Raw genomic sequence first — 117500 nt, 5'->3', positions numbered from 1 at the left:
TATGATCTGGAATGGGACCCTATTCCCTATGTACTGTAATACACTGCTATGATCTGGAATGGGACCCTATTCCCTATGTACTGTAGTACACGGCTATGATCTGGAATGGGACCCTATTCCCTATGTACTGTAATACACTGCTATCGTCTGGAATGGTACCCTATTCCCTATCTACTGTAGTACACTGCTATGATCTGGAATGGGACCCTATTCCCTATGTACTGTAGTACACTGCTATGATCTGGAATGGGACCCTATTCCCTATGTACTGTAATACACTGCTATCGTCTGGAATGGGACCCTATTCCCTATCTACTGTAGTACACTGCTATGATCTGGAATGGTACCCTATTCCCTATGTACTGTAGTACACTGCTATGATCTGGAATGGGACCCTATTCCCTATGTACTGTAGTACACTGCTATGATCTGGAATGGGACCCTATTCCCTATGTACTGTAGTACACTGCTATGATCTGGAATGGTACCCTATTCCCTATGTACTGTAATACACTGCTATGATCTGGAATGGGACCCTATTCCCTATGTACTGTAGTACACTGCTATGATCTGGAATGGGACCCTATTCCCTATGTACTGTAGTACACTGCTATGATCTGGAATGGGACCCTATTCCCTATGTAATGTAGTACACTGATAATAGTTTATACAATGTTTCCAGTTCACCAGCACCAGCTTCAGACTGACCCAGTTAATAGTTGATACAATGTTTCCAGATATAAGTCTCCAACTTCAGCAATTTTTGCAATTCGTTCCAGTCATTGGCAGCAGAGAACTGGAAGGAAAGGCGGCCAAAGGAGGTGTTGGCTTTGGGGATGACCAGTGAGATATACCTGCTGGAGCGCGTGCTACGGGTGGGTGTTACTATGGTGACCAGTGAGCTGAGATAAGGCGGGGCTTTACCTAGCAGAGACTTGTAGATGACCTGGAGCCAGTGGGTTTGGTGACGAGTATGACGCGAGGGCCAGCCGACGAGAGCGTACAGGTCGCAGTGGTGTAGTATATGGGGCTTTGGTGACAAAACGGATGGCACTGTGATAGACTGCATCCAGCTTGTTGAGTAGAGTATTGGAGGCTATTTTATAGATGACATCACCGAAGTCGAGGATCGGTAGGATGGTCAGTTTTACGAGGGTGTGTTTCGCAGCACGAGTGAAGGATGCTTTGTTTGCGAAATAGGAAGCCGATTCTAGATTTAATTTTGGATTGGAGATGTTTGATGTGAGTCTGGAAGAAGAGTTTACAGTCTAACCAGACACCCAGGTATTTGTAGTTGTCCACATATTCTAAGTCAGAACCGTCCAGAGTGGTGATGCTGGACGGGCGGGCAGGTGCAGGCAGTCATCGATTGAATAGCATGCATTTAGTTTTACTTGCATTTAAGAGCAGTTGGAGGCCACGGAAGGAGAGTTGTATGGCATTGAAGCTCGTCTGGAGGGTTGTTAACACAGTGTCCAAAGAAGGGCCAGAAGTATACAGAATGGTGTCGTCTGCGTAGAGGTGGATCAGAGAATCACCAACACCAAGAGCGACATCATTGATATATACAGAGAAACGAGTCGGCCCGAGAATTGAACCCTGTGGCATCACCATAGAGACTGCCAGAGGCCCGGACAACAGGCCCTCCGATTTGACACATTGAACTCTATCAGAGAAGAAGTTGGTGAACCAGGCGAGACAGTCATTTGAGAAACCAAGGCTGTTGAGTCTGCCGATAAGAATGCGGTGATTGACAGAGTATGTCCTCTGTTCTCTCTGTTCTACAGTACCGTGTTCAGTCCTTGCAGTGTGTTCTCTGTTCTCTCTGTTCTACAGTACCGTGTTCAGTCCTTGCAGTGTGTTCTCTGTTCTCTCTGTTCTACAGTACCGTGTTCTGTCCTTGCAGAATGTTCTCTGTTCTCTCTGCAGGCTCGGGAGCCTCTAACAGCCCAGTCCCATGTGGTGACCGTGTCCAGCTTGTTGCCCTCCTCCTCCTATAACTGCAGTGTGATCAGTTATAGCTACAGTACGCCAAGCGAGCCAGCCTTCATACACATCTCTACTACAGGTACAGTCAGCCTTCATACACATCTCTACCAGAGGTACAGTCAGCCTTCATACACATCGCTACCAGAGGTACAGTCAGCCTTCATACACATCTCTACCAGAGGTACAGTCAGCCTTCATACACATCTCTACTACAGGTACAGTCAGCCTTCATACACATCTCTACTACAGGTACAGTCAGCCTTCATACACATCTCTACCAGAGGTACAGTCAGCCTTCATACACATCTCTACCAGAGGTACAGTCAGCCTTCATACACATCTCTACTACAGGTACAGCCAGCCTTCATACACATCTCTACTACAGGTACAGCCAGCCTTCATACACATCTCTACCAGAGGTACAGTCAGCCTTCATACACATCTCTACCAGAGGTACAGTCAGCCTTCATACACATCTCTACTACAGGTACAGTCAGTCAGCCTTCATACACATCTCTACTACAGGTACAGTCAGCCAGCCTTCATACACATCTCTACCAGAGGTACAGTCAGCCTTCATACACATCTCTACCAGAGGTACAGTCAGCCTTCATACACATCTCTACTACAGGTACAGCCAGCCTTCATACACATCTCTACTACAGGTACAGTCAGCCTTCATACACATCTCTACTACAGGTACAGTCAGCCTTCATACACATCTCTACTACAGGTACAGCCAGCCTTCATACACATCTCTACTACAGGTACAGTCAGCCTTCATACACATCTCTACTACAGGTACAGCCAGCCTTCATACACATCTCTACTACAGGTACAGCCAGCCTTCATACACATCTCTACTACAGGTACAGTCAGCCTTCATACACATCTCTACTACAGGTACAGTCAGTCAGCCTTCATACACATCTCTACTACATGTACAGTCAGTCAGCCTTCATACACATCTCTACCAGAGGTACAGTCAGCCTTCATACACATCTCTACTACAGGTACAGTCAGCCTTCATACACATCTCTACCAGAGGTACAGTCAGCCTTCATACACATCTCTACTACAGGTACAGTCAGCCTTCATACACATCTCTATCAGAGGTACAGTCAGCCTTCATACACATCTCTACCAGAGGTACAGTCAGCCTTCATACACATCTCTACTACAGGTACAGCCAGCCTTCATACACACCTCTACCAGAGGTACAGTCAGCCTTCATACACATCTCTACTACAGGTACAGTCAGCCTTCATACACATCTCTACTACAGGTATAGTCAGCCTTCATACACATCTCTACCAGAGGTACAGTCAGCCTTCATACACATCTCTACTACAGGTACAGTCAGCCTTCATACACATCTCTACTACAGGTACAGTCAGCCTTCATACACATCTCTACTACAGGTACAGTCAGCCTTCATACACATCTCTACTACAGGTACAGTCAGCCTTCATACACATCTCTACTACAGGTACAGTCAGCCTTCATACACATCTCTACTACAGGTATAGTCAGCCTTCATACACATCTCTACTACAGGTACAGTCAGCCTTCATACACATCTCTACTACAGGTACAGTCAGCCTTCATACACATCTCTACTACAGGTACAGCCAGTCAGCCTTCATACACATCTCTACTACAGGAACAGTCAGCCAGCCTTCATACACATCTCTACCAGAGGTACAGCCAGCCTTCATACACATCTCTACTACATGTACAGTCAGCCTTCATACACATCTCTACTACATGTACAGTCAGTCAGCCTTCATACACATCTCTACTACAGGTACAGTCAGCCTTCATACACATCTCTACCAGAGGTACAGTCAGCCTTCATACACATCTCTACTACAGGTACAGTCAGCCTTCATACACATCTCTACCAGAGGTACAGTCAGCCTTCATACACATCTCTACTACAGGTACAGTCAGCCTTCATACACATCTCTACTACAGGTACAGCCAGCCTTCATACACATCTCTACTACAGGTACAGCCAGCCTTCATACACATCTCTACTACAGGTACAGTCAGCCTTCATACACATCTCTACCAGAGGTACAGTCAGCCTTCATACACATCTCTACTACAGGTACAGTCAGCCTTCATACACATCTCTACTACAGGTACAGTCAGCCTTCATACACATCTCTACCAGAGGTACAGTCAGCCTTCATACACATCTCTACTACAGGTACAGTCAGCCTTCATACACATCTCTACTACAGGTACAGTCAGCCTTCATACACATCTCTACCAGAGGTACAGTCAGCCTTCATACACATCTCTACCAGAGGTACAGTCAGCCTTCATACACATCTCTACTACATGTACAGTCAGCCTTCATACACATCTCTACTACAGGTACAGTCAGCCTTCATACACATCTCTACTACAGGTACAGTCAGCCTTCATACACATCTCTACTACAGGTACAGTCAGCCTTCATACACATCTCTACCAGAGGTACAGTCAGCCTTCATACACATCTCTACTACAGGTACAGTCAGCCTTCATACACATCTCTACTACAGGTACAGTCAGCCTTCATACACATCTCTACCAGAGGTACAGTCAGTCAGCCTTCATACACATCTCTACCAGAGGTACAGTCAGCCTTCATACACATCTCTACTACAGGTACAGTCAGCCTTCATACACATCTCTACTACAGGTACAGTCAGCCTTCATACACATCTCTACCAGAGGTACAGCCAGCCTTCATACACATCTCTACTACAGGTACAGTCAGCCTTCATACACATCTCTACCAGAGGTACAGTCAGCCTTCATACACATCTCTACTACAGGTACAGTCAGCCTTCATACACATCTCTACTACAGGTACAGTCAGCCTTCATACACATCTCTACCAGAGGTACAGTCAGCCTTCATACACATCTCTACTACAGGTACAGCCAGCCTTCATACACATCTCTACTACAGGTACAGTCAGCCTTCATACACATCTCTACTACAGGTACAGCCAGCCTTCATACACATCTCTACTACAGGTACAGTCAGCCTTCATACACATCTCTACTACAGGTACAGCCAGCCTTCATACACATCTCTACTACAGGTACAGCCAGCCTTCATACACATCTCTACTACAGGTACAGTCAGTCAGCCTTCATACACATCTCTACCAGAGGTACAGTCAGCCTTCATACACATCTCTACTACAGGTATGGGAAAAATCTACAGTTCTTCAGTTTTACACCACAGAACAAGTCAGTTTTCTCGTGGTTTTCTGTCTCTCTCTCTCTCTCTCTCTCTCTCTCTCCTCTCTCTCTCTCTCTCTCTCTCTCTATCTTCTTCTCTCTCTCTCTCTCATCTCTCTCTCTCTCTTCTCTCTCTCTCCTCTTTCTCTCTCTCTCTCTCTGTCTCTCTCTCTCCTCTCCTCTCTCTCTCTCTCTCTCTCTGTCTCTCTCTCTCTCTCTCTCTCTCTCTCTCTCTCTCTTCTCTCTTTTCTCTCTCTCCTCTCTCTCTTCTGTGGTTAAATATTGTTCCTGTTTCCTAGAAGGCCAATGTCAGCAGGTTGTAGTGGACCACATCCAACCACTATGACTCCAAATACTGAGTTTCAGATCCACATTGCTGTGTCCGCAGGCTGTGTGTAGGCCTGTCGCTCCATCTCTGCTCTAGAGGTCCTCAGTGATAATAATCCATACTGTATGTTATTGTCGTTCCAGCCGGAGAGGTGAATCCAAGCGTCGCTGCCATCTCTGCTCTAGAGGTCCTCAGTGATAATATGTTATTGTCGTTCCAGCCAGAGAGATGAACCCCAGCGTAGCTGCCATCTCTGCTCTAGAGGTCCTCAGTGATAATATGTTATTGTCGTTCTAGCCAGAGAGGTGAATCCCATCTCTGCTCTAGAGGTCCTCAGTGATAATATGTTATTGTCGTTCCAGCCAGAGAGATGAATCCCAGCGTAGCTGCCATCTCTGCTCTAGCGGTCCTCAGTGTCCTCCTCCTCAGCCTGCTGGTCCTCTTCCTACTGATGCTGCGTAAGAAACACCTGCAGATGGCCAGGTGAGATGTGGGGGAGCTGTCCACCTAACGGACATACAAGCCCGACACTAACCTTTCCACAAGTTCTGGCTTTTCAAATAATATTTCATAATATATTTCTGTCTGAAGATTAAGAAAATTAGAGCTGAACAACAAGTACCCTGACTCCTCCTCTCTCCCCCTGGCTCCTCCTCTCTCCCCCTGGCTCCTCCTCTCTCCCCCTGGCTCCTCCTCCTCCCCCTGCCTCCTCCTCTCTCCCCCTGGCTCCTCCTTTCTCCCCCTGGCTCCTCCTTTCTCCCCCTGGCTCCTCCTCTCTCCCCCTGGCTCCTCCTCTCTCCCCCCCTGGCTCCTCCTCTCTCCCCCTGGCTCCTCCTCTCTCTCCCCCTGGCTCCTCCTCTCTCCCCCGGCTCCTCCTCTCTCCCCCTGGCTCCTCCTTTCATCTCCCCTGGCTTCCTCCTTTCTCCCCCTGCTCCTCCTCTCTCCCCTGGCTCCTCCTCTCTCCCCCCCTGGCTCCTCCTCTCTCCCCTGGCTCCTCCTCTCTCTCCCCCTGGCTCCTCCTCGTCTCTCCCCTGGCCCCCTGGCATCCTCTCTCTCACCCCCTGGCTCCTCTCTCTCCCTCCCCTGGCTCCTCCTCTCTCCCTCCCCCTGGCTCTCCTCTCTCCCCTGGCTCCTCCTCTCTCCCCCTGGCTCCTCCTCTCTCCCCCTGGCTCCTCCTCTCTCCCCCTGGCTCCTCTCTCCCCCTGGCTCCTCCTCTCTCCCTCCCCCTGGCTCCTCCTCTCTCCCTCCCCCTTGCTCCTCCTCTCTCCCTCCCCCTGGCTCCTCCTCTCTCCCTGGCTCCTCTCTCACATCCTGGCTCCTCCTTCTCTCTCCCTGCTCCTCCTCTCTCTCCCCCTGGCTCCTCCTCTCTCTCCCCCTGGCTCCTCCTCTCTCCCCCTGGCTCCTCCTCTCTCTCCCCCTGGATCTCCTCTCTCCCCTGGCTCCTCCTCTCTCCCCTGACTCCTCTCTCTCCCCCCTGGCTCCTCCTCTCTCCCCCCTGGCTCCATCCTCTCTCCCTCCCCCTGGCTCCTCCTCTCTCTCCCTGGCTCCTCCTCTCTCTCCCCCTGGCTCCTCCTCTCTCTCCCCCCTGGCTCCTCTCTCTCCCCCTGGCTCCTCCTCTCTCCCACTGGCTCCTCCTCTCTCCCCCTGGCTCCTCCTCTCCCCCTGGCTCCTCCTCTCTCCCCCCTCATTACCCACAGAGCCCCAGGTTAGATCTGTCCAGTGTAGATCAGGTTATTACCCACAGAGCCCCAGGTTAGATCTGTCCAGTGTAGATCTGTCCAGTGTAGATCTGTCCAGTGTAGGTCAGGTCATTACCCACAGAGCCCCAGGTTAGATCTGTCCAGTGTAGATCAGGTTAGATCTGTCCAGTGTAGATCAGGTTATTACCCACAGAGCCCCAGGTTAGATCTGTCCAGTGTAGATCTGTCCAGTGTAGATCTGTCCAGTGTAGATCAGGTTAGATCTGTCCAGTGTAGATCAGGTTATTACCCACAGAGCCCCAGGTTAGATCTGTCCAGTGTAGATCTGTCCAGTGTAGATCTGTCCAGTGTAGATCAGGTTAGATCTGTCCAGTGTAGATCTGTCCAGTGTAGATCAGGTCATTACCCACAGAGCCCCAGGTTAGATCTGTCCAGTGTAGATCTGTCCAGTGTAGATCAGGTCATTACCCACAGAGCCCCAGGTTAGATCTGTCCAGTGTATATCTGTCCAGTGTAGATCAGGTTATTACCCACAGAGCCCCAGGTTAGATCTGTCCAGTGTAGATCAGGTCATTACCCACAGAGCCCCAGGTTAGATCTGTCCAGTGTAGATCAGGTTAGATCTGTCCAGTGTAGATCAGGTCATTACCCACAGAGCCCCAGGTTAGATCTGTCCAGTGTAGATCTGTCCAGTGTAGATCAGGTCATTACCCACAGAGCCCCAGGTTAGATCTGTCCAGTGTAGATCAGGTCATTACCCACAGAGCCCCAGGTTAGATCTGTCCAGTGTAGATCTGTCCAGTGTAGATCAGGTCATTACCCACAGAGCCCCAGGTTAGATCTGTCCAGTGTAGATCAGAGCCTGGCAATAGATAGAATACAAATATTTTGGTTAAAGCATTTTCAATTCCTCTTTATTATTTTAGTCATCAAAACGTTTCACTTCCTCTTTGTATTGTTTTAGTCATCGTGTGTGTAATACAGTAAGTGGGAGTTATTTTTGTGTTTGTAGCTAACTGCTGTCTTTCTTCCAGGGAGTGCGGAGCAGAAACCTTCATCAACTTTGCTTCGTTTGAGAGAGACGGCAAACTGCCCTACAACTGGTAGGAATTACCACGTCTCTACCCTGAAACCAGAAACCCAAAACAACAAGTCTGCTGTCTTCAGTCAACCAGACTATCTGAATGTTCAAATCCATTCATCTAATCCAACTGTCAGACCAGGGAGAGAGAGAGGCTACAACTCTGTTTAACACTGGCTAGAGTTAGTAGGAATAACCTCTAATCCAACTATCAGACCAGGGAGAGAGAGAGAGAGAGGCTACAACTCTGTTTAACACTGGCTAGAGTTAGTAGGAATAACCTTTAATCCAACTGTCAGACCAGGGAGAGAGAGAGAGAGAGGCTACAACTCTGTTTAACACTGGCTAGAGTTAGTAGGAATAACTTTTAATCCAACTGTCAGACCAGGGAGAGAGAGAGAGAGAGGCTACAACTCTGTTTAACACTGGCTAGAGTTAGTAGGAATAACCTTTAATCCAACTATCAGACCAGGGAGAGAGAGAGAGGCTACAACTCTGTTTAACACTGGCTAGAGTTAGTAGGAATAACCTTGACTAGTCAGACCAGGGAGAGAGAAAGAGGCTACAACTCTGTTTAACACTGGCTAGAGTTAGTAGGAATAACCTCTAATCCAACTATCAGACCAGGAAGAGAGAGAGAGAGAGAGGCTACAACTATGTTTAACACTGGCTAGAGTTTGTAGGAATAACCTTTACTAGTCAGACCAGGGAGAGAGAGAGGCTACAACTCTGTTTAACACTGGCTAGAGTTAGTAGGAATAACCATGACTAGTCAGACCAGGGAGAGAGAGAGAGGCTATAACTCTGTTTAACACTGGCTAGAGTTAGTAGGAATAACCTCTAATCCAACTATCAGACCAGGTGGAGAGAGAGAGAGGCTTCAACTCTGTTTAACACTGGCTAGAGTTAGTAGGAATAACCTCTAATCCAACTGTCAGACCAGGGAGAGAGAGAGAGGCTACAACTCTGTTTAACACTGGCTAGAGTTAGTAGGAATAACCTTTACTAGTCAGACCAGGGAGAGAGAGAGGCTACAACTCTGTTTAACACTGGCTAGAGTTAGTAGGAATAACCTCTAATCCAACTATCAGACCAGGGAGAGAGAGAGAGGCTACAACTCTGTTTAACACTGGCTAGAGTTAGTAGGAATAACCTTTACTAGTCAGACCAGGGAGAGAGAGAGGCTACAACTCTGTTTAACACTGGCTAGAGTTAGTAGGAATAACCTTTAATCCAACTATCAGACCAGGGAGAGAGAGGCTACTACTCTGTTTAACACTGGCTAGAGTTAGTAGGAATAACCTCTAATCCAACTATCAGACCAGGGAGAGAGAGAGGCTACAACTCTGTTTAACACTGGCTAGAGTTAGTAGGAATAACCTTTACTAGTCAGACCAGGGAGAGAGAGAGGCTACAACTCTGTTTAACACTGGCTAGAGTTAGTCGAAATATAGTTTTGATGACAGTGTAGTAAATCTGATCTCAGAGGATCAAAGGGAGAGGCCAGCATTGCTTCCTCAGTAGGGGAAATGGGAAGAAATGATTTGGGTTGGAGTTTTGGCTCCTATACACATTTACTATTTAATGAAACATTTCAACTATGGACAAAACCCTTCAACAATTGGGACTCTGTACCTTTTATCAAGAGATGGTTGTTGAAACTGTCAGTTATGTCCAGTAAACGATGTCCTTCTGAAGCTGTTGATAACAGACTAATGATGATTCATATGAGGTCTTAAAGACGGTCCGTTACGGCAGGCCTTGGGGCTTAAAGACGGTCTGTTACGGCAGGCCTTGGGGCTTAACGACGGTCCGTTACGGCAGGCCTTGGGGCTTAACGACGGTCTGTTACGGCAGGCCTTGGGGCTTAAAGACGGTCCGTTACGGCAGGCCTTGGGGCTTAAAGACGGTCTGTTACGGCAGGCCTTGGGGCTTAAAGACGGTCCGTTACGGCAGGGGGGCTTAAAGACGGTCTGTTACGGCAGGCCTTGGTGCTTAAAGACGGTCTGTTACGGCAGGCCTTGGGGCTTAAAGACGGTCCGTTACGTCAGGCCTTGGGGCTTAAAGACGGTCCGTTACGGCAGGCCTTGGGGCTTAAAGACGGTCTGTTACTGAACACTGGGCCCTAATGAACACTGGGCCCTACTGAACACTGGGCCCTACTGAACAGCTGTTAGAGCACTGATCAAAACAACACAGTCATTGATGTCTCCACTGTGAACCAACAGAAGGCTGTTTATTGTCTTGACCAGAGAGTTAAAGACAGGTCACTATAGTGGGCCTTATTAACAGGCTCAGACTGACAGGCTTCCCTACCTCTCTGCCATGTTACTAATGCTGTCTGTCTGTCTGTCTGTCTGTCTGTCTGTCTGTCTGTCTGTCTGTCTGTCTGTCTGTCTGTCTGTCTGTCTGTTCTGAACCCTTCAGGCGAAGGAGCCTCTTTGCCTTCCTCACCCTCCTGCCATCCTGCCTTTGGACGGACTATCTTTTGGCTTTTTATATTAATCCTTGGTAAGTAACTGTTCTGGGGCCTGTGTTAGAAAGGCTGTCCTCTCTGTCTCCTTGGTAAGGAACTGTTCTGGGGCCTGTGTTAGAAAGGCTGTCCTCTCTGTCTCCTTGGTAAGGAACTGTTCTGGGGCCTGTGTTAGAAAGGCTGTCCCCTCTGTCTCCTTGGTAAGGAACTGTTCTGGGGCCTGTGTTAGAAAGGCTGTCCTCTCTGTCTCCTTGGTAAGGAACTGTTCTGGGGCCTGTGTTAGAAAGGCTGTCTGCTCGCTGCCTCCTTGGTAAGGAACTGTTCTGGGGCCTGTGTTAGAAAGGCTGTCCTCTCTGTCTCCTTGGTAAGGAACTGTTCTGGGGCCTGTGTTAGAAAGGCTGTCCTCTCTGTCTCCTTGGTAAGGAACTGTTCTGGGGCCTGTGTTAGAAAGGCTGTCCCCTTCTGCCTCCTTGGTAAGGAACTGTTCTGGGGCCTGTGTTAGAAAGGCTGTCCCCTCTGTCTCCTGGGTAAGGAACTGTTCTGGGGCCTGTGTTAGAAAGGCTGTCCCCTCTGTCTCCTTGGTAAGGAACTGTTCTGGGGCCTGTGTTAGAAAGGCTGTCCTCTCTGTCTCCTTGGTAAGGAACTGTTCTGGGGCCTGTGTTAGAAAGGCTGTCCTCCTCTGTCTCCTTGGTAAGTAACTGTTCTGGGGCCTGTGTTAGAAAGGCTGTCCTCTCTGTCTCCTTGGTAAGGAACTGTTCTGGGGCCTGTGTTAGAAAAGCTGTCCCCTTCTGTCTCCTTGGTAAGGAACTGTTCTGGGGCCTTACTGTCTGCTTGCTGTCTGCTCGCTGTCTGCACGCTGTCTGCACGCTGTCTGCTCGCTGTCTGCACGCTGTCTGCTCGCTGTCTGCACGCTGTCTGCACGCTGTCTGCACGCTGTCTGCTCGCTGTCTGCACGCTGTCTGCTCGCTGTCTGCAGGCTGTCTGCTCGCTGTCTGCAGGCTGTCTGCTCGCTGTCTGCACGCTGTCTGCACGCTGTCTGCTCGCTGTCTGCACGCTGTCTGCTCGCTGTCTGCTCGCTGTCTGCACGCTGTCTGCACGCTGTCTGCACGCTGTCTTCTTGCTGTCTGCACGCTGTCTGCTCGCTGTCTGCACGCTGTCTGCCTGCTGTCTGCCTGCTGTCTGCACGCTGTCTGCTCGCTTTCTGCTCGCTGATAACTGGTTCTGTAGGTTCTGTGGTGATGTGGGTTCAGTGGTAGAGGGATGGTTCTGATAACAGGTTCTGTTGGGATTTGATGGGATGGTTCTGATAACTGGTTCTGTTGGGATTTGATGATGTGGGTCCAGTGGTAGAGGGATGGTTCTGATAACTGGTTCTGTTGGGGTTTGATGGGATGGTTCTTATAACTGGTTCTGTTGGGATTTGATGGGATGGTTCTGATCACTGGTTCTGTTGGGATTTGATGGGATGGTTCTGATCACTGGTTCTGTTGGGATTTGATGGGATGGTTCTGATCACTGGTTCTGTTGGGATTTGATGGGATGGTTCTGATAACTGGTGCTGTTGGGATTTGATGATGTGGGTCCAGTGGTAGAGGGATGGTTCTGATAACTGGTTCTGTTGGGATTTGATGGGATGGTTCTGATCACTGTGTTCTGTTGGGATTTGATGGGATGGTTCTGATCACTGGTTCTGTTGGGATTTGATGGGATGGTTCTGATCACAGTGTTCTGTTGGGATTTAATGGGATGGTTCTGATAACTGGTTCTGTTGGGAACTAAATGTCTGATTATATATTCAAGGTGGTTTAACAACAAACAGTCATGGATTCCTCCTGTCTGTGTTTTATAGGAGCAAGACTGCTTTAAAGAGACGGAAACTGACAAGGTAACACTGTGTGTGTGTGTGTGTGTGTGTGTGTGTGTGTGTGTGTGTGTGTGTGTGTGTGTGTGTGTGTGTGTGAAGTATGTTAATCTGTGTGTGTGTATGTATGTGTGTGTGTGTTAATGTGTGTGTGTGTTACCACATACCACCCTGCACCCCACTGTGGCTTTAACCAGCAGCATACCACCCTGCATCCCACCGCTGGCTTTAACCAGCAGCAGACCACCCTGCACCCCACCGCTGGCTTTAACCAGCAGCAGACCACCCTGCAGACCACCCTGCATCCCACTGCTGGCTTTAACCAGCAGCAGACCACCCTGCACCCCACCGCTGGCTTTAACCAGCAGCAGACCACCCTGCACCCCACCGCTGGCTTTAACCAGCAGCAGACCACCCTGCATCCCACCGCTGGCTTTAACCAGCAGCAGACCACCCTGCACCCCACCGCTGGCTTTAACCAGCAGCAGACCACCCTGCACCCCAATGTGGCTTTAACCAGCAACAGACCACCCTGCATCCCACCGCTGGCTTTAACCAGCAGCAGACCACCCTGCATCCCACCACTGGCTTTAACCAGCAGCAGACCACCCTGCACCCCACCGCTGGCTTTAACCAGCAGCAGACCACCCTGCAAACCACCCTGCATCCCACCACTGGCTTTAACCAGCAGCAGACGACCCTTCACCCCACCGCTGGCTTTAACCAGCAGCAGACCACCCTGCACCCCACCGCTGGCTTTAACCAGCAGCAGACCACCCTGCATCCCACTGTGGCTTACACCAGCAACAGACCACCCTGCATCCCACCGCTGGCTTTAACCAGAAGCAGACCACCCTGCACCCCACCGCTGGCTTTAACCAGCAGCAGACCACCCTGCAGACCACCCTGCATCCCACCGCTGGCTTTAACCAGCAGCAGACCACCCTGCACCCCACCGCTGGCTTTAACCAGCAGCAGACCACCCTGCACCCCACCGCTGGCTTTAACCAGCAGCAGACCACCCTGCACCCCACCGCTGGCTTTAACCAGCAGCAGACCACCCTGCATCCCACTGTGGCTTACACCAGCAACAGACCACCCTGCATCCCACCGCTGGCTTTAACCAGCAGCAGACCACCCTGCATCCCACCGCTGGCTTTAACCAGCAGCAGACCACCCTGCACCCCACCGCTGGCTTTAACCAGCAGCAGACCACCCTGCATCCCACTGCTGGCTTTAACCAGCAGCAGACCACCCTGCATCCCACTGCTGGCTTTAACCAGCAGCAGACCATTTACATTTTTTTTTTTACATTTTACATTTTAGTCATTTAGCAGACGCTCTTATCCAGAGCGACTTACAGTAGTGAATGCATACATTTCATAATTTTTTTCTCCGCACTGGTCCCCCGTGGGAATCGAACCCACAACCCTGGCGTTGCAAACACGTTACAAACACCATGCTCTACCAACTGAGCCACCACCCTGCACCCCACCGCTGGCTTTAACCAGCAGCAGACCACCCTGCACCCCACTGTGGCTTTAACCAGCAACAGACCACCCTGCATCCCACCGCTGGCTTTAACCAGCAGCAGACCACCCTGCATCCCACCACTGGCTTTAACCAGCAGCAGACCACCCTGCACCCCACCGCTGGCTTTAACCAGCAGCAGACCACCCTGCAAACCACCCTGCATCCCACCACTGGCTTTAACCAGCAGCAGACGACCCTTCACCCCACCGCTGGCTTTAACCAGCAGCAGACCACCCTGCACCCCACCGCTGGCTTTAACCAGCAGCAGACCACCCTGCATCCCACTGTGGCTTACACCAGCAACAGACCACCCTGCATCCCACCGCTGGCTTTAACCAGCAGCAGACCACCCTGCACCCCACCGCTGGCTTTAACCAGCAGCAGACCACCCTGCAGACCACCCTGCATCCCACCGCTGGCTTTAACCAGCAGCAGACCACCCTGCACCCCACCGCTGGCTTTAACCAGCAGCAGACCACCCTGCACCCCACCGCTGGCTTTAACCAGCAGCAGACCACCCTGCATCCCAACGCTGGCTTTAACCAGCAGCAGACCACCCTGCACCCCACCGCTGGCTTTAACCAGCAGCAGACCACCCTGCATCCCACTGTGGCTTACACCAGCAACAGACCACCCTGCATCCCACCGCTGGCTTTAACCAGCAGCAGACCACCCTGCATCCCACCGCTGGCTTTAACCAGCAGCAGACCACCCTGCACCCCACCGCTGGCTTTAACCAGCAGCAGACCACCCTGCATCCCACCGCTGGCTTTAACCAGCAGCAGACCACCCTGCACCCCACCGCTGGCTTTAACCAGCAGCAGACCACCCTGCATGCCACCGCTGGCTTTAACCAGCAGCAGACCACCCTGCACCCCACCGCTGGCTTTAACCAGCAGCATACCACCCTGCATCCCACCGCTGGCTTTAACCAGCAGCAGACCACCCTTCACCCCACCGCTAGCTTTAACCAGCAGACCACCCTGCACCCCACCGCTGGCTTTAACCAGCAGCAGACCACCCTGCACCCCACCGCTGGCTTTAACCAGCAGCAGACCACCCTGCACCCCACCGCTGGCTTTAACCAGCAGCAGACCACCCTGCACCCCACCGCTGGCTTTTAACCCCACCGCTGTCCAGCTGGATGACTGTTCTGTGTGTTGTGTTTCAGCCCCTGTCCAGCTGGATGTCTGTTCTGTGTGTGTTGTGTTTCAGCCCTGTCCAGCTGGATGACTGTTCTGTGTGTGTTGTGTTTCAGCCCCTGTCCAGCTGGATGACTGTTCTGTGTGTTGTGTTTCAGCCCTGTCCAGCTGGATGACTGTTCTGTGTGTTGTGTTTCAACCCTGTCCAGCTGGATGACTGTTCTGTGTGTGTTCTGTTTCAGCCCTGTCCAGCTGGATGACTGTTCTGTGTGTGTTGTGTTTCAGCCCTGTCCAGCTGGATGACTGTTCTGTTTCAGCCCTGTCCAGCTGGATGACTGTTCTGTGTGTGTTCTGTTTCAGCTCTGTCCAGCTGGATGACTGTTCTGTGTGTGTTGTGTTTCAGCCCTGTCCAGCTGGATGACTGTTCTGTTCTGTGTGTGTTCCGTTTCAGCTCTGTACAGCTGGATGACTGTTCTCTGTGTGTTGTGTTTCAGCCCTGTCCAGCTGGATGTCTGTTCTGTGTGTGTTGTGTTTCAGCCCTGTCCAGCTGGATGACTGTTCTGTTCTCTGTGTTCTGTTTCAGCCCTGTCCAGCTGGATGACTGTTCTGTTTCAGCCCTGTCCAGCTGGATGACTGTTCTGTGTGTTGTGTTTCAGTCCTGTCCAGCTGGATGACTGTTCTCTGTGTTGTGTTTCAGCCCCTGTCCAGCTGGATGACTGTTCTGTGTGTGTTCTGTTTCAGCCCTGTCCAGCTGGATGACTGTTCTGTTTCAGCCCTGTCCAGCTGGATGACTGTTCTGTGTGTTGTGTTTCAGTCATGTCCAGCTGGATGACTGTTCTCTGTGTTGTGTTTCAGCCCTGTCCAGCTGGATGACTGTTCTGTGTGTGTTCTGTTTCAGCCCTGTCCAGCTGGATGACTTTGAAGCGTACCTCAAAGACATGAGCAAAGACTCCGCCTACAAGTTTTCTCTGCAGTTTGAGGTAGTATTCTGATGACCTAATGATACACAGAAACATGTTATACCTGGATTATGTTATACCTGGATTAGATATATGATCATGTTATACCTGGATTAGATATATGATCATGGTATACCTGGATTAGATATATGATCATGTTATACCTGGATTAGATATATGATCATGTTATACCTGGATTAGATATATGATCATGTTATACCTGGATTAGATATATGATCATATGGATTAGATATATGATCCTGTTATACCTGGATTAGATTTATGATCATGTTATACCTGGATTAGATATATAATCATGTTATACCTGGATTAGATATATAATCATGTTATACCTGGATTAGATATATGATCATGTTATACCTGGATTAGTTAAATGATCATGTTATACCTGGATTAGATATATGATCATGTTATACCTGGATTAGATATGATCATGTTATACCTGGATTAGATATATGATCATGTTATACCTGGATTAGATATATGGTCATGTTATACCTGGATTAGATATATGATCATGTTATACCAGGATTAGATATATGATCATGTCATACCTAGATTAGATATATGATCATGTTATATCTGGATTAGATATATGATCATGTTATACCTGGATCATGTTATACCTGGATTAGATATATGATCATGTTATACCTGGATTAGATATATGATCATGTTATACCTGGATTAGATATATGATCATGTTATACCTGGATTAGATATATGATCATGTTATACCTGGATTAGTTAAATGATCATGTTATACCTGGATTAAATATATGATCATGTTATACCTGGATTAGATATATGATCATGTTATACCTGGATTAGATATATGATCATGTTATACCTGGATTAGATATATGATCATGTTATACCTGGATTAGATATATGATCATGTTTTACCTGGATTAGATATATGATCATGTTATACCTGGATTAGATATATGATCATATGGATTAGATATATGATCATGTTATACCTGGATTAGATATATGATCATGTTATACCTGGATTAGATATATGATCATGTTATACCTGGATTAGATATATGATCATGTTATACCTGGATCATGTTATACCTGGATTAGATATATGATCATGTTATACCTGGATTAGATATATGATCATGTTATACCTGGATTAGATATATGATCATGTTATACCTGGATTAGATATATGATCATGTTATACCTGGATTAGATATATGGTCATTTTATACCTGGATTAGATATATGATCATGTTATACCTGGATTAGATATGATCATGTTATACCTGGATTAAATATATGATCATGTTATACCTGGATTAGATATATGATCATGTTATACCTGGATTAGATATATGATCATGTTATAACTGGATTAGATATATGATCATGTTATACCTGGATTAGATATATGATCATGTTATACCTGGATTAGATATGATCATGTTATACCTGGATTAGATATATGATCATGTTATACCTGGATTAGATATATGGTCATGTTATACCTGGATTAGATATATGATCATGTTATACCAGGATTAGATATATGATCATGTCATACCTAGATTAGATATATGATCATGTTATATCTGGATTAGATATATGATCATGTTATACCTGGATCATGTTATACCTGGATTAGATATATGATCATGTTATACCTGGATTAGATATATGATCATGTTATACCTGGATTAGATATATGATCATGTTATACCTGGATTAGATATATGATCATGTTATACCTGGATTAGATATATGATCATGTTATACCTGGATTAGATATATGATCATGTTATACCTTGATTAGATATATGATCATGTTATACCTGGATTAGATATATGATCATGTTATACCTGGATTAGATATATGGTCATGTTATACCTGGATTAGATATATGATCATGTTATACCAGGATTAGATATATGATCATGTTATACCTAGATTAGATATATGATCATGTTATATCTGGATTAGATATATGATCATGTTATACCTGGATCATGTTATACCTGGATTAGATATATGATCATGTTATACCTGGATTAGATATATGATCATGTTATACCTGGATTAGATATATGATCATGTTATACCTGGATTAGATATATGATCATGTTATACCTGGATTAGATATATGGTCATTTTATACCTGGATTAGATATATGATCATGTTATACCTGGATTAGATATGATCATGTTATACCTGGATTAAATATATGATCATGTTATACCTGGATTAGATATATGATCATGTTATACCTGGATTAGATATATGATCATGTTATACCTGGATTAGATATATGATCATGTTATACCTGGATTAGATATATGATCATGTTATACCTGGATTAGATATATGATCATGTTTTACCTGGATTAGATATATGATCATGTTATACCTGGATTAGATATATGATCATATGGATTAGATATATGATCATGTTATACCTGGATTAGATATATGATCATGTTATACCTGGATTAGATATATGATCATGTTATACCTGGATTAGATATATGATCCTGTTATACTTGGATTAGATTTATGATCATGTTATACCTGGATTAGATATATGATCATGTTATTCCTGGATTAGATATATGATCATGTTATACCTGGATTAGATATGATCATGTTATACCTGGATTAGATATATGATCATGTTATACCTGGATTAGATATATGGTCATGTTATACCTGGATTAGATATATGATCATGTTATACCAGGATTAGATATATGATCATGTCATACCTAGATTAGATATATGATCATGTTATATCTGGATTAGATATATGATCATGTTATACCTGGATCATGTTATACCTGGATTAGATATATGATCATGTTATACCTGGATTAGATATATGATCATGTTATACCTGGATTAGATATATGATCATGTTATACCTGGATTAGATATATGGTCATTTTATACCTGGATTAGATATATGATCATGTTATACCTGGATTAGATATATGATCATATGGATTAGATATATGATCATGTTATACCTGGATTAGATATATGATCATGTTATACCTGGATTAGATATATGATCATGTTATACCTGGATTAGATATATGATCATGTTATACCTGGATTAGATATATGATTATGTTATACCTGGATTAGATATATGATCATGTTTTACCTGGATTAGATATATGATCATGTTATACCTGGATTAGATATATGATCATATGGATTAGATATATGATCATGTTATACCTGGATTAGATATATGATCATGTTATACCTGGATTAGATATATGATCATGTTATACCTGGATTAGATATATGATCCTGTTATACCTGGATTAGATTTATGATCATGTTATACCTGGATTAGATATATGATTATGTTATACCTGGATTAGATATATGATCATGTTATACCTGGATTAGATATATGATCATGGTATACCTGGATTAGATATATGATCATGTTATACCTGGATTAGATATATGATCATGTTATACCTGGATTAGATATATGATCATGTTATACCTGGATTAGATATATGATCATATGGATTAGATATATGATCCTGTTATACCTGGATTAGATTTATGATCATGTTATACCTGGATTAGATATATAATCATGTTATACCTGGATTATGTTATACCTGGATTAGATATATGATCATGTTATACCTGGATTAGATATATAATCATGTTATACCTGGATTAGATATATAATCATGTTATACCTGGATTAGATATATGATCATGTTATACCTGGATTAGTTAAATGATCATGTTATACCTGGATTAGATATATGATCATGTTATACCTGGATTAGATATATGATCATGTTATACCTTGATTAGATATATGATCATGTTATACCTGGATTAGATATATGATCATGTTATACCTGGATTAGATATATGGTCATGTTATACCTGGATTAGATATATGATCATGTTATACCTGGATTAGATATATGATCATGTTATACCTAGATTAGATATATGATCATGCTATACCTGGATCATGTTATACCTGGATTAGATATATGATCATGTTATACCTGGATTAGATATATGATCATGTTATACCTGGATTAGATATATGATCATGTTATACCTGGATCATGTTATACCTGGATTAGATATATGATCATGTTATACCTGGATTAGATATATGATCATGTTATACCTGGATTAGATATATGTTCATGTTATACCTGGATTAGATATATAATCATGTTATACCTGGATTAGATATATGATCATGTTATACCTGGATTAGATATATGATCATGTTATACCTGGATTAGATATATGATCATGTTATACCTGGATTAGATATATGATCATGTTATACCTGGATTAGATATATAATCATGTTATACCTGGATTAGATATATGATCATGTTATACCTGGATTAGATATATGATCATGTTATCCCTGGATTAGATATATGATCATGTTATACCTGGATTAGATATATGATCATGTTATACCTGGATTAGATATATGATCATGTTATACCTGGATTAGATATATGATCATGTTATACCTGGATTAGATATATGATCATGTTATACCTGGATTAGATATATGATCATGTTATACCTGGATTAGATATATGGTCATGTTATACCTGGATCATGTTATACCTGGATTAGATATATGATCATGTTATATCTGGATTAGATATATGATCATGTTATACCTGGATTAGATATATGGTCATGTTATACCTGGATCATGTTATACCTGGATTAGATATATGATCATGTTATACCTGGATTAGATATATGATCATGTTATACCTGGATTAGATATATGATCATGTTATACCTGGATTATGTTATACCTGGATTAGATATATGATCATGTTATACCTGGATTAGATATATGATCATGTTATACCTGGATTAGATATATGATCATGTTATGCCTGGATTAGATATATGATCATGTTATACCTGGATTAGATATATAATCATGTTATACCTGGATTAGATATATGATCATGTTATACCTGGATTAGATATATGATCATGTTATACCTGGATTAGATATATGGTCATGTTATACCTGGATTAGATATATGATCATGTTATACCTGGATTATGTTATACCTGGATTAGATATATGATCATTTTATACCTGGATTAGATATATAATCATGTTATACCTGGATTAGATATATGATCATGTTATACCTGGATTAGATATATGATCATGTTATACCTGGATTAGATATATGATCATGTTATACCTGGATTAGATATATGGTCATGTTATACCTGGATTAGATATATAATCATGTTATACCTGGATTAGATATATGATCATGTTATACCTGGATCATGTTATACCTGGATTAGATATATGATCATGTTATATCTGGATTAGATATATGATCATGTTATACCTGGATCATGTTATACCTGGATTAGATTAATGATCATGTTATACCTGGATTATATATTGTGTTTGAGGCGTCGCTCATGGCCTGTCATGTTGTATAGCTGGATTAGATATTGTGTTTGAGGCGTGGTCATGGTCATGTTATCCCTGGATTAGATATTGTGTTTGAGGCGTCGCTCATGGCCTGTCATGTTATCCCTGGATTAGATATTGTGTTTGAGGCGTGGTCATGGCCGGTCATGTGTCTGTCATGTTGTAGGAGCTGAAGAGCGTAGGACTGGATCTTTCCCATGATGCAGCAGACCTGCCAATCAACAGACCCAAGAACCGCTACACCAACATCCTGCCATGTGAGTGACCCAGACACTACACCATATATAACAGTACACCAACATCCTGCCATGTGAGTGACCAGGAGGACCATATATAACAGCACACCAACATCCTGCCATGTGAGTGACCAGGGGACCATATATAACAGCACACCAACATCCTGCCATGTGAGTGACCAGGGGACCATATATAACAGCACACCAACATCCTGCCATGTGAGTGACCAGGGGGACCATATATAACAGTACACCAACATCCTGCCATGTGAGTGACCAGGGGGACCATATATAACAGTACACCAACATCCTGTCATGTGAGTGACCAGGGGGACCATATATAACAGCACACCAACATCCTGCCATGTGAGTGACCAGGGGGACCATATATAACAGCACACCAACATCCTGCCATGTGAGTGACCAGGGGGACCATATATAACAGCACACCAACATCCTGTCATGTGAGTGACCAGGGGGACCATATATAACAGTACACCAACATCCTGTCATGTGAGTGACCGGACACTAGGCCATATATAACAGTACACCAACATCCTGCCATGTGAGTGACCAGGGGGACCATATATAACAGCACACCAACATCCTGCCATGTGAGTGACCAGTGGGACCATATATAACAGTACACCAACATCCTGCCATGTGAGTGACCAGGGGGACCATATATAACAGCACACCAACATCCTGCCATGTGAGTGACCAGGGGGACCATATATAACAGTACACCAACATCCTGCCATGTGAGTGACCAGGGGGACCATATATAACAGCACACCAACATCCTGCCATGTGAGTGACCAGGGGGACCATATATAACACTACACCAACATCCTGCCATGTGAGTGACCAGGGGGACCATATATAACAGCACACCAACATCCTGCCATGTGAGTGACCAGGGGGACCATATATAACAGCACACCAACATCCTGCCATGTGAGTGACCAGGGGGACCATATATAACAGTACACCAACATCCTGCCATGTGAGTGACCAGGGGGACCATATATAACAGTACACCAACATCCTGCCATGTGAGTGACCAGGGGGACCATATATAACAGCACACCAACATCCTGCCATGTGAGTGACCAGGGGGACCATATATAACAGCACACCAACATCCTGCCATGTGAGTGACCGGACACTATGCCATATATAACAGAACACCAACATCCTGCCATGTGAGTGACCAGGGGGACCATATATAACAGCACACCAACATCCTGCCATGTGAGTGACCGGACACTATGCCATATATAACAGAACACCAACATCCTGCCATGTGAGTGACCAGGGGGACCATATATAACACTACACCAACATCCTGCCATGTGAGAGACCAGACACTAGGCCATATATAACATGCTGGTTAATCTGTAGAAACAGGAAACAGGAAACTGATGAGTACTGAATAGAACCGTGACTTTCCCCAGATGACTTCAGCAGAGTGAAGCTGATCTATTTACATAACGACGAGGGATCTGACTACATCAACGCCAACTACATACCAGTAAGTACCAGTGCATACCAACTACACACCATTACATACCAACTACATACCATTACATACCAACTACATACCAGTAAGTACCAGTGCATACCAACTACATACCAACTACATACCATTACATACCAACTACATACCAACTACGTACCATTACATACCAACTACATACCATTACATACCAACTACATACCAACTACATACCAGTACATACCAACTACATACCAACTACATACCATTACATACCAACTACATACCATTACATACCAACTACATACCAACTACATACCAACTACATACCTACTACATACCAGTAAGTACCAACTACATATCAGTAAGCACCAGTGCATACCAACTACATACCATTACATACCAACTACATACCAAGTACATACCATTACATACCAACTACATACCAACTACATACCAGTAAGTACCAGTGCATACCAACTAAATACCAACTACATACCATTACATACCAGTAAGTACCAGTGCATACCAACTACATACCAGTACATACCAACTACATACCATTACATACCAACTACATACCAGTAAGTACCAGTACATACCAACTACATACCATTACATACAAACTACATACCAGTAAGTACCAGTACATACCAACTACATACCAGTAAGAACCAGTACATACCAACTAAATACCAACTACATACCATTACATACAACTACATACCAACTACATACCAGTAAGTACCAGTGCATACCAACTACATACCAGTACATACCAACTACATACCATTACATACCAACTACATACCAGTAAGTACCAGTACATACCAACTACATACCATTACATACAAACTACATACCAGTAAGTACCAGTACATACCAACTAAATACCAGTAAGAACCAGTACATACCAACTACATACCATTACATACCAACTACATACCAGTAAGAACCAGTACATACAAACTACATACCAGTAAGTACCAGTACATACCAACTACATACCAGTAAGTACCAGTACATACCAACTACATACCAGTAAGTACCAGTACATACCAACTACATACCAGTAAGTACCAGTACATACCAACTACATACCATTACATACCAACTACATACCAACTACATACCAGTAAGTACCAGTGCATACCAACTACATACCAGTAAGAACCATTACATACCAACTACATACCATTACATACCAGTACGTACCAACTACATACCAATACATGCCAACTACATACCAGTAAGTACCAGTACATACCAACTACATACCAGTAAGTACCAGTACATACCAACTACATACCATTCAGTACCAGTACATACCAACTACATCATCCTCTCCCCCTCCAGTAACCATAACCCTGGTTTTCTCCCTCTACAGGGTTATAAATCACCCAGAGAGTACATCGCCACCCAGGGCCCTCTGCCTGAGACGAGGAACGACTTCTGGAACATGGTCCTGCAGCAGAAGAGCCGGGTCATTGTGATGCTGACGCAGTGTAATGAGAGACGCAGGGTGAAGTGTGACCACTACTGGCCGTTCACAGACGAGCCGGTGGCCTACGGAGAGATCAGTGTTGAGATGCTGTCCGAGTCAGAATCACCAGAATGGACCATACGGAACTTCAGACTGGGATATGTGAGTGGATCTACAGCATTACATGATAAACAAACAACAACTGATTTCAAAGTTTAACAAAACAACACTGATTTCAAAGTTGAACAAAACAAACAACACTGATTTCAAAGTTGAACAAAACAAACAACACTGATTTCAAAGTTTAACAAAACAACACTGATTTCAAAGTTTAACAAAACAAACAACACTGATTTGAAAGTTTAACAAAACAACACTGATTTGAAAGTTTAACAAAACAACACTGATTTCAAAGTTTAACAAATCAAACAACACTCGTTGCACGAGAACTACTTTTAACAATTTACGCTGAACATGTATTATTTAGTATTGTATGTAAAGACCAGATTAAATCAAGAATAGTCTGATGGGTGACAATATTAGCGTATCGCTTGTGAATTATATATTATCACTTGTCAGTGATGCCCAGCTTAAGAAACAATGGCTTTTATTTTTGCGACTTGTTGGAGTCATAGTCGCACACCTCATGTACACCTCATCGCACTCCTCATTCTGCTGTATTATTGACTGTATGTTTGTTTTTACTCCATGTGTAACTCTGTGTTGTTGTATGTTGTCGAACTGCATTGCTTTATCTTGGCCAGGTCGCAGTTGTAAATGAGAACTTGTTCTCAACTGGCCTACCTGGTTAAATAAAGGACTTGTTCTCAACTAGCCTACCTGGTTAAATAAAGGACTTGTTCTCAACTAACCTACCTGGTTAAATAAAGGACTTGTTCTCAACTAGCCTACCTGGTTAAATAAAGGACTTGTTCTCAACTAGCCTACCTGGTTAAATAAAGGACTTGTTCTCAACTAGCCTACCTGGTTAAATAAAGGACTTGTTCTCTACTAACCTACCTGGTTAAATAAAGGACTTGTTCTCAACTAGCCTACCTGGTTAAATAAAGGTGGAATAAATAAATACATTTTTTTTAAATGTAGCCTAGCGCATAGACCTATAGTTGAAGTCGGAAGTTTACATACACCTTAGCCATATACATTTAAACTCAGTTTTTCACAATTCCTGACATTTAATCCCCAGTAAAAATTCCCTGTTTTAGGTCAGTTAGGATCACCACTTTATTTTAAGAATGTGAAATGTCAGAATAATAGTAGAGAGAATGATTTATTTCAGCTTTTATTTCTTTCATCACATTCCCAGTGGGTCAGAAGTTTACATACACTCAATTAGTATTTGGTAGCATTGCATTTAAATTGTTTAACTTGGATGAAACGTTTCGGGTAGCCTTCCACAAGCTTCCCACAATAAGTTGGGTGAATTTTGGCCCATTCCTCCTGACAGAGCTGGTGTAACTGAGTCAGGTTTGTAGGCCTCCTTGCTCGCACATGCTTTTTCAGTTCTGCACACACATTTTCTATAAGATTGAGTTCAGGGCTTTGTGATGGTCACTCCAATACCTTGACTTTGTTGTCCTTAAGCCATTTTGTCACAACTTTGGAAGTATGCTTGGGGTTATTGTCCACTTGGAAGATCCATTTGCGACCAAACTTTAACTTCCTGACTGATGTCTTCAGATGTTGCTTCAATATATCCACATCATTTTCCTGCCTCATGATGCCATCTATTTTGTGAAGTGCACCAGTCCCTCCTGCAGCAAAGCACCCCCACAACATGATGCTGCCACCTCCGTGCTTCACGGTTGGGATGGTGATCTTCGGCTTGCAAGCCTCCCCCTTTTTCCTCCAAACATAACGATGGTCATTATGGCCAAACAGTTCTATTTTTGTTTCATCAGACCAGAGGACATTTCTCCAAAAAGTACAGTTGCAAACCGTAGTCTGGCTTTTTTATGGCGGTTTTGGAGCAGTGGCTTCTTCCTTGCTGAGCGGCCTTTCAGGTTATGTCGATATAGGACTCATTTTACTGTGGATATAGATACTTTTGTACCTGTTTCTTCCAGCATCTTCACAAGGTCTTTTGCTGTTGTTCTGGGATTGATTTGTACTTTTCGCACCAAGTACGTTAATCTCTAGGAGACAGAATGCGTCTCCTTCCTGAGCGGTATGACGGCTGCGTGGTCTCGTGGTGTTTATACTTGCGTACTATTGTTTGTACAGATGAACATGGTACCTTCAGGCATTTGGAAATTGCTCCCAAGGATGAACCAGACTTGTGGAGGTCTACAATTTATTTTCTGAGGTCTTGGCTGATTTCTTTTGATTTTCCCATGATGTCAAGCAAAGAGGCACTGAGTTTGAAGGTAGGCCTTGAAATACATCCACAGATACACCTCCAATTGACTCAAATGATGTCAATTAGCCTATCAGAAGCTTCTAAAGCCATGACATCATTTTCTGGAATTTTCCAAGCTGTTTAAAGGCACAGTCAACTTAGTGTATGTAAACTTCTGACCCACTTGAAGTGTGATACAGGGAATTATAAGTGAAATAATCTGTCTGTAAACAATTGTTGGAAAAATGACTTGTCATGCACAAAGTAGATGTCCTAACCGACTTGCAAAAACTATAGTTTGGTAACAAGAAATTTGTGGAGTGGTTGAAAAACGAGTTTTAATGACTCCAACCTAAAGTGGATGTAAACCTCCGAATTCAACTGTATGTGTGTCAAAACTATTTCTAAAATTTAACAAAATAAAAACTCTTTTGAGATATCAATATGAATATTTTTTGTGCTGAGCATTAACTGAAATGTCTGTTATTTTCCGTTTTTTAAGCAACTAATTGACCGACATCCATTCAATTATTTGTTCCATTTCCTTATTTTGTTTGTTGGTGTGAGCTCAATGCAGTTTCTCTAGAGATACATCAATTCAAGCCCGAACTGTGCGATGCACTAGTGTGTTGTAGAGATAATGTAATGATCGTAGCATAGCTGTGTTCTGACTAGAGATAATGTAATGATCGTAGCATAGCCACGTTCTGACTAGAGATAATGTAATGATCACAGCATAGCCACGTTCTGACTAGAGATAATGTAGCATAGCCACGTTCTGACTAGAGATAATGTAGCATAGCCGCGTTCTGATTAGAGATAATATAATGATCGCAGCATAGCCACGTTCTGACTAGAGATAATGTAATGATCGCAGCATAGCCACGTTCTGACTAGAGATAATGTAGCATAGCCACGTTCTGACTAGAGATAATGTAATGATCATAGCATAGCTGTGTTCTGGCTAGAGATAATGTAATGATCGTAGCATAGCTGTGTTCTGACTAGAGATAATGTAGCATAGCTGTGTTCTGGCTAGAGATAATGTAATGATCGTAGCATAGCTGTGTTCTGACTAGAGATAATGTAATGATCGTAGCATAGCTGTGTTCTGACTAGAGATAATGTAATGATCGTAGCATAGCTGTGTTCTGACTAGAGATAATGTAATGATCGTAGCATAGCTGTGTTCTGACTAGAGATAATGTAATGATCGTAGCATAGCTGTGTTCTGACTAGAGATAATGTAATGATCGTAGCATAGCTGTGTTCTGACTAGAGATAATGTAATGATCGTAGCATAGCTGTGTTCTGACTAGAGATAATGTAGCATAGCTGTGTTCTGACGAGATAATGTAATGATCGTAGCATAGCTGTGTTCTGACTAGAGATAATGTAATGATCGTAGCATAGCTGTGTTCTGACTAGAGATAATGTAGCATAGCTGTGTTCTGGCTAGAGATAATGTAATGATCGTAGCATAGCTGTGTTCTAACTAGAGATAATGTAATGACCGTAGCATAGCCGCGTTCTGACTAGAGATAATGTAATGACCGTAGCATAGCCACGTTCTGACTAGAGATAATGTAGCATAGCTGTGTTCTGACTAGAGATAATGTAATGATCGTAGCATAGCCACATTCTGACTAGAGATAATGTAATGATCGTAGCATAGCTGCGTTCTGACTAGAGATAATGTAATGATCGTAGCATAGCTGCGTTCTGACTAGAGATAATGTAATGATCGTAGCATAGCTGTGTTCTGACTAGAGATAATGTAATGATCGTAGCATAGCTGTGTTCTGACTAGAGATAATTTAGCATAGCCGCGTTCTGACTAGAGATAATGTAATGATCGTAGCATAGCTGTGTTCTGACTAGTGATAATGTAATGATCGTAGCATAGCCACGTTCTGACTAGAGATAATGTAATGATCGTAGCACAGCCACGTTCTGACGAGAGATAATGTAATGATCATAGCATAGCTGTGTTCTGACTAGAGATAATGTAATGATCGTAGCATAGCTGTGTTCTGACTAGAGATAATGTAATGATCGTAGCATAGCTGTTCTGACTAGAGATAATGTAGCATAGCTGTGTTCTGACTAGAGATAATGTAATGATCGTAGTACAGCTGTGTTCTGACTAGAGATAATGTAGCATAGCTGTGTTCTGACTAGAGATAATGTAATGATCGTAGCATAGCTGTGTTCTGACTAGAGATAATGTAATGATCGTAGTACAGCTGTGTTCTGACTAGAGATAATGTAGCATAGCTGTGTTCTGACTAGAGATAATGTAATGATCGTAGCACAGCTGTGTTCTGACTAAAGATAATGTAATGAACATGCAGTCAGTATCTCAGGGCTAATTTTTTTATTTTTTTATTTGACCTTTATTTAACGAGGCAAGTCAGTTAAGAACAAATTCTTATTTTCAATAACAGCCTCCCGGGGAACAGTGGGTTAACTGCCTTGTTCAGGGGCAGAACGACAGATTAAATGGCACTAGATGGGATCTCTGGGTCTGACACGTAGAGGTCTAAATGACACTAGATGGTATCTCTGGGTCTGACAGGAGACACCTAGAGGTCTAAATGACACTAGATGGTATCTCTGGGTCTGACACCTAGAGGTCTAATTGACACTAGATGGTATCTCAGGGTCTGACAGGTAGAGGTCTAAATGACACTAGATGGGATCTCTGGGTCTGACACTTTCATCAGGATTTAAAAAAAAAAAATGGTTTGTGTTACAAATGTAAAAAAGCATTTCAAACATCCTTCCGTTTTATATGTGAGCATTTCCAGAACAACGTGAGATACCAAAAATATTTTCCTGCCGTGGAATCGCCCTTATGCTACAGTAATGTGAGTCAAATGTTATAGAGGTGTCCTGCTAGATCAACCCGGTAGAGAGATGGAGAGATCTGGTATAATGTAAACATCTGAGTCAAATGTTATAGAGGTGTCCTGCTAGCTAGCTAGACCCAGTAGAGAGATGGAGAGATCTGGTGTAATGTAAACATCTGAGACAAATGTTATAGAGGTGTCCTGCTAGCTAGACCCGGTAGAGAGATGGAGAGATCTGGTATAATGTAAACATCTGAGCCAAATGTTATAGAGGTGTCCTGCTGCTAGATCGACCCGGTAGAGAGATGGAGAGATCTGCTGTAATGTAAACATCTGAGTCAAATGTTATAGAGGTGTCCTGCTGCTAGCTAGACCCAGTAGAGAGATGGAGAGATCTGGTGTAATGTAAACATCTGAGCCAAATGTTATAGAGGTGTCCTGCTGCTAGATAGACCCGGTAGAGAGATGGAGAGATCTGGTGTATACTAATCCATCAGCCCTGTCTAACTGCTTGTCTCTTCCCCTTGCAGGCTGATGAGTCTCAGGACGTCCTCCATCTCAACTACACATCCTGGCCGGACCACGGCGTCCCCACGGTCAACGCCATCGATAGCATCCTGAAGTTCGTCCACATCGTCCGCCAGCAGGCCAACCGCACCAAAGAACCCATTGTGGTTCACTGCAGGTACGTACGGGGTCTACCAGGCTCAACCACAGGGGCCGTGCTGTCAAGCTGCTCGGTACCGACCCTCTCTCAGGTAGAAAACTGGGTGTAATGCAGGGGTCGTCTAAAGGAGACCCAAGGTGCAGCGTGGGTAGTGCAGCGTGGGTAGTGCAGCGTGGGTAGTGCAGCGTGGGTAGTGCTCATTCTTCTCTTTAATGAAAAAAAAACAAAAACAACAAAACGACCAACAGGTAAGGTACACTTTGACAAAACGGAAAACAACTACCCACAACCCACACATGAAAAAAAACAGGCTGCCTAAGTATGGTTTCCAATCAGAGACAATGATAGACAGTTGCCTCCGATTGGAAACCATACCCGGCCAAAACATAGAAAAACAAAAACATAGAAATCTAGAAAACCCTACATAGAAACAGAAAACCCAAAACCACCCAAAACACCCCACCTGTCGCGCCCTACTATGGAAAACGACCTCTTACAAGGGTCAGGACATGTCACTGGGTTACATTCAATATGACCTCGGTGGATGTAAAACTCTGCAAAAAAATCGGTAAATCGTTTTTTAAAGTATTAAAAGCTTGTATCACAACTGGCCGTGATTGGGTGAGCCATAGGGGCGGGGCACAATTGGCCCAGCGTCGTCTGGGTTTGGCCCGGTGGAGGACGTCGCTGTAAATAACAATTTGTTCTTAACTGACTGGCCTAGTTGAATAAAGGTTCAATATAATAAAACATGTATTTGACCAATTCAGTTCTGCTCTGTTTGTATCAAATGATCTAAAGGAAATGTCTCTCCACAGTGCTGGTATCTCTCCACAGTGCTGGTATCTCTCCACAGTGCTGGTGTCTCTCCACAGTGCTGGTGTCTCTCTCCACAGTGCTGGTGTCTCTCTCCACAGTGCTGGTGTCTCTCTCCACAGTGCTGGTGTCTCTCTCCACAGTGCTGGTGTCGTCTCTCCACAGTGCTGGCGTCTCTCCACAGTGCTGGCGTCTCTCCACAGTGCTGGCGTCTCTCCACAGTGCTGGCGCCTCTCCACAGTGCTGGCGCCTCTCCACAGTGCTGGCGCCTCTCCACAGTGCTGGCGTCTCTCCACAGTGCTGGCGTCTCTCCACAGTGCTGGCGTCTCTCCACAGTGCTGGCGTCTCTCCACAGTGCTGGCGTCTCTCCACAGTGCTGGCGCCTCTCCACAGTGCTGGCGCCTCTCCACAGTGCTGGCGCCTCTCCACAGTGCTGGCGCCTCTCCACAGTGCTGGCGTCTCTCCACAGTGCTGGCGTCTCTCCACAGAGCTGTCGTCTCTCCACAGTGCTGGCGTCTCTCCACAGTGCTGGCGTCTCTCCACAGTGCTGGCGTCTCTCCACAGTGCTGGCGTCTCTCCACAGTGCTGGCGTCTCTCCACAGTGCTGGCGTCTCTCCACAGTGCTGGCGTCTCTCCACAGTGCTGGCGTCTCTCCACAGTGCTGGTGTCTCTCCACAGTGCTGGTATCTCTCCACTAACATGATCTTGTGTTCTCTCCACAGTGCTGGTGTCTCTCCACAGTGCTGGTTTCTCTCCACAGTGCTGGTTTCTCTCCACAGTGCTGGTTTCTCTCCACAGTGCTGGTATCTCTCCACAGTGCTGGTATCTCTCCACTAACATGATCTTGTGTTCTCTCCACAGTGCTGGTGTGGGCCGGACAGGGACCTTCATAGCTCTGGACCGTCTGATGCAGCACATCAGAGAACACGAGTTTACTGACATCCTGGGGATGGTGTCTGAGATGAGGTCCCATCGACTCTCCATGGTCCAGACGGAGGTCAGAGACAGTCCCAGTGGGGTTTAGGGTTAGTAGGGTTAGGATCTGAGATGAGGTCCCATCTTCTCTCCATGGTCCAGACGGAGGTAGAGACAGACCCAGTGGGGTTTAGGGTTAGTAGGGTTAGGATCTGAGATGAGGTACCATCTTCTCTCCATGGTCCAGACGGAGGTAGAGCCAGTCCCAGTGGGGTTTAGGGTTAGTAGGGTTAGGATCTGAGATGAGGTACCATCTTCTCTCCATGGTCCAGACGGAGGTAGAGACAGTCCCAGTGGGGTTTAGGGTTAGTAGGGTTAGGATCTGAGATGAGGTCCCATCTTCTCTCCATGGTCCAGACGGAGGTAGAGACAGTCCCAGTGGGGTTTAGGGTTAGTAGGGTTAGGATCTGAGATGAGGTCCCATCTTCTCTCCATGGTCCAGACGGAGGTAGAGACAGTCCCAGTGGGGTTTAGGGTTAGTAGGGTTAGGATCTGAGATGAGGTCCCATCTTCTCTCCATGGTCCAGACGGAGGTAGAGACAGTCCCAGTGGGGTTTAGGGTTAGTAGGGTTAGGATCTGAGATGAGGTCCCATCTTCTCTCCATGGTCCAGACGGAGGTAGAGACAGTCCCAGTGGGGTTTAGGGTTAGTAGGGTTAGGATCTGAGATGAGGTACCATCTTCTCTCCATGGTCCAGACGGAGGTAGAGCCAGTCCCAGTGGGGTTTAGGGTTAGTAGGGTTAGGATCTGAGATGAGGTACCATCTTCTCTCCATGGTCCAGACGGAGGTCAGAGACAGTCCCAGTGGGGTTTAGGGTTAGTAGGGTTAGGATCTGAGATGAGGTACCATCTTCTCTCCATGGTCCAGACGGAGGTAGAGACAGTCCCAGTGGGGTTTAGGGTTAGTAGGGTTAGGATCTGAGATGAGGTCCCATCTTCTCTCCATGGTCCAGACGGAGGTAGAGACAGTCCCAGTGGGGTTTAGGGTTAGTAGGGTTAGGATCTGAGATGAGGTACCATCTTCTCTCCATGGTCCAGACGGAGGTAGAGCCAGTCCCAGTGGGGTTTAGGGTTAGTAGGGTTAGGATCTGAGATGAGGTACCATCTTCTCTCCATGGTCCAGACGGAGGTAGAGCCAGTCCCAGTGGGGTTTAGGGTTAGTAGGGTTAGGATCTGAGATGAGGTCCCATCTTCTCTCCATGGTCCAGACGGAGGTAGAGACAGTCCCAGTGGGGTTTAGGGTTAGTAGGGTTAGGATCTGAGATGAGGTACCATCTTCTCTCCATGGTCCAGACGGAGGTAGAGACAGTCCCAGTGGGGTTTAGGGTTAGTAGGGTTAGGATCTGAGATGAGGTACCATCTTCTCTCCATGGTCCAGACGGAGGTAGAGCCAGTCCCAGTGGGGTTTAGGGTTAGTAGGGTTAGGATCTGAGATGAGGTACCATCTTCTCTCCATGGTCCAGACGGAGGTAGAGCCAGTCCCAGTGGGGTTTAGGGTTAGTAGGGTTAGGATCTGAGATGAGATGAGGTACTGTAGGGACCCACCTGGGGTCTGGTCAGAACTAGTGCACTATATAGGGAATAGGGCTCAGGTCAGAACTAGGGCACTATATAGGGAATAGGGCTCTGGTCTATAGTAGTACCACTATATAGGGAATAGGGCTCAGGTCAGAACTAGTGCACTATATAGGGAATAGGGTGCCATTTCAGACACCCTTTTGCACTGTCAATGAAACATTCTTCTGTTGACGTTCTTCCTGTATGATGTCACTTCCCGTAGGAGCAGTATGTGTTCATCCACCAGTGTGTCCTGCTCATGTGGAAGAAGAAGACACAGTCCGTCGCCAGTGATGTCATCTACGAGAACATCAGCAAGTCCTAGTGACCGCCCCCTGCACAATGTAAGAATCTATAGGCGCCCCTCTGAGTCTATAGGCGCCCCTCTGAGTCTATAGGCGCCCCTCTGAGTCTGTAGGCGCCCCTCTGAGTCTATAGGCGCCCCTCTGAGTCTATAGGCGCCCCTCTGAGTCTATAGGCGCCCCTCTGAGTCTATAGGCGCCCCTCTGAGTCTATAGGCGCCCCCCTGAGTCTATAGGCGCCCCCCTGAGTCTATAGGCGCCCCCCTGAGTCTATAGGCGCCCCCCTGAGTCTATAGGCGCCCCCCTGAGTCTATAGGCGCCCCTCTGAGTCTATAGCCGCCCCCCTGAATCTATAGCCGCCCCCCTGAATCTATAGCCGCCCCCCTGAATCTATAGGCGCCCCTCTGAATCTATAGGCGCCCCTCTGAATCTATAGGCGCCCCTCTGAGTCTACGGGAGCCCCTCTGAGTCTACGGGCGCCCCTCTGAGTCTACGGGCGCCCCCCGAGTCTACGGGCGCCCCCCGAGTCTACGGGCGCCCCCCTGAGTCTATGGGCGCCCCCCTGAGTCTATGGGCGCCATAGGCGCCCCTCTGAGTCGATAGGCGCCCCTCTGAGTCGATAGGCGCCCCTCTGAGTCGATAGGCGCCCCTCTGAGTCGATAGGCGCCCCTCTGAGTCGATAGGCGCCCCTCTGAGTCGACAGGCGCCCCTCTGAGTCGACAGGCGCCCCTCTGAGTCGACAGGCGCCCCTCTGAGTCGACAGGCGCCCCCCTGAGTCGACAGGCGCCCCCCTGAGTCGACAGGCGCCCCCCTGAGTCTATAGGCGCCCCCCTGAGTCTATAGGCGCCCCTCTGAGTCTATTGGCGCCCCTCTGAGTCTATAGGCGCCCCTCTGAGTCTATAGGCGCCCCTCTGAGTCTATAGGCGCCCCTCTGAATCTATAGGCGCCTATCGAGCAGGTCCCGACGCTAGCAGTTCTATACTAACCCTATTCTGAGCAGGTCCCTACGCTAGCAGTTCAATACTAACCCTATTCTGAGCAGGTCCCTACGCTAGCAGTTCAATACTAACCCTATTCTGAGCAGGTCCCTACGCTAGCAGTTCAATACTAACCCTATATCTGAGCAGGTCCCTACGCTAGCAGTTCAATACTAACCCTATATCTGAGCAGGTCCCTACGCTAGCAGTTCAATACTAACCCTATTCTGAGCAGGTCCCTACGCTAGCAGTTCTATACTAACCCTATTCTGAGCAGGTCCCTACGCTAGCAGTTCAATGCTAACCCTATATCTGAGCAGGTCCCTACGCTAGCAGTTCAATACTAACCCTATATCTGAGCAGGTCCCTACGCTAGCAGTTCAATGCTAACCCTATATCTGAGCAGGTCCCTACGCTAGCAGTTCTATACTAACCCTATATCTGAGCAGGTCCCTACGCTAGCAGTTCTATACTAACCCTATTCTGAGCAGGTCCCTACGCTAGCAGTTCAATGCTAACCCTATATCTGAGCAGGTCCCTACGCTAGCAGTTCAATACTAACCCTATTCTGAGCAGGTCCCTACGCTAGCAGTTCAATACTAACCCTATTCTGAGCAGGTCCCTATGCTAGCAGTTCAATACTAACCCTATATCTGAGCAGGTCCCTACGCTAGCAGTTCAATACTAACCCTATTCTGAGCAGGTCCCTACGCTAGCAGTTCAATACTAACCCTATATCTGAGCAGGTCCCTACGCTAGCAGTTCTATACTAACCCTATTCTGAGCAGGTCCCTACGCTAGCAGTTCAATACTAACCCTATATCTGAGCAGGTCCCTATGCTAGCAGTTCAATACTAACCCTATTCTGAGCAGGTCCCTACGCTAGCAGTTCAATACTAACCCTATTCTGAGCAGGTCCCTACGCTAGCAGTTCAATACTAACCCTATTCTGAGCAGGTCCCTACGCTAGCAGTTCTATACTAACCCTATATCTGAGCAGGTCCCTACGCTAGCAGTTCAATACTAACCCTATTCTGAGCAGGTCCCTACGCTAGCAGTTCAATACTAACCCTATTCTGAGCAGGTCCCTACGCTAGCAGTTCAATGCTAACCCTATATCTGAGCAGGTCCCTACGCTAGCAGTTCAATGCTAACCCTATTCTGAGCAGGTCCCTACGCTAGCAGTTCAATACTAACCCTATTCTGAGCAGGTCCCTACGCTAGCAGTTCAATACTAACCCTATTCTGAGCAGGTCCCTACGCTAGCAGTTCTATACTAACCCTATTCTGAGCAGGTCCCTACGCTAGCAGTTCAATACTAACCCTATTCTGAGCAGGTCCCTACGCTAGCAGTTCAATGCTAACCCTATTCTGAGCAGGTCCCTACGCTAGCAGTTCTATACTAACCCTATTCTGAGCAGGTCCCTACGCTAGCAGTTCTATACTAACCCTATATCTGAGCAGGTCCCTACGCTAGCAGTTCAATACTAACCCTATATCTGAGCAGGTCCCTACGCTAGCAGTTCAATACTAACCCTATATCTGAGCAGGTCACTACGCTAGCAGTTCAATACTAACCCTATTCTGAGCAGGTCACTACGCTAGCAGTTCAATACTAACCCTATATCTGAGCAGGTCCCTACGCTAGCAGTTCAATGCTAACCCTATTCTGAGCAGGTCCCTACGCTAGCAGTTCAATACTAACCCTATATCTGAGCAGGTCACTACGCTAGCAGTTCAATACTAACCCTATTCTGAGCAGGTCACTACGCTAGCAGTTCAATGCTAACCCTATTCTGAGCAGGTCCCTACGCTAGCAGTTCAATACTAACCCTATTCTTCCTGTTGCAGGTCGTGACATCACTCAAACTCCCGTGCTTCAGGCATCCCGTTGTCTACCGAGACACGTTTCATCATGGATACAAAACAAAAACAAGAACAAAAACATGAACACAGAATGTTTTGACTAATCTAACAACATGAAGATGGATTGGAGTTTTTTTTAAATTGGTGTTAGATGTGTGAAGGAGTCTTGTTCACTGAATCAGACGGACCCAGGAGTTCTGGCCCTATGAAGGTCGATGTGTTTTTTTCTCCTCTTCAACCTTCAGCAGAATTACAACACGACTGACAGAGACGTCGGGAACCCGGGTTGGTCGGGACAGGAAGCATGACCCCTCTGAGTGACGACCGAAGGGTCTCTTTATAAAAGGACAAATACCTTGTTTAGAAGGAGTGTAGAGCCGTCCTTCACACAGCGACTCAGTGGAACTGAACTGAGAGTGGTTCACCTATCAGACACCGTCTCCAGCTGTAACACATCTCAGACACCGTCTCCAGCTGTAACAAACTTCCCATCTCAGACACCGTCTCCAGCTGCAACACATCTCAGACACCGTCTCCAGCTGCAACAAACTTCCCATCTCAGACACCGTCTCCAGCTGTAACAAACTTCCCATCTCAGACACCGTCTCCAGCTGTAACAAACTTCCCATCTCAGACACCGTCTCCAGCTGTAACAAACTTCTCATCTCAGACACCGTCTCCAGCTGTAACAAACTTCTCATCTCAGACACCGTCTCCAGCTGCAACACATCTCAGACACCGTCTCCAGCTGCAACACATCTCAGACACCGTCTCTAGCTGCAACAAACTTCCCATCTCAGACACCGTCTCCAGCTGTAACAAACTTCCCAGCTCAGACACCGTCTCCAGCTGTAACAAACTTCCCATCTCAGACACCGTCTCCAGCTGCAACAAACTTCCCATCTCAGACACCGTCTCCAGCTGCAACACATCTCAGACACCGTCTCCAGCTGCAACAAACTTCCCATCTCAGACACCGTCTCCAGCTGCAACACATCTCAGACACCGTCTCCAGCTGCAACACATCTCAGACACCGTCTCCAGCTGCAACAAACTTCCCATCTCAGACACCGTCTCCAGCTGTAACAAACTTCCCATCTCAGACACCGTCTCCAGCTGCAACACATCTCAGACACCGTCTCCAGCTGCAACAAACTTCCCATCTCAGACACCGTCTCCAGCTGTAACAAACTTCACATCTCAGACACCGTCTCCAGCTGCAGCAAACTTCACATATCAGACACCGTCTCCAGCTGCAACACATCTCAGACACCGTCTCCAGCTGCAACAAACTTCCCATCTCAGACACCGTCTCCAGCTGTAACAAACTTCACATCTCAGACACTGTCTCCAGCTGCAACACATCTCAGACACCGTCTCCAGCTGCAACAAGCTTCACATCTCAGACACCGTCTCCAGCTGCAACACATCTCAGACACCGTCTCCAGCTGCAACACATCTCAGACACCGTCTCCAGCTGCAACAAACTTCCCATCTCAGACACTGTCTCCAGCTGCAACAAGCTTCACATCTCAGACACTGTCTCCAGCTGCAACAAGCTTCACATCTCAGACACCGTCTCCAGCTGCAACAAACTTCCCATCTCAGACACCGTCTCCAGCTGCAACACATCTCAGACACCGTCTCCAGCTGCAACACATCTCAGACACCGTTTCCAGCTGCAACACATCTCAGACACCGTCTCCAGCTGCAACACATCTCAGACACCGTCTCCAGCTGTAACAAACTTCCCATCTCAGACACCGTCTCCAGCTGCAACAAGCTTCACATCTCAGACACCGTCTCCAGCTGCAACACATCTCAGACACCGTCTCCAGCTGCAACAAGCTTCACATCTCAGACACCGTCTCCAGCTGTAACACATCTCAGACACCGTCTCCAGCTGCAACACATCTCAGACACCGTCTCCAGCTGCAACAAACTTCCCATCTCAGACACTGTCTCCAGCTGCAACAAGCTTCACATCTCAGACACTGTCTCCAGCTGCAACAAGCTTCACATCTCAGACACCGTCTCCAGCTGCAACAAACTTCCCATCTCAGACACCGTCTCCAGCTGCAACACCTCTCAGACACCGTCTCCAGCTGCAACAAACTTCACATCTCAGACACCGTCTCCAGCTGCAACAAACTTGACATCTCAGACACCGTCTCCAGCTGTAACAAACTTCCATTCTCTACTTTACACTGCCACCCTGGCCGGAGACACTGGAGGAAAGGCCCGTTACAGACAGATTGCTCTTGGGGGAAAGGCCCGTTACAGACAGATTGCTCTTGGAGGAAAGGCCCGTTACAGACAGACTGCTCTTGGAGGAAAGGCCCGTTACAGACAGACTGCTCTTGGAGGAAAGGCCCGTTACAGACAGACTGCTCTTGGAGGAAAGGCCCGTTACAGACAGACTGCTCTTGGAGGAAAGGCCCGTTACAGACAGATTGCTCTTGGAGGAAAGGCCCGTTACAGACAGACTGCTCTTGGAGGAAAGGCCCATTACAGACAGATTGCTCTTGGAGGAAAGGCCCGTTACAGACAGATTGCTCTTGGAGGAAAGGCCCGTTACAGACAGATTGCTCTTGGAGGAAAGGCCCGTTACAGACAGGTTGCTCTTGGAGGAAAGGCCCGTTACAGACAGATTGCTCATGGAGGAAAGGCCCGTTACAGACAGATTGCTCTTGGAGGAAAGGCCCGTTACAGACAGATTGCTCTTGGAGGAAAGGCCCGTTACAGACAGATTGCTCTTGGAGGAAAGGCCCGTTACAGACAGGTTGCTCTTGGAGGAAAGGCCCGTTACAGACAGATTGCTCTTGGAGGAAAGGCCCGTTACAGACAGATTGCTCTTGGAGGAAAGGCCCGTTACAGACAGATTGCTCTTGGAGGAAAGGCCCGTTACAGACAGATTGCTCTTGGAGGAAAGGCCCGTATCGTTTCAGCCGTCTGCCGGCTTGTCAACATCACTGTACCATGACAAGACATGGGTTGTGGAATGTTTAATTTAGACGCTAAATACTGTGTTTCTATTGGCTAGAGACTGTTCTAATCTAGAGACCGTGTTTCTATTGGCTAGAAACTGTGGAATGCCAATTTAGACTGTGGATCTATTGTTGTGCTTTGCCCTTTGACCTTGGATTGGCCGTGGCCATTTTAATGACAGGAGAGGAGAGCTGAGAGGAGAGTGTTTCTGTCTGGTCCACGTCACACTGCCCTGAGACTGATGATGCTGCTGCCTACTGTACCGTGGAGACATAACAGACCTCGTCCGGTATAGAAACTGTCGTTTAAACCTGTTTACTGAAACAACAAGAAACGACGGGGAGGTTTTAAAACTGTTGTTTAAACCTGTTTACTGAAACAACAAGAAACGACGGGGAGGTTTTAAAACTGTCGTTTAAACCTGTTTACTGAAACAACAAGAGGGATGTCTTCTAGAAGTTAGGGAGGTTTTAACTGTCGTTTAAACCTGTTTACTGAAACAACAAGAGGGATGTCTTCTAGACGATGGGGAGGTTTTAACTGTCGTTTAAACCTGTTTACTGAAACAACAAGAGGGATGTCTTCTAGACGATGGGGAGGTTTTAACTGTCATGTAAACCTGTTTACTGAAACAACAAGAAACGTTGGGGAGGTTTTAACTGTGAAACAACAAGAGGGATGTCTTCTAGACGATGGGGAGGTTTTAACTGTCGTTTAAACCTGTTTACTGAAACAACAAGAGGGATGTCTTCTAGACCATGGGGAGGTTTTAACTGTCATGTAAACCTGTTTACTGAAACAACAAGAAACGTTGGGGAGGTTTTAACTGTGAAACAGCAAGAGGGATGTCTTCTAGACGATGGGAGGTTTTAACTGTGAAACAGCAAGAGGGATGTCTTCTAGACGATGGGGAGGTTTTAACTGTGAAACAGCAAGAGGGATGTCTTCTAGACGATGGGGAGGTTTTAAAACTGTCATTTGTTTACCAAGGTATGTAATTGGTTGTTAGTTGCAATCAAGTGTTGAGACATGAACGTTGCATGTTGTAAATGTGCATATCAGATTAGGCACTTCCTGTGTCCCCCGGTGATGACATCAGACCTACAGACAAAGCACAGTTCTGATGTGACAGGGAGAGGGAACCTCCCACTAGGGTGGAATGACCAGTTTACCTCTGGACAGGTAAGGAAATGGATTAACCGAAGAAAACATCAAATCAACAACAACAACATTCTCCTCACTCTAGCTCAGAATTATCAAGGTACTTTATTATCGAGGTACATTTATCAAACATTTGATTGTTGGTGAGGTAACTAGTGAGTTAAGAGTCAGGGCTTCTGTTCTGGCTTGGTGAGGTAACTACTGAGTTAAGAGTCAGGGCTTCTGTACTGGCTTGGTGAGGTAACTACTGAGTTAAGAGTCAGGGCTTCTGTACTGGCTTGGTGAGGTAACTAGTGAGTTAAGAGTCAGGGCTTCTGTCTCTGTCCTTCCGTCTCCAGCTCATCTGTCTCTGTCCATCCGTCTCCAGCTCATCTGTCTCTGTCCGTCCGTCTCGTCTCACCACTCCCTTAGTTAGAGGAGCACCAAGTGTTTACAGAGGTGAAGGGTCAACTACCCTGACCTCATATTGACCTTAGGTTTAGACTTCCAAAATTCCCAGTTTTTTTCCAGAAATCCCAGGTGGAAGATTTCCGGGAATCAGGAGGGAATAAGAAGGAAAATCCGTAATCCTCCAAAAAACAGGATTTCTGGGAAAGCTGTGACTTTTTGTGTAAATGATCAGAAATGTGCATCACTAGTTACATGACAGGGCTTCTATTATCACTGTTCTCCATCTGATACACTGTATATATATATTCCTGATAACCGGAACAACTCTGTTCCTCCATGTATTACACACTCATTCTGGAACAACTCTGTTCCTCCGTGTACTACACTCTCATTCTGGAACAACTCTGTTCCTCCGTGTACTACACTCTCATTCTGGAACAACTCTGCTTCTCCACACTCATTCTGGGGGAAACACTGCCCTAGAGAATAGGGTACTGGAGGACTGGAGTTGGGCGTACTGGAGGACTGGAGTTGGGCGTACTGGAGGACTGGAGTTGGGCGTACTGGAGGACTGGAGTTGGGGAAACACTACCCTAGAGAATAGGGTAGCATTTGGGACGCAGTCAGAAAGCCGCTCTGTGGGAGGGTTTGGACAGTATGACTGACTGGAAAGCAGGGATTGGAAACCTCAGTCCTTTGGTCTACTGGTCTGACAGCTACTGGACAGAACCAGAACACAGATGTTTCTATTCCCGGGTACTGGACACATTTCCCAGTTCTCTCTCTGTCTGTCTGTCTGTCTGTCTGTCTGTCTGTCTGTCTCTCTCTCGCTCAGCGTTCATCAGTCCAGTCAGGCTGGTTTCTCATTGCTGCCATTTTATTGTGCGTCGTGTCACTTCAATTAGATGGAGGATCTGGTACTGGGATTATCGTCACAGAGTTTTAATGGATGTCTCTCTCTCTGTGTGTGTGTGTGTGTGTGTGTGTGTGTGTGTGTGTGTGTGTGTGTGTGTGTGTGTGTGTGTGTGTGTGTGTGTGTATATATATGTGTTGGAAAAAATAAAAAGTTGCAATATCAGACAGATTGTCAGTGAATACATGACTGGTGATTCTCTACAAGGTGAATCAACAAGATGAATCATTCTCTACAAGGTGAATCAACATGACTTGTGATTCTCTACAAGGTGAATCAACATGACTGGTGATTCTCTACAAGGTGAATCAACATGACTGGTGATTCTCTACAAGGCGATTCTCTACAAGGTGATTCTCTACAAGGTGAATCAACATGACTGGTGATTCTCTACAAGATGAATCAACATGACTGGTGATTCTCTACAAGGTGAATCAACATGACTGGTGATTCTCTACAAGGTGATTCTCTACAAGGTGAATCAACATGACTTCTGATTCTCTACAAGGTGAATCAACATGACTGGTGATTCTCTACAAGGTGAATCAACATGACTGGTGATTCTCTACAAGGTGAATCAACATGACTGGTGATTCTCTACAAGGTGAATCAACATGACTTGTGATTCTCGACAAGGTGAATCAACATGACTGGTGATTCTCTACAAGGTGAATCAACATGACTGGTGATTCTCTACAAGGTGATTGAACCTGACTGGTGATTCTCTACAAGGTGAATCAACATGACTGGTGATTCTCTACAAGGTGAATTAACATGACTTCTGATTCTCTACAAGGTGAATCAACATGACTGGTGATTCTCTACAAGGTGAATCAACATGACTGGTGATTCTCTACAAGGTGAATCAACATGACTTGTGATTCTCTACAAGGTGAATCAACATGACTGGTGATTCTCTACAAGGTGAATCAACATGACTTGTGATTCTCTACAAGGTGAATCAACATGACTGGTGATTCTCTACAAGGCGATTCTCTACAAGGTGATTCTCTACAAGGTGAATCAACATGACTGGTGATTCTCTACAAGGTGAATCAACATGACTGGTGATTCTCTACAAGGTGAATCAACATGCCTGGTGATTCTCTACAAGGTGAATCAACATGACTGGTGATTCTCTACAAGGTGAATCAACATGACTGGTGATTCTCTACAAGGTGATTCTCTACAAGGTGAATCAACATGACTTCTGATTCTCTACAAGGTGAATCAACATGACTGGTGATTCTCTACAAGGTGAATCAACATGACTTGTGATTCTCGACAAGGTGAATCAACATGACTGGTGATTCTCTACAAGGTGAATCAACATGACTGGTGATTCTCTACAAGGTGATTGAACCTGACTGGTGATTCTCTACAAGGTGAATCAACATGACTGGTGATTCTCTACAAGGTGAATCAACATGACTTCTGATTCTCTACAAGGTGATTCTCTACAAGGTGAATTAACATGACTTCTGATTCTCTACAAGGTGAATCAACATGACTGGTGATTCTCTACAAGGTGAATCAACATGACTGGTGATTCTCTACAAGGTGATTCCCTACAAGGTGAATCAACATGACTGGTGATTCTCTACAAGGTGAATCAACATGACTGGTGATTCTCTACAAGGTGATTCCCTACAAGGTGAATCAACATGACTGGTGATTCTCTACAAGGTGAATCAACATGACTGGTGATTCTCTACAAGGTGAATCAACATGACTGGTGATTCTCTACAAGGTGATTCTCTACAAGGTGAATCAACATGACTGGTGATTCTCTACAAGGTGATTCTCTACAAGGTGAATCAACATGACTGGTGATTCTCTACAAGGTGATTCTCTACAAGGTGAATCAACATGACTGGTGATTCTCTACAAGGTGATTCTCTACAAGGTGAATCAACATGACTGGTGATTCTCTACAAGGTGAATCAACATGGACAATGGTTTCTTTGCGGGATCTGGTTTCTAAAATCACTGTGTTTATAGCAGAATTAGCAGATTTATGTGAAAAAAGGCACCATGATAACAAAACACATACAATTAGAAATAGTTTTAACAAAATCTCCCCTCAAAACACATCCATTTGTATTTGACCTCGATTGACACAAACACAAACGTTTTGCAAATTGCACATCTCTTCCGAATGGGGCGGCAGTGTCGCCTAGTGGTTAGAGCGTTGGACTTGTAACCGCAAGGTTGGACGATCAAATCCTCAAGCTGACAAGGTACAAAATCTGTCGTTCTGCCCCCTGAACAAGGCAGTTAAACCCCACTGTTCCTAAGCCGTCATTGTAAATAATGTATATGTGTTATCTCTACATTATCATTCAGTAACCAAAGCATTTAGAGTTGGCAACATTAACACAGACCTGGCAGCTAGGGGGCTCCACTGGTCTGGCAGGGCCACTGGGTCTCCATATTGGATCTGGCAGGGCCACTGGGTCTCCATATTGGATCTGATGCAGTGTCAGAGCCATAGACTTCTGGTCAATGCTCTCCCCAGTTTCCTAAACATTTCCCTATTCACTTTCCCATAAGTGACACATTTTTATTTATTTTATTTCACCTTTATTTAACCAGGTAGGCTAGTTGAGAACAAGTCCTTTATTTAACCAGGTAGGTTAGTTGAGAACAAGTCCTTTATTTAACCAGGTAGGCTAGTAGAGAACAAGTCCTTCATTTAACCAGGTAGGCTAGTTGAGAACAAGTCCTCATTTCCAACTGCGACCTGGCCAAGATAAAGCAAAGCAGTTCGACAACATACAACAACACAGAGTTACACATGGAGTAAAAACAAACATACAGTCAATAATACAGTAGAACAAAAGAAAACAAAAAGTCTATATACAGTGAGTGCTAATGAGGTAAGGCAATAAATAGGCCATGGTGGCGAAGTAATTACAATATAGCAAATAAACACTGGAATGGTAGGATGTGCAGAAGATGAATGTGCAAAGTAGAGATACTGGGCTGCAAAGGAGCAAGATAAATAAATACAGTATGGGGATGAGGTAGTTGGATGGGCTGTTTACAGATGGGCTGTTTACAGATGGGCTATGTACAGATGGGCTATGTACAGATGCAGTGATCTGTGAGCTGCTCTGACAGCTGATGCTTAAAAGTCCCAGGCATCAGGCCTGTGGGTTAAACTGGCCAAACAAAACACCAGTGAGAACAGACCACAAACATTTCTGATGTACTAAAAAAATGACACATTAAGCCAACAAATGTATTGGTTAGTATATAGTGTACATCTGATCCTGTGCAGTCATTTCGAATTGAAGTTTTCCTCTCGTCCCTCTAGTGGTTGTGTCTGGAACTGCATCCATCTACACACACAGCAGCCTGACGTGTGTGGAGTCGCCACACTGCTGTTACTGTCCCTGTGTTGGAGTAGGATTGTTTTACTAAACAAAAACACATTCTGGTCTTCCAAGTCATTTTTCCCCCAGATTAATAAGATAAACATTGGACCCAAAGTCTGTAGTTTAAACTACCGGTTGAATGAGTTGTCCTCCGAAAACCTGGAGATAGAAAAACGAACCGATTTAAGAGACTTTTCCATTATAATATCTGTGTGTAGCTAGGTAGGTCACCTAGTAAACATGCTAGGTAGGTCACCTAGTAAACATGCTAGGTAGGTCACCTAGTAAACATGCTAGGTAGGTCACCTAGTAAACATGCTAGGTAGGTCACCTAGTAAACATGCTAGGTAGGTCACCTAGTAAACATGCTAGGTAGGTCACCTAGTAAACATGTCTAGAGGTCTAGAGGTCAGCTAGGTAGGTCACCTAGTAAACATGCTAGGTAGGTCACCTAGTAAACATGTCTAGAGGTCTAGAGGTCAGCTAGGTAGGTCACCTAGTAAACATGCTAGGTAGGTCACCTAGTAAACATGCTAGGTAGGTCACCTAGTAAACATGCTAGGTAGGTCACCTAGTAAACATGTCTAGAGGTCTAGAGGTCAGCTAGGTAGGTCACCTAGTAAACATGCTAGGTAGGTCACCTAGTAAACATGCTAGGTAGGTCACCTAGTAAACATGCTAGGTAGGTCACCTAGTAAACATGCTAGGTAGGTCACCTAGTAAACATGCTAGGTAGGTAATCTACTAAACATGCCTAGAGATCACCTAGTAAACATGCCTAGAGGGCAGCTAGGTAGGTCACCTACTAAACATGTCTAGAGATCAGCTAGGTAGGTCACCTAATAAACATGCTAGGTAGATCAGCTACTAAACATGCTAGGTAGGTCACCTACTAAACATGCCTAGAGGTCACCTAGTAAACATGTCTAGAGATCAGCTAGGTAGGTCACCTACTAAACATGTCTAGAGGTCAGCTAGGTAGGTCACCTACTAAACATGCCTAGAGGTCAACTAGGTAAGTGTAGAGGTCAGCTAGGTAAGTGTAGAGGTCAGCTAGGTAAGTGTAGAGGTCAGTAGGTAAGTGTAGAGGTCAGTAGGTAAGTGTAGAGGTCAGCTAGGTAAGTGTAGAGGTCAGTAGGTAAGTGTAGAGGTCAGCTAGGTAAGTGTAGAGGTCAGCTAGGTAAGTGTAGAGATCAGTAGGTAAGTGTAGAGGTCAGCTAGGTAAGTGTAGAGGTCAGCTAGGTAAGTGTAGAGGTCAGTAGGTAAGTGTAGAGGTCATCTAGGTAAGTGTAGAGGTCAGTAGGTAAGTGTAGAGGTCAGTAGGTAAGTGTAGAGGTCATCTAGGTAAGTGTAGAGGTCAGTAGGTAAGTGTAGAGGTCAGCTAGGTAAGTGTAGAGGTCAGTAGGTAAGTGTAGAGGTCAGCTAGGTAAGTGTAGAGGTCAGTAGGTAAGTGTAGAGGTCAGCTAGGTAAGTGTAGAGGTCATCTAGGTAGGTGTAGAGGTCAGTAGGTAAGTGTAGAGGTCAGCTAGGTAAGTGTAGAGGTCATCTAGGTAAGTGTAGAGGTCAGCTAGGTAGGTGTAGAGGTCAGTAGGTAAGTGTAGAGGTCAGCTAGGTAAGTGTAGAGGTCAGCTAGGTAGGTGTAGAGGTCAGTAGGTAAGTGTAGAGGTCAGCTAGGTAAGTGTAGAGGTCAGCTAGGTAAGTGTAGAGGTCAGCTAGGTAAGTGTAGAGGTCAGCTAGGTAAGTGTAGAGGTCAGTAGGTAAGTGTAGAGGTCAGCTAGGTAAGTGTAGAGGTCAGCTAGGTAGGTGTAGAGGTCAGCTAGGTAAGTGTAGAGGTCAGCTAGGTAAGTGTAGAGGTCAGCTAGGTAAGTGTAGAGGTCAGCTAGGTAAGTGTAGAGGTCAGCTAGGTAGGTCACCTACATGCTTGGCCAGGTCTTACTCTAATGTACTAAACTCTGCTATGGTAATGAATTATTTTAGAGAGATGATTTTAGAAACTCTTCTATGTCGTCCCGATATAATTTCCCTGCTACTGTGGAAATGCATACAGACATACAGATAAACCTATTTACTGTTATGTTAGTTTACAACCTGTTAACTCACCTGTGTAGACATGATTAACCTGTTAACTCACCTGTGTGGACATGATTAACCTGTTAACTCACCTGTGTGGACATGATTAACCTGTTAACTCACCTGTGTAGACATGATTAACCTGTTAACTCACCTGTGTAGAAATGATTAACCTGTTAACTCACCTGTGTAGACATGGTTAACCTGTTAACTCACCTGTGTAGACATGATTACCCTGTTAACTCACCTGTGTAGACATGATTAACCCGTTAACTCACCTGTGTAGACATGATTAACCCGTTAACTCACCTGTGTAGACATGATTAACCCACCTGTGTAGACATGATGAACCTGTTAACTCACCTGTGTAGACATGATGAACCTGTTAACTCACCTGTGTAGACATGATGAACCTGTTAACTCACCTGTGTAGACATGATTAACCTGTTAACTCACCTGTGTAGACATGGTTAACCTGTTAACTCACCTGTGTAGACATGATTAACCTGTTAACTCACCTGTGTAGACATGATTAACCTGTTAACTCACCTGTGTAGACATGATTAACCTGTTAACTCACCTGTGTAGACATGATTAACCTGTTAACTCACCTGTTAATCCCCAGTATGCGTATCAGTGTAGTGTAGTGGAGGTATACCCCGTATCAATGTAGTGTAGTGGAGGTATACCCCGTATCAGTGTAGTGGAGGTATACCCCGTATCAGGGTAGTGGAGGTATACCCCGTATCAGTGTAGTGTAGTGGAGGTATACCCCGTATCAGTGTAGTGTAGTGGAGGTATACCCCGTATCAATGCAGTGTAGTGGAGGTATACCCCGTATCAGTGTAGTGTAGTGGAGGTATACCCCGTATCAGTGTAGTGTAGTGGAGGTATACCCCGTATCAATGCAGTGTAGTGGAGGTATACCCCGTATCAGTGTAGTGTAGTGGAGGTATACCCCGTATCAGTGTAGTGTAGTGGAGGTATACCCCGTATCAATGCAGTGTAGTGGAGGTATACCCCGTATCAGTGTAGTGTAGTGGAGGTATACCCCGTATCAGTGTAGTGGAGGTATACCCCGTATCAGTGTAGTGGAGGTATACCCCGTATCAGTGTAGTGTAGTGGAGGTATACCCCGTATCAGGGTAGTGTAGTGGAGGTATACCCCGTATCAATGTAGTGTAGTGGAGGTATACCCCGTATCAGTGTAGTGTAGTGGAGGTATACCCCGTATCAGTGTAGTGTAGTGGAGGTATACCCCGTATCAGTGTAGTGTAGTGGAGGTATACCCCGTATCAATGCAGTGTAGTGGAGGTATACCCCGTATCAGTGTAGTGTAGTGGAGGTATACCCCGTATCAGTGTAGTGGAGGTATACCCCGTATCAGTGTAGTGGAGGTATACCCCGTATCAGTGTAGTGTAGTGGAGGTATACCCCGTATCAGGGTAGTGTAGTGGAGGTATACCCCGTATCAATGTAGTGTAGTGGAGGTATACCCCGTATCAGTGTAGTGTAGTGGAGGTATACCCCGTATCAGTGTAGTGTAGTGGAGGTATACCCCGTATCAGGGTAGTGTAGTGGAGGTATACCCCGTATCAGTGTAGTGTAGTGGAGGTATACCCCGTATCAATGTAGTGTAGTGGAGGTATACCCCGTATCAGTGTAGTGTAGTGGAGGTATACCCCGTATCAATGCAGTGTAGTGGAGGTATACCCCGTATCAGTGTAGTGTAGTGGAGGTATACCCCGTATCAGTGTAGGGGAGGTATACCCCGTATCAGTGTAGTGTAGTGGAGGTATACCCCGTATCAGTGTAGTGTAGTGGAGGTATACCCTGTATCAGTGTAGTGTAGTGGAGGTATACCCCGTATCAATGTAGTGGAGGTATACCCCGTATCAGTGTAGTGTAGTGGAGGTATACCCCGTATCAGTGTAGTGTAGTGGAGGTATACCCCGTATCAGTGTAGTGTAGTGGAGGTATACCCTGTATCAATGTAGTGTAGTGGAGGTATACCCCGTATCAGTGTAGTGGAGGTATACCCTGTATCAATGTAGTGTAGTGGAGGTATACCCCGTATCAGTGTAGTGTAGTGGAGGTATACCCTGTATCAGTGTAGTGTAGTGGAGGTATACCCCGTATCAATGTAGTGGAGGTATACCCCGTATCAATGTAGTGTAGTGGAGGTATACCCCGTATCAATGTAGTGTAGTGGAGGTATACCCCGTATCAGTGTAGTGTAGTGGAGGTATACCCCGTATCAGTGTAGGGGAGGTATACCCCGTATCAGGGTAGTGTAGTGGAGGTATACCCCGTATCAGTGTAGTGTAGGGGAGGTATACCCCGTATCAGTGTAGTGTAGTGGAGGTATACCCCGTATCAGTGTAGTGTAGTGGAGGTATACCCCGTATCAATGTAGTGTAGTGGAGGTATACCCCGTATCAGTGTAGTGTAGTGGAGGTATACCCCGTATCAGGGTAGTGTAGTGGAGGTATACCCCGTATCAGTGTAGTGGAGGTATACCCCGTATCAGTGTAGTGTAGTGGAGGTATACCCCGTATCAGTGTAGTGTAGTGGAGGTATACCCCGTATCAGTGTAGTGGAGGTATACCCCGTATCAGTGTAGTGGAGGTATACCCCGTATCAGTGTAGTGGAGGTATACCCCGTATCAGTGTAGTGTAGTGGAGGTATACCCCGTATCAGTGTAGTGGAGGTATACCCCGTATCAATGTAGTGTAGTGGAGGTATACCCCGTATCAGTGTAGTGGAGGTATACCCCGTATCAGTGTAGTGTAGTGGAGGTATACCCCGTATCAGTGTAGTGTAGTGGAGGTATACCCCGTATCAGGGTAGTGTAGTGGAGGTATACCCCGTATCAATGTAGTGTAGTGGAGGTATACCCCGTATCAGTGTAGTGTAGTGGAGGTATACCCCGTATCAGTGTAGTGTAGTGGAGGTATACCCCGTATCAGGGTAGTGTAGTGGAGGTATACCCCGTATCAGGGTAGTGTAGTGGAGGTATACCCCGTATCAATGTAGTGTAGTGGAGGTATACCCCGTATCAGTGTAGTGTAGTGGAGGTATACCCCGTATCAATGTAGTGTAGTGGAGGTATACCCCGTATCAGTGTAGTGGAGGTATACCCTGTATCAGTGTAGTGTAGTGGAGGTATACCCCGTATCAGTGTAGTGGAGGTATACCCCGTATCAGTGTAGTGTAGTGGAGGTATACCCCGTATCAATGTAGTGTAGTGTAGGGGAGGTATACCCCGTATCAGTGTAGTGGAGGTATACCCCGTATCAGTGTAGTGTAGTGGAGGTATACCCCGTATCAGTGTAGTGTAGTGGAGGTATACCCCGTATCAGTGTAGTGTAGTGGAGGTATACCCCGTATCAATGTAGTGTAGTGTAGTGGAGGTATACCCCGTATCAGTGTAGTGTAGTGTAGTGGAGGTATACCCCGTATCAGTGTAGTGTAGTGGAGGTATACCCCGTATCAGTGTAGTGTAGTGGAGGTATACCCCGTATCAGTGTAGTGTAGTGGAGGTATACCCCGTATCAATGTAGTGTAGTGTAGGTATACCCCGTATCAGTGTAGTGTAGTGGAGGTATACCCCGTATCAGTGTAGTGTAGGGGAGGTATACCCCGTATCAGTGTAGTGGAGGTATACCCCGTATCAGTGTAGTGTAGTGGAGGTATACCCGTATCAGTGTAGTGTAGTGGTGCTATACCCCGTATCAGTGTAGTGTAATGGAGGTATACCCCGTATCAGTGTAGTGTAGTGGAGGTATACCCCGTATCAATGTAGTGTAGTGGAGGTATACCCCGTATCAGTGTAGTGTAGTGGAGGTATACCCCGTATCAATGTAGTGGAGGTATACCCCGTATCAATGTAGTGGAGGTATACCCCGTATCAATGTAGTGGAGGTATACCCCGTATCAGTGTAGTGGAGGTATACCCCGTATCAATGTAGTGGAGGTATACCCCGTATCAATGTAGTGTAGTGGAGGTATACCCCGTATCAGTGTAGTGTAGTGGAGGTATACCCCGTATCAATGTAGTGGAGGTATACCCCGTATCAATGTAGTGGAGGTATACCCCGTATCAATGTAGTGGAGGTATACCCCGTATCAGTGTAGTGGAGGTATACCCCGTATCAATGTAGTGGAGGTATACCCCGTATCAATGTAGTGTAGTGGAGGTATACCCCGTATCAGTGTAGTGTAGTGGAGGTATACCCCGTATCAGTGTAGTGTAGTGGAGGTATACCCCGTATCAATGTAGTGGAGGTATACCCCGTATCAATGTAGTGTAGTGGAGGTATACCCCGTATCAGTGTAGTGTAGTGGAGGTATACCCCGTATCAGTGTAGTGTAGTGGAGGTATACCCCGTATCAATGCAGTGTAGTGGAGGTATACCCCGTATCAGTGTAGTGTAGTGGAGGTATACCCCGTATCAGGGTAGTGTAGTGGAGGTATACCCCGTATCAGTGTAGTGTAGTGGAGGTATACCCCGTATCAGTGTAGTGTAGTGGAGGTATACCCCGTATCAATGTAGTGTAGTGTAGTGGAGGTATACCCCGTATCAGTGTAGTGTAGTGGAGGTATACCCCGTATCAGTGTAGTGTAGTGGAGGTATACCCCGTATCAGTGTAGTGTAGTGGAGGTATACCCCGTATCAATGTAGTGTAGTGTAGTGGAGGTATACCCCGTATCAATGTAGTGTAGTGTAGTGGAGGTATACCCCGTATCAGTGTAGTGTAGTGGAGGTATACCCCGTATCAGTGTAGTGGAGGTATACCCCGTATCAGTGTAGTGGAGGTATACCCCGTATCAGTGTAGTGTAGTGGAGGTATACCCCGTATCAGTGTAGTGGAGGTATACCCCGTATCAGGGTAGTGTAGTGGAGGTATACCCCGTATCAGTGTAGTGTAGTGGAGGTATACCCCGTATCAATGTAGTGTAGTGGAGGTATACCCCGTATCAGTGTAGTGTAGTGGAGGTATACCCCGTATCAGTGTAGTGGAGGTATACCCCGTATCAGTGTAGTGTAGTGGAGGTATACCCCGTATCAGTGTAGTGTAGTGGAGGTATACCCCGTATCAGTGTAGTGTAGTGGAGGTATACCCCGTATCAATGTAGTGGAGGTATACCCCGTATCAGTGTAGTGTAGTGGAGGTATACCCCGTATCAGTGTAGTGTAGTGGAGGTATACCCCGTATCAGTGTAGTGGAGGTATACCCCGTATCAGTGTAGTGGAGGTATACCCCGTATCAGTGTAGTGTAGTGTAGTGGAGGTATACCCCGTATCAGTGTAGTGTAGTGTAGTGGAGGTATACCCCGTATCAGTGTAGTGTAGTGGAGGTATACCCCGTATCAGTGTAGTGTAGTGGAGGTATACCCCGTATCAGTGTAGTGTAGTGGAGGTATACCCCGTATCAGTGTAGTGTAGTGGAGGTATACCCCGTATCAGTGTAGTGTAGTGGAGGTATACCCCGTATCAATGCAGTGTAGTGGAGGTATACCCCGTATCAGTGTAGTGTAGTGGAGGTATACCCCGTATCAGTGTAGTGTAGTGGAGGTATACCCCGTATCAGTGTAGTGTAGTGGAGGTATACCCCGTATCAGTGTAGTGTAGTGGAGGTATACCCCGTATCAGTGTAGTGTAGTGGAGGTATACCCCGTATCAGTGTAGTGTAGTGGAGGTATACCCCGTATCAGTGTAGGGGAGGTATACCCCGTATCAATGTAGTGTAGTGGAGGTATACCCCGTATCAGTGTAGTGGAGGTATACCCCGTATCAGTGTAGTGTAGTGGAGGTATACCCCGTATCAGGGTAGTGTAGTGGAGGTATACCCCGTATCAATGTAGTGTAGTGGAGGTATACCCCGTATCAGTGTAGTGTAGTGGAGGTATACCAGGCTTGTCTTCCAGGACACCATTGGGTGCTCATTGCTTGTCTTCCAGGACACCATTGGTCTTCCAGGACACCATTGGGAGCTCACTGCTTGTCTTCCAGGACACCATTGGGTGCTCACTGCCTGCTCTACAGGACACCATTGGGTGCTCACTGCTTGTCTTCCAGGACACCATTGGGTGCTCACTGCCTGCTCTACAGGACACCATTGGGTGCTCACTGCTTGTCTTCCAGGACACCATTGGGAGCTCACTGCTTGTCTTCCAGGACACCATTGGGTGCTCATTGCTTGTCTTCCAGGACACCATTGGGTGCTCATTGCCTATCTTCCAGGACACCATTGGGTGCTCACTGCCTATCTTCCAGGACACCATTGGGAGCTCACTGCTTGTCTTCCAGGACACCATTGGGTGCTCACTGCCTGCTCTACAGGACACCATTGGGTGCTCACTGCTTGCTCTACAGGACTGTGAAAGACCAATACTGACTGTGAAAGACCAATACAGCTTGGTTTGGCCTGACTGTGAAAGACCAATACGACCTGTACAGCTTGGTTTGGCCAGACTGTGAAAGACCAATATGACCTGTACAGCTTGGTTTGGCCTGACTGTGAAAGATCAATACGACCTGTACAGCTTGGTTTGGCCTGACTGTGAAAGACCAATACGACCTGTACAGCTTGGGTTGGCCTGACTGTGAAAGACCAATATGACCTGTACAGCTTGGGTTGGCCTGACTGTGAAAGACCAATACGACCTGTACAGCTTGGGTTGGCCTGACTGTGAAAGACCAATACGACCTGTACAGCTTGGGTTGGCCTGACTGTGAAAGACCAATATGACCAGTACAGCTTGGTTTGACCTGACTGTGAAAGACCAATATGACTTGTACAGCTTGGTTTGACCTGACTGTGAAAGACCAATACGACCTGTACAGCTTGGTTTGACCTGACTGTGAAAGACCAATACGACCAGTACAGCTTGGTTTGGCCTGGCCTGACTGTGAAAGACCAATACGACCTGTACAGCTTGGTTTGGCCTGACTGTGAAAGACCAATATGACCAGTACAGCTTGGCTTGGCCTGACTGTGAAAGACCAATACATCTTGGTTTGGCCTGACTGTGAAAGACCAATACGACCTGTACAGCTTGGGTTGGCCTGACTGTGAAAGACCAATACGACCTGTACAGCTTGGTTTGGCCTGACTGTGAAAGACCAATACGACCTGTACAGCTTGGTTTGGCCTGACTGTGAAAGACCAATACGGCCTGTACAGCTTGGTTTGGCCTGACTGTGAAAGACCAATACAGCTTGGTTTGGCCTGACTGTGAAAGACCAATACAGCTTGGTTTGGCCTGACTGTGAAAGACCAATACAGCTTGGTTTGGCCTGACTGTGAAAGACCAATACAGCTTGGTTTGGCCTGACTGTGAAAGACCAATACAGCTTGGTTTGGCCTGACTGTGAAAGACCAATACAGCTTGGTTTGGCCTGACTGTGAAAGACCAATACAGCTTGGTTTGGCCTGACTGTGAAAGACCAATACCGGATTTTAGATCATTCAGAGTATATGTCACTATTTCCCCATGTAATTTTTCACACGGGTCGCCCTTCCTTTGCCGGGTGAGCTGGTTGAAAATGTTTTCTCTTGCGAAATGTGAGTCTACCCACTTTCTCCAGTCACCACTGCACCGCTGGCTATGACCACATTTCTCCAGTCACCACTGCACCGCTGGCTATGACCACATTTCTCCAGTCACCACTGCACCGCTGGCTATGACCACATACATGACATGATGAACGGAAGCATGTTTATCACAGTCAATATTATCTGATGCACCTTTTTACGAAATAAAGAAAAAACACATCTTTCCACTCTTAAAAACACCTGTATCTGAAATTAATTTGACCCGATGTCATTTATATAAAGTTTACTATTTTTGGCATTACCATAACATAAAACAGGATACACATAAATATCATATTCCTCTCTTTGCCCAGTAAACCTGAAGATTTACACAATAATGATTAATAATATTCAAACGTTTTTTTTGGTTATTATAAACATCTATCGTTTCATATCTGAAATAGTCTAGAGATCAGAATCTAGTCACAGAAAAGGTGGTTAATTTGATCGGTTCGATTACGTCAAGACCACACCTGATCGATTCTGTGTTTATCCTTCACAGACACACCCCTCCTCCCCCCAAAAAGACAACAATGACACCTGTATCTAGAATAACTCTGGTCCCAATGAGGTGTAGGTTGAAACTATTTTCTCCTGCTACTCCCCCCCCCCCCAATCATCCTGTGCATGAAATAACGGACACATTTTTTAAATCAAAGACAATAATAGTTTGTTGAAGTGTATAAATCCACAGGTATTCCCATCAGGCATCCCGGGTTGGGATGCTAACGCTGGCGTGCTGTAGTCCATGTCGAACGCTCCAGTCCTCTGTCTGTCTAGTGTTGCTTCCCTTCTAAAGGGGACTGCTCCAGATGTACCAGTCTCTTGTCTGTCTAGTGTTGCTTCCCTTCTAAGGGGACTGCTCCAGATGTTCCAGTCTCTTGTCTGTCTAGTGTTGCTTCCCTTCTAAAGGGGACTGCTCCAGATGTTCCAGTCTCTGTCTGTCTAGTGTTGCTTCCCTTCTAAAGGGGACTGCTCCAGATGTTCCAGTCTCTGTCTGTCTAGTGTTGCTTCCCTTCTAAGGGGACTGCTCCAGATGTTCCAGTCTCTTGTCTGTCTAGTGTTGCTTCCCTTCTAAAGGGGACTGCTCCAGATGTTCCAGTCTCTGTCTGTCTAGTGTTGCTTCCCTTCTAAGGGGACTGCTCCAGAAGCTCCTGTCGTCGTCTCAGGATCTCAGCGAACTGGGCGCGCTCCGTGGCGTCCTGGAAACAGAAACCGTGACAACGTAAAGGGGCGTGGTCACGAGGGAGGTGGGCGAGGCCTGGGGGGGGGGGTCAGTGGCTGCTGCACTCGTCCAATGACTCCACTCCTGAGTCACAGGCCGCGACCAACAGCTTCTCCTGACGCCGCCGCATGATCTCCTGCAGCTCTGACCCTGAACTCCTCTGGAGGGAGAGATAGAGAGGGGGAGGGAGGGAGGGAGGGAGGGAGGGAGGGGGAGAGAGGGAGGGAGATAGGGAGGGAGGGAGAGAGGGAGGAGGGAGGGAGAGAGGGAGGGAGAGAGGGAGGGAGGGAGAGAGGGAGGGAGGGAGAGAGAGAGAGGGGGACGGAGGAAGGGAGTGAAGGAGGGAGGGGGAAGGAGGGAGGGAGGAAGGGGGAGAGGTAGGGAGGGAGAGGGGGAGGGAGGGAGGGAGAGATGGAGGGGGGAGGGAGAGATAGAGAGGGGGACGGAGGGAGGGAAGGGGAGAGGGGGAGGGAGGGGGAGAGGGGGGAGGGAGAGAGGGTGGGGGGGAGGGAGGGAATGAAAGGTATATATAGAGGGGGAGATAGAGAGATAGAGGGGGATATATAGAGAGAAAGAGAGAGATAGAGGGGGAGATAGAGAGAGAAAGAGAAATCAGAGAAAGGAGGTTAGAGCCAGTAGAGATGTCTTCCACAAGAGGAACACTACGGAACTAAACAATACTACTCGCAGTAGGGCTGAATCACAGAGCTGAAAACACTAGTGAGGTCCCTGTAGAAACCATCCTAGTGTTTATAACTCTATGAATCCACTAGAGAACTGAGCGTCGGGGGGGAGAAGCTCAGCAGCTACAGAGAAACTGTTAGTAAAATAATGTAGATGACAGTTTGGTGGGAGAATCCTGCGACCGGTCAGACAGTAGGGCCTTTTGCTAGCTCTGGTCTGAGCGAACTGTCGTCCAGATGACCTACTGACCTTTACACTGAGAACCAGCCGGACAACATCGTTCTCAGGACCAGCGATGGAATAAACCTGTTGTTTTCAGAGATGATCCACAAATACCTACATTTCCTTTAGGCAGATTCACTCAACCTGTTATAAACTGACCTGTAGTTCCATTAGTAGTATTATACATTACACTCAACCTGTTATAAACTGACCTGTAGTTCCATTAGTAGTATTACACTCAACCTGTTCTAAACTGACCTGTAGTTCCATTAGTAGTATTATACATTACACTCAACCTGTTATAAACTGACCTGTAGTTCCATTAGTAGTATTACACTCAACCTGTTATAAACTGACCTGTAGTTCCATTAGTAGTATTATACATTACACTCAACCTGTTATAAACTGACCTGTAGTTCCATTAGTAGTATTATACATTACACTCAACCTGTTCGAAACTGACCTGTAGTTCCATTAGTAGTATTAAACATTACACCCAACCTATTCTAAACTGACCTGTAGTTATATTAGTAGTATAACACTCAACCTGTTATAAACTGACCTGTAGTTCCATTAGTAGTATTATACATTACACTCAACCTGTTATAAACTGACCTGTAGTTCCCTTAGTAGTATTATACATTACACTCAACGTGTTATAAACTGACCTGTAGTTCTATTAGTAGTATTACACTCAACCTGTTATAAACTGACCTGTAGTTCCCTTAGTAGTATTATACATTACACCCAACCTGTTATAAACTGACCTGTAGTTCCATTAGTAGTATTACACTCAACCTGTTCTAAACTGACCTGTAGTTCCATTAGTAGTATTATACATTACACCCAACCTGTTATAAACTGACCTGTAGTTCCATTAGTAGTATTATACATTACACTCAACCTGTTATAAACTGACCTGTAGTTCCATTAGTAGTATTACACTCAACCTGTTATAAACTGACCTGTAGTTCCCTTAGTAGTATTACACTCAACCTGTTATAAACTGACCTGTAGTTCTATTAGTAGTATTACACCCAACCTGTTATAAACTGACCTGTAGTTCCATTAGTAGTATTAAACATTACACTCAACCTGTTATAAACTGACCTGTAGTTCCATTAGTAGTATTATACATTACACTCAACCTGTTCTAAACTGACCTGTAGTTCCCTTAGTAGTATTAAACATTACACTCAACCTGTTATAAACTGACCTGTAGTTCCATTAGTAGTATTACACTCAACCTGTTATACACTGACCTGTAGTTCCATGTATTATACATTACACTCAACCTGTTATAAACTGACCTGTAGTTCTATTAGTAGTATTACACTCAACCTGTTCTAAACTGACCTGTAGTTCCATTAGTAGTATTATACATTACACTCAACCTGTTCTAAACTGACCTGTAGTTCCATTAGTAGTATTTTACATTACACTCAACCTGTTATAAACTGACCTGTAGTTCTATTAGTAGTATTACACTCAACCTGTTCTAAACTGACCTGTAGTTCCATTAGTAGTATTATACATTACACTCAACCTGTTATAAACTGACCTGTAGTTCCATTAGTAGTATTACACTCAACCTGTTCTAAACTGACCTGTAGTTCCCTTAGTAGTATTAAACATTACACTCAACCTGTTATAAACTGACCTGTAGTTCCATTAGTAGTATTACACTCAACCTGTTATACACTGACCTGTAGTTCCATGTATTATACATTACACTCAACCTGTTATAAACTGACCTGTAGTTCTATTAGTAGCATTACACTCAACCTGTTCTAAACTGACCTGTAGTTCCATTAGTAGTATTATACATTACACTCAACCTGTTATAAACTGACCTGTAGTTCCCTTAGTAGTATTATACATTACACTCAACCTGTTATAAACTGACCTGTAGTTCCATTAGTAGTATTACACTCAACCTGTTCTAAACTGACCTGTAGTTCTATTAGTAGTATTACACTCAACCTGTTATAAACTGACCTGTAGTTCCCTTAGTAGTATTATACATTACACTCAACCTGTTATAAACTGACCTGTAGTTCCATTAGTAGTATTACACTCAACCTGTTCTAAACTGACCTGTAGTTCCATTAGTAGTATTACACTCAACCTGTTATAAACTGACCTGTAGTTCCCTTAGTAGTATTATATATTACACTCAACCTGTTATAAACTGACCTGTAGTTCCATTAGTAGTATTATACATTACACTCAACCTGTTATAAACTGACCTGTAGTTCTATTAGTAGTATTACACTCAACCTGTTCTAAACTGACCTGTAGTTCTATTAGTAGTATTACACTCAACCTGTTATAAACTGACCTGTAGTTCCCTTAGTAGTATTATACATTACACTCAACCTGTTATAAACTGACCTGTAGTTCCATTAGTAGTATTATACATTACACTCAACCTGTTATAAACTGACCTGTAGTTCCATTAGTAGTATTACACTCAACCTGTTATAAACTGACCTGTAGTTCCCTTAGTAGTATTATACATTACACTCAACCTGTTATAAACTGACCTGTAGTTCCATTAGTAGTATTATACATTACACTCAACCTGTTATAAACTGACCTGTAGTTCCATTAGTAATATTACACTCAACCTGTTATAAACTGACCTGTAGTTCCCTTAGTAGTATTACACTCAACCTGTTATAAACTGACCTGTAGTTCTATTAGTAGTATTACACCCAACCTGTTATAAACTGACCTGTAGTTCCATTAGTAGTATTAAACATTACACTCAACCTGTTATAAACTGACCTGTAGTTCCATTAGTAGTATTATACATTACACTCAACCTGTTCTAAACTGACCTGTAGTTCCCTTAGTAGTATTAAACATTACACTCAACCTGTTATAAACTGACCTGTAGTTCCATTAGTAGTATTACACTCAACCTGTTATACACTGACCTGTAGTTCCATGTATTATACATTACACTCAACCTGTTATAAACTGACCTGTAGTTCTATTAGTAGTATTACACTCAACCTGTTCTAAACTGACCTGTAGTTCCATTAGTAGTATTATACATTACACTCAACCTGTTATAAACTGACCTGTAGTTCCATTAGTAGTATTTTACATTACACTCAACCTGTTATAAACTGACCTGTAGTTCCATTAGTAGTATTTTACATTACACTCAACCTGTTATAAACTGACCTGTAGTTCCATTAGTAGTATTATACATTACACTCAACCTGTTCTAAACTGACCTGTAGTTCCCTTAGTAGTATTAAACATTACACTCAACCTGTTATAAACTGACCTGTAGTTCCATTAGTAGTATTACACTCAACCTGTTATACACTGACCTGTAGTTCCATGTATTATACATTACACTCAACCTGTTATAAACTGACCTGTAGTTCTATTAGTAGTATTACACTCAACCTGTTCTAAACTGACCTGTAGTTCCATTAGTAGTATTATACATTACACTCAACCTGTTATAAACTGACCTGTAGTTCCCTTAGTAGTATTATACATTACACTCAACCTGTTATAAACTGACCTGTAGTTCCATTAGTAGTATTACACTCAACCTGTTCTAAACTGACCTGTAGTTCTATTAGTAGTATTACACTCAACCTGTTATAAACTGACCTGTAGTTCCCTTAGTAGTATTATACATTACACTCAACCTGTTATAAACTGACCTGTAGTTCCATTAGTAGTATTACACTCAACCTGTTCTAAACTGACCTGTAGTTCCATTAGTAGTATTACACTCAACCTGTTATAAACTGACCTGTAGTTCCCTTAGTAGTATTATATATTACACTCAACCTGTTATAAACTGACCTGTAGTTCCATTAGTAGTATTATACATTACACTCAACCTGTTATAAACTGACCTGTAGTTCTATTAGTAGTATTACACTCAACCTGTTCTAAACTGACCTGTAGTTCTATTAGTAGTATTACACTCAACCTGTTATAAACTGACCTGTAGTTCCCTTAGTAGTATTATACATTACACTCAACCTGTTATAAACTGACCTGTAGTTCCATTAGTAGTATTACACTCAACCTGTTCTAAACTGACCTGTAGTTCCATTAGTAGTATTACACTCAACCTGTTATAAACTGACCTGTAGTTCCCTTAGTAGTATTATACATTACACTCAACCTGTTATAAACTGACCTGTAGTTCCATTAGTAGTATTATACATTACACTCAACCTGTTCTAAACTGACCTGTAGTTCCATTAGTAGTATTATACATTACACTCAACCTGTTATAAACTGACCTGTAGTTCTATTAGTAGTAACAGACCTGAAATATACTGTTGTTCTGGAAGTTGATATTCCGGTTCAGGGTTAAAGTTCCCCCTTGGCCTTGGGAACGGTTCAGTCTAGTAGTTGTGTGGTCATGGAGAATGATGTTTACTGTTAGAGGGGAACGGTTCAGTCTAGTAGTTGTGTGGTCATGGAGAATGATGTTTACTGTTAGAGGGGAGCGGTTCAGTCTAGTAGTTGTATGGTCATGGAGAATGATGTTTACTGTTAGAGGGGAGCGGTTCAGTCTAGTAGTTGTGTGGTCATGGAGAATGATGTTAACTGTTAGAGAGGAGCGGTTCAGTCTCATTGTGATATGATATGATTTTCCATGGCAGTGCAGGCTGAGATACATGGTGAGAGGTGAGGGATGGCAACGTTTACAGACAGGAGGAGACCAGGCGGTGGGGGTCTTAAAGCCATGGTGGTTATCTAGGGAGGAGACCAGGCGGTGGGGGTCTTAAAGCCATGGTGGTTATCTAGGGAGGAGACCAGGCGGTGGGGTCTTAAAGCCATGGTGGTTATCTAGGGAGGAGACCAGGCGGTGGGGGTCTTAAAGCCATGGTGGTTATCTAGGGAGGAGACCAGGCGGTGGGGGTCTTAAAGCCATGGTGGTTATCTAGGGAGGAGACCAGGCGGTGGGGGTCTTAAAGCCATGGTGGTTATCTAGGAAGGAGACCAGGCGGTGGGGTCTTAAAGCCATGGTGGTTATCTAGGGAGGAGACCAGGCGGTGGGGGTCTTAAAGCCATGGTGGTTATCTAGGAAGGAGACCAGGCGGTGGGGTCTTAAAGCCATGGTGGTTATCTAGGGAGGAGACCAGGCGGTGGGGGTCTTAAAGCCATGGTGGTTATCTAGGAAGGAGACCAGGCGGTGGGGGTCTTAAAGCCATGGTGGTTATCTAGGAAGGAGACCAGGCGGTGGGGTCTTAAAGCCATGGTGGTTATCTAGGGAGGAGACCAGGCGGTGGGGTCTTAAAGCCATGGTGGTTATCTAGGAAGGAGACCAGGCGGTGGGGTCTTAAAGCCATGGTGGTTATCTAGGAAGGAGACCAGGCGGTGGGGGTCTTAAAGCCATGGTGGTTATCTAGGGAGGAGACCAGGCGGTGGGGGTCTTAAAGCCATGGTGGTTATCTAGGAAGGAGACCAGGCGGTGGGGTCTTAAAGCCATGGTGGTTATCTAGGGAGGAGACCAGGCGGTGGGGGTCTTAAAGCCATGGTGGTTATCTAGGGAGGAGACCAGGCGGTGGGGGTCTTAAAGCCATGGTGGTTATCTAGGGAGGAGACCAGGCGGTGGGGTCTTAAAGCCATGGTGGTTATCTAGGGAGGAGACCAGGCGGTGGGGTCTTAAAGCCATGGTGGTTATCTAGGAAGGAGACCAGGCGGTGGGGGTCTTAAAGCCATGGTGGTTATCTAGGAAGGAGACCAGGCGGTGGGGGTCTTAAAGCCATGGTGGTTATCTAGGGAGGAGACCAGGCGGTGGGGGTCTTAAAGCCATGGTGGTTATCTAGGGAGGAGACCAGGCGGTGGGGTCTTAAAGCCATGGTGGTTATCTAGGGAGGAGACCAGGCGGTGGGGGTCTTAAAGCCATGGTGGTTATCTAGGAAGGAGACCAGGCGGTGGGGGTCTTAAAGCCATGGTGGTTATCTAGGAAGGAGACCAGGCGGTGGGGTCTTAAAGCCATGGTGGTTATCTAGGGAGGAGACCAGGCGGTGGGGTCTTAAAGCCATGGTGGTTATCTAGGGAGGAGACCAGGCGGTGGGGTCTTAAAGCCATGGTGGTTATCTAGGAAGGAGACCAGGCGGTGGGGTCTTAAAGCCATGGTGGTTATCTAGGAAGGAGACCAGGCGGTGGGGGTCTTAAAGCCATGGTGGTTATCTAGGAAGGAGACCAGGCGGTGGGGGTCTTAAAGCCATGGTGGTTATCTAGGAAGGAGACCAGGCGGTGGGGTCTTAAAGCCATGGTGGTTATCTAGGAAGGAGACCAGGCGGTGGGGGTCTTAAAGCCATGGTGGTTATCTAGGGAGGAGACCAGGCGGTGGGGTCTTAAAGCCATGGTGGTTATCTAGGAAGGAGACCAGGCGGTGGGGTCTTAAAGCCATGGTGGTTATCTAGGGAGGAGACCAGGCGGTGGGGGTCTTAAAGCCATGGTGGTTATCTAGGGAGGAGACCAGGCGGTGGGGGTCTTAAAGCCATGGTGGTTATCTAGGGAGGAGACCAGGCGGTGGGTTCTTAAAGCCATGGTGGTTATCTAGGAAGGGGAATTCTAAAAGATAGACATCTAGGTTTTTTAGCGTCCATCTGTTGGCCAGCTTCACAACATTTAGAAAAACGGCCTGTTGTCATACTTATTTAAGTATGAGAAAATGTTGATCCAAACTTAGACTGTTTTTCAATGTGAGCAGTGGATACAAGACATACTCTATGTTATCTTGACCTGCACACTGGATTGTCTAAGTGGTGGATTGGATTTAGGACACAGACCAGTGAGGTGTTTTAGCCTGGTGAAACAGGTGTGTTAGCCTAGTGAGACAGGTGTGTTAGCCTGGTGAGACAGGTGTTTTAGCCTAGTGAGACAGGTGTTTTAGCCTGGTGAGACAGGTGTGGAGAAGTCCACAGACAGGTGAGGTGTGTTAGCCTAGTGAGACAGGTGTGTTAGCCTAGTGAGACAGGTGTGTTAGCCTGGTGAGACAGGTGTGTTAGCCTAGTGAGACAGGTGTGTTAGCCTGGTGAGACAGGTGTGTTAGCCTGGTGAGACAGGTGTGTTAGCCTGGTGAGACAGGTGTGTTAGCCTGGTGAGACAGGTGTGTTAGCCTAGTGAGACAGGTGTGTTAGCCTAGTGAGACAGGTGTGTTAGCCTGGTGAGACAGGTGTGTTAGCCTGGTGAGACAGGTGTGTTAGCCTAGTGAGACAGGTGTGTTAGCCTGGTGAGACAGGTGTGTTAGCCTGGTGGGACAGGTGTGTTAGCCTAGTGAGACAGGTGTGTTAGCCTAGTGAGACAGGTGTGTTAGCCTGGTGAGACAGGTGTGCTAGCCTGGTGAGACAGGTGTGCTAGCCTGGTGAGACAGGTGTGCTAGCCTGGTGAGACAGGTGTGTTAGCCTAGTGAGACAGGTGTGTTAGCCTGGTGAGACAGGTGTGTTAGCCTAGTGAGACAGGTGTGTTAGCCTGGTGGGACAGGTGTGTTAGCCTAGTGAGACAGGTGTGTTAGCCTGGTGAGACAGGTGTGTTAGCCTGGTGAGACAGGTGTGTTAGCCTGGTGGGACAGGTGTGTTAGCCTAGTGAGACAGGTGTGCAGAAGTCCTGAACAGAAGAGAGCCGTGACTACATGAACGCTGGCCAACAGAGTAGAGCCTAGAACAACCCATCTAGTGGAACAATACCTGAGTGAGAGTTTAGAGTCTGAAGACTGCAGTGGTCAGAAGAAGACCTGCAGGAGGACAGAGACCAGACAGAAACCACACCTTGCCAGAGCTTTAAAGAGCATGTAGACTGCAAGTACCCCTGTAAACACCTGTATGAACCTGCAAAGACCTGTATGTAACTGCAAATACCTGTATGAACCTGCAAAGACCTGTATGTACCTGCAAACACCTGTATGTACCTGCAAACACCTGTATGTACCTGCAAACACCTGTATGTACCTGCAAAGACCTTTATGTAACTGCAAATACCTGTATGAACCTGCAAAGACCTGTATGAACCTGTAAACACCTGTATGTACCTGTAAACACCTGTATGTACCTGTAAAGACCTTTATGTAACTGCAAAGACCTTTATGTAACTGCAAATACCTGTATGTACCTGCAAAGACCTTTATGTAACTGCAAATACCTGTATGTACCTGCAAAGACCTTTATGTAACTGCAAATACCTGTATGAACCTGTAAACACCTGTATGTACCTGCAAATACCTGTATGTACCTGCAAAGACCTTTATGCATCTGCAAACTCCTGTAAACACCTGTATGTACCTGCAAACACCTGTATGTACCTGCAAACACCTGTATGTACCTGCAAACACCTTTATATAACTGCAAACACCTGTATGTACCTGCAAACACCTGTATGTACCTGCAAACACCTGTATGTACCTGTAAACAGTGCATTCTGAAAGTTTTCAAACCCCTTGACTTTTTCCACATTTTGTTACGTTACAGCCTTATTCTAAAATGGATTAAAGATGTTTTCTACTCATCAATCTACACACAATGCCCCATAATGACATCACAATGCCCCATAATGACATCACAATACCCCATAATGACATCACAATACCCCATAATGACATCACAATACCCCATAATGACATCACAGTACCCCATAATGACATCACAGTACCCCATAATGACATCACAATACCCCATAATGAGCAAAAACAGTTTTTTAAATTTTTTTTTGCAAATGTCAAAAAAAAACTGAAATATCACATTTCCATAAGTATTCAGACCCTTTACTCAGTACTTTGTTGAAGCACCTTTGTCAGTGATTACAGCCTTGAGTCTTCTTGGGTATCACGCTACAAGCTTGGGCACACCTGTATTTGGGGAGTTTCTCCCATTCTTCTCTGCAGATCTTCTCAAGCTCTGTCAGGTTGGATGGGGAGCGTTGCTGCTCAGCTAATTTCAGGTCTCTCCAGAGATGTTCGATTGGGTTCAAGTCCGGGCTGTCTGGGCCATTCAAGGACATTCAGAGACTAGTCCCGAAGCCACTCCTTCATTGTCTTGGCTGTGTGCTTAGGGTCGTGTCCTGCTGGAAGGTGAACCTTCACCCCTGTCTGAAGTCCTAAGCGTTTTCATCAAGGATCTCTGCACTTTACTCCGTTCATCTTTTCCTCAAGCCTGACTAGTCTCCCAGTCCCTGCCGCTGAAAAACACCCCCACAGCATGATGCTGCCACCACCATGATTCACAGTAGGGATGCTGCCAGGTTTCCTCCAGACGTGACGCTTGGCATTCAGGCCAAAGAGTTCTATCTTGGTTTCATCAGACCAGAGAATCTTGTCTCTCATGGTCTGAGAATCCTTTAGGTGCCTTTCGGCAAACTCCAAGCGGGCTGTCATGTGCCTTTTACTGAGGAGTGGCTTCCGTCTGGCCACTCTACCACAAAGGCCTGATTGGTGGAGTGCTGCAGAGATGGTTGTCCTTCTGGAAGGTTCTCCCATCTCCCCAGAGGAACTCTGGAGCTCTGTCAGAGTGACCATCGGGTTCTTGGTCACCTCCCTGACCAAGGCCCTTCTCCCCCGATTGCTCAGTTTGGCCGGGCGGCCAGCTCTAGGAAGAGTCTTGGTGGTTCCAAACTTCTTCCATTTAAGACTGATGGAGGCCACTGTGTTCTTGGTGACCTTCAATACTGCAGAAATGTTTTGTTACCCTTCCCAAATCTGTGCCTCGACACAATCCTGTCTCGGAGCTCAACGGACAATTCCTTCGACCTCATGGCTTGGTTTTTGCTCTGACATGCGCTGTCAACTGTGGGACCTTATATAGACAGGTGTGTGCATTTCCAAATCATGTCCAGTCAATTGAATTTACCACAGGTGGACTCCAATCAGGTTGTAGAAACATCTCAAGGATGATCAATGGAAACAGGATGCACCTGAGCTCAACTTAGAGTCTCATAGCAAAGCGTCTGAATACTTATGTAAATAAGGTAAACATTTTTAATACATTTGCTAAAATTTCTAAAAAACAGTTTTCGCTTTGTCATTAAGGGTTATTGTGTGTAGATTGACGAGGAAAAACATTGAATCCATTTTAGAATAAGGCTGTAACGCAACAAAATCTGGAAAAAGCAATGTACATACAGGTGTTTACAGGTACATACAGGTGTTTACAGGTACATACAGGTGTTTACAGGTACATACAGGTGTTTGCAGGTACATACAGGTGTTTGCAGGTACATACAGGTGTTTACAGGTACATACAGGTGTTTACAGGTACATACAGGTGTTTGCAGTTATATAAAGGTGTTTGCAGGTACATACAGGTGTTTACAGGTTCAGTGATTACATCAAACACACTCAGAAGAAGTGATTCAGGGTTCAGTGATTACATCAAACACACTCAGAAGAAGAGATTAATGAATGCAGACACCCAGCCAGTAGAATCCTCTGAACTACACTAGCCACAATGCAACACTGGGTACAAACATTTAGCATTTAACATTTAACATTTAGTGGACTTTTCAACACAGTCTAGACTTTGGATAGCTGAACACTTTAGTGACTGGCTGCCTTCCGTTCAGGTTTAACCCTGCACTCTGCCTTGAGGCAGCTAACTACTGTATCCTTATCCCTGGTCTAACAGCGTTAATCGGCTAGCTACTGTATCCTTATCCCTGGTCTAACAGCGTTAAATCGGCTAGCTGCTGTATCCTTATCCCTGGTCTAACAGCGTTAATCAGCTAGTTACTGTATCCTTATCCCTGGTCTAACAGCGTTAATCAGCTAGCTACTGTATCCTTACCCCTGGTCTAACAGCGTTAATCAGCTAGCTACTGTATCATTATCCCTGGTCTAACAGTGTTAATCAGCTAGCTACTGTATCCTTATCCCTGGTCTAACAGCGTTAATCAGCTAGCTACTGTATCCTTATCCCTGGTCTAACAGCGTTAATCAGCTAGCTACTGTATCCTTATCCCTGGTCTAACAGCGTTAATCAGCTAGCTACTGTATCCTTATCCCTGGTCTAACAGCGTTAATCAGCTAGCTTGCAGGGTTAGCCAGGCTCAGTGTTATCAGGTTTAGTAAGGGGAGAAGCACTACCCACCTCCAGAGCGGCCTTCTGGACGGTCACCTGACTGAAGACCCTGGCCCCGTCGTCTGGACACACGGTCTTCAGCTCCTCTTTATTCAGAGAGAACAGCTGGGCTCCGGTTAATACTCCCAGACTGGTAATGGTACTGTAGAGACGGGTAGTAGCACAGCAGTACGGCGTCGTCATCACCACCGTAGAAATAGACATCAGCCACACCAGAATTGAGCCCATTCATTTAAATAGTAAAGAAAAGTATAGATCCTAGAATAGAACCTTGGGGGACACCAGCAGTCAACGCCACATAGTCAGATAGAACTACTACTTCTAATATGTCCAGTGTGACTTACAACGAGCTGTAGCCAGGCCTTGACCTCGTCAGGAGAGGAGATATCAGTACTATACTATAGGATGTATTCTCATATAGATATACAGATGATATTATATATACATCTACACAACCGTTCAAAAGTTTGTGGTCACTTAGAAATGTCCTTGTTTTTGAAAGAAAAGCTACATTTTGGTCTATTAAAATAACATCAAAATGATCAGAAATACAGTGTAGACATTGTTAATGTTGTAAATGACTATTGTAGCTGGAAACGGCTGATTTTTTATGGAATATCTACATAGGCGTACAGAGGCCCATTATCAGCAACCATCACTCCTGTGTTCCAATGGCACGTTGTGTTAGTTAATTCACGTTTGGATTATGTTAGCACACTAATCCACGTTTTGCAATTATGTTAGCACAGCTGAAAACTGTTGTTCTGATTAAAGAAGCACTAAAACTGACCTTCTTTAGGCTAGTTGAGTATCTGGAGCATCAGCATTTGTGGGTTCGATTACAGGCTCAAAAACGGCCAGAAATAAATAACTTTCTTCTGAAACTCGTCAGTCTATTCTTGGTCTGAGAAATGAAGGTTATTCCATGCAAGAAATGCCAAGAAACTGAAGATCTCGTACAACGCTGTGTACTACTCCCTTCACAGAACAGCGCAAACTGGCTCTAACCAGAATAGAAAGAGGAGTGGGAGGCCCCGGAGCACAACTGAGCAAGAGCACAAGAACACTAGAGTGTCTAGTTTGAGAAACAGACACCTCACAAGTCCTCAACTGGCAGCTTGAATAAATAGTACCCACAAAACACCAGTCTCAGCGTCAACAGTGAAGAGGCAACTCCGGGATGCTGGCCTTCTAGGCAGAGTTGCAAAGAAAAAGCCATATCTCAGACTGGCCAATAAAAAGAAAAGATTAAGATGGGCAAAAGAACACAGACCCTGGACAGAGGAAGATTGGAAAAAAGTGTTGTGGACAAACAAATCTAAGTTTGAGGTGTTCAGATCACAAAGAAGAACATTCGTGAGACGCAGAAAAAATGAAAAGATGCTGGAGGAGTGTTTGACGCCATCTGTGAAGCATGGTGGAGGCAATGGGATGGTCTGGGGGTGCTTTGGTGGTGGCAAAAGGGGGAGATGTGTACAGGGTCAAAGGGATCTTGAAGAAGGCCATCACTCCATTTTGCAACGCCATGCCGTGCCCTGTGGACGGTCCTTAATTGGAGCCAATTTCCTCCTACAACAGGACAATGACCCACAGCACAGGTCCAAACTATGCAACTACGCCCTGACCTTAGAGAGCTTTTTTTTTATTCTCTATTTTGTTAGGTCTGGGTGTGACTTGGGTGGGCAAATCTATGTTTTGTATTTCTATGTTGGCCTGATATGGTTCCCAATCAGAGGCAGCTGTCTTTCGTTGTCTCTGATTGGGGATCATATTTAGGCAGCCTTTTCCCACTGGGTTTTTTGTGGGATCTTGTTTTTGTTAGTTACTGTGTAGCCTGCAGAACTTTACGTTCGTTCTTGTATTTTTGTTGTTTTGACGGTGTTCATTTTTAAATAAAGGAAAAATGTTCGCCTACCACACTGCACCTTGGTCCATTCCTTCAGACGAGCATAACAGCAAGAACTATTTAGGGAAGAAGCAGTCAGCTGGTATTCTGTCTATAATGGAGTGGCCAGCACAGTCGCCGGATATCAACCCTATTGAGCTGTTGTGGGAGCAGCTTGACCGTATGGTACGTAAGAAGTGCTCATCAAGCCAATCCAGCTTGTGGGAGGTGCTTCAGGAAGCATTGGGGTGAAATCTCTTCAGATTACCTCAAGAAATTGACAACTAGAATACCAAAGGTCTGCAAGGCTGTAATTGCTGCAAATGGAGGATTCTTTGACGAAAGCAAAGTTTGAAGGACACAATTATTATTTTAATTAAAAAAAACATCATTATTTATAACCTTGTCAAAGTCTTGACTATGTTTCTTATTCATTTTGAAACTAATTTCATGTCTGTTTTTATGGAAATGTCACGTTCTGACCATAGAAAGCTGTTATTTTCTATGGTGGAGTAGGTCAGGGCGTGACAGGGGAGTTTCTAGTTTAGTTTTTCTATGTTGTCATGTTCTAGTTTTGTATGTCTATGTTGGGGTTTTGTTTGGGGATGATCTCCAATTAGAGGCAGCTGGTCCTCGTTGTCTCTAATTGGAGATCATACTTAAGTAGGTGTTTTTTCCCACCTGGGTTTGTGGGAGATTTGTTTTTGAGTACTTTTATGTTAACTCTGCGTCACAGTTTGTTGTTTTTTTTGTCATTCAGTTTATTTATATGTATTGCATAGTTTCCACAGTGAAAATAAAATTGCGGAACGACACACACGCTGCACTTTGGTCCGCTTCTCCTAACGACAACCGTGACAGAAAAACAAGGACATTTCTAAGTGAGCCCCAAACTTTTGAACGGTGGTGTATATTTCATCTAAACAGTAAACAAAGTTGTTTGGCAATTTCATTGGTCTAATGAAAGCTTCATGCCGCCAAAAAACTGAGCACGTCACAGAATGTGTTTTTTTGGAGAGAAAAAAAATTGAAAGCGGGAAAAATCCATATATTAGCCGCGTCATTGTTTAAACCGCGAGGTTCAAAACCTGGGAAAAAAGTTGCGGCTTATAGTCCGGAATTTACGGTATATTAAACTACATACACAGAGCTGAATCCCTTCAGCTGCAGCCAGGCCTTGACCTCGTCAGCGGAGGAGTCGTATGTGATGTTGACGGACGGGAGGGAGGCGCTGCGAGGAGGAACAGCAAACTTCTTGTTGGCGCTTCGACCCAACGTGAGACGGTGCATCAACTCATCCTGAACCTCCTCCATGTTGGACTTCCTCCCTACAGGAAGCAACATAACACAGACACAACATTACCCCATACCACCTAACCCTGAACCCTGAACCTAATTCAACATTACCCCATACCACCTAACCCCAACCCTGAACCCTGACCCTAATCCAACATTACCCATACCACCTAACCCTGAACCCTAATCCAACATTACCCATACCACCTAACCCCAACCCTGAACCCTGACCCTAATCCAACATTACCCATACCACCTAACCCTGAACCCAACCCTAACCCTAATCCAACATTACCCATACCACCTAACCCCAACCCTGAACCCTGACCCTAATCCAACATTACCCCAACCCTGAACCCTGACCCTAACCCTAATCCAGACTCCTGATATTAACCCTGAACCCTGACCCTAACCCTAATCCAGACTCCTGATATTAACCCTGAACCCTGACCCTAACCCTAATCCAGACTCCTGATATTAACCCTGAACCCTGACCCTAACCCTAATCCAGACTCCTGATATTAACCCTGAACCCTAACCCTAATCCAGACTCCTGATATTAACCCTGAACCCTGACCCTAACCCTAATCCAGACTCCTGATATTAACCCTGAACCCTGACCCTAACCCTAATCCAGACTCCTGATATTAACCCTGAACCCTGACCCTAACCCTAATCCAGACTCCTGATATTAACCCTGAACCCTGACCCTAACCCTAATCCAGACTCCTGATATTAACCCTGAACCCTGACCCTAATCCAGACTCCTGATATTAACCCTGCCCACCATCAGCCACCAGGAAGTAAACATTATAGTACAGACAGACACCTTGCCCTGAGACACAGTATGACATCATAAGAGTCTAGAACCTTCTGTCAGGGAAACCAGACACCCAACAACAGCCATCAGATCACCAGGAGACATTACAGTACATACAGTGCCTTGCGAAAGTATTTGGCCCCCTTGAACTTTTCGACCTTTTGCCACATTTCAGGCTTCAAACATAAAGATATAAAACTGTATTTTTTTGTGAAGAATCAACAACAAGTGGGACACAATTATGAAGTGGAACGAAATGTATTGGATATTTCAAACTTTTTTAATAAATAAAGAACTGACAAATTGGCCGTGCAAAATTATTCAGCCCCTTTACTTTCAGTGCAGCAAACTCTCTCCAGAAGTTCAGTGAGGATCTCTGAATGATCCAATGTTGACCTAAATGACTAATGATGATAAATAGAATCCACCTGTGTGTAATCAAGTCTCCGTATAAATGCACCTGCTCTGTGATAGTCTCAGAGGTCCGTTTAAAGCGCAGAGAGCATCATGAAGAACAAGGAACACACCAGGCAGGTCCGAGATACTGTTGTGGAGAAGTTTAAAGCCGGATTTGGATACAAAAAGATTTCCCAAGCTTTAAACATCCCAAGGAGCACTGTGCAAGCGATAATATTGAAATGGAAGGAGTATCAGACCACTGCAAATCTACGAAGACCCGGCCGTCCCTCTAAACTTTCAGCTCATACAAGGAAAAGACTGATCAGAGATGCAGCCAAGAGGCCCATGATCACTCTGGATGAACTGCAGAGATCTACAGCTGAGGTGGGAGACTCTGTCCATAGGACAACAATCAGTCGTATACTGCACAAATCTGGCCTTTATGGAAGAGTGGCAAGAAGAAAGCCATTTCTTAAAGATATCCATAAAAAGTGTCGTTTAAAGTTTGCCACTAGCCACCTGGGAGACACACCAAACATGTGGAAGAAGGTGCTCTGGTCAGATGAAACCAAAATCTAACTTTTTGGCAACAACGCAAAACGTTATGTTTGGCGTAAAAGCAACACAGCTCATCACCCTGAACACCCCATCCCCACTGTCAAACATGGTGGTGGCAGCATCATGGTTTGGGCCTGCTTTTCTTCAGCAGGGGCAGGGAAGATGGTTAATATTGATGGGAAGATGGATGGAGCCAAATACAGGACCATTCTGGAAGAAAACCTGATGGAGTCTACAAAAGACCTGAGACTGGGACGGAGATTTGTCTTCCAACAAGACAATGATCCAAAACATAAAGCAAAATCTACAATGGAATGGTTCACAAATAAACACATCCAGGTGTTAGAATGGCCAAGTCAAAGTCCAGATCTGAATCCAATCGAGAATCTGTGGAAAGAACTGAAAACTGCTGTTCACAAACGCTCTTCATCCAACCTCACTGAGCTCGAGCTGTTTTGCAAGGAGGAATGGGCAAAAATTTCAGTCTCTCGATGTGCAAAACTGATAGAGACATACCCCAAGCGACTTACAGCTGTAATCGCAACAAAAGGTGGCGCTACAAAGTATTAACTTAAGGGGGCTGAATAATTTTGCACGCCCAATTTTTCAGTTTTTTATTTGTTAAAAAGTTTGAAATTTCCAATAAATTTCGTTCCACTTCATGATTGTGTCCCACTTGTTGTTGATTCTTCACAAAAAATGACAGTTTTATATATTTATGTTTGAAGCCTGAAATGTGGCAAAAGGTCGAAAAGTTCAAGGGGGCCGAATACTTTCGCAAGGCACTGTAGATACCAGGAGACATTACAGTACATAGACACCAGGAGACATTACAGTACATAGACACCAGGAGACATTACAGTACATAGACACCAGGAGACATTACAGTACATAGACACCAGGAGACATTACAGTACATAGATACCAGGAGACATTACAGTACATAAGACACCAGGATACATTACAGTACATAGATACCAGGAGACATTACAGTACATAAGACACCAGGATACATTACAGTACATAAGACACCAGGAGACATTACAGTACATAGATACCAGGAGACATTACAGTACATAGATACCAGGAGACATTACAGTACATAGATACCAGGAGACATTACAGTACATAGACACCAGGAGACATTACAGTACATAGACACCAGGAGACATTACAGTACATAGACACCAGGAGACATTACAGTACATAGACACCAGGAGACATTACAGTACATAGACACCAGGAGACATTACAGTACATAGATACCAGGAGACATTACAGTACATAGATACCAGGAGACATTACAGTACATAGATACCAGGAGACATTACAGTACATAGATACCAGGAGACATTACAGTACATAGATACCAGGAGACATTACAGTACATAGATACCAGGAGACATTACAGTACATAGACACCAGGAGACATTACAGTACATAGATACCAGGACACATTACAGTACATAGATACCAGGACACATTACAGTACATAGACACCAGGACACATTACAGTACAGTACATAGATACCAGGAGACATTACAGTACAGTACATAGATACCAGGAGACATTACAGTACATAGATACCAGGAGACATTACAGTACATAGATACCAGGAGACATTACAGTACATAGATACCAGGAGACATTACAGTACATAGATGCCAGGAGACATTACAGTACATAGATGCCAGGAGACATTACAGTACATAGACGCCAGGATACATTACAGTACATAGATACCAGGAGACATTACAGTACATAGACACCAGGAGACATTACAGTACATAGATACCAGGAGACATTACAGTACATAGACACCAGGAGACATTACAGTACATAGACACCAGGAGACATTACAGTACATAGACACCCAGGAGATATTACAGTACATAGATACCAGGAGACATTACAGTACATAGATACCAGGATACATTACAGTACATAGACACATTACAGTACATAGACACCAGGAGATATTACAGTACATAGATACCAGGAGACATTACAGTACATAGACACCAGGAGACATTACAGTACATAGATACCAGGAGACATTCCAGTACATAAGACACCCAACAACCTTTCCTAAAGTTACATGAAGACAGGTGTGACTTACGGTTGACTGGCAGTGGTCTCTGGTTTGGGTGGTCTCTCATGGTGACGCTGCCTGGGATGCTTCCGGCGTCGCTGGAGGTGTTGCTGCTCTGTCTGCTCACCGCGCTGGGAGTGGGACGGGGGAGTTCGGCCGGTGGGGGCAGGGGAGGGGTGGGGAGACGTGGCGGGGCAGGAGGGAGGGGTGTGGGGATGGGGGGCATGGGGGTGGCCATGGGTTTGGGGACGTAGTCCGTCCGCTGTTTCTGAGGAGGAGAAGAGACGAGGAGACTGTAGTGGTGAGGTCAGAACAGATGTAGCCTGGGCCTCCCGAGAGGCGTAGTCGTCTAAGGCGTCGCAGCGCTACGCTAGCTGTGACACTAGAGATCCTGGGTTCGAGTCCAGGCTCTGTCGCAGCCGGCCGCGACCGGGAGACCCATGAGGCTGCGCGCAATTGTCCCAGCGTCGTCTGGGTTAAGGGGAGGGTTTGGTCGGCAGGGAAGTTCTTGTCCCATCGCTGCACTAGCGACTCCTGTGGCGGGGCGGGGGCGGGCCGGGGGCGCGGTCCACGCTGACACGGTTGCCAGGTGGTACGGGTGTTTCCTCCGAACACATTGGTGCGGCTGGCTTCCGGGTTAAGTGGGGCATTGTGTCAAGAAGCAGTGCGGCTTGGTTGGGTCGTGTTTCGGAGGACGCACGGCTCTCGACCTTCGCCACGTCCCTACGGGAGTTGCAGCGATGAGACAAGACTGTAACTACCAATTGGATTCCACGAAATTGTGGAGAAAAAGGGGTAAAATAATAACAAATAAAACAATGATAAAATAACAGATCTAGTCTACAATCAACACCAACAGAATCCATCCACTGTATTCATATGAAGCAGACGTTGCTTAGTTACCTCGTTTAACTCTCCCAGTAATTGCTTGCGTGAGGAAATGGAAATAAAACACGGTTGTGAGGCGTTTTACTGTACTTTGCTCAAGGCACCGCAAACTCACTCAGGTGCAAAGACAACTGACAAGAAACCTCGAAACCACAGCACATCGACAAGGCGGTGTAATACGGTTCAGATGAAACCACAGCACATCGACAAGGCGGTGTAATACGGTTCAGATGAAACCACAGCACATCGACAAGGCGGTGTAATACGGTTCAGATGAAACCACAGCACATCGACAAGGCGGTGTAATACGGTTCAGATGAAACCACAGCACATTGACAAGGCGGTGTAATACGGTTCAGATGAAACCACAGCACATTGACAAGGCGGTGTAATACGGTTCAGATGAAACCACAGCACATTGACAAGGTGGTGTAATGTGGTTCAGATGAAAGCACAGCGCATCGACAAGGCGGTGTAATGTGGTTCAGATGAAACCACAGCACATTGACAAGGCGGTGTAATGTGGTTCAGATGAAACCACAGCACATTGACAAGGCGGTGTAGTACGGTTCAGATGAAACCACAGCACATTGACAAGGCGGTGTAATACGGTTCAGATGAAACCACAGCACATTGACAAGGCGGTGTAATATGGTTCAGATGAAACCGCAGCACAAGGGAACCAGATCCCTCCACTAGCTAGGCTAGAGGGGAAACTGAAACACTACAGCGGGGAGTCTAGACGTCTAACATGGAAGGGAGCCAGATCCCTCCACTAGCTAGGCTAGAGGGGAAACTGAAGGTTAGGGGCCGGCTCTGACCGCAGAAGGTTAGGGGCCGGCTCTGACTGGAGAAGGTTAGGGGCCGGGCTCTGACTGGAGAAGGTTAGGGGCCGGCTCTGACTGGAGAATGTTAGGGGCCGGCTCTGACTGCAGAAGGTTAGGGGCCGGGCTCTGACTGGAGAAGGTTAGGGGCCGGCTCTGACTGCAGAAGGTTAGGGGCCGGCTCTGACCGCAGAAGGTTAGTGGCCGGCTCTGACTGCAGAAGGTTAGGGGCCGGGCTCTGACTGCAGAAGGTTAGGGGCCGGCTCTGACTGCAGAAGGTTAAGGGCCGGGCTCTGACTGGAGAAGGTTAGGGGCCGGGCTCTGACTGCAGAAGGTTAGGGGCCGGGCTCTGACTGCAGAAGGTTAGGGGCCGGGCTCTGACTGCAGAAGGTTAGGGACCGGCTCTGACTGCAGAAGGTTAGGGACCGGCTCTGACTGGAGAAGGTTAGGGGCCGGCTCTGACTGGAGAAGGTTAGGGGCCGGGCTCTGACTGCAGAAGGTTAGGGACCCGGCTCTGACTACAGAAAGTTAGGGGCCGGCTCTGACTGGAGAAGGTTAAGGGCCGGCTCTGACTGCAGAAGGTTAGGGGCCCGGCTCTGACTGCAGAAGGTTAGGGGCCGGCTCTGACTGCAGAAAGTTAGGGGCCCGGCTCTGACTGCAGAATGTTAAGGGCCGGCTCTGACTGCAGAAGGTTAGGGGCCGGCTCTGACCGCAGAAGGTTAGGGGCCGGCTCTGACCGCAGAAGGTTAGGGGCCGGCTCTGACCGCAGATGTTTAGGGGCCGGCTCTGACAGCAGAAGGTTAGGGGCCGGCTCTGACAGCAGAAGTTTAGGGGCCCGGCTCTGACTGGAGAAGGTTAGGGACCGGCTCTGACCGCAGATGGTTAGGGGCCGGCTCTGAGAGCAGAAGGTTAGGGGCCGGCTCTGACAGGAGAAGTTTAGGGGCCCGGCTCTGACTGGAGAAGGTTAGGGACCGGCTCTGACTGGAGAAGGTTAGGGACCGTCTCTGATTGCAGAAGGTTAGGGGCCGGCTCTGACTGCAGAAGGATACCCTCATGATAAATTCTGATTTTTGTGGCCCCCATCAAAGTTGCCCATCCCTGCACTAGAAGCACTCAGCACACAGAGTCATTCTAACCCAGAGCCATATATACTGTCAATACAGTATGACTCTGGTCCAACCAACCATACCTTGAACAACTCAAACTCCTTCTTTGGCATCATTAGCTTTATGTGAAAGACAAAGAGGAGCAGACAGACAGACAGACAGACAGACAGACAGACAGACAGACAGACAGACAGACAGACAGACAGACAGACAGACGAATATGAGATGTATGACAGGGACAGGATGTATTGGCTGACGTGATGCTTTAATTACTCTGTCAATAGGACTAATATTAACATACAAATGCTGAGACCCTTATTCAGAGACGCCGTCCAGGGGACGTACCTGTATCGTATGGCTATAAATGGGTTCCCCCCCGGGGACGTACCTGTATCGTATGGCTATAGATGGGTTCCCCCCCGGGGACGTACCTGTATCGTATGGCTATAGATGGGTTCCCCCCGCACCGTGATGTCCACAGCCTTGGTGGCCTCCAGGATGTTGTTCGGCACATAGCCAGACGCCCCGGAACAGTTACAAACCTTCCACCACTGCTTCCTGTCATCCAGCACCTGAACAGGGTTACCAGGGTTACCAGGGGAAGGATTGGTTAATCTTCAACACTATAAATGGACCTGACCAGGGTTACCAGGGGAAGGATTGGTTAACCTTCAACACTGTAAATGTTGTTACATGTTGCAGATGGACCTGACCAGGGTTACCAGGGGGAGGATTGGTTAACCTTCAACACTGTAAATGTTGTTACATGTTGCAGATGGACCTGACCAGGGTTACCAGGGGGAGGATTGGTTAACCTTCAACACTGTAAATGTTGTTACATGTTACAGATGGACCTGACCAGGGTTACCAGGGGGAGGATTGGTTAACCTTCAACACTGTAAATGTTGTTACATGTTACAGATGGACCTGACCAGGGTTACCAGGGGAAGGATTGGTTAACCTTCAACACTGTAAATGTTGTTACATGTTACAGATGGACCTGACCAGGGTTTCCAGGGGAAGGATTGGTTAACCTTCAACACTGTAAATGTTGTTACATGTTACAGATGGACCTGACCAGGGTTACCAGGGGGAGACCTTCATCACTGTAAATGTTGTTACATGTTACAGATGGACCTGACCAGGGTTACCAGGGGGGGATTGGTTAACCTTCAACACTGTAAATGTTGTTACATGTTACAGATGGACCTGACCAGGGTTACCAGGGGGAGGATTGGTTACCTTCAACACTGTAAATGTTGCCACATGTTACAGATGGACCTGACCAGGGTTACCAGGGGGAGGATTGGTTAACCTTCAACACTGTAAATGTTGTTACATGTTACAGATGGACCTGACCAGGGTTACCAGGGGGAGGATTGGTTAAACTTCAACACTGTAAATGTTGTTACATGTTACAGATGGACCTGACCAGGGTTACCAGGGGAAGGATTGGTTAACCTTCAACACTGTAAATGTTGTTACATGTTACAGATGGACCTGACCAGGGTTTCCAGGGGAAGGATTGGTTAACCTTCAACACTGTAAATGTTGTTACATGTTACAGATGGACCTGACCAGGGTTACCAGGGGGAGACCTTCATCACTGTAAATGTTGTTACATGTTACAGATGGACCTGACCAGGGTTACCAGGGGGGGATTGGTTAACCTTCAACACTGTAAATGTTGTTACATGTTACAGATGGACCTGACCAGGGTTACCAGGGGGAGGATTGTTACCTTCAACACTGTAAATGTTGTTACATGTTGCAGATGGACCTGACCAGGGTTACCAGGGGAAGGATTGGTTAACCTTCAACACTGTAAATGTTGTTACATGTTACAGATGGACCTGACCAGGGTTACCAGGGGAAGGATTGGTTAACCTTCAACACTGTAAATGTTGTTACATGTTACAGATGGACCTGACCAGGGTTACCAGGGGAAGGATTGGTTACCTTCAACACTGTAAATGTTGTTACATGTTACAGATGGACCTGACCAGGGTTACCAGGGGGAGACCTTCAACACTGTAAATGTTGTTACATGTTACAGATGGACCTGACCAGGGTTACCAGGGGGAGGATTGGTTAACCTTCAACACTGTAAATGTTGTTACATGTTACAGATGGACCTGACCAGGGTTACCAGGGGAAGGATTGGTTAACCTTCAACACTGTAAATGTTGTTACATGTTACAGATGGACCTGACCAGGGTTACCAGGGGGAGGATTGGTTACCTTCAACACTGTAAATGTTGTTTACATGTTACAGATAGACCTGACCAGGGTTACCAGGGGTAGATGTGGTTAAACCAATGACTGTATATGAATCGACAAAGCCATCGATTCCATGACACCACTCATTCCTATGTGAAGTGGCAAAAGGGCATTTGAAGCCAAAGTCGTGGGTTAAGATGGCGTCTGACGGAGACGTAACATGCTCAGTTTGAGCTACTCCAGGAAGTGATGTTGCAGACTAACTCAGTGCTGCCCCCCTCTCATTGACCGGGGTACTGCAGGCTAACTCAGTGCTGCCTCCTCTCATTGACCGGGGTACTGCAGGCTAACTCAGTGCTGCCCCCTCTCATTGACCGGGGTACTGCAGGCTAACTCAGTGCTGCCTCCTCTCATTGACCGGGGTACTGCAGGCTAACTCAGTGCTGCCCCCTCTCATTGACCGGGGTACTGCAGGCTACCATTAGCAACTAAATAATCTTCTCCCGTGTGCGATTTTAAACTAAATCGGCTCCAAGGACATACATCTGGTGTAATAGAAGCAATTACTGGTGACATGATTGTGTTGGATTTTGTTTATTTTATTTACAGTAAGATTAACCACGAAGCTTGCCATTCACTATACTGGGGGGGGATCCTGTTTTCCCATTCACTATACTGGGGGGGATCCTGTTTTCCCATTCACTATACTGGTGGGGGATCCTGTTTTCCCATTCACTATACTGGTGGGGGATCCTGTTTTCCCATTCACTATACTGGTGGGGGATCCTGTTTTCCCATTCACTATACTGGGGGGGGATCCTGTTTTCCCATTCACTATACTGGTGGGGGGGATCCTGTTTTCCCATTCACTATACTGGGGGGGGATCCTGTTTTCCCATTCACTATACTGGGGGGGGGATCCTGTTTTCCCATTCACTATACTGGGGGGGGATCCTGTTTTCCCATTCACTATACTGGGGGGGGATCCTGTTTTCCCATTCACTATACTGGGGGGGGGGGGGGATCCTGTTTTCCCATTCACTATACTGGGGGGGGGATCCTGTTTTCCCATTCACTATACTGGGGGGGGGGGATCCTGTTTTCCCATTCACTATACTGGGGGGGGGATCCTGTTTTCCCATTCACTATACTGGGGGGGGATCCTGTTTTCCCATTCACTATACTGGGGGGGGGGGATCCTGTTTTCCCATTCACTATACTGGGGGGGGATCCTGTTTTCCCATTCACTATACTGGGGGGGGATCCTGTTTTCCCATTCACTATACTGGGGGGGGATCCTGTTTTCCCATTCACTATACTGGGGGGGGGATCCTGTTTTCCCATTCACTATACTGGTGGGGGGGGGATCCTGTTTTCCCATTCACTATACTGGGGGGGATCCTGTTTTCCCATTCACTATACTGGGGGGGGGGGATCCTGTTTTCCCATTCACTATACTGGTGGGGGATCCTGTTTTCTGCAAACAATGCCTGCAGTACCGCGGTCGGCCATGAACTTCGTGGCTTCATTGAGAAAGGGGGCAGTCGTTCTCCCCCTGGGTTAAACATTGAGCACAACATGTGTCTGTGCTCTCCACTGCCCTCTAGTGGTTCTTGCCATAAAACGAGTGTTATCGTGATCGACGACACAAGGCAATATCTTTACTACTCTGGGGGTTATTTACACTGATGTTACAGCGAGCCTTTGTGTTTAAATGTTTGAGTTAACGGTTCTTTACCTCCACAACCTCGTCCTTCACCAACGACAGCTCTGTGTTGTTTCTGGCCACAAAGTCATACTTGGATTTGGCAAACAGTTTTGGCTGACCTCTACTGCCGTGGGCCTCGTAGTTCCTGTTTACGTCAGAGATTAGAGGTCAAGGGGTTAGACAGATGAATAGGGACTGATACACGCATCATCATCCAATCACATCATCATCATCCGAAACCACAACACGCATCATCATCCAATCACATCATCATCCACAACACGCATCATCATCCAATCACATCATCATCATCCACAACACGCATCATCATCCAATCACATCATCATCATCCACAACACGCATCATCATCCAATCACATCATCATCCACAACACGCATCATATCCAATCACATCATCATCCACAACACGCATCATATCCAATCACATCATCATCCACAACACGCATCATATCCAATCACATCATCATCCACAACACGCATCATATCCAATCACATCATCATCATCATCCACAACACGCATCATATCCAATCACATCATCATCATCATCCACAACACGCATCATCATCCAATCACATCATCATCATGCACAACACGCATCATATCCAATCACATCATCATCCACAACACGCATCATCATCCAATCACATCATCATCCACAACACGCATCATCATCCAATCACATCATCATCCACAACACGCATCATCATCCAATCACATCATCATCCACAACACGCATCATCATCCAATCACATCATCATCCACAACACGCATCATATCCAATCACATCATCATCCACAACACGCATCATCATCCAATCACATCATCATCCACAACACGCATCATATCCAATCACATCATCATCATGCACAACACGCATCATCATCCAATCACATCATCATCCACAACACGCATCATCATCCAATCACATCATCATCCACAACACGCATCATATCCAATCACATCATCATCCACAACACGCATCATATCCAATCACATCATCATCCACAACACGCATCATATCCAATCACATCATCATCATCCACAACACGCATCATCATCCAATCACATCATCATCCACAACACGCATCATATCCAATCACATCATCATCCACAACACGCATCATCATCCAATCACATCATCATCATCCACAACACGCATCATCATCCAATCACATCATCATCATCCACAACACGCATCATATCCAATCACATCATCATCCACAACACGCATCATCATCCAATCACATCATCATCCACAACACGCATCATCATCCAATCACATCATCATCCACAACACGCATCATCATCCAATCACATCATCATCCACAACACGCATCATCATCCAATCACATCATCATCCACAACACGCATCATATCCAATCACATCATCATCCACAACACGCATCATATCCAATCACATCATCATCCACAACACGCATCATATCCAATCACATCATCACTCACAACACGCATCATATCCAATCACATCATCACCCACAACACGCATCATCATCCAATCACATCATCACCCACAACACGCATCATATCCAATCACATCATCATCCACAACACGCATCATATCCAATCACATCATCATCCACAACACGCATCATATCCAATCACATCATCATCCACAACACGCATCATATCCAATCACATTTCAACGTCGATAACCATCAGTACGGTACGACACTGCAGGAGACTCACGGCTACACGCTACACGCTACACGCTTATGGACGTGACTGAAACTGGGATAAAGCCAAACACGGACCACAGACACGCTACACGCTACACGCTACTGACTGTCCCAGCCGAGGAGAAGTGGGCCCAACTTTAACATCAGAGGTTAGAGAGAAAACAGAGAAAACAGAGTGAGCTGTGATTGGATAGAGGGAGCTGTGATTGGATAGAGGGAGCTGTGATTGGAATAGAGGGAGCTGTGATTGGATAGAGGGAGCTGTGATTGGATAGAGGGAGCTGTGATTGGATAGAGGGAGCTGTGATTGGAATAGAGGGAGCTGTGATTGGATAGAGGGAGCTGTGATTGGATAGAGGGAGCTGTGATTGGAATAGAGGGAGCTGTGATTGGAATAGAGGGAGCTGTGATTGGATAGAGAGAGCTGTGATTGGATAGAGAGAGCTGTGATTGGATAGAGGGAGCTGTGATTGGATAGAGGGAGCTGTGATTGGAATAGAGGGAGCTGTGATTGGATAGAGGGAGCTGTGATTGGATAGAGGGAGCTGTGATTGGATAGAGGGAGCTGTGATTGGATAGAGGGAGCTGTGATTGGATAGAGGGAGCTGTGATTGGATAGAGGGAGCTGTGATTGGAATAGAGGGAGCTGTGATTGGATAGAGGGAGCTGTGATTGGATAGAGGGAGCTGTGATTGGAATAGAGGGAGCTGTGATTGGATAGAGGGAGCTGTGATTGGATAGAGGGAGCTGTGATTGGATAGAGGGAGCTGTGATTGGAATAGAGGGAGCTGTGATTGGATAGAGGGAGCTGTGATTGGATAGAGAGAGCTGTGATTGGAATAGAGGGAGCTGTGATTGGATAGAGGGAGCTGTGATTGGATAGAGGGAGCTGTGATTGGATAGAGGGAGCTGTGATTGGATAGAGGGAGCTGTGATTGAATAGAGGGAGCTGTGATTGGATAGAGGGAGCTGTGATTGGATAGAGGGAGCTGTGATTGGATAGAGGGAGCTGTGATTGGATAGAGGGAGCTGTGATTGGATAGAGGGAGCTGTGATTGGATAGAGGGAGCTGTGATTGGATAGAGGGAGCTGTGATTGGATAGAGAGAGCTGTGATTGGAATAGAGAGAGCTGTGATTGGAATAGAGGGAGCTGTGATTGGATAGAGGGAGCTGTGATTGGATAGAGGGAGCTGTGATTGGATAGAGGGAGCTGTGATTGGATAGAGGGAGCTGTGATTGGATAGAGGGAGCTGTGATTGGATAGAGGGAGCTGTGATTGGATAGAGGGAGCTGTGATTGGATAGAGGGAGCTGTGATTGGATAGAGGGAGCTGTGATTGGATAGAGGGAGCTGTGATTGGAATAGAGGGAGCTGTGATTGGATAGAGGGAGCTGTGATTGGAATAGAGGGAGCTGTGATTGGAATAGAGGGAGCTGTGATTGGGTTAGAGGCAGCTGTGATTGGATAGAGGGAGCTGTGATTGGATAGAGGGAGCTGTGATTGGATAGAGGGAGCTGTGATTGGATAGAGGGAGCTGTGATTGGAATAGAGGGAGCTGTGATTGGGATAGAGGGAGCTGTGATTGGGATAGAGGCAGCTGTGATTGGAATAGAGGGAGCTGTGATTGGATAGAGGGAGCTGTGATTGGGATAGAGGGAGCTGTGATTGGATAGAGGGAGCTGTGATTGGATAGAGGGAGCTGTGATTGGATAGAGGGAGCTGTGATTGAATAGAGGGAGCTGTGATTGAATAGAGGGAGCTGTGATTGGATAGAGGGAGCTGTGATTGAATAGAGGGAGCTGTGATTGAATAGAGGGAGCTGTGATTGGATAGAGGGAGCTGTGATTGAATAGAGGGAGCTGTGATTGAATAGAGGGAGCTGTGATTGAATAGAGGGAGCTGTGATTGGAATAGAGGGAGCTGTGATTGGAATAGAGGGAGCTGTGATTGGAATAGAGGGAGCTGTGATTGGGATAGAGGGAGCTGTGATTGGATAGAGGGAGCTGTGATTGGATAGAGGGAGCTGTGATTGGAATAGAGGGAGCTGTGATTGAGATAGAGGGAGCTGTGATTGAGATAGAGGTAGCTGTGATTGAGATAGAGGGAGCTGTGATTGAGATAGAGGGAGCTGTGATTGAGATAGAGGGAGCTGTGATTGGGATAGAGGGAGCTGTGATTGGGATAGAGGGAGCTGTGATTGGGATAGAGGGAGCTGTGATTGGAATAGAGGGAGCTGTGATTGGAATAGAGGGAGCTGTGATCGGATAGAGGGAGCTGTGATCGGATAGAGGGAGCTGTGATGGAATAGAGGGAGCTGTGATTGGATAGAGGGAGCTGTGATTGGATAGAGGGAGCTGTGATTGGATAGAGGGAGCTGCGATTGGATAGAGGGAGCTGCGATTGGATAGAGGGAGCTGCGATTGGATAGAGGGAGCTGCGATTGGATAGAGGGAGCTGCGATTGGATAGAGGGAGCTGTGATTGGAATAGAGGGAGCTGTGATTGGATAGAGGGAGCTGTGATTGGAATAGAGGGAGCTGTGATTGGATAGAGGGAGCTGTGATTGGATAGAGGGAGCTGTGATTGGATAGAGGGAGCTGTGATTGGATAGAGGGAGCTGTGATTGATCAAGATCGCGATAAAGATAATTTACCCGTAGCAGCCAGAGTTTTGATGTTTTTATATACAGTAGAACATTATAGAGTCTGAGTATTAGCCTGTTAACCCATATCAACGGAAAGGAGAGAACACTGTGAACACAGACACAATGTCAGAGGATCAGGTGTGAACCGATAGAGGGGAGAGTAAGAGACGAGATTGGCAGATTCTACACCAGTAGGAAATAACTACTTCCTGTCCCCTCATGCTGCTACCGTTAGCTAGCTAGCTACTACCTGACGCTCATTATGTTTATTCAACCGTTAGCTAGCTAGCTACTCACTGGGATGTGATGTTTATTCAACCGTTAGCTAGCTAGCTACTACCTGACGCTCATTATGTTTATTCAACCGTTAGCTAGCTAGCTACTCACTGGGATGTGATGTTTATTCTACCGTTAGCTAGCTAGCTACTCACTGGGATGTGATGTTTATTCTACCGTTAGCTAGCTAGCTACTCACTGGGATGTGATGTTTATTCTACCGTTATCTAGCTAGCTACTCACTGGGATGTGATGTTAATTCTACCGTTATCTAGCTAGCTACTCACTGGGATGTGATGTTTATTCTACCGTTAGCTAGCTAGCTACTCACTGGGATGTGATGTTTATTCTACGGTTAGCTAGCTAGCTACTCACTGGAATGTGATGTTTATTCTACCATTAGCTAGCTACTTCCTGGGATGTTTATTCTACCGTTAGGTAGCTAGCTACTCACTGGAATGTGATGTTTATTCTACCGTTAGCTAGCTAGCTACTCACTGGGATGTGATGTTTATTCTACCGTTAGCTAGCTAGCTACTACCTGACGCTCATTATGTTTATTCAACCGTTAGCTAGCTAGCTACTCACTGGGATGTGATGTTTATTTTACCGTTAGCTAGCTAGCTACTCACTGGGATGTGATGTTTATTCTACCGTTAGCTAGCTAGCTACTCACTGGGATGTGATGTTTATTCTACCGTTATCTAGCTAGCTACTCACTGGGATGTGATGTTTATTCTACCGTTAGCTAGCTACTTCCTGGGATGTTTATTCTACCGTTAGCTAGCTACTTCCTGGGATGTTTATTCTACCGTTAGCTAGCTAGCTACTCACTGGAATGTGATGTTTATTCTACCGTTAGCTAGCTAGCTACTCACTGGGATGTGATGTTTATTCTACCGTTAGCTAGCTAGCTACTCACTGGGATGTGATGTTTATTCTACCGTTAGCTAGCTAGCTACTCACTGGGATGTGATGTTTATTCTACCGTTAGCTAGCTAGCTACTCACTGGGATGTGATGTTTATTCTACCGTTAGCTAGCTAGCTACTTCCTGGGATGTGATGTTTATTCTACAGTTAGCTAGCTAGCTACTTCCTGGCATGTGATGTTTATTCTCTCTCACTCTCAACCAATAGTTGCGAGTGAGAGATGAGATTGGAAGATTCTACACCAGTAGGAGAGCATATGTTTCCCAGCTGAGAGAGGAGACAGTTTTACAGTTCAGATTTAGCGTAAGTAAAGTGTGTCCAGAGGGGCATTCGTTTAATAGACAGTAAGAAGCATGGGCCAGTTCTTCAGGGCGTTGGGTTCAGTCGGTCAGTGTTACCGGTCTACGTGCCGTGAGACGGCCTGTTTGAAGGCCTGCACGGCCATGTCCTGGTCCGAGAGCTGCACGCGCTTGTAAGCCTTGTTGTCCAATGCATACCCTTGTGAAGACGGGAAGTCCTGGACACCCGGATGCTGCGGGGAGAGAGAGAACACAAACACATCAGATTAACTCTTTCCTCAGTTATTATCAATGATGAAGAGACTGATCAATGATGAAGAGACTGATCAATGATGAAGAGACTGATCAATGATGAAGAGACTCTGATCAATGATGAAGAGACTCTGATCAATGATGAAGGGACTGTCATTACTGATGAAGAGACTGTCATTATTGATGAAGGGACTGTCATTACTGATGAAGGGACTGTCATTACTGATGAAGGGACTGTCATTACTGATGAAGGGACTGTCATTATTGATGAAGGGACTGTCATTACTGATGAAGGGACTGTCACAAGCTAACTAACAAGTGAGACAGTCCCTCAGGGAAATGTCTGATAGGCTAACTTGGCCCCACCTTGCTAGGGTTAGGGGTTGGATCGCAGAATGGGTTAGGGTTTAGGGGATAGAGGTTAGGGACTAGGGATTAGGGTTTAGGGTTCGTACCTCAGTAGACAGCCTGTGTACCATCTCCTCCTGTCTAAGGATCTCAGAGTGGGTTAGGAGCTAGGGGTTAGGGGTGAGGGTTTTGGGGTTAGGGGTTAGGGGCTAGGGGTGAGGGTTTAGGGGCTAGGGGCTAGGGGTCAGGGTTTAACTTGGCCCCACCCTGCTAGGTTTGACCCTTCTATGGAATCAGTCTGCTCTGTCACAAAAACAATGTACCTCAGTAGACAGCAGATAGCAGCTAGGGGTTAGGGGTTAGAGGTTAGCAGCTAGGGGTTATGGGTTAGGGGTTAGAGGTTAGGGTTTAGGGTTTAGAGGTTAGAGGTTAGGGGTTAGGGGTTAGAGGTTAGGGGTTAGAGGTTAGAGGTTAGAGGTTAGGGGTTAGGGGTTAGGAGGTTAGGGTTTAGGGGTTAGCAGCTAGGGGTTAGGGGTTGTCACAGAAGACAGCTAGGGGTAAAAGGGGTTAGGGGTCAGGGGCTATGGGTTAGGGGTCAGAGTTTAGGGGTCAGGGTTTAGGGGTCAGGGTTCATACCTCAGTAGACAGCCTGTGTACCATCTCCTCCTGTCTAAGGATCTCAGAGTGGGTTAGGGTCTGGGTCAGCTGATTCAGCTCTGCCTCTCGTGATTGGGGGACGAACAGCATCATGGGAGGTTCCCAACCATCACGGAACTGCAGTGTACACGGAGGGAAGTAGTGGTCCTTAGGCCACTCCAACCTAGAGAAGGGGAGAGGGAGGGAGGGGGAGAGGGAGGGGGGTAGGGAGGGGGAGAGGGAGGGGGGAGGGGGAGAGATTGAGAGGGAGGGGGGGAGGGGGAGGGGGAGAGATGGAGAGGGAGGGGAGAGAGGGAGGGGGAGAGGGGGAGAGAGAGAGACAGAAGAGAGAGAGAGAGAAAGAGAGAGAGGTAGGAGGAGAGAGAGAGAGAGAGAGAGAGAAAGAGAGAGAGAGAGAGACAGAGAAGAGAGAGAGAGAGAAAGAGAGAGAGGTAGGAGGAGAGAGAGAGAGAGAGAGAGAGAGAAAGAGATAGGAAGAGAGAGAGAAGAGAGAGAGGTAGGAAGAGAGAGCGAGAGAGAGGAGCGAGAGAGAGGCATTGTTGATTTCAAAAAAGCTTTTGGCTCAATTAGGCCTGAGGATCTGCTATACAAATTGGAAAGTGGTGTTGGGGGAAAAACATATGACATTATAAAATCCATGAACACAAACAGCAAGTGTGCAGTTGAAATTGGCAAAAAACTAATTTCTTCCCACAGGGCCGTGGGGTGAGACAGGGATGCAGTTTAAGCCCCATCCTCTTCAACATATATATCAATGAATTGGCGAGGGCACTAGAACAGTCTACAGCACCCGGCCTCACCCTACTAGAATCTGAAGTCAAATGTCTACTGTTTGGTGATGATCTGGTGCTTCTGTCCCCAACCAAGGAGGGCCTACAGCAGCACCTAGATCTGTCCCCAACCAAGGAGGGCCTACAGCAGCACCCAGATCTGTCCCCAACCAAGGAGGGCCTACAGCAGCACCTAGATCTGTCCCCAACCAAGGAGGGCCTACAGCAGCACCTAGATCTGTCCCCAACCAAGGAGGGCCTACAGCAGCACCTAGATCTGTCCCCAACCAAGGAGGGCCTACAGCAGCACCCAGATCTGTCCACAACCAAGGAGGGCCTACAGCAGCACCCAGATCTGTCCCCAACCAAGGAGGGCCTACAGCAGCACCTAGATCTGTCCCCAACCAAGGAGGGCCTACAGCATCACCTAGATCTGTCCCCAACCAAGGAGGGCCTACAGCAGCACCTAGATCTGTCCCCAACCAAGGAGGGCCTACAGCAACACCTAGATCTGTCCCCAACCAAGGAGGGCCTACAGCAGCACCTAGATCTGTCCCCAAACCAAGGAGGGCCTACAGCAGCACCTAGATCTGTCCGCAACCAAGGAGGGCCTACAGCAGCACCTAGATCTGTCCCCAACCAAGGAGGGCCTACAGCAGCACCTAGATCTGTCCCCAAACCAAGGAGGGCCTACAGCAGCACCTAGATCTGTCCCCAACCAAGGAGGGTCTACAGCAACACCTAGATCTGTCCCCAACCAAGGAGGGCCTACAGCATCACCTATATCTGTCCCCAACCAAGGAGGGCCTACAGCAACACCTAGATCTGTCCCCAACCAAGGAGGGCCTACAGCAGCACCTAGATCTGTCCCCAACCAAGGAGGGCCTACAGCAGCACCTAGATCTGTCCCCAACCAAGGAGGGCCTACAGCAGCACCTAGATCTGTCCCCAAACCAAGGAGGGCCTACAGCAGCACCTAGATCTGTCCCCAACCAAGGAGGGCCTACAGCAGCACCTAGATCTGTCCCCAACCAAGGAGGGCCTACAGCAGCACCTAGATCTGTCCCCAAACCAAGGAGGGCCTACAGCAGCACCTAGATCTGTCCCCAACCAAGGAGGGTCTACAGCAACACCTAGATCTGTCCCCAACCAAGGAGGGCCTACAGCATCACCTATATCTGTCCCCAACCAAGGAGGGCCTACAGCAGCACCTAGATCTGTCCCCAAACCAAGGAGGGCCTACAGCAGCACCTAGATCTGTCCCCAACCAAGGAGGGCCTACAGCAGCACCTAGATCTGTCCCCAACCAAGGAGGGCCTACAGCAGCATCTCAGTTAGACTAAAATAATGGTGTTACTCCATCAGTAAGTGAACAGAAGATGCTTTAAATAAAGAGGTTGGAGACTGATATTACCGTTAAACCCACATTAACCAATCATTCACCCCTATGACCCCATGTTGACCCCATCGTGACCTCTAACCTCATACCTGCACTTGGTCCACCCGTCCCCCAGGGCAACCCACAGCTGTCTTTCCTCGGCCGTCCCAGCTGAGTGCAGGAAGTCTATAGCCTCTCTGGTCAACAGAGGGACCACCACGCTCTTAGCCAGCTCTGTCCCTCCAGAGGTCTGGATCACCTGGAGGAGAAGAGGTTAAACCATTACCCTCACCACTAACTACTAGGCTCTTAGCCAGCTCTGTCCCTCCAGAGGTCTGGATCACCTGGAGGAGAAGAGGTTAAACCATTACCCTCACCACTAACTACTAGGCTCTTAGCCAGCTCTGACCCTCCAGAGGTCTGGATCACCTGGAGGAGAAGAGGTTAAACCATTACCCTCATCACTAACTACTAGGCTCTTAACCAGCTCTGTCCCTCCAGAGGTCTGGATCACCTGGAGGAGAAGAGGTTAAACCATTACCCTCACCACTAACTACTAGGCTCTTAGCCAGCTCTGTCCCTCCAGAGGTCTGGATCACCTGGAGGAGAAGAGGTTAAACCATTACCCTCACCACTAACTACTAGGCTCTTAGCCAGCTCTGTCCCTCCAGAGGTCTGGATCACCTGGAGGAGAAGAGGTTAAACCATTACCCTCACCACTAACTACTAGGCTCTTAGCCAGCTCTGTCCCTCCAGAGGTCTGGATCACCTGGAGGAGAAGAGGTTAAACCATTACCCTCACCACTAACTACTAGGCTCTTAGCCAGCTCTGTCCCTCCAGAGGTCTGGATCACCTGGAGGAGAAGAGGTTAAACCATTACCCTCACCACTAACTACTAGGCTCTTAGCCAGCTCTGTCCCTCCAGAGGTCTGGATCACCTGGAGGAGAAGAGGTTAAACCATTACCCTCACCACTAACTACTAGGCTCTTAGCCAGCTCTGTCCCTCCAGAGGTCTGGATCACCTGGAGGAGAAGAGGTTAAACCATTACCCTCACCACTAACTACTAGGCTCTTAACCGGCTCTGTCCCTCCAGAGGTCTGGATCACCTGGAGGAGAAGAGGTTAAACCATTACCCTCACCACTAACTACTAGGCTCTTAGCCAGCTCTGTCCCTCCAGAGGTCTGGATCACCTGGAGGAGAAGAGGTTAAACCATTACCCTCACCACTAACTACTAGGCTCTTAGCCAGCTCTGTCCCTCCAGAGGTCTGGATCACCTGGAGGAGAAGAGGTTAAACCATTACCCTCACCACTAACTACTAGGCTCTTAGCCAGCTCTGTCCCTCCAGAGGTCTGGATCACCTGGAGGAGAAGAGGTTAAACCATTACCCTCACCACTAACTACTAGGCTCTTAGCCGGCTCTGTCCCTCCAGAGGTCTGGATCACCTGGAGGAGAAGAGGTTAAACCATTACCCTCACCACTAACTACTAGGCTCTTAGCCGGCTCTGTCCCTCCAGAGGTCTGGATCACCTGGAGGAGAAGAGGTTAAACCATTACCCTCACCACTAACTACTAGGCTCTTAACCGGCTCTGTCCCTCCAGAGGTCTGGATCACCTGGAGGAGAAGAGGTTAAACCATTACCCTCACCACTAACTACTAGGCTCTTAGCCAGCTCTGTCCCTCCAGAGGTCTGGATCACCTGGAGGAGAAGAGGTTAAACCATTACCCTCACCACTAACTACTAGGCTCTTAGCCAGCTCTGTCCCTCCAGAGGTCTGGATCACCTGGAGGAGAAGAGGTTAAACCATTACCCTCACCACTAACTACTAGGTTCTTAGCCAGCTCTGTCCCTCCAGAGGTCTGGATCACCTGGAGGAGAAGAGGTTAAACCATTACCCTCACCACTAACTACTAGGCTCTTAGCCAGCTCTGTCCCTCCAGAGGTCTGGATCACCTGGAGGAGAAGAGGTTAAACCATTACCCTCACCACTAACTACTAGGCTCTTAGCCGGCTCTGTCCCTCCAGAGGTCTGGATCACCTGGAGGAGAAGAGGTTAAACCATTACCCTCACCACTAACTACTAGGCTCTTAGCCGGCTCTGTCCCTCCAGAGGTCTGGATCACCTGGAGGAGAAGAGGTTAAACCATTACCCTCACCACTAACTACTAGGCTCTTAACCGGCTCTGTCCCTCCAGAGGTCTGGATCACCTGGAGGAGAAGAGGTTAAACCATTACCCTCACCACTAACTACTAGGCTCTTAGCCAGCTCTGTCCCTCCAGAGGTCTGGATCACCTGGAGGAGAAGAGGTTAAACCATTACCCTCACCACTAACTACTAGGCTCTTAGCCAGCTCTGACCCTCCAGAGGTCTGGATCACCTGGAGGAGAAGAGGTTAAACCATTACCCTCACCACTAACTACTAGGCTCTTAGCCAGCTCTGTCCCTCCAGAGGTCTGGATCACCTGGAGGAGAAGAGGTTAAATCATTACCCTAACCAGGAACAGAACATGGAATAACAGAGTAGAGCAGTCTGTCTCTCACCATCCTGACTGGTGTGAACAGGAACAGAACATGGAATAACAGAGTCGAGCAGTCTGTCTCTCACCATTCTGAGTGGTGTGAACAGGAAGTGGACCAGGTCGTCAGCGCTGGGATTCTGGATGTGGGACTTCAACTTCCCCTGGAGGAGAGAGACAAGGAAAGCCTCAAACAAATGTAAAAGTAAATAAATAATAAATAAATATCATTTATCTTTGGTGTCTTACCAGCAGGTTGAAGGAATGTTTGAACTTCTGGAAACAGTCAACAAACTCCTCCTGAGTTGGAGGCTTGGCTCGCAGCGTTAGCACTCCCTCTGGTGGACAGAGAGAGACATGACAGGTTACACACAGTAATACAGTAGGAGGCTTGGCTCGCAGCGTTAGCACTCCCTCTGGTGGACAGAGAGAGACATGACAGGTTACACACAGTAATACAGTGGGAGGCTTGGCTCGCAGCGTTAGCACTCCCTCTGGTGGACAGAGAGAGACATGACAGGTTACACACAGTAATACAGTAGGAGGCTTGGCTCGCAGCGTTAGCACTCCCTCTGGTGGACAGAGAGAGACATGACAGGTTACACACAGTAATACAGTAGGAGGCTTGGCTCGCAGCGTTAGCACTCCCTCTGGTGGACAGAGAGAGACATGACAGGTTACACACAGTAATACAGTGGGAGGCTTGGCTCGCAGCGTTAGCACTCCCTCTGGTGGACAGAGAGAGACATGACAGGTTACACACAGTAATACAGTGGGAGGCTTGGCTCGCAGCGTTAGCACTCCCTCTGGTGGACAGAGAGATACATGACAGGTTACACACAGTAATACAGTAGGAAGCTGGAAGCTTGGCTCGCAGCATTAGCACTCCCTCTGGTGGACAGAGAGAGACATGACAGGTTACACACAGTATTACAGTAGGAGGCTTGGCTCGCAGCGTTAGCACTCCCTCTGGTGGACAGAGAGAGACATGACAGGTAACACACAGTATTACAGTAGGAGGCTTGGCTCGCAGCGTTAGCACTCCCTCTGGTGGACAGAGAGAGACATGACAGGTTACACACAGTAATACAGTAGGAAGCTGGAAGCTTGGCTCGCAGCGTTAGCACTCCCTCTGGTGGACAGAGAGAGACATGACAGGTTACACACAGTAATACAGTAGGAGGCTTGGCTCGCAGCGTTAGCACTCCCTCTGGTGGACAGAGAGAGACATGACAGGTTACACACAGTAATACAGTAGGAAGCTGGAAGCTTGGCTCGCAGCATTAGCACTCCCTCTGGTGGACAGAGAGAGACATGACAGGTTACACACAGTATTACAGTAGGAGGCTTGGCTCGCAGCGTTAGCACTCCCTCTGGTGGACAGAGAGAGACATGACAGGTTACACACAGTATTACAGTAGGAGGCTTGGCTCGCAGCGTTAGCACTCCCTCTGGTGGACAGAGAGAGACATGACAGGTTACACACAGTAATACAGTAGGAGGCTTGGCTCGCAGCGTTAGCACTCCCTCTGGTGGACAGAGAGAGACATGACAGGTTACACACAGTATTACAGTAGGACGGGCACTAGTCTGGTACATACAGTATTACAGTAGGATAGTCACCAGCCTGGTACATACAGTATTACAGTAGGACAGCCACTAGTCTAGTACATACAGTATTACAGTAGGACAGCCACTAGTCTAGTACATACAGTATTACAGTAGGATAGTCACTAGTCTGGTACATACAGTATTACAGTAGGATAGTCACTAGTCTAGTACATACAGTATTACAGTAGGATAGTCACTAGTCTAGTACATACAGTATTACAGTAGGATAGTCACTAGTCTGGCAACATCGACTGTTTTACTAATTGTTTCCTGTTTTGATGTAAATGTTGTCTACAGTGGAAGGAACAATCTACTTAAGGAAACAGTAACGAGGTCATGGAGAACTACAAACTAGATCTAAAGAACTACACCACCCAACAGTAACGAGGTCATGGAGAACTACAAACTAGATCTAAAGAACTACACCACCCAACAGTAACGAGGTCATGGAGAACTACAAACTAGATCTAAAGAACTACACCACCCAACAGTAACGAGGTCATGGAGAACTACAAACTAGATCTAAAGAACTACACCACCCAACAGTAACGAGGTCATGGAGAACTACAAACTAGATCTAAAGAACTACACCACCCAACAGTAACGAGGTCATGGAGAACTACAAACTAGATCTAAAGAACTACACCACCCAACAGTAACGATGTCATGGACAGTAGAATGAAGATCAGGACCAGAGAACTACAAACTAGATCTAAAGAACTACATAACCCACCTCCGGGTCCCTTCTTCTTGTTCTTTTTAGATTTCTTCCTCTTGGAGAGCTCGTTGAAGGCTTCAGCTGCTTTCTGCAGTTTGGTCACGAAGAACTCAATGTGGTCCAGGATGTGGTTCAGGATTTGCTGCGAGAGAAGAAGAAAGTACTGTTTAAAAGACACACAACCACAGACAGACAGACTTTGTTACTCGCTAAATGAAGTCGTGTAGTGTAAATGTGGGTGTGATTGACTCGTCGCTGTCAGGCTCAACATGTGTTGTTGCTGGAGGTGCTGCTACAGTCAGTTAGCGTAAAAACACTAGGACTTTCCTTTACTTCAGCAGTCGCTGTTTATCTCTTCTACGTGGATTTTCCAAGCTTGGCGAAAATATATATTTTTTTAAATAGCGTTGGAGAGGAAGGTAGTGCCTCATACCATATCACGTTTTGCATTTACTTTGGAAGGACTTTTATTATGTAATGATTAACTGCTGAACAGACTACTGATCCAAGGCTCCTAATAGTGGTGAATCCTTGTTGTTACTACAGACTACTGATCCAAGGCTCCTAATAGTGGTGAATCCTTGTTGTTACTACAGACTACTGATCCAAGGCTCCTAATAGTGGTGAATCCTTGTTGTTACTACAGACTACTGATCCAAGGCTCCTAATAGTGGTGAATCCTTGTTGTTACTACAGACTACTGATCCAAGGCTCCTAATAGTGGTGAATCCTTGTTGTTACTACAGCCCTGTTCTATTGGTTAGTATTAGAAGCACCTCTATATGTCTAAAACTGTCATCCACTCTAGAGTTTCCACTCATCTGAACATGGCATCTCATCTTCACCTGAAGACCTGACTCCAGATCAGCCTCTAGGTGAAACTACCCATCGGTCTGCAGTATTGAAGAAACAAACAATCGACTGAAGACCTGACTCCAGATCAGTCTCTAGGTGAAACTACTCATCAGTCTGCGGTATTGAAGAAACAAACAAACAACTGAAGACCTGACTCCAGATCACTCTACCGCCGACTCTACCGCCGACTCTACGGCTGCCGTCTACCGCCGACTCTACCGCCGACTCTACCGCCGACTCTACGGCTGCCGTCTCTACCGCCGACTCTACCGCCGACTCTACGGCTGCCGACTCTACCGCCGACTCTACCGCTGCCGACTACCGCCAACTCTACCGCCGACTCTACGGCTGCCGACTCTACCGCCGACTCTACCGCCGACTCTACCGCCGACTCTACGGCTGACGGACACAGAGAGAGAGGTAGACAGACAGACTGACAGACAGACGGTACCAGTATGTGGTATCTGGACGGACGGACGGACAGACGGTACCAGTATGTGGTATCTGGACGGACAGACTGACAGACAGACGGTACCAGTATGTGGTATCTGGACGGACAGACGGACAGACAGACGGTACCAGTATGTGGTATCTGGACGGACGGACGGACAGACAGACGGTACCAGTATGTGGTATCTGGACAGACAGACGGTACCAGTATGTGGTATCTGGACGGACGGACAGACAGACGGTACCAGTATGTGGTATCTGGACGGACGGCCAGACAGACGGTACCAGTATGTGGTATCTGGACGGACGGCCAGACAGACGGTACCAGTATATGGTATCTGGACGGACAGACAGACAGACAGACGGTACCAGTATGTGGTATCTGGACAGACAGACAGACGGTATCAGTATGTGGTATCTGGACGGACAGACAGACAGACAGACGGTACCAGTATGTGGTATCTGGACGGACGGACAGACAGACAGACGGTACCAGTATGTGGTATCTGGACGGACGGACAGACAGACGGTACCAGTATGTGGTATCTGGACGGACAGACAGACAGACGGTACCAGTATGTGGTATCTGGACGGACAGACAGACAGACGGTACCAGTATGTGGTATCTGGACGGACGGACAGACAGACGGTACCAGTATGTGGTATCTGGACGGACGGCCAGACAGACGGTACCAGTATGTGGTATCTGGACGGACGGCCAGACAGACGGTACCAGTATGTGGTATCTGGACAGACAGACGGTACCAGTATGTGGTATCTGGACGGACGGACAGACAGACGGTACCAGTATGTGGTATCTGGACGGACAGACAGAGAGACGGTACCAGTATGTGGTATCTGGACAGACAGACAGACAGACAGACGGTACCAGTATGTGGTATCTGGACAGACAGACAGACAGACAGTGGGAAACACTCACCACGTCTCGATCCACTCTGGTAGCCAACATGTCCGGAGGTTCGTTCTGGTCAGAATATTGATGCTGTTTATCATCTGATAGAAACAGGTGGAGAGGGAGGACGGGAGGAGAGAGAGAAGGGAATTAGAATAGTGACACAAATCTTCCCCAATGAGGTTATTCTCAAATCAAACCAAATGTTATTTGTCACATGCGCTGAATACAACGGGTATGTAAGACTTTACCGTGAAATGCTTACTTACAGGCTCTTAACCAACAATGCAGAATTGTTTTAAAGTAAGTAAGAAAATATTTGCTACAAGAGCATTTGTGAGGTTGGGTGATTAGGCCTGACATGCAGTCGATGGGGTTGAGGTCAGGGCTCTTTGCAGGCCAGTCAAGTTCTTCCAAACCCAGATTTGTCCGTCGGACTGCCATATGGTGTTTCATCACTCCAGAGAACGCGGTTCAACTGCTTCTGAGTCCAATGGCGGCGAGCTGTACACCCCTCCAGTCGACGCTTGGTATTGCGCATGGTGATCGTCGGCTTGTGTGCGGCTGCTCAGGCCATGGAAACCCATTTCATGAAGCTCCCGACGAACAGTTCTTGCGCTGACGTTGCTTCCAGAGGCAGTTTGGAACTCGGTAGTGAGTGTTGCAACCGAGGACAGATGATTTTTACGTGCTACACGCTTCAGCACTCTGCGGTCCCGTTCTGTAAGCTTGTGTGGCCTACCACTTTGCGGCTCAGCCGTTGTTGCTCCTAGACGTTTCCACTTCACAGTAACAGCAGTAACAGTTGACCCGGGGGAGCAGCTCTAGCAGGGCGGAAATGTGACGAACTGACTTGTTGGAAAGGTGGCATCCTATGACGGTGCCACATTGAAAGTCACTGAGCTCTTCAGTTTTAGTTCTGTATCAGGTATAAAGGACTGGAGTCATTCCGTGTGTTTTAGTTCTGTATCAGGACTGGAGTCATTCAGTGTTTTAGTTCTGTATCAGGACCGGAGTCATTCAGTGTGTTTTAGTTCTGTATCAGGTATAAAGGACTGGAGTCATTCAGTGTGTTTTAGTTCTGTATCAGGACTGGAGTCATTCAGTGTGTTTTAGTTTTGTATCAGGACCGGAGTCATTCAGTGTGTTTTAGTTCTGTTTCAGGACTGGAGTCATTCAGTGTGTTTTAGTTCTGTATCAGGACCGGAGTCATTCAGTGTGTTTTAGTTCTGTATCAGGACTGGAGTCATTCAGTGTGTTTTAGTTCTGTTTCAGGACTGGAGTCATTCAGTGTGTTTTAGTTCTGTATCAGGTATAAAGGACTGGAGTCATTCAGTGTGTTTTAGTTCTGTATCAGGACCGGAGTCATTCAGTGTGTTTTAGTTCTGTATCAGGACCGGAGTCATTCAGTGTGTTTTAGTTCTGTATCAGGACTGGAGTCATTCAGTGTGTTTTAGTTCTGTATCAGGACTGGAGTCATTCAGTGTTTTAGTTCTGTATCAGGACCGGAGTCATTCAGTGTGTTTTAGTTCTGTATCAGGACCGGAGTCATTCAGTGTGTTTTAGTTTTGTATCAGGACCGGAGTCATTCAGTGTGTTTTAGTTCTGTTTCAGGACTGGAGTCATTCAGTGTGTTTTAGTTCTGTATCAGGACCGGAGTCATTCAGTGTGTTTTAGTTCTGTATCAGGACTGGAGTCATTCAGTGTGTTTTAGTTCTGTTTCAGGACTGGAGTCATTCAGTGTGTTTTAGTTCTGTATCAGGTATAAAGGACTGGAGTCATTCAGTGTGTTTTAGTTCTGTATCAGGACCGGAGTCATTCAGTGTGTTTTAGTTCTGTATCAGGACCGGAGTCATTCAGTGTGTTTTAGTTCTGTATCAGGACTGGAGTCATTCAGTGTGTTTTAGTTCTGTATCAGGACTGGAGTCATTCAGTGTTTTAGTTCTGTATCAGGACCGGAGTCATTCAGTGTGTTTTAGTTCTGTATCAGGACCGGAGTCATTCAGTGTGTTTTAGTTCTGTATCAGGACTGGAGTCATTCAGTGTGTTTTAGTTCTGTATCAGGTATAAAGGACTGGAGTCATTCAGTGTGTTTTAGTTCTGTATCAGGACCGGAGTCATTCAGTGTGTTTTAGTTCTGTATCAGGACCGGAGTCATTCAGTGTGTTTTAGTTCTGTATCAGGACTGGAGTCATTCAGTGTGTTTTAGTTCTGTTTCAGGACTGGAGTCATTCAGTGTGTTTTAGTTCTGTATCAGGACTGGAGTCATTCAGTGTGTTTTAGTTCTGTATCAGGTATAAAGGACTGGAGTCATTCAGTGAGTTTTAGTTCTGTATCAGGACTGGAGTCATTCAGTGTGTTTTAGTTCTGTATCAGGACTGGAGTCATTCAGTGTGTTTTAGTTCTTTATCAGGTATAAAGGACTGGAGTCATTCAGTGTGTTTTAGTTATTTATCAGGTATAAAGGACCGGAGTCATTCAGTGTGTTTTAGTTCTGTATCAGGACTGGAGTCATTCAGTGTGTTTTAGTTCTGTATCAGGACCGGAGTCATTCAGTGTGTTTTAGTTCTGTATCAGGACTGGAGTCATTCAGTGTGTTTTAGTTCTGTATCAGGACTGGAGTCATTCAGTGTTTTAGTTCTGTATCAGGACCGGAGTCATTCAGTGTGTTTTAGTTCTGTTTCAGGACTGGAGTCATTCAGTGTGTTTTAGTTCTGTATCAGGACCGGATTCATTCAGTGTGTTTTAGTTCTGTATCAGGACTGGAGTCATTCAGTGTGTTTTAGATCTGTATCAGGTATAAAGGACCGGAGTCATTCAGTGTGTTTTAGTTCTGTATCAGGACCGGAGTCATTCAGTGTGTTTTAGTTCTGGATCAGGACTGGAGTCATTCAGTGTGTTTTAGATCTTTATCAGGTATAAAGGACCGGAGTCATTCAGTGTGTTTTAGTTCTGTATCAGGACCGGAGTCATTCAGTGTGTTTTAGTTCTGGATCAGGACTGGAGTCATTCAGTGTGTTTTAGTTCTGTATCAGGACCGGAGTCATTCAGTGTGTTTTAGTTCTGTATCAGGTATAAAGGACTGGAGTCATTCAGTGTGTTTTAGTTCTGTATCAGGACCGGAGTCATTCAGTGTGTTTTAGTTCTGTATCAGGACTGGAGTCATTCAGTGTGCTTTAGTTCTGTATCAGGACTGGAGTCATTCAGTGTGTTTTAGTTTTGTATCAGGACTGGAGTCATTCAGTGTGTTTTAGTTCTGTATCAGGACTGGAGTCATTCAGTGTGTTTTAGTTCTGTATCAGGTATAAAGGACTGGAGTCATTCAGTGTGTTTTAGTTCTGTATCAGGACCGGAGTCATTCAGTGTGTTTTAGTTCTGTATCAGGACCGGAGTCATTCAGTGTGTTTTAGTTCTGTTTCAGGACTGGAGTCATTCAGTGTGTTTTAGTTCTGTATCAGGACTGGAGTCATTCAGTGTGTTTTAGTTCTGTATCAGGTATAAAGGACTGGAGTCATTCAGTGTGTTTTAGTTCTGTATCAGGACCGGATTCATTCAGTGTGTTTTAGTTCTGTATCAGGACTGGAGTCATTCAGTGTTTTAGTTCTTTATCAGGTATAAAGGACCGGAGTCATTCAGTGTGTTTTAGTTCTGTATCAGGACTGGAGTCATTCAGTGTGTTTTAGTTCTGTATCAGGACTGGAGTCATTCAGTGTGTTTTAGTTCTTTATCAGGTATAAAGGACTGGAGTCATTCAGTGTGTTTTAGTTCTGTATCAGGTATAAAGGACTGGAGTCATTCAGTGTGTTTTAGTTCTGTATCAGGACTGGAGTCATTCAGTGTGTTTTAGTTCTGTATCAGGACCGGAGTCATTCAGTGTGTTTTAGTTCTGTATCAGGACTGGAGTCATTCAGTGTGTTTTAGTTCTGTATCAGGACTGGAGTCATTCAGTGTTTTAGTTCTGTATCAGGACCGGAGTCATTCAGTGTGTTTTAGTTCTGTATCAGGACTGGAGTCATTCAGTGTGTTTTAGTTCTGTATCAGGACCGGATTCATTCAGTGTGTTTTAGTTCTGTATCAGGACTGGAGTCATTCAGTGTGTTTTAGATCTGTATCAGGTATAAAGGACCGGAGTCATTCAGTGTGTTTTAGTTCTGTATCAGGACTGGAGTCATTCAGTGTGTTTTAGTTCTGTATCAGGACCGGAGTCATTCAGTGTGTTTAGTTCTGTATCAGGTATAAAGGACTGGAGTCATTCAGTGTGTTTTAGTTCTGTATCAGGACCGGAGTCATTCAGTGTGTTTTAGTTCTGGATCAGGACTGGAGTCATTCAGTGTGTTTTAGTTCTGTATCAGGACCGGAGTCATTCAGTGTGTTTTAGTTCTGTATCAGGTATAAAGGACTGGAGTCATTCAGTGTGTTTTAGTTCTGTATCAGGACCGGAGTCATTCAGTGTGTTTTAGTTCTGTATCAGGACTGGAGTCATTCAGTGTGTTTTAGTTCTGGATCAGGACCGGAGTCATTCAGTGTGTTTTAGTTCTGTATCAGGTATAAAGGACCGGAGTCATTCAGTGTGTTTTAGTTCTGTATCAGGACTGGAGTCATTCAGTGTGTTTTAGTTCTGTATCAGGACTGGAATCATTCAGTGTGTTTTAGTTCTGTATCAGGACTGGAGTCATTCAGTGTGTTTTAGTTCTGTATCAGGACTGGAGTCATTCAGTGTGTTTTAGTTCTGTATCAGGTATAAAGGACCGGAGTCATTCAGTGTGTTTTAGTTCTGTATCAGGACTGGAGTCATTCAGTGTGTTTTAGTTCTGTATCAGGACTGGAATCATTCAGTGTGTTTTAGTTCTGTATCAGGACCGGAGTCATTCAGTGTGTTTTAGTTCTGTATCAGGACTGGAGTCATTCAGTACATTTTAGTTCTGTATCAGGACTGGAGTCATTCAGTGTGTTTTAGTTCTGTATCAGGTATAAAGGACTGGAGTCATTCAGTGTGTTTTAGTTCTGTATCAGGACTGGAGTCATTCAGTGTGTTTTAGTTCTGTATCAGGACTGGAGTCATTCAGTGTGTTTTAGTTCTCTTTCTCTCAACTATCACCTGGTTGAACCCATAGAACATCGGGTATCATCGGATGGGGCCACAGTGTCTTCTGATCCCTCCTGTCTCAGCCTCCAGTATTTATGCTGCAGTAGTTTATGTGCCGGGGGGCTAGGGTCAGTCTGTTACATCTGGAGTATTCTCCTGTCTTATCCGGTGTCCTGTGTGAATTTAAATATGCTCTCTCTAATTCTCTCTTTCTCTCTTTCTTTCTTTCTTTCTCCCGGAGGACCTGAGCCCTAGGACAATGCCTCGGGACTACCTGGCATGATGACTCCTTGCTGTCCCCAGTCCACCTGGCCATGCTGCTGCTCCAGTTTCAACTGTTCTGCCTGTGGCTACGGAACCCTGACCTGTTCACCGGACGTGCTTGTTGCACCCTCGACAACTACTATGATTATTATTATTTGATCATGCTGGTCATTTATGAACATTTTAACATCTTGACCATGTTCTGTTATAATATCCACCCGGCACAGCCAGAAGAGGACTGGCCACCCCTCATAGCCTGGTTCCTCTCTAGGTTTCTTCCTAGGTTTTTGGCCTTTCTAGGGAGTTTTTCCTAGGGAGTTTTTCCTAGCCACCGTGCTTCTTTCACATGCATTGCTTGCTGTTTGGGGTTTTAGGCTGGGTTTCTGTACAGCACTTTGAGATTTCAGCTGATATACGAAGGGCTATATAAATAAATACATTTGATTTGATCTCTTTCTCTCACTACATCACCTGGTTGAACCCATAGAACAGCTCTTTCTCTCAACTATCACCTGGTTGAACCCATAGAACAGCTCTTTCTCTCACTACATCACCTGGTTGAACCCATAGAACAGCTCTTTCTCTCAACTATCACCTGGTTGAACCCATAGAACAGCTCTTTCTCTCACTACATCACCTGGTTGAACCCATAGAACAGCTCTTTCTCTGACTACATCACCTGGTTGAACCCATAGAACAGCTCTTTCTCTCACTACATCACCTGGTTGAACCCATAGAACAGCTCTTTCTCTCACTACATCACCTGGTTGAACCCATAGAACAGCTCTTTCTCTGACTACATCACCTGGTTGAACCCATAGAACAGCTCTTTCTGTCACTACATCACCTGGTTGAACCCATAGAACAGCTCTTTCTCTCACTACATCACCTGGTTGAACCCATAGAACAGCTCTTTCTCTCAACTATCACCTGGTTGAACCCATAGAACAGCTCTTTCTCTCAACTAATCACCTGGTTGAACCCATAGAACAGCTCTTTCTCTCAACTAATCACCTGGTTGAACCCATAGAACAGCTCTTTCTCTCACTACATCACCTGGTTGAACCCATAGAACAGCTCTTTCTCTCAACTATCACCTGGTTGAACCCATAGAACAGCTCTTTCTCTCACTACATCACCTGGTTGAACCCATAGAACAGCTCTTTCTCTCACTACATCACCTGGTTGAACCCATAGAACAGCTCTTTCTCTCACTACATCACCTGGTTGAACCCATAGAACAGCTCTTTCTCTCACTACATCACCTGGTTGAACCCATAGAACAGCTCTTTCTCTCACTACATCAACTGGTTGAACCCATAGAACAGCTCTTTCTCTCACTACATCACCTGGTTGAACCCATAGAACAGTTGTTGAAGTCCATTCATGTTGCCATATCATTGACTACGGAGTGACGAACTGCGTATTAGAAGGCAGAACCTTTCAGACTCAGTTAAGTCCCAGTAACTTGTGTTTTCTTACAGTCCTGCTGCTCCGCCGCCCAGGCTGACCAGGCTGCCACGCGACTCCTCACGTCCACCTGGGTGAGGGTGGCGGGGGGCTCTGGGGCGGGCGCCGCTGGGGGCGGGGGGATGACCCCATCACTCTTCAGAATCATCCTATAGGAGGACGGGAGGAGGAGACGAGAGGCAGACGGACAATCAGATACAGACCCAGACCCAGATACAAACAGAACCCCATACAGCACTGATAAAGACCAGACCCAGACCCAGATACAAACAGAACCCCATACAGCACTGATACAGACCAGACCCAGACCCAGATACAAACAGAACCCCATACAGCACTGATAGACCAGACCCAGACCCAGATACAAACAGAACCCCATACAGCACTGATACAGACCAGACCCAGACCCAGATACAAACAGAACCCCATACAGCACTGATACAGACCAAACCCAGACCCAGATACAAACAGAACCCCATACAGCACTGATAGACCAGACCCAGACACAAACAGAACCCCATACAGCACTGATACAGACCAGACCCAGATACAAACAGAACCCCATACAGCACGGATACAGACCAGACCCAGACCCAGATACAAACAGAACCCCATACAGCACTGATACAGACCAGACCAGACCCAGATACAAACAGAACCCCATACAGCACTGATACAGACCAGACCAGACCCAGATACAAACAGAACCCCATACAGCACTGATACAGACCAGACCCAGACCCAGATACAAACAGAACCCCATACAGCACTGATACAGACCAGACCAGACCCAGATACAAACAGAACCCCATACAGCACTGATACAGACCAGACCCAGACCCAGATACAAACAGAACCCCATACAGCACTGATACAGACCAGACCCAGACCCAGATACAAACAGAACCCCATACAGCACTGATACAGACCAGACCCAGACCCAGATACAAACAGAACCCCATACAGCACTGATACAGACCAGACCCAGACCCAGATACAAACAGAACCCCATACAGCACTGATACAGACCAGACCCAGATACAAACAGAACCCCATACAGCACTGATACAGACCAGACCCAGACCCAGATACAAACAGAACCCCATACAGCACTGATACAGACCAGACCCAGACCCAGATACAAACAGAACCCCATACAGCATTGATACAGACCAGACCCAGACCCAGATAGAAACAGAACCCCATAAAGCACTGATACAGACCAGACCCAGACCCAGATACAAACAGAACCCCATACAGCACTGATACAGACCAGACCCAGACCCAGATACAAACAGAACCCCATACAGCACTGATACAGACCAGACCCAGACCCAGATACAAACAGAACCCCATACAGCACTGATACAGACCAGACCCAGACCCAGATACAAACAGAACCCCATACAGCACTGATACAGACCAGACCCAGACACAGATACAAACAGAACCCCATACAGCACTGATACAGACCAGACCCAGACCCAGATACAAACAGAACCCCATACAGCACTGATACAGAACCCATTATAACAGAGCTCTATAAAGTAACAGATCCCATTCCAGTCTCTACTACAGTACAGAGTCCAGTCAGAGACGACAGGTAGATACAGGTGTTCTACCGTAGTGTTTCTGGGTCTCTACTACGGTACAGAGTCCAGTCAGAGACGACAGGTAGACACAGGTGTTCTACCGTAGTGTTTCTGGGTCTCTACTACAGTACAGAGTCCAGTCAGAGACGACAGGTAGATACAGGTGTTCTACCGTAGTGTTTCTGGGTCTCTACTACAGTACAGAGTCCAGTCAGAGACGACAGGTAGATACAGGTGTTCTACCGTAGTGTTTCTGGGTCTCTACTACGGTACAGAGTCCAGTCAGAGACGACAGGTGTTCTACCGTAGTGTTTCTGGGTCTCTACTACGGTACAGAGTCCAGTCAGAGACGACAGGTAGATACAGGTGTTCTACCGTAGTGTTTCTGGGTCTCTACTACAGTACAGAGTCCAGTCAGAGACGACAGGTAGATACAGGTGTTCTACCGTAGTGTTTCTGGGTCTCTACTACAGTACAGAGTCCAGTCAGAGACGACAGGAGTTCTACCGTAGTGTTTCTGGGTCTCTACTACAGTACAGAGTCCAGTCAGAGACGACAGGTGTTCTACCGTAGTGTTTCTGGGTCTCTACTACAGTACAGATTCCAGTCAGAGACGACAGGTGTTCTACCGTAGTGTTTCTGGGTCTCTACTACAGTACAGAGTCCAGTCAGAGACGACAGGTAGATACAGGTGTTCTACCGTAGTGTTTCTGGTCTCTACTACAGTACAGAGTCCAGTCAGAGACGACAGGTAGATACAGGTGTTCTACCGTAGTGTTTCTGGTCTCTACTACAGTACAGAGTCCAGTCAGAGACGACAGGTGTTCTACCGTAGTGTTTCTGGGTCTCTACAACAGTACAGAGTCCAGTCAGAGACGACAGGTAGATACAGGTGTTTTACCGTAGTGTTTCTGGTCTCTACTACAGTACAGAGTCCAGTCAGAGACGACAGGTAGATACAGGTGTTCTACCGTAGTGTTTCTGGGTCTCTACTACAGTACAGAGTCCAGTCAGAGACGACAGGTAGATACAGGTGTTCTACCGTAGTGTTTCTGGGTCTCTACTACAGTACAGAGTCCAGTCAGAGACGACAGGTAGATACAGGTGTTCTACCGTAGTGTTTCTGGGTCTCTACTACAGTACAGAGTCCAGTCAGAGACGACAGGTGTTCTACCGTAGTGTTTCTGGGTCTCTACTACGGTACAGAGTCCAGTCAGAGACGACAGGTGTTCTACCGTAGTGTTTCTGGGTCTCTACTACAGTACAGATTCCAGTCAGAGACGACAGGTGTTTTACCGTAGTGTTTCTGGGTCTCTACTACAGTACAGAGTCCAGTCAGAGACGACAGGTAGATACAGGTGTTCTACCGTAGTGTTTCTGGGTCTCTACTACAGTACAGAGTCCAGTCAGAGACGACAGGTGTTCTACCGTAGTGTTTCTGGGTCTCTACTACGGTACAGAGTCCAGTCAGAGACGACAGGTGTTCTACAGTAGTATTTCTGGGTCTCTACTACAGCACAGAGTCCAGTCAGAGACGACAGGTGTTTTACCGTAGTGTTTCTGGGTCTCTACTACAGTACAGAGTCCAGTCAGAGACGACAGGTAGATACAGGTGTTCTACCGTAGTGTTTCTGGGTCTCTACTACGGTACAGAGTCCAGTCAGAGACGACAGGTGTTCTACCGTAGTGTTTCTGGGTCTCTACTACAGTACAGAGTCCAGTCAGAGACGACAGGTGTTTTACCGTAGTGTTTCTGGGTCTCTACTACAGTACAGAGTCCAGTCAGAGACGACAGGTGTTCTACCGTAGTGTTTCTGGGTCTCTACTACGGTACAGAGTCCAGTCAGAGACGACAGGTGTTTTACCGTAGTGTTTCTGGGTCTCTACTACAGTACAGAGTCCAGTCAGAGACGACAGGTAGATACAGGTGTTCTACCGTAGTGTTTCTGGGTCTCTACTACAGTACAGAGTCCAGTCAGAGACGACAGGTAGATACAGGTGTTCTACCGTAGTGTTTCTGGGTCTCTACTATGGTACAGAGTCCAGTCAGAGACGACAGGTGTTCTACCGTAGTGTTTCTGGGTCTCTACTACAGTACAGAGTCCAGTCAGAGACGACAGGTAGATACAGGTGTTCTACCGTAGTGTTTCTGGGTCTCTACTATGGTACAGAGTCCAGTCAGAGACGACAGGTAGATACAGGTGTTCTACCGTAGTGTTTCTGGGTCTCTACTACGGTACAGAGTCCAGTCAGAGACGACAGGTAGATACAGGTGTTCTACCGTAGTGTTTCTGGGTCTCTACTACGGTACAGAGTCCAGTCAGAGACGACAGGTAGATACAGGTGTTCTACCGTAGTGTTTCTGGGTCTCTACTACGGTACAGAGTCCAGTCAGAGACGACAGGTAGATACAGGTGTTCTACCGTAGTGTTTCTGGGTCTCTACTACGGTACAGAGTCCAGTCAGAGACGACAGGTAGATACAGGTGTTCTACCGTAGTGTTTCTGGGTCTCTACTACAGTACAGAGTCCAGTCAGAGACGACAGGTGTTCTACCGTAGTGTTTCTGGGTCTCTACTACGGTACAGAGTCCAGTCAGAGACGACAGGTGTTCTACCGTAGTATTTCTGGGTCTCTACTACAGTACAGAGTCCAGTCAGAGACGACAGGTGTTTTACCGTAGTGTTTCTGGGTCTCTACTACAGTACAGAGTCCAGTCAGAGACGACAGGTAGATACAGGTGTTCTACCGTAGTGTTTCTGGGTCTCTACTACAGTACAGAGTCCAGTCAGAGACGACAGGTAGATACAGGTGTTCTACCGTAGTGTTTCTGGTCTCTACTATAGTACAGAGTCCAGTCAGAGACGACAGGTAGATACAGGTGTTCTACCGTAGTGTTTCTGGGTCTCTACTACGGTACAGAGTCCAGTCAGAGACGACAGGTAGATACAGGTGTTCTACCGTAGTGTTTCTGGGTCTCTACTACGGTACAGAGTCCAGTCAGAGACGACAGTTAGATACAGGTGTTCTACCGTAGTGTTTCTGGGTCTCTACTACAGTACAGAGTCCAGTCAGAGACGACAGGTGTTCTACCGTAGTGTTTCTGGTCTCTACTACAGTACAGAGTCCAGTCAGAGACGACAGGTAGATACAGGTGTTCTACCGTAGTGTTTCTGGTCTCTACTACAGTACAGAGTCCAGTCAGAGACGACAGGTAGATACAGGTGTTCTACCGTAGTGTTTCTGGTCTCTACTACGGTACAGAGTCCAGTCAGAGACGACAGGTAGATACAGGTGTTCTACCGTAGCGTTTCTGGTCTCTATTACAGTGCAGAGTCCAGTCAGAGACGACAGTTAGATACAGGTGTTCTACCGTAGTGTTTCTGGGTCTCTACTACAGTACAGAGTCCAGTCAGAGACGACAGGTAGATACAGGTGTTCTACCGTAGTGTTTCTGGTCTCTACTACAGTACAGAGTCCAGTCAGAGACGACAGGTAGATACAGGTGTTCTACCGTAGTGTTTCTGGGTCTCTACTACAGTACAGAGTCCAGTCAGAGACGACAGGTGTTCTACCGTAGTGTTTCTGGTCTCTACTACAGTACAGAGTCCAGTCAGAGACGACAGGTAGATACAGGTGTTCTACCGTAGTGTTTCTGGGTCTCTACTACAGTACAGAGTCCAGTCAGAGACGACAGGTGTTCTACCGTAGTGTTTCTGGTCTCTACTACAGTACAGAGTCCAGTCAGAGACGACAGGTAGATACAGGTGTTTTACCGTAGTGCTTCTGGTCTCTTCTTCACCTTGCCTCCCTTCTGATCCATCATGGCCCCCTCTATATCAGCCTGGATTAGGTTGGCCTGGACGAGACAGACAGACAGACAGACAGGGAGAGAACACATTACCAACCCTAACCCTCTATATCAGCCTGGATCAGGTGGCCTGGACGAGACAGACAGACAGAGAACACATCACTAACTGTCTGTCTGTCTGTCTGTCTGTGTGTGTGTGTGTGTGTGTGTCTGTGTCTGTGTCTGTCTGTGTCTGTGGTGTGTGTGTGTCTGTGTGTGTGTCTGTGTGTGTGTCTGTGTCTGTGTGTGTGTGTGTGTGTGTGTGTGTGTACCTTGATGTCGTCACACTGGAACAGGTGAAGGTCCGGTTTGCCCTGGCCCGGCTCCTTACACACCAGAGCCAAGATGGAGTCGTAGTTGCAGGATGACATCACCGCCTGGCAGTGCATGATGGTCCCCAAGGGAAAGTTCTCCAACTCATTCTGAAACAATAACAAACAGGTCAGTTAACCAGCTTAAAAACTGTACTGAGGCCAGCCCAAACAAACAGGTCACTTAACCAGCTTAAAAACTGTACTGAGGCCAGCCCTAACAAACAGGTCAGTTAACAGAACCAGCTTAAAAACTATACTGAGACCAGCCCAAACAAACAGGTCAGTTAACAGAACCAGCTTATAAACTGTACTGAGGCCAGCCCAAACAAACAGGTCAGTTACCAGAACCAGCTTATAAACTGTACTGAGGCCAGCCCTAACAAACAGATCAGTTAACAGAACCAGCTTAAAAACTGTACTGAGGCCAGCCCTAACAAACAGGTCAGTTAAGGGGGGTTTGTTTTGTAGGTATTTTGGGGTTTTCTGTTTCTATGTGGGTTTGTTCTAGTTATCTATTTCTATGTGTTGGTTTTCATGTTTCGGCCGGGTATGGTTTCCAATCAGAGGCAGTTGTCTTTCGTTGTCTCTGATTGGAAGCCATACTTAGACAGCCTGTTTTTCCTTTGGGGGTTTGTGGGTAGTTGTTTTCCGTTCTAGTCTTAAGTGTACCTGACGGGATTGTGTTGGTCGTTTTTTGTTATCTTGTCAAGTGTGTTCATTAAAAGAGTTTGAAAATGAGCACTACCCACGCTGCATCTCGGGCTCCATTTTACGACGCCTGTGACAGTCACCTTCCATACAGCACCTCCGTCAAGTATAAATCGTTTTTTCTTCGAGAGAGCCAGTAGCCAAATAACTTTCAGTAATTCCCTGATATGATACCGCTGGTCTAGCCAGTAGGTCCCATGATGCCCCTGTCCAGCGTACCACAGCTGGTCCCTTCAGACAGCCTTCCTGCTCACCCACCTTGGTCTCTGGGTCGATGAGGCTGACCGTCTTCTCCTCCACCTGCAGCAGCATGTCCTGGGTCCATATCTAATATCAAACCAATAGGAATATATTGGATCTGGACAGCAGCTACATTATCAAAACCAATAGGAATATATTGGATCTGTACAGCAGCTACATTATCAAACCAATAGGAATACATTGGATCTGTACAGCAGCTACATTATCAAACCAATAGGAATACATTGGATCTGTACAGCAGCTACATTATCAAACCAATAGGAATATATTGGATCTGTACAGCAGATGGGAAACAGAGTCATATTATCTCCTGCGCCTCACCTTTCCCTTGGCGTCCAGGAGGCGGAGCTTCCTGATTCCATCCTCAGTGTTGATCATGGCTTCCTTCCTGTCCAGAACAAATGTGGTCAGGTGCTGAGAGGAGAGAGGAGAGGGGGGAGAGGGGAGAGGGTTTGGGGACACAGAGGGGATAGGAGAGGGGGGGAGAGGGGAGAGGGTTTGGGACACAGAGGGGATAGGAGAGAGGGGAGAGGGGAGAGGGGTTTGGGACACAGAGGGGATAGGAGAGGGGGGAGAGGGGAGAGGGTTTGGGGACACAGAGGGGATAGGAGAGGGGGGAGAGGGGAGAGGGTTTGGGACACAGAGGGGATAGGAGAGGGGGAGAGAGGGGGAGAGGGGGAGAGGGTTTGGGACAGGTTAGTAACAATCTCTACCCTACCTACCACTAACACACTGTATGTACAGTAGTAGACTGGCCTCAGCGTGGGGTGGTAGTCATGCTGTATGTAGACTGACCTCAACGTGGGGTGGTAGTCATGCTGTATGTACAGTAGTAGACTGACCTCAACGTGGTACTGTGGGGTGTTAGTCATGCTGTATGGACAGTAGTAGACTGACCTCATCGTGGGGTGGTAGTCATGCTGTATGTACAGTAGTAGACTGGCCTCAACGTGGGGTGGTAGTCATGCTGTATGTAGACTGACCTCAACATGGGGTGGTAGTCATGCTGTATGTACAGTAGTAGACTGACCTCATCGTGGGGTGGTAGTCATGCTGTATGTACAGTAGTAGACTGGCCTCAACGTGGGGTGGTAGTCATGCTGTATGTAGACTGACCTCAACATGGGGTGGTAGTCATGCTGTATGTAGCATGGCCTCAACGTGGGTGGTAGTCATGCTGTATGTAGACTGGCCTCAACGTGGTGTGTTAGTCATGCTGTATGGACAGTAGTAGACTGGCCTCAACGTGGGGTGGTAGTCATGCTGTATGTACAGTAGTAGACTGACCTCGACGTGGTACTGGGAGGTGTTCGTCATGCTGTTGATGCTGTTTTTGGTGTAGTTCTTCCGTTGTTCTGGAGAACGACAGGACACGGTCAGCAGCAAAACAAACACCATAGCATCTACACAGAACTACAGTCATATTATAGCATCTACACAGAACTACAGTCATATTACAGCATCTAGACAGAACTACAGTCATATTATAGCGTCTACACAGAACTACAGTCATATTACAGCATCTACACAGAACTACAGTCATATTATAGCATCTACACAGAACTACAGTCATATTATAGCATCTACACAGAACTACAGTCATATTACAGCATCTAGACAGAACAGTGCATAAGAAGGAACTACAGTCAGATTATAGCCTCTACACAGAACTACAGTCATATTACAGCATCTACACAGACTACAGTCATATATAGCATCTACACAGAACTACAGTCATATTATAGCATCTACACAGAACTACAGTCATATTACAGCATCTACACAGAACTACAGTCATATTATAGCATCTACACAGAACTGCAGTCATATTACAGCATCTACACAGAACTACAGTCATATTATAGCATCTACACAGAACTACAGTCATATTATAGCATCTAGACAGAACTACAGTCATATTACAGCATCTACACAGAACTACAGTCATATTATAGCCTCTACACAGAACTACAGTCATATTATAGCCTCTACACAGAACTACAGTCATATTACAGCATCTACACAGAACTACAGTCATATTACAGCATCTACACAGAACTACAGTCATATTATAGCATCTACACAGAACTACAGTCTATTATGAGCACTAGACAGAACTACAGTCATATTACAGCATCTACACAGAACTACAGTCATATTATAGCATCTACACAGAACTACAGTCATATTATAGCATCTACACAGAACTACAGTCATATTACAGCATCTAGACAGAACTACAGTCATATTATAGCATCTACACAGAACTACAGTCATATTATAGCATCTAGACAGAACTACAGTCATATTACAGCATCTAGACAGAACTACAGTCATATTACAGCATCTAGACAGAACTACAGTCATATTATAGCATCTACACAGAACTACAGTCATATTACAGCATCTAGACAGACCTACAGTCATATTATAGCATCTAGACAGAACTACAGTCATATTATAGCGTCTAGACAGAACTACAGTCATATTATAGCATCTACACAGAACTACAGTCATATTATAGCATCTAGACAGAACTACAGTCACATTATAGCATCTAGACAGAACTACAGTCATATTATAGCGTCTACACAGAACTACAGTCATATTACAGCATCTAGACAGAACTACAGTCATATTACAGCATCTACACAGAACTACAGTCATATTACAGCATCTAGACCGAACTACAGTCATATTACAGCATCTACACAGAACTACAGTCATATTATAGCATCTACACAGAACTACAGTCATATTATAGCATCTAGACAGAACTACAGTCATATTACATCATCTACACAGAACTACAGTCATATTACAGCATCTACACAGAACTACAGTCATATTATAGCATCTAGACAGAACTACAGTCATATTATAGCATCTACACAGAACTACAGTCATATTACAGCATCTAGACAGAACTACAGTCATATTATAGCATGTCTGGTAGGCTCACGTGGTACCATAACTACAGTCTCATTAAGTATGGTACATGTTAGGAATCATCCTCAGGGATAACTCCAGTATTAGGAATCATCCTCAGGGATAACTCCAGTATCATTAAGTTATCATTAAACATCACAGTATAGTTGAAAGATATGTTTGCGTAGAAACCCGAAGTGGGAGGCCAGCAGAGATAGATTGGATGGGCTGAGGGAAGCGGAGGGTTTGGGATGGGTAGAAACAGGAAGTGGGAGGCCAGCAGATAGATGGGATGGGTTGAAACAGGAATGGGTGGCCAGCAGAGATAATGGGATGGGCTGAGGGCGGAGGGTTGGGGATGGGTTGAAACAGGAAGTGGGAGGCCAGCAGAGATAGATGGGATGGGTTGAAACAGGAAGTGGGAGGCCAGCAGAGATAGATGGGATGGGCTGAGGGAAGCGGAGGGTTGGGATGGGTTGAAACAGGAAGTGGGAGGCCAGCAGAGATAGATGGGATGGGTTGAAACAGGAAGTGGGAGGCCAGCAGAGATAGATGGGATGGGCTGAGGGAAGCGGAGGGTTGGGATGGGTTGAAACAGGAAGTGGAGGCCCAGAGATAGATGGGATGGGCTGAGGGAAGCTGAGGGTTGAAACAGGAAGTGGGAGGCCAGCAGAGATAGATGGGATGGGTTGAAACAGGAAGTGGGAGGCCAGCAGAGATAGATGGGATGGGTTGAAACAGGAAGTGGGAGGCCAGCAGAGATAGATGGGATGGGCTGAGGGAAGCGGAGGGTTGGGATGGGTTGGAACAGGAAGTGAGAGGCCAGCAGAGATAGATGGGATGGGTTGAAACAGGAAGTGGGTGGCCAGCAGAGATAGATGGGATGGGCTGAGGGAAGCGGAGGGTTGGGATGGGTAGAAACAGGAAGTGGGAGGCCAGCAGAGATAGATGGGATGGGTTGAAACAGGAAGTGGGAGGCCAGCAGAGATAGATGGGATGGGCTGAGGGAAGCGGAGGGTTGGGATGGGTAGAAACAGGAAGTGGGAGGCCAGCAGAGATAGATGGGATGGGTTGAAACAGGAAGTGGGAGGCCAGCAGAGATAGATATGGGTTGAAACAGGAAGTGAGGCCAGCAGATAGATGGATGGGTTGAAACAGAAGTGGGAGGCCAGCAGAGATAGATGGGATGGCTGAGGGAACTGAGGGTTGGGATGGGTTGAAACAGGAAGTGGAGGCCAGCAGAGTAGATAGATGGGATGGGTTGAAACAGGAAGTGGAGGCCAGAATGGGAGTGGGAGATAGAATGATGGTCAAAAGATAAAAGTAAAAAATATATATGTAAGTCTAAATAAAATCATAATAAAAAGTACATTTGAATGACACTAAGTGCAGTGTTTTTACACAACTTGCCGGTTGTCTGAGGCTGATGCCGTGCAGGTGTTTGTACACATGCATAACACACACACACACACACACACTCTCATTCAAATAAACACATACAAGAACACACAACCTACATGTAATAGTGGCAGACATGCACACACAATACTTAGTGTTGGATTGATGTCCTTTGTGAAATTCATAATTATTAATTTTGTTTTGTTGCATTGTTGTTTTGCCGTTTTCTTGTCTTTTCCTTTTGTCTCTTTAGTTCATTGGGAGCAGATGGGCTGTATGGTGGGGACTGGTATCAGGTGGGACTGGTATCAGGGTGGGGACTGTATCAGGGTGGGGACTGGTATCAGGGTGGGGACTGGTATCAGGTGGGACTGGTATCAGGGT

At 46.1% G+C, this 117500-nt stretch overlaps 2 protein-coding genes across 9 annotated transcripts in view; one reads left to right on the top strand and one right to left on the bottom strand.

The window, feature by feature from the left end:
• Positions 1-37471, top strand: part of LOC115189860 (receptor-type tyrosine-protein phosphatase O) — a 43234-nt gene extending 5763 nt beyond the window's left edge. The window contains exons 4-16 of one of the 2 annotated variants that reach the window (XM_029748395.1): positions 1930-2068; positions 5925-6045; positions 8297-8365; positions 10771-10854; positions 12666-12701; positions 16251-16332; positions 21983-22073; positions 23510-23586; positions 24938-25195; positions 30772-30926; positions 32586-32721; positions 34480-34600; positions 37387-37471. In XM_029748395.1, coding sequence (XP_029604255.1) covers positions 1930-2068; positions 5925-6045; positions 8297-8365; positions 10771-10854; positions 12666-12701; positions 16251-16332; positions 21983-22073; positions 23510-23586; positions 24938-25195; positions 30772-30926; positions 32586-32721; positions 34480-34581 — 1350 coding nt within the window. In that variant the 3' untranslated portion in view covers positions 34582-34600; positions 37387-37471. The remainder of the gene's footprint in view (positions 1-1929; positions 2069-5924; positions 6046-8296; positions 8366-10770; positions 10855-12665; positions 12702-16250; positions 16333-21982; positions 22074-23509; positions 23587-24937; positions 25196-30771; positions 30927-32585; positions 32722-34479; positions 34601-37386) is intronic. The other variant, XM_029748396.1, reaches the window with a different exon arrangement.
• Positions 37472-56093: 18622 nt separating this feature from the next.
• Positions 56094-114214, bottom strand: LOC115189858 (epidermal growth factor receptor kinase substrate 8-like). Of its 7 annotated transcripts, none has more exons than XR_003877019.1 (21): positions 114078-114214; positions 113112-113204; positions 112788-112856; positions 111780-111929; positions 111434-111516; positions 106079-106215; positions 99274-99347; positions 97044-97170; positions 94949-95037; positions 94789-94863; positions 92287-92435; positions 90008-90191; positions 88970-89004; positions 82934-83048; positions 79407-79547; positions 76185-76425; positions 72136-72319; positions 69116-69248; positions 65729-65775; positions 62350-62519; positions 57216-57291 (listed from the first exon to the last, which is right to left on the bottom strand). XR_003877019.1 is itself a non-coding variant. In XM_029748394.1 (20 exons), the coding sequence occupies exons 1-19, from the start codon at positions 114186-114188 to the stop codon at positions 65764-65766; spliced, it is 2202 nt and encodes a 733-aa protein (XP_029604254.1). In that variant the 5' UTR covers positions 114189-114214; the 3' UTR covers positions 57173-57291; positions 65729-65763. The 7 variants fall into 7 exon arrangements, 5 of the variants coding, with proteins under 5 accessions (XP_029604250.1, XP_029604251.1, XP_029604252.1 ...); XR_003877020.1 differs by having other exon boundaries at positions 62350-62462; XM_029748394.1 differs by lacking the exon at positions 62350-62519 and having other exon boundaries at positions 57173-57291.
• Positions 114215-117500: the final 3286 nt, after the last annotated feature.

The sequence above is a fragment of the Salmo trutta genome, unplaced genomic scaffold (assembly GCF_901001165.1).
Source record: "Salmo trutta unplaced genomic scaffold, fSalTru1.1, whole genome shotgun sequence".
NCBI lineage: Eukaryota > Metazoa > Chordata > Actinopteri > Salmoniformes > Salmonidae > Salmo > Salmo trutta.
The sequence above is the reverse complement of the archived record's forward strand: the minus strand, read 5'-3'. Positions and strand labels throughout refer to the sequence as shown.

Bases quoted from the DNA above. Each gene is read 5' to 3' on its own strand.
- LOC115189858 (XM_029748390.1), bottom strand. From the start codon at position 114,188: ATGGTGTTTGTTTTGCTGCTGACCGTGTCCTGTCGTTCTCCAGAACAA. The intron at 79,548-82,933 runs GTAAAGAACCGT...AACCCTGTTCAG, and splicing joins TGAAGGACGAGGTTGTGGAG to GTGCTGGATGACAGGAAGCA. The intron at 76,426-79,406 runs GTACGTCCCCGG...TCTCCTCCTCAG, and splicing joins TCTATAGCCATACGATACAG to AAACAGCGGACGGACTACGT.